This window comes from Simochromis diagramma, unplaced genomic scaffold, assembly GCF_900408965.1.
Source record: "Simochromis diagramma unplaced genomic scaffold, fSimDia1.1 OVJJ01000343.1, whole genome shotgun sequence".
NCBI classification, from domain to species: Eukaryota; Metazoa; Chordata; class Actinopteri; order Cichliformes; family Cichlidae; genus Simochromis; species Simochromis diagramma.
Window position 1 is genome coordinate 10,407 of NW_024386831.1, and position 144,179 is coordinate 154,585.

At 39.4% G+C, this 144,179-nt stretch overlaps 6 protein-coding genes and 1 long non-coding RNA gene across 12 annotated transcripts; 1 reads left to right on the forward strand and 6 right to left on the reverse strand.

The window, feature by feature from the left end:
* Positions 1-2,826: 2,826 nt before the first annotated feature.
* Positions 2,827-9,555, reverse strand: LOC120730832 (serine/threonine-protein kinase pim-1-like). 4 transcript variants are annotated; one of them, XM_040027366.1, is made up of 10 exons: positions 9,469-9,555; positions 8,787-8,860; positions 5,640-5,882; positions 5,353-5,505; positions 5,137-5,231; positions 4,964-5,011; positions 4,642-4,860; positions 3,706-3,886; positions 3,449-3,619; positions 2,827-3,359 (listed from the first exon to the last, which is right to left on the reverse strand). In XM_040027366.1, the coding sequence occupies exons 1-10, from the start codon at positions 9,510-9,512 to the stop codon at positions 3,268-3,270; spliced, it is 1,320 nt and encodes a 439-aa protein (XP_039883300.1). In that variant the 5' UTR covers positions 9,513-9,555; the 3' UTR covers positions 2,827-3,267. The 4 variants fall into 4 exon arrangements, with proteins under 4 accessions (XP_039883300.1, XP_039883301.1, XP_039883303.1 ...); XM_040027367.1 differs by lacking the exon at positions 9,469-9,555 and adding an exon at positions 9,120-9,220; XM_040027369.1 differs by lacking the exon at positions 9,469-9,555 and adding an exon at positions 6,303-6,379 and having other exon boundaries at positions 8,787-9,059.
* A 10,857-nt stretch (positions 9,556-20,412) lies between these two features.
* LOC120730833 lies at positions 20,413-24,097 on the reverse strand. Its single transcript, XR_005695216.1, has 2 exons — positions 21,519-24,097; positions 20,413-21,345 (listed from the first exon to the last, which is right to left on the reverse strand). It is a non-coding gene; the product is annotated as an uncharacterized LOC120730833 (long non-coding RNA).
* Positions 24,098-28,623: 4,526 nt separating this feature from the next.
* On the reverse strand, positions 28,624-39,449 carry gmppaa (GDP-mannose pyrophosphorylase Aa). 2 transcript variants are annotated; one of them, XM_040027370.1, is made up of 13 exons: positions 39,292-39,449; positions 37,015-37,112; positions 36,690-36,793; positions 36,213-36,405; positions 35,981-36,040; positions 35,764-35,894; positions 35,603-35,617; positions 32,349-32,483; positions 31,927-32,024; positions 31,790-31,836; positions 31,498-31,590; positions 29,574-29,742; positions 28,624-29,216 (listed from the first exon to the last, which is right to left on the reverse strand). In XM_040027370.1, the coding sequence occupies exons 1-13, from the start codon at positions 39,329-39,331 to the stop codon at positions 29,116-29,118; spliced, it is 1,284 nt and encodes a 427-aa protein (XP_039883304.1). In that variant the 5' UTR covers positions 39,332-39,449; the 3' UTR covers positions 28,624-29,115. The 2 variants fall into 2 exon arrangements, with proteins under 2 accessions (XP_039883304.1, XP_039883305.1); XM_040027371.1 differs by lacking the exon at positions 35,603-35,617 and having other exon boundaries at positions 39,292-39,448.
* A 4,118-nt stretch (positions 39,450-43,567) lies between these two features.
* On the reverse strand, positions 43,568-51,879 carry pnkd (PNKD metallo-beta-lactamase domain containing). The gene is made up of 9 exons (XM_040027374.1): positions 51,691-51,879; positions 51,208-51,323; positions 50,890-51,002; positions 50,052-50,110; positions 48,992-49,084; positions 48,433-48,596; positions 46,357-46,443; positions 46,009-46,124; positions 43,568-44,570 (listed from the first exon to the last, which is right to left on the reverse strand). Exons 1-9 carry the CDS (start codon positions 51,843-51,845, stop codon positions 44,397-44,399), a joined length of 1,077 nt encoding a protein of 358 aa, XP_039883308.1. The 5' UTR covers positions 51,846-51,879; the 3' UTR covers positions 43,568-44,396.
* LOC120730838 (protein lifeguard 3-like) lies at positions 51,788-58,991 on the forward strand. 2 transcript variants are annotated; one of them, XM_040027376.1, is made up of 13 exons: positions 51,788-51,900; positions 52,480-52,646; positions 54,436-54,705; positions 54,809-54,876; positions 54,970-55,034; positions 55,141-55,194; positions 55,327-55,377; positions 55,488-55,527; positions 55,723-55,760; positions 55,875-55,962; positions 56,322-56,417; positions 56,552-56,605; positions 58,310-58,991. In XM_040027376.1, the coding sequence occupies exons 3-13, from the start codon at positions 54,450-54,452 to the stop codon at positions 58,457-58,459; spliced, it is 960 nt and encodes a 319-aa protein (XP_039883310.1). In that variant the 5' UTR covers positions 51,788-51,900; positions 52,480-52,646; positions 54,436-54,449; the 3' UTR covers positions 58,460-58,991. The 2 variants fall into 2 exon arrangements, with proteins under 2 accessions (XP_039883310.1, XP_039883309.1); XM_040027375.1 differs by lacking the exons at positions 51,788-51,900; positions 52,480-52,646 and having other exon boundaries at positions 54,440-54,876.
* dars1 (aspartyl-tRNA synthetase 1) lies at positions 58,786-90,194 on the reverse strand. Its single transcript, XM_040027372.1, has 18 exons — positions 90,172-90,194; positions 83,714-83,816; positions 80,742-80,771; positions 80,332-80,389; positions 78,544-78,636; positions 77,227-77,329; positions 72,585-72,687; positions 71,793-71,873; positions 70,089-70,148; positions 67,284-67,395; positions 65,352-65,486; positions 63,635-63,782; positions 60,997-61,143; positions 60,638-60,680; positions 60,179-60,259; positions 59,646-59,757; positions 59,442-59,513; positions 58,786-59,350 (listed from the first exon to the last, which is right to left on the reverse strand). The coding sequence occupies exons 1-18, from the start codon at positions 90,192-90,194 to the stop codon at positions 59,259-59,261; spliced, it is 1,596 nt and encodes a 531-aa protein (XP_039883306.1). The 3' UTR covers positions 58,786-59,258.
* Positions 90,195-93,076: 2,882 nt separating this feature from the next.
* cxcr4b (chemokine (C-X-C motif), receptor 4b) lies at positions 93,077-95,254 on the reverse strand. Its single transcript, XM_040027373.1, has 2 exons — positions 95,132-95,254; positions 93,077-94,755 (listed from the first exon to the last, which is right to left on the reverse strand). The coding sequence occupies exons 1-2, from the start codon at positions 95,147-95,149 to the stop codon at positions 93,625-93,627; spliced, it is 1,149 nt and encodes a 382-aa protein (XP_039883307.1). The 5' UTR covers positions 95,150-95,254; the 3' UTR covers positions 93,077-93,624.
* Between the last annotated feature and the right edge of the window lie 48,925 nt (positions 95,255-144,179).

Genomic DNA, 144,179 nt, shown 5'->3' on the forward strand with positions numbered 1-144,179 from the left:
GTCCAGACAAAGGCACCCCATATATCATATAGGAGACACACACATTGATATACACTAAATACTTATTCCATTTCTTTTTTGTGGTGCCCAAATTTATGCACCTGCTTGATTTTGTTTAAACAATTATTGCACACTTTTTGTAAATCCAGTAAACTTCTTTTCACTTCTCAAATATCACTGTGTGTGTCTCCTGTATGATATATTTAACTGACATTTTTTATTGTAACAACCAACGATTTATACAGGAAAATAATGTCTATTAACAAGGTTGCCCAAACTTTTGCATCCCACTGTATTAGTATATTTTGTCATTAGTATAATATGAAATAAATTCTACATGTGTCAAGTCGTGTGCCAACATTTGCTGTGTAATAGAACTGAGACATTAGTCATTGTGAAAATTTATTTGAAATAATATTAAAATTCTCAAACAGAAAAACATTAAACATAAATATATAAAATATAAGTATTTACAGAGAGACAGGAATAAAAAGGACCAGCTGCTCTCCAGAGCAGGAACATGGCTGAGGAGGAAATGCTCCATTGGAGACTGGTGTGGCCTCTTCACGGACTCCAGGATGGCCAGCTCCACCGCCGATGGACCGTCCTGGGACCCGTCCCTCATCTGCCTCGGAGCTGTCCTCCTCTGTGGGCCTGTAAAACAGCACAAAACACAAAGAAATGAGAAGACAATGAGAAGACTGCTACTAGATTTTAATTTCAACATTGAAAAAACAAAACAAAAACAGGATATAATCAGATTGGTTGTAGATATTTAGTAAAGGTGATCACAAGGCAATCCCACCGACTAAAAAGGTATCAGTGCTTGCTGTACATACCTGTGGGTGCAGCAGCAGGAGCTCAGGGACTGGGGAGCCAGGAGAAGCAACAGGGGATGCTCTGCTGCAGAATCAGTTGGCTCTATCAATACAGTATTAAATGTTAACAGGTTGAATATAATCAGAGAAAGTATATACAGTGGTCCCTCATTTATTGCAGCAGGGGTTCTCAGAATAACTAGCCCCTGGTCACGCACTGTATACACTGTTTTCCCCACACACATGAACATTGGTCACAGTTCTCACAATTGATTCTCAAAGTGCAAACCTGTGTAGATTGAAAAAAAGGTAAAAGTATTATTATGCCGCGTTTTGTCTTCATCTGCCTGCCACTTTCGTGCGCCTTTTTCCCTCGCGGTGCAGGTGTCTATTTCCGAATGAGGCTCAGAGTTATGGGTATTTTTGTGCTGTTTTTTCTATTATCAAAACCAAACATGATAAATTTGGCAAGCGCAGGAGACATGACACAAAGGAGATTTGTCAATCAGGCTGCAGATGCAATGCTGTACGGTGCAAAAAAAAAGAAAAGAAAAAGAAAATCAGCGAAAAAGCGAAGCAGTGACGGATGAACAGCGGGACCACTGTGTGCTGTTTATTAATAAACAAAATATATTCCTATATGACAACATGCATAAAAGCAGAACGGTATTTGTAAGTGAGTGGGAAAATAGCGGTGGCTTGCTAGCTTTTGTGCGGTTTCCCCTGGTCAGTGAAAACTTTCAAAAGAGAAATGAATGAACTTACCAGGTTGCCCGATCTCTTTACATATCTTCCTCCAAGCTCGGTCCTTTATATTCCTGTCTCGGTACAGAAAGCAGCTGGTGTCGTACAGCTCCAGGTTGTTTGCTACGGCGTTGATTAGCCTTCCTTCCATTGAAGAATGAAGGGCTTTGGCTGGATCTGCCCCTTTGACCTAGGTCACAGCCACGTCAACAGGCTCCTGATTGGTTGTCGCGGTGCGATTTGACGCTGGAGTTCAGATTTTTCCAACTCGAGCGGTAGACGCATAACGCGCGTATGCACAAAATGCAACACAAAAACTCAGGCGCGTGGTTTTTTTCGCGAGTCAAACGCTCCAAACGCGCTAGACTGACACGCGTTTCAGACGTTTTGGCGACGCAAATCTGCGGGTCATCGTGCTTTTCCATTGACTTTACATGTAAACCTGACGCTCTGTTCGCGTCTATCGCGTTCGGTGTGAACACACCGTAAGAGCTTTTTATAGAATAAACTGCATGACTGCAGTGAGAAAGCATCACGACAATGTCAGTAGGGACTGGGGAGAGGGTTTTAGGAAGGATTCGAGTGCCAGGTCTTACAACTGCAGCACAGATCATAATAAAATTGCTATTTGCTTGGGTATTACCTTCATGAATGACATCCATATTAATAGGAAGCAAATTCTGCATCTTCAAGTTAGGATTTTAAGGGGGATAAGGGGCGGGGACACCAACTGATGTGCAACTTCTACTAAAGCTTTAGCATAGGAGTAATACTAATGATTCTTGATGCCAGCGAGGCTGACAAACTGGTGTAACAATTTGGTTTTTTTTAAAGATAGAATTTCCTATTACTGACATCATTTAGAAACTAGGGTTTGACTCCTGTGTGAGACCGTAATTTTCTTTACTTTTCTTTATTTATGTAACTTTTGTTTTCACTGGCAATTTAGTGTTAGGTTAGGACAAAAAACAAATTAGGAAGGTTAAAGACAGAACATTACTAGATTGTGGTTTTAATTAAAATGTAGCCTTTGACAATGCTGAACACATGAGAAGCTACTTTTAGGCATATCACCCAATTTGTAATATTGCTAAACATTTCTTAAGGCAGACAAGTTATGCTGGCTGGGTCAGTGTCATTTTTGTTGTAATTGATGTCTGGTTTGTTCTGTTCCCTAGTGATGGGTACCAGTATCCGGTGCCATAAAGGCACCGGTTCTGACATAATCCTTGAAATAGTAATAACACAGTATCCTCAGCAAAGATGAATTAAACAAGTTTTATTTTAATGGAAGTTTACTTCAAGTCTTCAGATTTTTACTGTCTTTTATTTGATTACTTTAAAGTATATGATTACATTAGAGTAATTAAATAAAGACAGTTTTGATGGAGCTCCTGACCCAGCCCAAGCTCTCTATGAAGACGAGGAAAAACTCCCCTGGGGGGGCCAGATTGACGGGAAGAAACCTCGGGAAAGCCCATTCAAAGAGAGATCCCCTTTCCTGGGATGGCTGGGGGGGGTTACAGGAATTCCAAAACACTGAAATTTAAAGTGGGCCAATTAAAAAAAATATTTCCTGAAAAAAAGCAAGGTAATTCATACATCACACATAAATGATAATGGCTGAATTGTGTGTGTGTGTGTGTGTGTGTGTGTGTGTGTGTGTGTGTGTGTGTGTGTGTGTGTGTGTGTGTGTGTGATATGCTTATCTCAGCCAAGTGTGATGCTGTAGGTCCTCCAGCGTCGGCCGCGTCTCCGGGACTTTGGTTAAACACGCGTCCAAGAAATCCCGGCAGTCTGGAAAGAAAGGAAAGAGAAAAAACATGAAGATGATAGTTCCAGTGGTCCAAGCCATCAGTCAGTCTTGAAGTGTGACGTTTTCTTACTTTTGGACAGACGTCTTTTGAATTTCAGGCGCTTTTTGAGGAAGCTCGTGGTGTTAAAGTCCCCCGCATGAAGCGCTTCGTACAGAACCACTCCCATTTGCCATACCGTGGTGGGTCCACACCTGTAGCAACTGCGCCTGTACCACTCGGGAGGGGAGTAAATTTCTGTACCTAATAAACAGACACAATTGCAATTTCTTCTAAAACAAAAGGCGAAAATTGTGACATCTGTGAAGAGCAAGAGCAGAATATGTTACCATAGAAGACGCGGTACTGCGACCGCTCCTTAACAAAGCAGCTCAGTCCAAAGTCGATGATACGAACACGCGGTACATCTGAGCCGGTCTCAATTAGAATGTTCTCACTCTTGATGTCCCGGTGAAAGATGTGTCTATCCTCCAGGTGCTTCGCAGCATCAACCAGCTGCTTCAGAATGACCTGGAAATAGAGCAGGGCGATATGACCAAAAATATTTATCACGATATACATTTGAAAAGTTGCGATAACGATATAACTGACGATATAATTGACACTAGACAAAATACTTTACAACTCCACAATTTTATTAGTGCAAAAAACCCCATCAATGTATTTTCACTTAAACAAGCAGCTGTTTTTTTATGTCCATTAAAGTTATATAAAATGTAACAGTGCAAATTCCTTGCTGACAGTTTAACCAAAAGGCATTTCCAGTGGAAATTGGCCGACATATCCTCAGCATAACCATGTATAATATCCACAAAACTTAAAAAGAGGTTATACACACACAATACGGTAATATAATGTTGAGGTGCAGTACGTATCACTCCGCCAGGCGCCTGCCTACGATAGCCGTAATGCTCCGACAATCCATCGAGCGGTGCGGCTTTGTAGCTTAGCAAAGTCGCCGTGTACATAAAATCGTTTTGAGGTCAGTAAACACAACCAGAATTCATGCGGCGTCACCGCCATGTGCGTATGTAAACAAAGGCACTGCGCATGCGCGTTTTACCCATATTCTATCGTGATATTTCATTTTCCTATCGTTGCCCAAAATTACACCGGTATTACCATGAACGGTATGATATAGCCCAGCCCTACCTGGAAACGATGAAAAAGACAATAATCAATCAATGGGTTAATCTTTCTCTAATACTCTGTGCTTTGATTGAATGATGTACAGTCTAAGACTCTTCTAAGGCAAGTCAACTTGCCTTGGCCTTGTCCTCTGGCAAAAATCCTCCATTTTCTTCGATGTATTTATCCAGGTCCACAGCGGGGACAGGTCTCTCCATCACCAGGATCAGCTCTCTGCCAAAGTCAAACCACTCCAACAGAGACACTGGGGCTGATGTTTCCACTGATCCATCTGCTTCAGCTGCAAGCTTCAGCATGATGGCAACTTCCACTGACAGATTCTTCCCATTATCATCCTGAAATATTTCAACAAAGTGGATGATGAGGCACAGATGTTCCACAGGTGAACGCTGCATGCAATCCACTAATGTAAAAACAATTCAAGTCTTGCACATTTACCTTCACTTTGCAGTACACGTTCCCCCTTGGGATGTGTTTGATGGCCACCTAAAAGACACAGGGCATTGATGAGCATTTCCTCAGTATGACATAATTAAAGGTGTAAAACAGCTTACGATATTATCCCTTATCTGCGTTACTGCCTGTCTTACTACCACCATCTGAACACTTACTGGTAAATGATCCTTTATGCGGTAGCCAGCAAACACTGCTCCGCATCCTCCTTCTCCAAGCCGCTGCTCCTCCACGTATCTCGCTTGGAAGTCACCTAAACAGACAAACACAAATTGGGTTTTACTACAGCTGTCACACAAATTACTCTCTGCTGTACCCTAAATGTTCATTTTGCTCTTCACCTGAATATAAAAGCCAAGCTGCTTGCTACTTACGTTTCTGTTCAGCCACTGACTTTTTGGCAACAGTTTTGGTTTTGTCCTGGTCCACTTTCTTTTTCTTAGGTGGGTCCCTGGTGTCTCCCGCAGCTTTCCTTTTGCCAGCCTTTTTGTTTTTACTGCAGCTCTCTGAAATCTCTATGCTGCAGTCTGCAGATGTGGAAAACACCAAAAGCACGTCAGCGTATTAGATAATAGACACAAATATCTCCCAAACACTAATATCTTCAAACTAGCAACCAGATGTACACTTAATCTACCCCTCACTCAACTAATTAGCCTACCTTTACCAGTGTCCAACCAGGAAGATGCCTGCCCCTTGTCACCGCTCACATGGTCAAGAAGTTTACGCTTCTTTGCTGTATTGGCTGTCCCCGCTTCATCTTGTTGGACCTTTCGCTTGACTCCCCTGACCACATGAGCATCTGAGCTGGTGGAAGGACCAGCCTGCTCAGAGACCCTCCTTCTTTTTATGGGGGTCGTTTTTTCAGGACTGGCCTTTCTTTTAGCCATCCTGCTCTTACAATCTATAAACAACAACAACAACAACAACACATTAGTGAAAAAGAGCGCTCGACATCAGGACTAGAAGGATTTTGATGTCACTGAATTTTAAATTAGTATTGCTTACAATATAATAACAAGTTTATCCTTTTGATAAAAAACACACCAACACGAGTCCATACTAGGTCTACTAAGTCTAGATACTGATGACACTTGTTGCTCTGTTTTCACTGCTCAGTCCAAGAATAAACTTGTCACATTATTTTACCAAAAGACAAAGTGCCCCAGTAACCTTTCTTTGATTAGACATGTTGCACTTAGGTTAGTTTCAATCAAAACCAGGATTTAAATCCTCTAAAAATGAATCGTTTTATACACAGAGCCTCAACATTGTTAGAAATGTAGATTCTGTTATTTGGGGGATTTTTCTTTTTTTTACTTACTTTGATCTCCTGGATCTTTCTTATCTGCCTCAGTCGTAACTTTTCTTGTTTCCTTTTTCATCTAAAGTTTTTGAGAACTTTTAAAATAGAAAATGTCACCTTAATGAGTGAATAGTCCTTCAAATGTCTGGATGCTTGACTTTTCTAACTAAGCTGTATAAGTCAGTTCTGTAAGTGAGCTTTAAAAGTAAACTCCGGAGACTATGGCAACACAACATTAGAACCTTTCCTTTTAGTGACATCACTAAAAGGCAGTGTCCCAAGTAGTTTAAAGAAAAACACTCTGGCAGACAAAGCCATAATATTTCATATAATTCAGTAATTTCACATTAAACTTTCTTTCATTATCCTTTCATTATTTGTTTAACCCTTTAAGACCTACCACAGAACCAAGTCCGCCAGAGCTTACTTTATATTTTTACATGCTGTAGTGCCATTTTTGGGAGCATTTCAAGTTGCTATACATCAATACAACTGTTATAGCCCATATTTTAATAATATGTATGCATTAAGTCCATAGTAACTGTGCAATAAACTACAAAAACATTGAAAATCGTTTTTGTTTTTTTACATATATTTCTACTTGGAGAAAGTTAAGAGGCTTATCCCTCAAAACTTTAAATACAAAAAAGTTGCAAAAAATTGTTTACAACAACAGGAAATTTATTTTGAGTGTCTTCATAGTTTTATTTTTGAGATACACCAATTTTTATATACTGCAGGAAAAACAAAAAACAATCCTATGATGCAAATTTGCAAAGAAAACAGCATGTGCATCAAAATAAACTATTTTAAGCAGTGCAATTCGAGTTCTAAGCATCCCAGCAACTATTCAGAAAAGCATAAAGTCAAACATGACTTATAAAAACACCAGTATAGGCTCTTAAGGCCTACAAGTAAAAAACTACATTTTCCGCGAAAATGACGTCACTTCCGGTTTTGGGCAGGAAATGGTGGACATGCGATCATTCGCGCTGACGTCTGTTTCAATGTGGGAAGTGTTACGAACAGCTGATCAGATCGGCAAAGCGTGTTTCTGGAATATTATGTTTTTGTTCCTGCAAGCGCTTTTTATGCAATTCTTGCAAAGCTTTATGTGGAAGGAAACTGTGACTTAGGACAAGCTGATGGCATAAGATGTAAGTACAACTCCTCTGGTTTCATATGCAAAAAAAATTATTGCGCTAGCTTACGCAGTTCCCGGTTCTACAGGGATTTAAAAATAGTTACGCAAAACAGAGCGTGCCTGCTCCGACCGACTTTAAAGGGTTAAACATGTAAGAATCGAATTGCATCTTTCCATTGCCAGCCATCTCATTTTGTACAAATCCAGCCAACTCTTCCAAGTTTGTGTATTTTTTAAACTCTTACAAGAATTGAAATGTGTCCCAAATATCTGTATCCCATCAGAGGCAACTTTCTTAACCCTTTAGAGCCGATCGGAGCGGGAACGCTCTGTTTTGCGTAACTATTTTTAAATCCCAGTAGCACTGCAACCACGTAAGCTAGCGCAAAAATTTTTTTTGCATATGAAACCGGAGGAGTTGTACTTACATCTTATGCCATCAGCTTGTCCTCGGTCACGGTTTCCTTCCACATAAAGCTTTGCAAAAACTGCATAAAAAGCGCTTGCAGGAACAAAAACATAATATTCCAGAAACACGCTTTACCGATCCGATCAGCTGTTCATAACACTTCCTACGTTGGAATAGACGTCAGCGCGAACTTTTGCATTTCCGCCATTACCTGCCCGAAACCGGAAGTGACGTCATTTTCGCGGAAATGTAGTCTTTTTTGCCATCAGGGCCTCAAGGCCTATACTGCTCTTTTTAAAAGTTATCTTTGACTTTATGACTTTCTGTGTCGTTTCTGGGAGGCTTAGGACTCATATTGCACTGCTGGAAATAGTTTATTTTGATGCATATGCTGCTTTTTTGCAAATTTGCAGTATAATATTTATTTTCGTTTTTCCTGCAGTGTATAAAAATTGGTGTATTTCAAAAATAAAACTATGAAGACAATAAATTTCCAGTGGTGGGAAACTATTTTGTGCAACTTTTTTGTATTTACAGTTTTGAGGGATAAGCCTCTTAAATTTCTCTAACTACAAATATATGTAAAAAAAATCAAAAACGATTTTCAATTTTTTTGTAGTTCATTGCACTTTTTTGCAATTTATGTAATTACTATGCACTTAATGAATACATATTATTAAAATCTGGGCTATAATGGTTGTATTGATGTATAGCAACTTGAAATGCTCCCAGAAATGGCTCCACAGCATGTAAAAATATAATATAAGCTCTGGCGGACTTGGTTCTATGGTAGGTCTTAAAGGGTTAAAGGAGAGGTAGTAGCTGCTCCACCATAGGACCAGTAGGACCTCCAGCACACAATGAACACTTAATTAACATTAACACATTTATTAAAACACAATTTTAAACAATAACCCTTTTCTTTTAGTGTGTTTCAATTTGTTCCTACCGCTCCATTGGAACGGTGTACTATCCAGTAACAGCATCCAGCTGGCAGAAGCATACACCTGCAGCAAGGAGAATCTACCAGGCAGGATAGCGCAGCGGAGTCATCAGATGAGGATTATCATGAAGTGGTTCATCCAGCAGGAACAGGATACCAAAAGGGGAGGGAAAAAACACAGAAAGCATAGTCATGACTAACTCAGTGTCACTAACAGCTCATCTAGCAGTCTTAACATCATAAAGATACAGGCTGGTCCATATAAAAAATATTAACAGAAAAAATAAATGCTGTTAACCAAATTTTCTTAGGCAAAAACACATAATCTTGATATCTGACCTTGTATCAGCCGCCATATTGGAAAGGTAGCCAGGTTTCCTTAGCTGCTAGCTTGCTAACAGTCTGCTATCCAGCCCGGTAATAACTTCATTCACATATTTTACAACATTCAACTTTCTTCCTTAACAAAAACATCGCAGTTGTGGATTTGAATCTCGCTGCAGCATAATAAGACCCAGAACATTCAATTTGAACATGTGCTGCAAGCTAACTCCCCAGAGGAGTTCATGCAATGGCCAATGCCTGTCGGATTCGGCTCATGACTTCTCTGTCTAACAACACATTAAAACATCAGTTTCAAGTACAAATGTTTCATAAACTTATCTACAGCGACTCATATTAAATGTACCCAAGTTTCCAGCTGGCAGTGGGCACAAGAACAACACTCCTCATCAGATCAAGGGAGGAAAAGAAAATTCTAGAGCTGGGCTGGGTGGCATTGTGGCACGTTCAATGACTGCCAAATAATCAGAAATCTCATACTTAATTAATGACTATCAATTGAAGCATATTTACTATACCTCAAAAAAGTATGAGTGTACCAATTTTAATTGCCCATTGCAAATATGGTAAGTCATGAGGGTGCTAACCATGCTCTATGACTCTATGACTGTATGACTGACAGTTTTGCTATGCACCAAAATGTCAGTTATGTTTAATGCTATAAATAAAAATAACTTTACTTATCTTCTAGCTTGCTTACTTGCCACAAGTGCACTGTGCCACCTACCAATAGAAAGGAAAAGATAATGTGCATATTTCCACGAGAGAAATCCCACGCCTGGACCGTCATTGACTGCTGCCATGATTCTAGCCTACGTCACAGCGTCATGTGCGCCTTTTACATCCAACACAAAAACTGCAGTCGTGGTGCTTTCGATTGTACTCAGAACTCAGAAATTCTGCCTTCTGAATAGGAAGATGTAGGTAACACCAGACTGCAGATGAGCTGCATACAGGGCTGGACTGGGACAGAAAATTGTCCCGGGCATTTTGACTAGAGACTGGCCCACCATTATAGGAAAAATCATAAAGCCTTTGAATGAAAATAAACACTGTTGTGACAGTGATGTACACTGTTTTGATGGTATATATGCATCAATCTATCAATCGTTTGTTGTAAGATTCAGATAATTATTTTTTAAAAGCTAGACATTTTAAATGAGAATAAGAAAGAAAAGTATTTCTTTGTGCGCCCCTTTCCCTGTTAATGCCCTACATGCCCCCTTGGCAACACTTTGCTAGATCCGCACCTGCACAGTTACCAGCTGTCAGCTACCTAAAAAAGGATCCTGGGGTTATTTGTCTCTCAGAAACAGTTCATAACTTCCCTTCAACTCATTCATGTCACCTAAAAGGTAAACCTGTTTCTCCATCACAGCTCTGATGATTCAGTAAGGACATCTCCTGGTTTCATCTTCATGTTTCCCTCTCACCAGATAACCAAACCATATCATGACCAGCAGGTTTACAGCTGTGGCTCCAGCAAACATCAGCTGATACTAGAAATTAATATTAAATAAATTCTAACAACAGCTGATCAAGCTTAAACGTGCTGCTGTTGTTTAGCGTGACATCCGCTGGTTTCCTCTTTCTGGCGCAAAGTGAGCGATAAACAAACAAGAGAGCCGATCAGCTGATCATTGATCAGTTTTCATGATTGAAGTAGAAACGGGAGAGGGAGGGGGGAGAATGAAAGAAGAAGAGGCAGCTGTGCAGCAAAGACAGAATAACTCCAGCTTTGTGCCTTTTTCATTGTAGCTGAATTACGGGACAAACTGTTCCTTTTCACCTCAATAAGAAACGCGTAATATTTTCTCTGAATACCAGACGGGACGGTTGGCAACTCTAATAACTTATGAACAAAATAAAGTTCAACATCATTAACTTCATAGCACCCACCCAGCTGTATAGAAACTCCGTCATGCTAGCTAGCACGCAGTACGGAAAAAGTCAGCACAATGAAAATAAACTCCACCTAAACTTGGTTTATATCTGACCCAGATAGACTGCAGGTCATAACTTCTTACCTGAAGTTCAGTTCACACTTGGACCGGCGGCCGCCTCGGGTCTCTTTTCCTTCTGCTTCCCTTTTCCTTCATCCACCTGCTGGCCTCCACCACTTGCTAATGTTACTGAATCTGTGGAAGCTCCGCGATAGACACCACACGAAGTAACGAGTAACGACCCTATCTAAATCCCAGTAACGACTAACGCGTTCCTGATTTTGGCATAATAACTAGTTACCGTGCTCGTTACCACAATAATAACGTAGTTACTGTAACGCGTTACTTAATAACGCCTTAGTCCCAACACTGATCAAGACAATGAGTCCTTTACTTTAGTAAAACTGTGTAATGCAACAAGCACAAAAAATGGGCTGTAAAAAAAAAGAAAAAATATCTGAACTATAGCACCGACTTTTAAATAGCAATCAAGCCCAATAAACAGTTTCTTTTGTTAAAAGAGGGGCCTAATGTCCTCCACAGTTATGTGAGATGATAAAACCATACAGAAAATGATTACTTCAAGATATAGCTGCTAAAAGTCGTTCTACTACCGAATTATGTGTATGTATCCTCTCTTGATTTATTTCCAAAGTTTACTCACTTGATTTGGATTACTGAATGGAACCTAATCATTTTATTAATCTATACACACAGAAATAGCCACACAAACTAAATTAGTTGGTCAAATTTTATTCAGACACTTGGTGAAATAATCACACAATGTGGTCCTTCTAATGACAGCAACATACTCTTGTTAGGAGGTGGTGGGATTGTCACATGCTGTGAGCTAGCATGATTTACTTAAAGCTGATGTGATTCCCAGATTGGATGAACTATTTGCATTTTCCTCATCATTATTTTTATTTTTGTTTTCTGATTGCTGATTGGTAGTGGTTGCCAGAATTATGCTTTCGCTTAAAATACAGTGTTAGCCACTAGTGCCTCAATTTCTTGGTTGTCTAAGAAATTCATCCTATCAGAGCCTTCAAAAACAAAAAATAAAAACAAAAACTATATTTTACAAAACATAATTCCAATTAAAATAGTTAGCTGGGTAAAATGCCACATTTTTTATGTCATGGTACAGTTAGTGCGATTCTTGATTCTTATGATAAAATGTAATTATATTTGAATCCCACAAATTTCTTTTTTCTTTTTATGAGAGCTCACACACTTAAAGGATATCCCAAAGTCACACACTTTACAACAGCAACCTCATTTTATAAATGCAATACACTACAAAACAAGGGGAATAAAAGCAAAACATTAAGAGCTTTTTACAGAATAAATTGCATGACTGCAGTGAGAAAGCAGTAACATCACGACAATGTCAGTAGGGAGTGGGGAGAGGGTTTTAGGAAGGATTCGAGTGCCAGGTCTTACAACTGCAGCACAGATCATAATAAAATTGCTATTTGCTTGGGTATTACCTTCATGAATGACATCCATATTAATAGGAAGCAAATTCTGCATCTTCAAGTTAGGATTTTAAGGGGGATAAGGGGCGGGGACACCAACTGATGTACAACTTCTACTAAAGCTTTAGCATAGGAGTAATACTAATGATTCTTGACGCCAGCGAGGCTGACAAACTGGTGTAACAATTTGTTTTTTTTTTAAAGATAGAATTTCCTATTACTGACATCATTTAGAAACTAGGGTTTGACTCCTGTGTGAGACCGTAATTTTCTTTACTTTTCTTTATTTATGTAACTTTTGTTTTCACTGGCAATTTAGTGTTAGGTTAGGACAAAAAACAAATTAGGAAGGTTAAAGACAGAACATTACTAGATTGTGGTTTTAATTAAAATGTAGCCTTTGACAATGCTGAACACATGAGAAGCTACTTTTAGGCATATCACCCAATTTGTAATATTGCTAAACATTTCTTAAGGCAGACAAGTTATGCTGGCTGGGTCAGTGTCATTTTTGTTGTAATTGATGTCTGGTTTGTTCTGTTCCCTAGTGATGGGTAGGGATGGGTACCGGTATCTGACATAAACGGTAGTAACCAGACCGAAAAGCAGCGCTCATTTCAGTGCTTTATTTCCGTGCTTTTTTTTCCTGAAATGTCATACACTTTGGATTCTTGCCAATCATTTTACCTTTGCAAGGATAGTAGGCGGGCCCAGGTACGTACGTTCTTTTAGAGCAGAGCTACAGATTGAAAATGCCCAAGGCAAAGCGGTCAAAGTCTGGCTGTACTTCACAGCAAAAGATGCAAACTCAGCAGCCTGCAACAAGTGCTTTAAGGTGATACTGTGCAAAGGAGGTAACTCCTCGAATCTGATGAAACACCTGGCGACGTACAGCATTTTGTTAAAAGTCGAGAAATGCGCCGTATTTGATAGCTTGCTTCGAGACCTCACACCGGGCACATCTACTGCGGGTGGGTTGTGTTCTCCATTCTTTAAGCACCGTTTAAGCACCGTTTCAAAAGTACCGGTTTGGTACTGGTATCGGATAAAACCTAAACGATACCCATCCCTAGTGATGGGTTCATGCTACTCATCTCTCTGCTTTAGGCTTTCCACACATGCGTGTGGAAGGATTGGGAGTTCTCAAAACAGACTCATGCTGTCAAATATAATTAAGCTTTTGCAACTGGAAATAATCATTTCTTTGAATAAAGTGGTCCTGAATGAGCTGTGATTGTTTACCTGAGTAAGAGTGAGCAAAACATAAAAGGAGGAGGCAGGAATACAAATGGCGAAGAGATGTTCATTACAAATGTAACTGAAATGTCACAAAGGATCGTAACCCGAGAGGAAATACATTTCCATTCAAACATGATTAAAAAACGTGGTTTCGTTGTGCGAGAACATTTTTTTCATTTGGAAACAAACTTGTGTGGATAGATTTTACTTGTACTGACTGACAGATGTATTCAATTTCCCCAGCATTGTTTAGTGCTAATTGTCAGCTTTTGAGTAGATGCGTTTGCCCCTCAGGACACCGTCAAACTGACTGTTCTCAAAAGTCATTAATATACGTGCCAGTACTGACTCACTATTCAATATTCAACAAAGACATCATGCAAATATCAGAACTGTGGTGGTAAGAGAAGGCTGTGGTGATTTTCTTCATTGACCTTGAAAGCCAGCAGCGGTTTCTCGGCATTGCAAAATGTATGGCTATGTATAGATATATAGCGATGTATTTAGTTTACTCAGTGCTGAGTGTTTTTCATGATTCTTCACAGAACTGATGTATTTGCCTGAGCTTGTTTTATCAGATGTTCCTTTTTTAATGATACAGTAATCATGCCGTCATTCAATTCACTTCATTTAAACTGTATTTATGTCTTTACTTCTCAAAAACAGTCAAACTAAAGGTGACTATTCCTCATCAAAAGGAATTAAACAGAAGCTCTAATTATGCACCAATATTCTTTAAAGAAAAAAAATCGTTTCTATTCTATCCTTAAACGACGTCCATCAACAGACGATCACAGTTCTCTAGAAAATAACCTTAGCAATGACCCGAATCCAATCCACTGGAAGACATAATTGTTTCTGTTGTCAAAAACTTAAATGCGCAATTGATTTTGTTTCTTTTTTAGAAAGTTTTAACTGAATAAAATTGTAAAGCTCAGAGTTCTGACCAATATCTAAGTACATTTCCACTTCTTTGATATGACTAAGGCCTTTACTGTGAAACAAACATGAATTATGGACTTAAAAAGCATATTATTAAGTTTAACTGCACACTCTCATCTTATTATTGATCATCTTTAAGTTTCGAAAGCAACTAACAGCATTCTTGGAATTTTACCTGCTCTTATTTGTGCAGTCAGTGCGTTTGCTGTTGATTTAAAACTCGTCTAATTAATTATTCAAGGGTATTATTTTCTACAGTGAATCTATTTCCTGCATCAGCGATGCCAGTAATGGCTCCCAGAGGATTCTGGAGTGCCATACTTTCACCTCCTTTGCTTATAAGAAAGTGCCTTCATAATAGGGCTGCAAACAAATTCAACACACACACACACAACCACACAAAAATCGATGTTTCAAGGACTTGCAGTGTTTAACAAAGTACTAAGTGAATCTCTGTTCTTGTTAAAGTGCAAGTTTTTTTTTTCCAGTATCCTCTATTCTGCTGAAGCTGTTTCAAAGATGTAATACCAGCTACAGTGCAGCTGAATAGTTTAGGTGAACTTAAATAGAGTGTAAATTGAGTTTTGTGTGACTCATCATGCTATTGTAGCAGAAGTCTGAAATGCCTTCCAAGTCCCACTCTTTGTTCAGAGCCCTATTGTATTATTAAAGAAATACAAAGTTAATGACTTTATTTTTCTTGTAAAGGTATATTTAATCAAAGCTAACAGTGGCTAAAGTGGACACAGAGGACCAGCTATTTCATCTGACTGGTAATTGATGTTAATCTCAAGTATTACATAAACACACAGACATGTTACATATAATAAATAAATGTGAAGAGAAATGTGGGAGTAGTTATTTATAAAACCGCATTTCCATGGAGAAATAATGAAGATAATCTCCAAACGGGCTCTAGTCGTGACATAAATGATTCTCCCGTTGATTCGTTTAGATTAGTTAGAAATATTGGGGACATATGTGCTTCGAAGCCTGCGGTGAACTTTGCATGGTCTTTATGAAACGGAGCGATTGGAATTTTTAATTAAAGGTGTTAGAAATAAATGACCAGACACAAGGTGTTTTGAACAGGATGTGATGTGTCATATTTAAAAGAAGGGACCGTGGCTTTTCTTCTTCGCAACTTTTTAAAAATCTGCTTCTCTCATTTAAAAGATGGCTGATTAAACCTCTTATCTGTTCTGGTGTTATGTCATGGTAAATCATGTTCAGTTTAACAAACCTTAAACTCAAGTTTGCAAAACAACTTTTTCTGAAATAAGCCCACTGCACAAAAAAAGCCATATAACCGTGATAAGCAGGACAACTCTTCAGATTATATTAGATTAGAGGAGATGAGTTACAGGGACAAAAAAAAGAAAAAAAGCATTTTAGTACAAGTACCAATATAATCTGAAGACACCAGAAAGGAACCCCCTAAAAGTATTATCAAGATATGTTGTCTCAAACTAAGGAATGTTTTGTGCCTTTAATGAACAATGTCCCCCAAATTACCACTCAGAGAGCCATTTAAACTTTGAGGCCAGTGGACAAAATAAACTACAATCATTTCTTCTAAAAATGTCCAACTGCACAGACTTCACTTCCAGAATAGTTTTTGACTGAAGGAAAAAAACGTCCAGATGAAAAAATGCTGACCACCAAGAGTTAATATCTCTATACAGAGTTTAAATAAGGAGGCATGAGGCAAGTTCCTCATCCAGAAGACCCGGTTAGCATGGGCCTGGTTAGGTGTAAACACTTACAGCTACTTAGTTAGGAAACAATCATGGTTCATGTTATACATAAACCATGTGATGAAAAATGAGCAGTGTCATTTCAATAAGCAGAGAACATTTGGAAGAACTGCATATGGTTTATTGAGATAGAAAAATTAATGAATTTATTTGGCAATTAGACTCTGATGACCCATCATGGCAGGACTAAGTGGTTATAGGATTTAGGACGGGACACCCCCAGAGTCTAAGTGCTGGTGGTGGTGAAGATGAACAGTGAGGCTTGGATGGAGCGCTGAGTGACTCTGATGACAAGGAGATTGGGAGGAGGTGGGTTGCATGAATGAAAGACTGAAAAGGAGAATGATGGAGAGGACCACACAGATTCACGGAACTGCTCTTCACTGGATCTTTGTGTTAACTAGTAGTTGAACAGTTCCTACCTAAAAAGTACCTAAAAAAAAGTGGCTAGTGTGTGCATAGCTGCACTTTGGCTGTGCATAATACTAAAGATCACAAGCAGAAATAGTCAAAGCCTGAGCAGCTGCAGGCAATACCAAAGAAATGCATACGATATTGTTTTACATCCCACTATTTGCTTAACAAGCATCACCACAATATTTGAATTAGTTCTGTTCATTTGTTACACATGCCATCTATTGAAGCCACTGTTGGAATAACTGGCTTAGATTAACCTTAAGACATGAACAAACAAAAAACCCTGATCGGTTTTATCAGCTATTTCCTCATCCTTACATATATGGTGATAAATGATGGAAGAGACAGGCCAAAAAAACCTTTGTTGTTTTTTAGAATTATGGCAAATACTACAAGTGTAGGCTGTCATCAACTGTCACCTGCAGCAATGTGTTAGTCGGGAATTAATAGAAAATGTTTTCAGGTAAAAGAATGACTCACCAGAGCGGCTGCTGGGCTGCCAAGCTGAACAACATTTTATCACAATCTGCTACTTACAGCTTTTATAATCTGTTCTTTATGATACTAACAGAGCTGAATGTTGCTGTGTGCAGTCAGTGTCCTGACTGCTCTGTACACCTTAGTGCTTTTGAATCCATGAACCTCTTAAAAAGAAAAAACATTACCAGTATGGATAATTACAAGGCTGCCAGCCTGAGCAATTAGACTTAGATTAGAAAAAGATTTCTCTAATTCTCTAATTCTAAGAATTTCTCAGTATGTTTTACAAGTTAAAGAACAGCAGTGGTGAAGGGATGTAGGCAGCATGCATCCAGGGTTTGATTCCTGGCTGTGTATAGCTGATCCAGCAAATGCTGTTTGGTAATTTTAAAGAACCTACAGAGTTAACTACCCTGAGAAAGTCCAGCTAGGAGTTCCAGTGCTGAGAGCGAGAGACTTAAAAGACCAAATCAGGTAAAAAAAAAAAAAAGTGGAATAGTTACCTATAGGCAACCCTTGCCCAAGGATCTTCTGGTTGAGGCGTTACTCATTAGGGACCCATATATAAAGAGTATGTTTAATTAAACATGTTAAACAGATTAAGTTCTTATTATACAGGACTTGCTGGTGGACCCATTCCGTAGAATCACACCAGTAAGCGTGATGGTGACCTCCTTCTGCCCCATCAGTAGTCAGCATTGCTATTAACACCCAGTCCTGGACCTTTGTGGACAGCTATAAGCATAACCCACAAAAGGTCCAGTTGCAGAAAAGGGAAAAAAGTTCAATTAAACATAATGCAGTATAATGTAATGTTTGGAATCCAGTGAATCCAAATACATTTAGTTTGTGCCATGTGTATATTAGATAGGTTATATTTCTTCCACTTTAAGGATTCTGCATACAAGAGTTAATAGAAAAACAATTTCAGATTAATCTTAGTAATATAATGCCAACATTATTTGCCCTTCCATTGCCAATTTTCTGATATCCAGTTTACAATTTTCTCCTACAACATAAATATATTTTTCTCTCAAAACTGACAGTAATTGTAGTAAAGAGGACAATTAATAGCAATGTCAGCTTTGCCACAAATAATGTCTTCCATAGATAAACCCCATTTCATTTAAATGAATGTGCCAAGTTAATCCACTGTCTTATTATTGTCTGCTGATAATTTTGAGTGTTTTATAAACAATGTTTTGTAAAGCCAGGAGCAGAACAGATTCTGCATGACTCTCCCCATCAGAATGACACTTAAAAAAAATCATTAAGCCTCTGCATTTAATTTAGTGAGCAAACCTCTATTTCTCTAATAACAAAAGGATTGCATAAACAGGAACAGACAGATGAAGAGACTGGAGGGAAGGCCAGTAGTAAATCTATATTTCTACGTTCATATACAATAGAAAAGAGTCAGGAGTGATAGGAAAAGATGGGTAAAAAGAAAGATGAATGAGAAATGACTTTACACAAAGGATAAAAGCATTCGTTAATATAATTCTGTCCATTACTTCATTCAAAAGGACAACATTATAGAGACTCGTTGATGAAAGTGGCCAAGGAGCCTCACCTGCAAGATTTAAAGTCATTCTTCTTCTCTTAGGCATCGTTTCTCATTTGCATCACAGTAGGTAGATTTATATTAATGCATTTAAATGTTCCAGGAGATTCTTAGACATTTGGACCATATTAACACCTACTTTTAGGTTCATTCGTGTATCTAAATCCAGTGGTGGGATCACAGCTTTGATTTGAGACAAAGGTTTCATAGATCGGTTTTGTGATCTTTAAAAAAATATGAACTTTATTATTTTATATGTTTTTCCTGGACTTACAGGTGTAGGGAGAACACTAAAAGTAAATGCAGCCCTCCACCTTGCTTACTCAGTCTCACAAAGTCAACCAAAGTCTACACAGCTTTGCTCAAACACTGTAATCATTGGGTGGTCACACACAGACACACACACGAGAGACATGCCCGGCCTTAATGAATATCCACAGTGCCCTCTACTGGGGACAAAGAAACGCACCCTTTAACTTCATCTTTGAGAAGATTAATTTTGAACAGAAATCCCAGTTTAGGGAACAGGTGTTCACATCAATGACAGGAAGGACATTTTGTTACTACTTTAATTGTGTGTACATGTGTTTGTGTGTGTGCACTGATCGTTGTCTCAGCCACATTTCAAGAACTTGAGATCTGGAGAGCTGTTGGGGGGAAAAAACTATTTTGCAGTTTTCAAATAGTATCATTTCTACAGAGACAACTTAAAAGTGAATGTAGATATAGCATTGTTTTAGCATATTTTAGTGCAAAAAACGTTTTTCAAATCTCTTTCTAGTCTCATAGGTAGTCATATCTTATTCTATAACCACTTATAGGTTCATTTTCAGCTTATTTTGAACATAATGGAAGATCAAAGATGACATCTTTTGTTTAATCGCTCACTTCTACCTGTAGACAACTGAATGGAACACATTATTCCAACTGCACAACATGTGTTTCGCTCTAGTTTGGTAACCAGCTAACTCAGATGAAGGGAAGCTGATGTGTTACTGAACATAACTATACTTTGACAAGGCATCAATATACATAAGTCTATTTTAATGCAGGAGCTGTCTGACAGCTGCTGCCAGCACAGCAGAAGCAAATACCCCACCCCCAGGACAGGGTGTTTCTCAGATGCTTTAATCTTAGATGTACAGAATGTGCAAAATTATGATTTTATGGAAATGATGCAAATAATCACACTGCCATCCTCCATTAGTATGTGACAGCCTTACATTATGCAATGTTATGCATAGTGTTCTGTCCACCCACCACTATTGCAGTCAGAATGTAGAGTGATGGTGTGCATGTCTAATAAATATTGCAGGAGGATACATTTGGACCATCTACCAAACTGCATAAATCAAGAAGCTTTCCAGCCCCACATTATAAAGCCTTCTCTTGGCTGCATAGCTGCTTGGCCCTTCTACTCTCCAGCAACTGTCAGTGGTTACTCATAAGCATGTATGTATCATGTTTGCCTGCACTTGGATTAGTTTCTCAGCAAGACTACACATGTAGTCCTTTAACTTCACATAAACCGTGTACAGTTAATTAGTACTGAACTGAGTAGAACGGGGCTAGCAGTTTCTACCAAATAACACCTGCCAGGTAAGACCTTCATTTATCAGTGTGGGATAAAGGTTTACTACGCCCTGTTTCTTAGAAAAACTGGGCTGGTTTGGCAGCTTTTTAATATGGGAAGCAACGACAGCAGGTATTGAAATCACTTTCAGTGAGAAAGGGCGAAGGTTTTAGGGATATGGCAGGTCAGGGTCCTGTGAGATTTGCAGCTTGTGTGCCACTAATCCACATCCTCAGGCACATCTCTGAGATACCAAAATTCCACTTTTTAAGATGACAACCCAGATTTATCATCTTTACCCTCAAAGTCCTTTTGTGACTTTGAGTTCACAATTGGAAGAAAATGTCATTTTATACTGTTAATTATTAAACTTTATAGTGTACATTATGCTGCAAAATTTTTTTAAAGGGGCATAAACAGAAAGGCTGGTGTTTGGGAGCCTTCCAGCTGATACTCAAATAGCCATTTATTTGTCTTCAGTGAACATGACGAGTGGGCGAGCACATTACCTCGTGTGACCGTGGCTTTTGAAAAGTCCCTAGTGTGCAGTAATGCAGATTTGTATATAAGTGCAAACATAACGAAGCAAAGCACAGACTGAATCAGGAACACTGCAGCTAGCCGGCTGGTGGGATTTAAACATTCCAATGTTAGAGAATGGGATTTTGCACTTGGATTAAAGAAAAGTCAATCAGTCACTTTTTTGTGGTCAAACGTTCTTCTTCCTTTCTTCTTTCCTGCTATTGTGTAGTGTTACCTTCCTCAGTCTAGGGGTTGTGGGGAAGTAACAGTATAAGTGTCCAGGAGAAAGAGGCAGGGAGCTAGAACTGGGAACAAAACAGAGGATTATCATTAATAATGAAAGCCAAGTCAATATTACAACCAAGAACAGAAAGAAATGGTACAATAAAACTCAGAAGCTGGGAACAAGTCAATAAGTTTAAAGAAGAGGGAGGGAAAAAAAGAGCACTCAACACAGACAGAGAAAAGACTTTTTTACCGTCTCCTCTTCCTCTGCTTAACTACAAGAGCTGATTGCTGAGTGAAGCTTCAGGTGTGCACATTTCAGCTCCACAAGAAAGAGGCTGGTGTCTGTGACAAGAAGGAGAGAGCAATACCACACACCCACACAAGTGAAACCACTGCAGGTCTGCTAGGGCCATAATATCAAACAAGAGGAAAATATGTTAGTGATTGTTACCTCTACAGAACTTATAAAGTGAGAGAAAATATCTTCAGGAAGAGGCTTTGGCCTTTGTCTGTATGTAGATCTACTGCATAAGCTATTTGCAGGATTGTTTTTATGTTTGTTTGACGCCACATCACATCAGTATGCTACATAAAATAGATAATAAATAGAAAAAATAATAAAAATTCAAGATATTTTTTGAGCATGAATAGATAGCATGACTAAATAATGATTTTGTTGCCGTCTTGCTTGAAATATATTAGTCCAAGCTTGCCTGACCTAAAATTTATGTTAATTAAGGAAAAATTCACAACATCAGTAGGAACAGCTCAGTGTATTAGAAATCCATTGATATAGGGCAGCACAGTTCATAGAGACACATAAGGACATTCTACCAGAAACCTTTTCCAGTAATTAAATGATGTAATATTAGCAAAATTCTGCTTAAAGGAACAAAATAAGGGAGGGCGGACTTGGGGTGGACTAATTAACAGTACACCTTCCAGCAAAGTCAAACAGAAGACCACTGCTGTGGGACAAGGTGCCTCACTTACTTCACTGCTTCTAAGAAAAACAACTATTTCACTGAACTCATCCATTTTACCTTTACTGTATTTAGTGACTTTTTTCTCTCTGCTAAGAGCTCAGAGGTGTGGGTTTGTTTGGGTTTCTTTTTTTAAAGAAACCCAGAAGCTTAATGCTGAGCTGGAGCTCAGGAAGCACAAATGGCTGCTGATGAAATCAGTCACTGCCAAAGCTGTTGTAAAGTTGAAACTGAAACTTGGCCACATGTAGATGTGGATATTCCTTCAGAACTGAGGCAGGCAGCCTGTTATAGGTACGCTGCCAAAATAGCTGGAAGTTGTGGTATACACACAAATTCTGTGACATTATATTACAGTTTATTATTTTCTGTCAAACGGATAAGAGAACATGAGTAAAAATAGAGAAAAAAAGGAAAGATGTTGGTTTTTTCTTGAGAGTAAGTGAATTTAAACAAGATTTGGGCAAAAGGGTTGCAGCAGCTGTCATCATGGAGAATGTAAGAGCAAGTGGAGGTGGAGAGAGTCCACTGACTTTATATGAGGGTCTTCTTATTTTCAGTCCTGCTGTCTGTGGCACCTTCACTGCAGACTCGGAAAGGTTTTGCTGGAAAGCTTTAAGGTATCACTGGGTCCCAATGGCTCATTTCTATCCCTACTGAAGGACACTGAGTCCAGCATAATTAACAACATGCAAATTGGGCATCACAACATTATAAAGGAGTCTATTTTATACAGGTATGTCCCAGACTATTTTAAACAGTATTCAGCTTCTTTGAAAGGAAACAGATTTAGACCCAACTCTTCCTCATAACTACTGTTCAATCTCCAAATTACCTCTGCTTTCAAAAATTCTTTTTTTACCAATTATCTCTTTTACCTTTTAGAGATAATCGAAGCCAACGACGTGGACACTTTAGAAAAAAACACCCCTTTTTACTTAGGGTTGTGGCATTTTAAAGAGTGCAGACTCAGGTAGTTTTACTGTTCTTATTTTACTAGAGCTGACTGCAGCATCTGACACAGCTGACCATACAATTCTCCTCAAAAGACTTAGAAATGAGGCTGATGTTAGTGGAAAGGTGCTGAAATTGTTCTCATCCTACATATCAAACAGAGTATTTACAGTTACTATTAACAATTTTACTTCATTAGCTGCTATCATGGCATTCGGGGGTCCCAGAGGGCTCAATCTTTTTACCTGTTTTGTTTAGTTTATGCGTGTTGCAACTTAGTCATGTGATCAGTAGTTGTACTCAGCAGCCAGTTTGTTAGGTGTGCCTTACTAGAACGAGGTTGGACCTCCTTTTTGTCTTGAGAAATCTTCGTGGTATAGTTTCAGCAAGGTGTTGGTAAGATTCCTCAAATACAAATTGTACTTCTTTGTTCCTTCTCTGTTATTCTGCCTTATTATTTTCTATTCAGTTCATGTATTTTGAAACATTTGAATGCTTGGGAAGTTATGGTTATGATAGTGTTTGCTTGCATGTGTGTTTGTGTATCATTTTGTCTGTAAACACGATTAAAATGTGGCTAACATCCACCACGTTCTGGAAGGTCATCTTAATGATTCACTGGTAAACATTGACAAAAAGCAAACAGTGCATTTAAAAAGAACAAAGAAAACAAAATAATTATATACACTAAATACACTATTCTCTTAAAAGGAAACATTGTTTTTTACTATCTGTGGTCTGCAAACTTGATCAGTATTTGTTACTTCAGTGCTATTCCAGGACATTAGTACCCTTCTGGTTGTCCCAGCAGCTCTAAATGCAGGTCTACAACTGACTCCAACAGCTCATTTGGGCAATATTAATGTCACCCTGCATAAAAGCAGCCGTCTCAAGGCTGATATATATATATATATATATATATATATATATATATATATATATATATATATATATATATATATATAATGCATGTTCATAGACTGTCAACTTCTTAATCACAAAGTAATGAATACCATACTTTATCCTTCTTTTTCACTCTATAATTAACATAATGGCTGAAACCTGAAAGTCGGTATTAACAGCAATGGAGCAATCACTGTTTTTTTTCCACAACTAGACATGTTTAATCAACCACAGCTGTTGCCCTCTGTCGGCCAATGAAAGGATTGTTTAATTTAAGTTGCTTGACAACCAGAAGCTATGTCCATCTTTTATGTACAGTCTATTGTCTACTTCCACTGGTTTTGCATTTGATTTGCTGTTGTCAATATCTCAGAATTTCTTTTATTCAATTATAAAGAGATCCTCAACAGTACTTTGAAGAAAAGTTAACTAATGCAGTGTCTGTGCATTGCAATAAAAGCGTTTCACAAAATTGTACTCTACAAGTTAAAAAAAAAGGGGGGTGGGGAGTTTATGCAATTGCAATTTTATTTCATTTCAGACATTGTGGTAAATCCTTTGCTGGAGAGACAGCAGCCAAGTTTATGAAAGTTCAGCCTGGTGAGAGAAGTGGAACTAAGACTGTTTCAATGTAGGGATTCAGACTTGGCTCAAGCTCTCTGTATTAAACTTCACAAAGCATACAGAGAAAAGAAAAACACAAATGGAACTATAAACATCATCGAACTGCAGAGCAACTTTGCTGAATTTATGTTTTCAGAGCAGCATTTAAAGTCCAGTTAAAGCTGTCAACTGGTGGAGTGGAATCACTGTGACAACCAGGCAGATTTTAAAAGAAAAATACTGTTATGTGGTGCCATGAAGGTATGAATCACAGCCATATTAGTCAGACTGTCAACATTTGAGCAAAAATCTATAGAGGCTGTATTTATCTTGCTAAATCCTGACTCAGTGTGCCCTGCAGAGGCTGAAATGAGCAGCTTGTGTGTATTTGTTAAGGCACCTTCAAGGACACATCTTGAAAAATCATTCTGAAAAAATATGAAATGATCATTTCACTTGTTCAAGACTCTGTAAGTTGGATGTCATGCATATGGTATAATATTTTTATATTTTCATGTCCACATTCATTTTTGTTTTTGCAGTGTACAGTATTTTATTAGTTTTTCTGCATTAAACAAGCTGTCCTCCTAAAGTGCAAAAGGGAAAATATGCCTAACACATAAAAGATAAGAGAGGATTTATAGTATATGTCTGGTTGTTCAACAGGAGAAGCAGCATTTTATTTATAAGAGGAAAAAAAGATATCAAATCAGTTTCCGCAAGGGGTTGAAAACAAATGCTGTAAAATTTGTAACAAATGTAACTTTAAATCTTGAGGGTTGAGACAAGTTTATTGTCTGGCTTTCTGTTATGTTTTGGTTTGTTTCACAACGCATTTTTCAAAGTCAAAAGTGAAAGATTTCTACAACACAGCACGTCTGCTGAGTAAGAACAAAAATGCCCCCTTTACACCTCTTCGGGGAACTGGTGGGCTTGGATGTTCCTAGAGCACAGTTTAGCAAAACATTAGCATTCACCGGCGATGCATGACAGCCAAATCCTGTTTTTCTTTACCGTATGAATTTGAGCACCGTGAGATGTCAGTTTCTATTTGACAGCTCATTTGTCAATCCTTTAGGCTTCTGTTAGGCATCTTCCTTTCAGTGTACTGACATGCAAACCCTTCACCTGTCCTCTCAAGTGGAAACATCCCTGGACCTTTGCCCAAAGTTGGTCTAGCTTCCACTGTTAGCCCCCCTACACACATTCAGAGTATCTGAAAGCAAACAATGACCAGTGAAGCTGATTTCATTGTTTATTCTTTCATATCAGTGGACATTAAGTTTATCCACTAAGGTTACGGGCCATCATCTCAGTTGGTAGTTTTGTTTTTTCAAAATCAAACCTTTGTAATGTGTATGTTGATGTTAATGTTGATGTGTACGTGAAGAAACGTGCAGAATTTGACATGCATCGTTGCCATTGTCTTTGCATGCCTCCTTGCTACCAAGATTGGAAAAATACTACAGCTTGTGGGAATTATCTTTTTATTATTTTGGCTATTATTACTGTCATACATCATCACATATTACATATTATTAAAACCTGGGGCTTATGCTATCCATTTTAATTGCATCTGAAACTTGGGCTTGTTACATTAATAGAGGCTGAGCTACATTTTGCATCCCTGGGGCCCTCTAGTTCCACTAAAAAGAAACTCTTTAATGCTTCAGCACATCAAGGTGTTTGTTGTTGTTTAGACAATTTCATGCTCCCAACTTTGTTGAAGTTTGGAGATGACCACTTGCTGTTCCAACATGTCTGCATATCAGTGCACAAAGTAAGGTCCACAAAGACATGTATGAGCAATTTCAGTGAGTCCTGATCTAAAGCTGCAAAGAGTTTGCTTAAGACACAAATAAACATTAATTTAAGTCCCAAAAAGTTGATTCTGTTCATCTGGACGTAGCATTTTCAGTGGGAGAAACGTTTCATCACTCACCCAAGTTAATTTAAGTCATATTATAACAATTAAATTCCTGCAAACCTTTACTGAATACAGCGTATCATGGTCTTTCAAGGAAGGGCTGCCCTGAAAAACTGGAAGATTCGACTCTCGCTTTTTGAAGGGGTCACCGGAAATTAAATATGGTTCAAAGAGCTCAGCAGCGAGAAACATTCAGCATCGTAAGCACTGAAGCACACGCAGGACACACGCGAGTCTAGTCTCAAACTGGCAGGAAGTGAGGCACTGGAATTGGATGTCACCAGCCAGCAGATCAATGGCTGCTCAATGGATCTTGACAAGGAGACAAGCACTTCACTAACCTGGCCTCTAATAGAAACAGTCAGAACTGTGGAAGTTGTGCACTCAAAGTCATTAGCTCCAAAAATGTATTATTTAAAAAAAAAATCTATTTGTTTAAAATTGATGTGTAAGCATCTAGTTAATTGTAATTGATCTACTTAGTGTCATCTGTTTAGATCAGAGTATCACCTTATATGAATACCTCACATGTCTGTAATAGACACAAGTCGTGATTCATGAATCAAATTCTGCATTTTAACCCACCAGTACAATACAGATTGGATCCATCCAGTGGAGACTTTCTAAAGGCTAATAGAGACACTTAAGCTTTCCTCATGCTTTATTTACTAAAGACACAGTGTACTACCCAACTGTTAACCACAACATGTAGCACGAGAGTGGCTGGTCAGATTGTGGAAGCAGCTAGTAACAAGGGCTGGCATGAAAATGAAGAGGATGACCAACTACGGTATATACAGCAGCTCCTCAGCAAACATTATTGTTTTCCTGATAATGAAATGTTCATCTATCTATCTACCTATCTATCTCTATCTATTTATATTGATAGAAGGACAGTCTTTGAATCAGTATTCATTTCCAAGTGGAGGTTACAGTGGTGATGACAATAATTATAACATACAGGGAACAAAGACATAAGAGCAGAGGAGTTTAAATACCCACTTCTAAAAATCTATGTTGACTGAAAAAGATGAGCACACACACTATGCTCTCTGACTCACCACACTGAAATGCTCTTCATTTAGCCCGAGCAGGGAGGATTTGTCACATGTCACCTCTGCTGCCTTTCCCACCTGATGGTTTCTGTCACTCTGTCCTGTATATTTTAGACATGTTTTAACACGGCTTCCCTGCTCACACACAAACCATTTCTCCCCAAAGGCAGAATGAAAAAAAGAAAAGAAAAGCTGGACAAGCATGCTGTTAGATGTTTGGTAAGTAATACTGCAGTTTAGCCATACAAGTTCTACTACTTCTATAACTGCGAGTACTTCTCTGCATAAATAAATTGTAAATTTTTACTGTTATGGGAGTGGAAAACCTATTTGATCTAATGAATTTTAGGACTGCCTTTCATCTGGGGAACGTGGAGATTTGCCTCATCCCAGGCTACAGGGCCTCATTATAGTGTTTTTATCCTCTTGGTGGGATAATCATCAACTGGGCTGAGTCTTTTGAAGCTCTAAGGCACCTGAATTAACAGTGAAAAGCATGTAAAACCTGACACCGACCCACCATGACTAAAAAAATGTATGCTCAAATGTGCAAAACAGATTTGATTAAAATATATTATAAAGAACTTCCAGTATCAGAGTTTAGACTTTCTCGATAGACACTCTCATTGTAATAATTACAGCAAAAGTACCGAAGTGATCATGGGTGCCTAATAAGTAAATGTTAATGTGCTGTATACATAAACTGGAAGAGTTTCTTCAGTGATTGCACAATTTAAGTATCTCGTGTTGCTGGGAGAAGCACCCCACTCCCACAAAATTCACATTTCCAAAGGCAACATTGCTTGATTGCAATGTAAATCTCAAGTCTGCTGATTTATTTTGATGGCAGACAATTCTTTAGACTAACAATGAAGCTGCTAAAAGGTTTTAATCAGCGCTCCGGAAAAATAATCACTTCTTAAAATTAACCACAGTTGGTAGCCAGTGATTTTTATTTTCCAATAATTTCCCGTCTCATGTTGAAGTAACAGTTCACGTTTGTCAAGGATGCCCTTGAGAAACAGAATATGTGTTATCTATAAACTCTTTTTTTTTTATTATTTAATTTTTTACATCATATTAAATCCAACTACATACATTACATTAGTGTCTGCGGTAATTTTACAGTTCGGTAAATTTGATAAGTAAAAACAATATAAAACCTCTGGCATGACGGAACCTTTCAAGGTGAATCAACATGCATGATTAGCCTCTCTCTAATGTTGCTGACACTCAATTTTGCATAAAGACTCGAGGACAAATATATATAAAAAAAAATCTATCTTTCAAAACTATGAAATGAATCTTCCATATATTCATTTCTGACATCTTATATACAGTAACTCAGAGACAGAGCCAGCAGTTGGGCAGCAGCATCCTTCATCAGTGACAATAAGTGGACAGAAGCGTGAGGAAGATTAACTAGAGAATAATTTGGTTTTTGAAGCCGCGGTTGAGGTCTTTATGTGGGAGGACAATTGAGTTCAGTATAATCACCTCAGAGGGGATCGTCACGTTACAACCTGAGGAGACAAAGCAAGGCAGTATTAAGTCTCTGCAAAGGACAAAGACAGTTTATTGCTGTGCTGACTCTCACATCACTCCCTAACATCATTTGTGTAGCTCTTTTTAGCCACAGTTTACTGAAATGTAAAAACAACTGTGACAATTAGAGAATTTTAATTTGCATACCACCTCATTCAAAGTGCCTTACCTGTGATTTACAAGCTTATTCACAAATATCTTAAATAACTATTCAAATACATGCAGGAACTGGGCCTTAGGTATTGGTTTCTTTCCAATAACTTTTCATTTCTCAGAACAATATACCGAACACAATATTTGAACAGATATATAATTTCAAGTCGGAGCAGGCTTACCTAGAATTGTAATTGAGGGGGTGAGTTTTCCTTCTCTGAAGAGTGTCTCGCTGTCGATCTTTGCATAGGGATCATTTGGATTTGGGTCACTTGGGGTTCCCTCTACTCTTGCCCACTTGCCAATGGTACTATCCCATCCCACAATGCTGTTCAAAACACAGCAGTGATCCTTGTGGAAGAGGGGGAAAGGAAGTTAGTGAAAAATCGGGAAGCCTTCAGCAGGTAATTGGTGTGTTTCAAGTCTCCACATCTGCTTTAATACAGGTGTTCCAAATTCTGGGGGAGACGGGGGGATATGAGGTCACGTATTCCAAGGATACCTGACCATAGTGTGTAACAATCAATTCAGTGATTCTATTGGCTCTCAGAGATAATATAGATAAGAATAGAGGGTGGAATATGCTCTTTTTCTTTTCCTATGTGGTCCCCATCTTACACTTGATTATTTTGCGGAACCCTTGGCTATAGGTCATTAGTCCCTGCAAGCCCTGAAACTCCACTTTAAGCATCACTTCTCCATTAGAGATTGTTCAAACATGAAGAGAGGGAAAAAAAGCAGTGAGTATTACAACAGGTAGTGATGATTTGTAAGTATTGCTTAAATTACAAATTGTTCTTCTAGGCAATGCGCAATGAAAACCAATAAGTCACCAGCAGTATAAATTCATTTTAAAAGGCTGCCAGTCATCGCTGGAGGTGTGGGATTCAATTATTCCGGCCTCAAAATCGTTAAAAATGACATCTTTGTGTGAGGTGCATGCGACGATATTTCTAGTGTGACAGATGAGTAAAGATAAATTTCAGAGAGGTCACAGCTGAAGTGTGGATAAAATGTAAAGCTGATCACTTCAGATAAATTCACCTCCATGTCAATTAGTTTGATGTTTAGTATAATGCCAAGCAAGACATGATGTCTGATGAAGTGAAGCAAGTTGAGCAGGGAATTGGAAATTACACTGCTCAACTTTAAAGGAATGCTTTTAAATCAGAGTATCAAGTCAGTTAAACTTCTGGAATATTGATCTGGTCAGTTAAGTAGCAGAGAGGGTTGTTAATCAGTTTCAGGTGCTTTCGTCTTAATGAAATTAACAATAGGTGCACTAGAAAAGAAGCAGTGATGAAACAACATCCTTACTTCCTATTTTTTCACTGTAGTTTTGTATTCAGGTAGGGTCAGTGTCACCACTGGTAGCATGAGGCGATACCTGGACCCTACAGGGGTTGCATAGGTAGTCCAACTCCCCCAGGAAGTCACATCAAGACATGCAATTACTAAAAGGTTTGCTTTGTCTATGAGCAGGGCCTCAAGAGCATGGAGGAGATAGACAATTACTCTAGGAGAGCTGAACAGGGTCGTAGAAGCTTCCTAATCCATCAGCAGCACCGGCATCTGCTCCTTTGTGCAAAGAGGAGAAGGTGCACAACAATGCATGGCCTCATGTGGCAGTTTGTATGCAGGCAGTTCCTAAAGAATGAAGGAGGTCATACCACCGACTGGCCCCCATGATCGCCCAACCTAAATCCAATCATGTTTCGGTCCATTCGATGCCGCATTGCACCTCAGACTGTCCCGGAGCTCAGTGATGCTGAGGTCCAGATGTGGGAGGATATCCCCCTGGACACCATCTGCCTCATCATCAGGAACATGCGCCCATATTGCCAGACATGCATACAAGCACGCGGGGGCCACATAAACTACTGAGTACCATTTTGAGTTGCAATTAAATTTCGGCAAAATAGACTGTCACGTCATTTTTTCCACTTCTGACTTTCAGGTGTCTTTGAATACAACCCTCTGTAAGTTGATCACTTTCATTTCCAACCTGTCATCCTTTCATTCCTAACACATTACCCAGTCCATATCAGTATCGATATCACGCATGATTTTTTTCTAACAGTGTACTTTATATTCAGAGGCAGTCACCTGTAAATTTGCACCATGGAGGATGATAGATTCTCGAACTCTGACACCAGCGCCGATAGTCACTCCAGTGCCGATGGAAACGTTGGGACCCAACTGCAAAGAGAAAATAAATTACTGCATGAGATAATATCTGTACCATTTCAACTAGTAACCCCAAATTAACTTATCAGACCATCTAAAAGCACATCCTTCTCTTTTTTAGAGTTGAATGCAGTACAAAATTTTTAATATGAGGCTCTGCTGTTAACAGGACATGACATTTCTATTTAAAGCATATAAGGAAAACCCTTACCACAGCTGTGGGATCAATATTAGCTGTAGGATGAATATAGACATTACCTGGAGAAAGGAAAAGAAAGCAAGTCTAAATAGATTTGTTTGTTTTATTATGAGGAAGAAAAAAAGATACAGGAAGTTAATAAATTGTACCAGTTATTTTAGGGCCTCCCTCCTTATTTGATGCCAGTCTTTCAGGATGAGTTGTGTGATACTGGTTGAGGTACAATCGACTGGCATAAATTGCAGACCTGAGGGCGGAAAAAAGTCAAAGAAATAAAATACAGAAACAAGTATAAATCAAGAGTCTCTTCATTTAAGGTGGTAATTTACATTTTTGTACAGCTTATAGCATAATCACACTGCACAAAGACTTCCTTGGTGAGTCTACATGGACTGTATAAACAACTATAAAAACTCACTCTCTGTGTCAAAAGAAATAAATTGTACTTCAACAAGGTTTGGAGCCAATATGTATGCAAGTCCAGTGTTTCCCATATTCTTTGACATTCAGGGTTGCAGTATCAAATTTATGCTCTCTTGAATGCGACACCATTTATGACACATTCACTCACCCTGCAGATTTAATCTGGCTCCAGAAGCTGAGGGTTTTATATGCGTAGAGTTTTCCCTGTCCTGCCAGGGTAGTGAAAATGTCCTGCTCCAGCCTGATGGCCTCAGCTCGGTGCCAGCCGTTGGTTGGCTCCTCTCTGCCAGAAATAGATCATCAGTCGCACAGAGTTACAAATCCCATTTTTAAAATATTGTGCACAAAGCTTGAGGCTGGAATTAAATTCAAGACAGAATCGGCATAAACTACCCTCAACTGAACGAAACTTTATTTTTCGAGTGTCAGCTGAAACCGCATATTTTCTGAATTTTGAAAAAAATGAGGTGACAAGTTTTCCAGAATTCATAACCTAAAGCTGTGGCCAAGCCTTGCCTGCTCACCAAGACGAAAACTGATGACTTGCATGCCAATGTTGCAGCGCAGACCAAGCACACCTATTTATAACCAGGGTTGGTCGTCAATGATCAGGTTCAGCTTTCTCTCCAAACATCAAATAAACAGTTCACATATACAAAATGTGAAGTTTTATCACGTTCCTTTTTCTTGCCAAAGGTGAATAAAGAATTGAGAATTACATCCCGTTTTCCCCTTTCACTCCTCCTGTTCTTGAGTAGCTATTGAGATTCTTCAAATATTTAGTTGTGTACAAAAAAACCCCCAAGAAATAAACAACAACAACCCAGCGGTTCCCATTACCTCTAAAGTCTCTTAAGAAAACGTGAATTTATTGCCCTACTATCCAGCCTGCAGAGTCAAATGAGAACACCGAGTTAAAATGCATCACTGTTATCTTTGATGGTGTCAGTGCTGGGCTGAAACCAAAGCTGATTACCTAGTTGTGATCCAAAACTTAAGTAGAAGAGACTATGTGTTCCATACTAATCAGGGTCTCTGGCATAGTGTATTGTGAGAGCCCTGAGATGAAACAGAGTGTTAAATATTGATGAAAAGAATATTTTAAAGGATTGCACCCATAATCGAAGTTTTACCAAGAAGGAGGGGGTGTGGTTAGAGGCGAAGCGGTCCCCAAGAGACTGCAGTAAAAGCCTTCTTATTTCTATCAAGTATCTCTGATGTGTTCAACAATTTTGCTGATTCAGTGCCCAGCTTGATTTAAGTGCTATTGATGTTAGCAGGTGAATTATGCAAAGCGCGGTTTGACCTGTTGTAATATATTTCAAGTGTCCTTGGTGTGGTATTTGTTAGGTCAGCTACTGTACAGTGAAAACAAACTGAAAAAGTATCAAAGATTGTATTTAAAAAAAAACCAAACATATATTGATCCCATGTTTTATTGTAGCTTCTGTGAAATAGCAGGGTACACTCAGTCCACATGCATATTATTATATTATAAAAAGCAAGTCTTCTAGTGAAGCGATGAGCAAAGCGAGACATCTGTATCAGTTTGACATGAAGCTTCACTATCTCGATTATAGTTTTTTTCTAGCTTATTCAGCAGAAACTATAGAGACAACTAAATGTGTTGAGCCTCTTTAAAAAAAATAAATAAACAGACCATTTCAAAATGCAGTTCCTCAGAAGAGCAGGTTACAATAGCGTAGATGTTTCGTTAAACCTGCGCATATGGATGTGAATTGCATTTTGTCTATACTCTATAAATTTGCAACTACTCCTGGAAAAGGTAAGAGGACTGAATAACCATTCTTATTACATATGAACATTATCCTCCATTACAGATGCTCTATGTAGTGCTCTACACTAGAGGGGTTAGCGATGTTTCATAAAAGCAGGCAATGGTACCTCCTGATCTGAAGCTAGTTAAGCTTCTTTAATCTCTAGGACATACTGAAGTCAGCAGCAGCAAAATCTTGGCTCCTGTTAATCTTGCTCTTGCCAAGAGCTTCAGTTTACTGTGTTTACTGGTTCATTCACTGCCTGCTAGTCCTTCAACATGACTGACTAGAGGTCAAAGACAGTAGGGAAAAATATGGGCAGAACAGAAGCTAGATGAATTTACTATCCTATCTAGAGGCAAAATGTGGTATTACACAGGCCAGACTAAAAGCCTATTTATACCTGCCCTTGTCACCATCCTGAAAAGCGACATCACAACTGCCGGCCTGAGTCATTTCAGTTTTTTGTGCCCCTTTTGACTTTTTGTAACTCGGCATGGGTGGCACAGTTGGATTGAAGACACCAGTGTTCGATCAGTGATGTATCAGTATATATCAGGTGCTCAGGGATTCCCAGATTATACAAGGGGAGATGCTGCAAAAGGAGATAAGACTTTATGAAGAAAACTTTGTGTTGCTTTTTTTTTGGTTTCAATTTCTTCTACTCTTATAGCAGTGCTGATGCAGAGGTTTTATCTGAGTGGTGACACGCATATTTCAGCAGAAGAATGCAGCAAGTCTGGCATGCGCTCAGTGTCAGTATAAAGGCTCGTTTATACTCCGCTGCAGACACCGACATGGACAGCAGGAGATCTGACAGCTGAGCAGTGATTCCTGTTATACCTCTTTGAAGCCTGCAGCGCATGAGTAGTTGGCGTACTATAATGTAAAATCTCCGTGGATGACTTGGCATGGTCGTGAACAACAGGCAGACGCACAGAAGGTCGCACAGACCCATCGCGCTCACTGTCTAATGACAAAAGCTGCACTACTTTGACCTGAGCATGCCCTAGCAGACTTGCAGAAGTGGAAAGTATAATCAAGTATACTCAAGGTGGGAATGGCGCCGTGGTGACGTTACAGTTGTCATGTGACAAAACGACTGCAACGACGATAAGCAAACAATAAGCTGGTTGGCATTCTAACATTACTAGATATCTTTTAAATACAATGCAGAGACATCTTTGACATAACATTATAGCTGTTGATACGTTTAGTTAATTTTCAACATCTTGAGCTGTTTCACAAAGCATAATCTTATTTATTTCTTAAAATAGTCCAGCTAGGACGTCATTAGTAAAACCTGGGTACACCAACAGAACAATGGTAAACTGAGTTTAAATTATGGCTTGTGTACAGACTGAAAAGTACTAGGTGACATTTTTTCACCTAGAAATCCAAAGAGCTGTTTTACCAGTTTCCAGTCTTCGTGTTAAGCTAAACAAAACTGAACTGAATGTAAACAGTGCTCAAAATGTCAACCATGAAATCTAAGAAACAAAAAAATATTGTTTCCATGTCACTGTGCACGGAAAAGTGATACAAGTAGCATTCACAAGGAATTCTCACCCCATACACTAAGTGCTCTAAAACCACACCATGCAACCTAATCATACCCACTTACCCATCATAGGGATATCTGATGATTGTATGAAGAGACAGAAAACATGGCAGGGAGGAGAAAGGAAGGAAAAAAGACAAATGAAGAGAAACAAAGAAATGGAGTAAATGGTATTCACACACATTCCCACGCACATACCAACAAGTGGGAGAGCTACAACTCACAGTAACATGTCCTGCTGGTTCTTCTGGAAGACTGCGCCAATATGTTGGAAGATGTCTGGGTTAAAGAGGTATATACCACAGTTGATGATGTCACTCACAAATGTGCTTGGCTTTTCCACATAATGCAAGACCTACATATCAAAAAAGAAAGATTAATCATAATTTTAAGTTTCAGCAGTACAGAGTAACTGTCTAGGAAGACCAAATGGTTAAATACCTCGTTCGATTCTTCGTTTTCCACAATACAGCCATAATTCATGGATTGCTTTCTGTTTGCCTAATTAGAGAAAATGTCAATATAATTTAGCATAATCTCAAATTCTATAAAGAGAAAAGATCTAATATAACCATTTTAATTGTAGTCAAAAAGTCAAAGAAAAACCAACCAAGTAAATCTAGTTTTACTTTCACGACAGTTCACGTTCCAGAAACTAATTATAATGTTTTACCGTTGTCCCAAGGATAACAAAGCTGTTTGGTTCTCCGTGTTCTTTCTGAAAGCTGAGCATCTCCGTAAGAGGAAATGCTGAACAAACATCAGCATTCAGTACAAAGAAAGCCTCTGGACTGCCAGAGACAATCTGATCTCTGAAGTGATAGATGCCCCCTCCAGTGCCCAGGGCTGCATACTCCTGCAAGTACCTGTGGTGAGGAGTTAAGAAGAGTGAAATATCTACAGGTATTTAGCAATGGGCGTGCACAGTAGCAAGTAAAGCATTACATTTGCCACAAAAAAGAATAACTAGAGACAAACAGAATCAAAATGGTGTTCTGGTTTGTATCGTATACAAAATGTATTTCTAAATCTTGACACTGAACTATCACATCCTCCTAATTCTCACAAGCTCATGTCGCTGCTATCGATATACCCAGGAAATGTAAACATTTTTCTATAAAAAAGCAAAGCCAACAGCTCCACTGTTTACCTGATTGAAATTTTGAACTCCTGCTGTGCATTTAACAGAAATCTATTCAGTTCTTCATTTGGCTGATAAAAACCAATGAGCAAAATCTCCTTCATGTTTGGAACCTATATATAAAAAAAGAAAACAAAAAGGATCAGCATTAGAGTGATTGTGGGTGCTGTCTGTCACAAAACACAGGCCAAGAAATTCCCAACACCAACTACTAATGAGGCGACAGTTGCTTTAGTATTTTAAGAATTACTAAGCTCTTACAAAAAAGAAAAAAACAAACAAGAGCCAACATTTCAAAACTAGTGACAATCCGATACTTTAAAATGAAACTTACCTTGGCACATGCTTCAATGTGGTGCTGAAGCATGGGAACACCAGCTACTGGAAACAGGGGTTTGGGCACTTCAAATGACAGTGGCCTGAATCTTGTGCCTGAAAAACAGTGTTTGAATATTTTAAGAAAAATAATAATAACAACTTTATTTGTATAGCACTTTTCAAAACAAAGGATTACATGTGCGTAACAGTTCAAATTAAACTCACACATAGCAGATAGATATACAAGTTAACATTAAGACAAACAGACACAATCAACCACATGATTAGACATTCATTCAAACATAATAATAATAATGGATTGGATTTATATAGCGCTTTTCAAGGCACCCAAAGCGCTTTACAATGCCACTATTCATTCACTCTCGCATTCACACACTGGTGGAGGCAAGCTACGGTTGTAGCCACAGCTGCCCTGGGGCAGACTGACAGAAGCGAGGCTGCCATATCGCGCCATCGGCCCCTCTGGCCAACACCAGTAGGCAAGTAGGGTAAAGTGTCTTGCCCAAGGACACAACGACCAGGACAGAGAGCCCGGGGATCGAACCGGCAACCTTCCGGTTACAGATGTGCTTCCCAACCCCCTGAGCCACGGTCGCCCTACGCCCTAGTTTAGGCAAAACAACCTCAAAAGCACAGTCACCTCTAGTTTTAAAGTCAGAGTGGCGGACAGGTTTTCTAACTCCTAAGGTGTAACTAGACAATCTAGATGACTGAATAGCAGGTTTCATTTTTGTACCAGTTCTGAGGTGAATTAAAAAGATAAACAAGTGTCTTTTGAGATGCAAGCATTCACTGAGGTAGGAGGGGCTCTTGAGGTTGTTGGGCTTGACAGAAAAGTACAATTATGTGTCACCTGCATAAAAAATGATAGGAGAATCCATTTAAACTATTAAGCAGAAGCACATGTAACGTATAGAAAGAAAACAGAAATTGTCCAAGAACTGAGCCCTGAGGGGTTCAGAGGTGGACATACATTGACTAATATGAATTCTGAGGTATCTGTTCAATAAGTATGAAGAAAACCATTTGAAAGCAGTACCAGTGATGCCAGCCTGTTTTGTAGTCTATTAATAAGAGTAGCATGAACAAAGGCTGCAGATAAGTCAAGCAAGACTAAAATAGAATGTTCACCCTTCTCTTAGTGCATAAGAATACCATTGGCAATCTCCAATAAAGCTGTTTCAGAGCTGTGGTTTTGTTGGTAACCCGACTGGAATTTATTTAACTTCTTTTAAGATGTTCTTCCTTCAACAATCCGAAGACACTAACGAGCAAGAACTTCCTCAAGGCTTTTAGAAATAAACAGGAGTTTGGAAATTGGCTTGTAATTATATAAAACAGTGGGATCTAAGGATATTTTTTCAGCAGCGGAAAGACACTTGCTGTTTTAATGCTCAGGGTCTCACTTGTGTCATCACTATATAACAAGGAGTTTATGCATGAGAAGATCTGCATTTACTAATCTGCCTACAGTTCTGAGTGCTTGGGTTGGTAGTCTATTCTTTACATCACTTTCACATTCACCATGCTCTCACACTCAATTCTGTCATCATCACTCTGTTCTTGCCTGCCTTCTGTTAGCTTCTGTTCTGTGTGCTTTACATGTCAGTCCTCTTCTATAATTTTGTCTTTCAATCTTTCATGATTTTTTTTTTTTATGTATTATTTTATTTATTTTATTATTTGTTTTGGGCTGTTCCTCCAAAAAATTCCATCTTCTGTTTTGAAAATGGAAAAATCTGAGCACATCATATCACGAGGGCTCAGTCGTTAAAAAGATAAGAATACAAAGCAGATACAGTAAAGGGTACTGTATGTAAGTATGTAGCTGGTTTCTCATAAGTATAAAATAAAAGACAGACGATCTTGCCGAGCTATAGAGCCTTTCATTACACACCCATTAACTTTATTATTAAACTTTACTATTTTTTTTAAAAAATAGAATAAGTAATCTAAAATACTCTTCTATAAATAACTGTCACGCTTGGTGAGAGGGAATGACATTAATACATCAGTAGTAGAAGGCAAGCTAAAGTTTTGGGGGGTTTTCCAAAAAAAATCTGTGCTCAGGTTGGACTATAGTTTACCAGACGTGGTGATAAAATATTAGGGTACAAAAGCTATATGGGTAAGATTTTACTTCTTGTTCGTGGGACACGTTGTGACACGTCAGTGATAAAAACAACTTCAGCCAGCCTGTTAGCATTAGCAGCCTAGCCTTGCTTTAAACACACGTTAATGACTTTGAAAACACGCCAAGGAAAAGAGCTACCTTTCTGGGGGCCTCCGATTAAAATGACCGCTTTCAACATCTTGACAGAAACGCTGTTTGGTGACACGCAAGACCTGGCTGGAAACTATCTGCAGCAGTAAGCAACAGCTGTGAGAGCATTTCCGCACTCACTTCCTGATTGTGACGTTAACGAGATTATCGTGAAATCACGGACCAGAGTGTTCGGAGTGAAACGGAGTCAAGCGCCTGAAAGCTTTGGACTACAAATGCTCTTTTTGAAATCACCAGAATATGCCTTTGTGTACGTGCGACAATATTTCAAGATTATGTTTAACTGCATCAATTATGATGTTATTAATTTATAGTATGCTAAATATTATAAATACTAAAAATATATCAATTATAATATCACTGCAAACTCTTATATAAATTATATCCAGGCTCAGTAAACCTTGTGTACCTTATGTGTCTCCTATACATCAAACTAAACATCTGAACTTTTTTTTTCTTAAAACTCCTTCTTTGTGCTTTAATATTGTTGCATTATTTGTTTGTTTGTTTGTTTGTATATTTATTTTATGTAGCATACTTCTTCTAGGTGCTTCCTTTAGAGGTCGTCACAGTGGATCTTCCCCCATCTCACTTTATCTCGAGCATTCAGTTTTATCACACCAAATCTCTGCATGTCCTTCAGTACATCCATGAACCTTTTCTATGGTCTTCCTTTTTTCCTCCTGCCTGGCAGCACAATTTAAAACACTCATTGTCCAATATATATCCCCTGTCCCTCCTCTACCCATGTCCAAACCACTTCAGTCTTGTGTCTCTTAACTTTGTCTCCAGACCACTCAGCCCAAGCTGTCTCTCTGATGTGTTCATGTCGAATGTATTTCATTGTGGTCACTCCCAGTGAAAACATTGCATCTGTAAGTGTTCCACCTTCAGTTCCACCTCTTGTCAAACCAAACATGATAACATTTTTTAATTTTTTTTTATATATACACCTAAGTGCTTTCGATCTAACTTTCACATTCCAACTTGGTATTCAGTATCTTGCCCATGGATACTTTGGCATGCAGACTGGATCAGCCACCCTTCAAGCAGCCACCCTTTGATCAAGTCATTGAACTACCAACCTCCTGATTAGTAGATAACATGTTCTACGTCCTGAGCTAAACCCCATACCACATTATACAAAATGTAGTCTTGAAAGACTTTGCAACAGTGTTGTGAAAACATTCTAAATGACCTTTTTTTTTTAGTGAGAAAATAAGAGTATGAAGACCTGGGTCTGACATATCTTTGATTACTGCAGTAGACAGCCCAAGCATATCTAGACTAGACTACCACAATATTAACTGATTATACTTAATCCTAAACCTGTAATGTGCCACAGTTTGCCATTTCTCACTTGCACTGTATTATAGCGCTTATTTTAGTTCTAATAAATCCAGTTCTACCTTTGTAAAAAACAAACAAACAAAAACAAACAGGGTATAAAATCTGATTATTACAAAAAACAGGATTGTAATCCTACAGCTTGCTGTAATATATTCTTACTGATCATCTATTCCTTTTTTAGAACATCTCTTGCATCCACACAAAGTAGGTTATTCCCTTATTTCAGCTGAGGGAAGTTCTAGCAGTGGGGAAAATATCTCAGCTGTCAGTTTTGAATGCTTGCAAAGACAACACTTACACAGCTCTAATAGAAGAGTTTACTTTCATGCTTACTCATTAAAACATAACCTGAAGTAAAACAGTTTCCCATGTGGTAGTATTCATAACTCAAACATATGCAAATAAGGTGCGAGTCTGCATCAAACAAACAGAATAACATTTTAGTCAACAATCACCAAGGGACAAGGTGCTCTGGTACAGGCTTTTCTGGAGGAGCAACACAGAAATCTGAAGCGCTTTCAAACCCCCTCAAAAGTTTAAAGATTTATTTCTTTTTCATTTTGGCCCTCTGCACATAGACAGAAACTGCGTTATACTTCCTTTGTATAAAAAAAAAAAAAGACACAAAGAAGGAAAACAAAATGTGCAAAAGAGGACTGTTTTCTCCACTGTATTGTCACACATTTTATGCTATCAAATGTTCTTATAAAATCCTAATCTAGTTAAATCCCTTATGAAATTTCACATTTAAATTCCAGCAAGATTAGATCATAAAAACTGTACGTCAAAGATTATTTTTAGCTCAGCTGCTGTAACGCGTCTGTTTTTGTAGACGTTTTTAAAATAAGTCCGAATTAACATCAGTTTTAGGCTAATTTGTTGTTACAAACAACATGAGCATGCATTGCAAAGATGCTTTGCAATCCTTGCAATGATTAATGTCTTAGACCCGATTCACTATTTAAATGTGAACTTCAGTGGCATGAAAATACTGAATCTATGGAGAAGAGCTGGCAGAACTGGAAAAAATTCACTTTATCGATGGGCACAGTCATGTGACTTTCCACTCACAGTCGTTGGCAGACTTTAAAATGCCAAAGACTGTGAGGAGTGAGCATGTGACCAGACTGTGGGTGTAGCTGCTAAAGTATTAACATGAAATATCTATGAATATGGGAGTAAAACAATGGGACGATTCCTGCCATGATCATGACCAATAAGGATCATTGCAGTCTAATGGGATACAAGTGGTATGCAACATATAAAGGCAAAGCAATACTTTCAAACTTTCACATCATTTGGCACTTCATGAAGTTCATGAACATGTTAAAGACTGATAAATATGATTTAAATTGATTACTGTTCAAGACATCAGAGGCAATAAAATATAAAAATGACAAAAAAGTGTCCTTGAGCACAATTTTGGTAAAGACCCATTAGATGATTATTGTGGGTAAGTTTGATTAAATTCTGATCAATACTATAGAAGTAGTAATTATTGTGACTTGTGGAAGGACAGTCCATTGGCAAGATGAGCTAATAGCAGAGCGATGACAGTTTGAATATGAGAGAGACGCGATAAAGTGGAAGCTTAATAAGTTTGGGTCTGTTTTCTGAACAGGAAGCAATCCAAAAAAGCAACAATTTAACAGAAGCTGAGAGTAGTCACATCATGAAAATCATCCGATACAGTTAAAACGAACGAACGAACGAACGAACGAACAAACAAGAAAAGAAAAGATAAATTTTGCATTCCAAAGGTTTTAATTGGTCAAATACACCAAAACAAAAAACAATATTTCTTTTGCCACATTCACATTATAAATGCAGTCTTAATTCAATCGTCCCTTCAACATGAATTCAGTCATGTCTCACTACAGTTAAGTACCAGTTAGATCCTTCACATATTTTGTAGTTCACATTCAGGGAGTAAACAAATTTAAAATGATAACAAGAAGTTCACAAAAAATTGTTTGCTCACAGGCACAAAAGAGATCTGTTCAAGAAAATATACATTTTTGTGTTTGGCCCACTTGTTTACGTTCTTCACATCAACTATAACATGAACTATAATGTACGAATTCTTAAGGAAAAACAAACCAAAAAAAATTTAAAATAAAAAAAACTAACAGTACAAGTAGCTAGGGCTGTTCGATATAACGATATATATCAGATGACGATATAAAAACATCTATCGTTTCATTTTACGCTATTGTTTGTTTCGTGGTGTTGCAAAATAAGCTGTTTATGGAAATATTTTTTCATCGTTTTGATGGTCACTGTAGTGGCTATATTAATTTATTAAAGTTCTCTCTTTCTCTTATATTTAATATAACCACAGTACGGATGGACAAGCGACTGTTTTTATGGGTTGTGGTTAGCAACAACGACGGTAACAGCATCGTGTGTCCGCTTGTTTATGTTCCACATAAACCTTTCACAATAAAGCTCAAAATCCTGTTGAGACTTTTCAAAATAAACTGAATCACGTGAAAGAGCAGATTATTTACGGATGAGAAGTAAAAAAGAGCCGCCAGGTGCTAAAAAAATAAACCTTGGACTCAAACGTTAGAACAGGCTTTTCCCCGCAGCACGCCGTGTAGTAAATACTCACAAAGAAAACGGCGGCCGTTACAACTTATGTCTAAAAATGTGTAGTTTCATGCATCGGTTAAAACATTCGACTCCAGCTACATGACGCGCAGCTGGAAACACTTCACGCAAGACGAGCTGCCTGAGATTCACAGAATTTACAGAAAATGTTACATTTTTGTGATTTATATCGTTATCGGACGATAGATGTCTTATATCGGGATATGAGATTTTGGTCATATGGCACAGCCCTACAAGTAGCCCAAACACAACCATTGCAAAGAATGAATGTTTGTGTTACTTTTTTAAGTCAAACTAAAAAAAAATAAAAAAAAAAATAAAAAAAATCTGCATTAATAAACTGACTTATTATTAAAAAAATAAAAATAATAATAATGTACAGACTTTTTTTTTGTCACATTGTGCTCACTTTCACACACGGTACCAACAGCAAAGTGCCTTTGCGATTTATTAAATGAATCCTAGCATTAATTTGGTGAATATGTTGATATCACAATATCAAATATTCACAATCAAATACTCAAATCCCAAACTGTCAGTCTTTGGGGAAAAGATCATTACCCTTCAGCATCACTGTAAGTCTGAAACCAGGGTAACAAATACAGCGTGTGTACCAAAGATTGTCTCAGAAACCTTTTAAATACAATTTATTACTTGTTCTAAAAACTACTATTGAGTAAACAAATCAGTACCTAACATGTTAATGGTTCAGTGTAGTGCATTGTTATCACCCTGTGTTTCAAAAAAAACCCTCAATAAGAAAAAAAATGTCTGTGCTCTAGTAATGCAAAACAATAATATTTACATCCTATGTAAAAAGTAAAAACAAAATCAGCACTGCTCTTCTCATGAACAAAAAAATGACTGTAGTTTACAGCATTTGGAGAGGTAATAGAACTATTAATGAGTATTATGTAATAACGAAGTTGTGGTTACCATCCTAGCTACAGGTCTACAGGTCAGAAACTACTTAATGCCCCTTAACACTGAGAGAATAGATCAAACTGTTTCTACAGTACCTTTAGAGATCAATTTATTATTAGCTTTCACCTGCAAATAGCTGCTTTTGTACCAGTGCCTGGTGCAGCTGAGCTCTGCTGTTCCCTAAAGTTTAGGACGTCTTGGCAGTACTATCTCCTGTTGTAGAGGTCTTTGCGTTTTCGCAGTTCCTCCAGCACCCTTGCCCTAAACTGGGTCCAGTCTTCTTCCTGGAATTGCTGGACACCCAGAGCCAGGTGGAGCTCTGCAGAGTGGCTGCGCAGGAAAGGATTGTACTGCTTCTCTTCTCCAATCGTGGAGGGACACTGGAAATAAAGAGCACGTCAAAACGCAGCCCACCTCAAAGGCTCTTGATTGAAAAGTGTCAATCATTTGCGGAAAGATTAAAAATAAATAAATCTATCATAGAAGACAAAATAAGTGATTTCTGTTTCTCCCTTCCCCATCACAAAACAGACAATGCATTTCTGCAGATGGCATCACCGTGAGTATTAAGAAAACACAGCAGCTAATTTGTTACCAGGATACACTGACGTTAATTTGGCAATAAACCTAAACAAAACAGAGACATATCACAACAGGAAAAGCTCAACCTGGATTCCTAGACATCTGCTTCCTCTTTCCAGCATCACAGCACAAAGGGATGCTTGAATAAAACTCGATTAATTGTTAATAATGCTTGGTCTGTTCCTACTGTGACAAGCCGAAAACAATCTGTTAAGTCAGACTTTCTATCCCTTACCAATAACAGTTTAAAATCCGTCAATGAGATCTAGAATTAGCAAATGCATCAACCTTAATTTGAAAATACTAGAGGCTTTTCAGGAAAGGTCACCTTTGACTTTGAGGTCAAGGTCTCCAGGATTTAAACCTGTCCAAGATTTTTAGTAACTGCATGGCATGAAGTTGAGAATCCTAGGTGACTTCCTTCTTGAGTTATTGCGCTCACAAGATTTTTAGAAAACTTGACCTCTGACCTTGACCTTGAGGTCGAGGTAAATGATATTCAAACTTGTTAGAGACTTTGAGTAGATGCACCTGTGGTGTCAATTTTAAAATCCTACTTTACTTGTTGTTAAGTTCTCGCATTCGCAATCTTGGGTGTCCACGCCGCATGGCATTTAGTTTTTATTCAAAGGACCTGCTTAACCGAGTGAGTCACAGCAGTGCTACAGTTGCTGATACATTTGGTCAAATACAGATGCAGTGTTTCAGAAGTTTAAGTCATCACCTTCAGGCAGCTCTGCTATAAGGAAAACTTTACAGTTTTCATGCATGTTTTTTGGTGTACTATATATCTGATCTTTTTAATAAATAATACTCAAAGATCAAACTCAGGAGACATAAATAAGCAAAAGACTACGTGTGAAACGTGAAAACATGCAGACTGCAGAGGAAACGTTATAGTCATTCAGTAAGTTTTGGAGGTGGAAATCATCAACTGGAAGCTCCAATCTTGTGAAACTGCCTTTAGAGGCATGTATTGATAACAGATAAAAAACTAATCTAAATTCAGGATGGGCACTTCACTGAACAGCAAACCTTTGCTCTGCTGCAGACTATATCACAGATGGACTCGACTGAGCCTGGAAGAGGGGAAAGCGAGAGGGCGGCATGCACTTCAGAGTGCTGTCAGCACGAACGCTGTACGCAACTGATAAGCCCTTATTTCAGGTGTTGGACAACATGAATCCTGGGATGGCTCGCTTGAGAGGCATAACAATGGTGATACATCATTCTCACCGTGCACAGCTTCTGGCCTCGCTGCTGCAGCACCCACTGATATTTGTTTTCCCTGGCTGTGTTGTGCGGCTCAACCTCAGCAGCAAACAGCAGGTTGTCCTCTGCATACTCATGACCTGCGGGACAGCCAGTGGACACACAAGAAAAATATCACAGCCACATGTATAACCATACTTAAAAGCCTACAAACCAAAGAATTCCCTATGCAACCCATTCTTATGGTTTGGCTGTATATAGATAAAACACTCTTTTTTAAAAGCAAATACATATTAAAACCACAACTTCATCCGCAGCACACAAACATAATTTTTTTGACATTGAATCAGACAACTGAAAGGATTCTCCTACCAGGCCATAATAGAGTATCATCAGTCAAGGAGCCAACTGTGTCCAGAGATGACAGCATTGTTGTTGCACTGCCTTCAAACATTCTCCCTAGAAACAATAAAGACAGGTTAACAAAGAGATTCCAATTTCCAAACAGGCTTCCTGAAGCATTCATATGGTCTAATCCTTAGTATTACCAGGATATTTTCATTACTGCTATAGTTAGATTGTCAAATTGGTTAGTTGGAAGATAAAAATGTCCAATTTCTCAAAGGTCATGAGGATGACCACTAGCTATTAAGACACAAACTACTGTACAAACTCTGTATAATACTTTCAGCTTCTCTCTTATTTCCCAAAGGGGTCATCACATCAGATGGATCCACACATAGATTTTACCCAAGGCTGGGTTTGTGTCTCCTGCTGATCTCAATATTTTGTGCATAATGAAAATGTATTAACCGCTAAATTGCTATACAAAATCTATTGTATATTAAAGAACATGTTAAAAAAAGCCATTGGCATTACAAGGTAACCAAAACAGGCCACTAAATATACAATACTATAATTAAGTATATATTTTAAGTACTTTTTGACGCAACTGATTAAATTATTTCAAGTCTTATAAAAAAAAACAAAAACAAAACTATGTTACATTAAGTCAAAGGAGCTTGCAAAGAAAAGCGTCGGGACTTCTTTAAGTTGCTTGAAGACGTTTCAACTCTCATCCGAGAAGCTTCTTCAGTTCTAAGGGTCAAATGGTGGGGAGTCCCAGATTTAAACCTAGTGGGAGTTTCCCCCCACAGAGGGACAAAAGGACCCCCTGATGATCCTCTAATCGCCTGAGCCAAGGTGTGAAACTGGGTGTGGGTCCCAATCAGCCAGAGTTTCAGGTGAGCTCATTGTGAAACCTGGCCCCACCTTATCATGCGAATTCCTGAGGTCAGATGGCCCAGGATGTGAGTGGGCGTTAAGGCGTCTGGGGAGGGAACTCAAAACTGGATTATAGATGGCAGACAGTTGGTGTCGTAAACCACCGCCTCTGTTCAAAGATGGTCGCTCACAGTGGACATAGATGGCTTCTTTCACTCCTCTTTCAAACCATCTGTCCTCTGTCCAAAATGTGAACATTGGCATCCTTGAAAGAGTGTCCTTTATCCTTAAGATGCAGATGGACTGCTGAGTCTTGTCCTGTGGAGGTGGCTCTTCTATGTTGTGCCATGCGCTTGTGAAGTGGCTGTTCCTTAGAACTGAAGAAGCTTCTCGGATGAGAGGTGAAACGTCTTCAAGCAACTTAAAGAAGTCCAGACGCTTTTCTTTGCAAGCTCCTTTGACTACGATAACCTGGATGACTGAGAACCTTCACAGACATATGTTACATTAAGTTATGCAAAGGAAATCTAATCAGCATTTCCGATGAAATGTGAAAAGGTGTAATTTGCATGCAACAGTATTCAGTTAAGATGGTGCTGACTTGCATTAGCAATGTTAAACTTGCATTTGAATGAGGTAATCTGGATGTGAACCAAAAATGACAGATGTGAATGCAGAAAAGGCATCAGGTCAAAGATCCTTTTTAAAATTTCACTGATTGAAACACTGATGACAGATAGGTTTCTTGTATATATCACATAGTACAATTAAGTCAAAATCACGCTTCCTTTGTACCACACTTATGCATTTTAGCTGACTTTTAGACTGTGCGATCATCAGGTTCTCAGACTTCAGCATTTTTACAGTATAGAAAAAAAAAAAAAAAAAAGCCCACAAACACTAAAAACACCACACCATTTTTTTTAAGTTGCTTTTACTCAAGCATAACATATATTTTGATCAAATTGCCAGGAATAAGAGGGCAATGCATAGACTTCTGTTAAGGTAACACAACTATAACTCGTGCAGACAAATTGTGCTTGCATGCATAGTCACTCCCTGTAGAGAACAATTTTGAGCCAGTAAAACCCAGAGAACCCGTGTAGAATGACTCCACATCAAACAAACCATTTCATCCTGCATTTTCAGTAACTCTGAAAAAAAAACAAAAAGAAGCAAACAGCTAGAATAATTCGCCTTGATCTGGTTTTCTGCACAACTTACCACATCCTGAGAGAAACACCAGGTCACCAGAGAAGAGGCTGGAGGGGGCACCGACCGTTTGACCATCCAAGAGGTAGATCATGTGGCCTACCGTGTGTCCAGGGGTAAAGAGGGCCTTAAAGCGCATACGCCCAACTGTTACCGAGTCATTGTGTGAGAGAGGGCTGGAAAGAAAAATAAGTAATGAAAAAACCTAAACCAAGAAGTGTGGAGTTACTGATTTTTAGTGAAAATTAAAAGATTAAAAATAACTGAAATAGACTTCCATTTCTGACATGTACCAGTTGAGCAAAGGTATCAAAAACGACTACCTTCCCATATTATTTTTACATTATTAGAAAAAAAATGTGGAAAAAAAAAAAAATCTTAGTGTGGTGGTTTGGAAGTCCTAAAATAACCCTCCATCCCCTCAGACATAACAGAATAGTCACTCATGCCACGATAATTTAGTGTGAAGTCAGCTGCCACCACTACTGACAGTGGGAACAAAACAGGACTAAGTACAGTAAGAATGATTCAAAGTGAGCCAGTGTGCTATACTGTGCAAGCTGGGACTTACTGCGTGAGGCCAGGAATGTTATCAGCTGCATTTCCATAAACTCGGCATGAGCTGTGCAGCCGTTTCAACCCTTTGTTTCCCCCACTGTGGTCCCTGTACACGGATCACAAAGAAGGTTCACGCAGCAATTTAGACAATATCCACACATTACAGATACAAAGCACCTTTTTTTAAAAAAAACATTGTGCTTATTTTAATCAAACTGAAGGCAGGACTTTCAAAATGTGGGGAAAACATCTATACATACAAATGCATGGCATTCTTTTAATCTGCAGTACGGCAATAATAAGTCTAACCTCTTGTGTTAGAGATGTGAATCACATTTTTATTTTACTATACCTATTATTATATGATTTTTTTAACCTTTTGTGACATGCTGAGTCTTGTATGATTATCACATTAACATATATTTTGATTTTTTTGCCTTCAACTGCAAATTATGTCCTCGAAGTTAAACATTTTCAATATCTGTCTTATCCAATAAGATAAAGTTACCTCAGGAATTTTTTTTTAGCTACAAAAGGAGATGGTAAAGTACACCAAAACTGTCACTAAGACCTACTATAAATGTTACCAGTGTCATATTGAATGGGGTCAAGTTGGCAATGACATCCAATCTGTTCCTAATATTGCAGCAATTTACTGTTATAAATATTCAATAGCCACATTAAACTATTATATTTGCACTGATCAACCTTCCTGTTCTATAGGAATATAACCAGAATACAATGAGCTGGCAGCCCATGAAGTCCCTTCAAGTTGTAATCATTAATAAAGACTCGTTCAGACTGATGGCAAGATGTTGGCAATCTCTCTGCATTTATACATTTACAATCTGTCTCATAGTAATTCCAGTCAGTCCAAGCCAGACTGCATCTGTTTGCAGAAAGGTTGCCTCTTATCAGGTGAGATAAGCCCTCTTGTTCACAGTATTTCCAAAATAAAATATCGATAATTGGTGTCCCTGTATCAATATAACATTGCTATGCTAAATATCACAATACTATGCTGTCTTTCCCCCCTACTCCTTTTTTATACATACAAATTACATGAAACTCACCAGTGCTTGTGTGTACATAGTATTGCTTCTAACATTACTCCTTCTGCCTCGAGGACTGCCTGAAATGAATAAAAGAAAATACAAATAAATCGGGTGTTGGTAAAACCTTCAGTCAACACTTCAGATTCATGACACATCACAGCGTTATTATACTTGTGTATTTAATAAGGCAAGATACCATGGATACAAAACACACTCATTCACAACAGCTGGCTACGGACAGTCAACAGCTGCAGCTGAAGTAAAACACATGGTTGTAAGGAAAAATGACAGTGCAGAGATACCAGCTGTAAGAGAGAGAGGCTCCAATGTCAATGAGCCCTACAATTACAATCAAGCTTTCAATACAACTCAATTTTTTTGTTTACACACCTCATACTTTTATAAATACAGCAATAATTCTATACAGGCTTTCATATATTGTTTGTAACTCACACTATTTATACATTTTAACCCCATCTATGTCCTGTATGTGTTACTAAACTGGCTTTGAACTGAATGACAATCATCACACTTTAATAGTATTATTCCAACTCCCCCCAAAAAATATTTCGTTTTCTTAAAGATCTTAATACTAGATATTATACATTTCATATAATAGCTTTAAGGATCAGAGTTGTGGTACATATACAAAATAATGCTGAACTAGAAGCAAAGCAATCATGTCTCACTAATATCAGGCGATATCTGTCCTGACTTCTCTGCAGCAACATGTTCTGAAGAAAAAACAACAACTTTTCCCTTGGAACTAACTACACAGTTGATTGCTGTTTTCAGCGCAATAGCCTAAATCTATTAACAGATTCAAAGACACATAAGTGACATCAGAGGCACTCACCTGAACTATCTGAGGGTCTGCAGGGTCTACAACGACTGCGATGCTCGAGGCTCTGTCGATGATAAGGTAGCTGTAGTTGTCAGAGAGCACAGAGATAGGAATTATTTTAACACCTGTGGGCAGAGAAAGAAATGACATAATAATTATTCGGGACAACATTAAACATGCACTAATAAAAATATCCATCTTTAATGAAACAAATGCTAGAATTTTGTACTGATAGTAATAACAATTGGTTCTATGGTATGTACAGCGTGTGACAGCAAGCCATTGTTTGGCCCAGTGTCACCCAGTTAAACCAGTAATTGTTGCATATACCATTGAACTCCACGGGATCTGTAGCTGAATGCCCTCCAGGGTAATTTTCACGAGCTTTCCGCATTTGCCGTTTGTAGTACATGTAGCCAAGTCTGGTCTTAGTGTAGAGTGTGTACCTGGGAGACAATTGGAAATGTTATGTCCCAATAGTAAAAGCTGTTAACATTATTAACCTCGCCATGCAGTTACTGTCATTTCTTTGGTTTGTTGAATGAGCACAGCTGACGTAACTTAAATGGTTGGTATGCAAACGTCTCTTAAAATAAAGTTGAAGCCACTGCAGCATATGCTGATGAAAAAAATGCCATTATCGCGAGAAGAGCCTCACAGCAGAATACCAACAGCTGTACTTTTCAAATGGTCTTGTCTAAATTAAATTACGTGGGATAAATATATAGCACATAAAAATGGCTAGATGTTGCTAAGCTACGCCAAGGAAACGACAGAAATCTCTGTCGCCAAGGAAAGTGGCGCCATACTCACGCTATTCGGAACAAGGGCTTCTCCGTTCGGGCCATTATCTTGCTGAACAATTTTCTCCAAAACACCTGTCCTGTCCGTCTGTAGCGAAGGCACAAACAAAAACAGATGAAGGATGAAGTGGCTACCAGTGTTATTATCCAGTCAGGAAGCGCCATAGCCTCTGAGCGGAACGTAATGACGTATCCAGCGACACGTCACAACTGTCCCCTGGTGACTTTTAGGCTCACTACCGGTGTTGTGCTCACCTGATTTCTCGTGTTTACGTTTTCTTTTATGTATTAAAACCGAGTATATTATAATTTTTTCTGTATATTTTCATTATACATTTTTCCCATCACATTTTGCTTAGGTTTAGGCAGCAGAACCACTTGGGAAGTAGTAGTAGTAAATTAAATGAAATTTTAAAAAAGGGTTTTGACAGCCTGTCAGGCAAATTTTAACATGCATATGAATTAGCAAAAATACTGTGTGATTTTGCCTGTTTTATATCCAAATCCACTTTGCTTCAAGAAACACATAAAATGGGAATTTCTGTTTTTAGAATCACATTTCTTTCTGGTGTAAATGTTGAATAATTATCTGTCTGTTGTTATAACCGTATTGTAGGTTAATTGTAATGATTTTTGTAGTACAAGAAAAAATACATTGACATATAATTATGACTTACAATTACCCTTAGACAAAATGCCAAAGCTGACTAGGTATCAAGGAAGCACTGGCATTTAACTAATTGTAGAGGGAGGTACAACCAGTAGTTTGTGTTTTGGTAATATTGGTACTTTTTAACAGGAGGCGACATGAGTAACCAGTCTCCTCTTTCTGAGAGCAGCAGTAACAGTGTGAGTTTCAGCCAGCATATCCAGTTACAAAGGATGACATCCTCCTGTTGTGCACGGCTGCAAATCTCCAAGGCAGGACTGAAGGACAGTGAACCCAACTCAGGCGCAAGCCACAAGGTAAGTAACCTTTTCTGCTTTGTTTTCATTTGTTTTCTGGGTGACCAGATCATAACAAACCAAAAGTGGGTCAAAGAGATTACTTGAGTGCAGTGTTGTAGTGTTTTAAAATTTGTATATAATGTATGGCTGGGTTTTAAAAATAACACAGGCTTAATTTCCTGTTCACAATCGGCAGTATGCTTGCTTTTTTCTCTTTTCCTGTCTTAAAAATTCTTAAGTACAGTACTAATTTTCACAAGCAATCTGACTAGACTACATACAAAAAGAAAAATGTATGCAGTCTGGCCTTTTCAGACCGGTGAGGTGCTGCAGAGGGATTCGACTGCTCTTACAGGTGCTTTAATAGAATAAATGAAACTGAAGGTGAGCTCAGGATTGCATATTGAAAGAAGAAAAATCATAACTTTAGATGGGGGAACTTTCCTTGGCCTCCACGTGTCCACATATACTTCATTCTTAAATTAAACAGAATTACAGTCATTGGTTTCTACTCTCATACTTTGCGTGACCCTTCGTATATTTTATCAAGCAATAAATGTGAACACATGGCATGACTGTGCCTTCCAGACACAATAATGTTTAAGTTGTTTCAATGTGTCTTGTGAAACTATATGTTGAATTACAACCAAGAGCTGAGTGAAACTATAATTCAAGCTGGGACATTATCTCATCTTTGTTATTGCAACAGCACCAGACTGCTAGACCTTTTTTCAGCCCTTCAAAATATTGCAGTTTCATTACATGTGGCCCAATTATCCCGAACAAACGTGCGCACTTTAATTTAAAATATTTATAGTAGTCAAATTAATTTTTAATTAGCAAGTGACTCACACTTAAAGTACAAGTGTAAGGAGACCAAGGGTGTCTGCGGTGTTACAGTACATACAGATATACAGCATGATAACAAAATTACATTTTTAATGTTAAATTTCAATGTAATTTATTATTGTGAGTTCCAAGTTTTCAAAAATCTGACATGGCTGTCGCTGTAGCACCACACATACCCCACATACACATGTACAAAGCCAGAAATATGGAATAATACCTTTATCTAATACAGTTTTTAAACCAAAGAGGGAAAAACAGTGAGCTTTATGCACAGTGAGAGGCTTTTGTACTCAAGAACTGTGCAAAAGTATCAAAATAACACATATGCACACGTTCCTGCTCCTGACTGCCACTTATTTTTCAGCATTTACCTGCCTTCTCTTTTTTATTCCCTCCCTCTTTCCTCCATCGTTCCTTTTCATCTGTACAGCGTGTCTAACGTTACCTGGTTCGTGTCGCCTGCCTTGCTGAGAGAGACAGACAGGGCGACATGCGCACAGTTTTGCATGTCTTTGATGTGGTAGATTTGCGTGGTTCCTGCGTGGTGCTTGAACCAGCTGAAAGTTCACAGCAAGCCAAAACGTCCCCGAGGCCACCAGGACGTCCTGTAGAGACAGCCTTGCCTATTTTCTTTACAGCCACTGGAAACGAGCCAGACTTTAGAATTCTGTTATTCGGTGCTGATTTCTGAGAATCACATGTGAAACACAGAAAAACAGGTAATAATGTTGTGCACAAGGAGGGACTTGTGTGATCACCCTGTCTGAAACTAGGGTGACCACATAGTTTCCAGGAAATAATACCACAGAATTAAGCAATGCAACATACTGTGATTTACGATGTAATATAGTAGGAAGATTTTATTTTGTAATTGTGAAAATGGAAAGTCAGCAATAACTAGTGGATAGTGAAAAGATGTAAGTCTGACATAGCTTTGTACCACTCATCCTGTCTTTAGGGTAGTCCAGAAAAATGATGACATCTAAAATTGACAGTCCTCCCCCCTACGAGGAAGCACTGCATCATCCTAAGTGTGATAACTTCCCCTACCAGCCACAGCATGGCTCTCCTCTTCCCCCACCTCCATCTTACAGTCCCAGTCCTGGCTACTGGGGCCAAGGGGGTGTCTACCCGCCGATCAGCATGTGTCAAGGCCCTGGCCTTCCTCCATCTGGGATGCCCACCACAATACCGACTCTGTCTGCTGGACTGCCTGCCTCCAACCCAGGTTCTTAGCGAGTGGCACAGTCTTGAAGTAATCACACCCTGCAATATATTTAGATTAGGTGTAACAAGGATAAATTACCACTTGGCTCTTCCAAATTCTGCAGGAGAGATGGAGGATTTTCTCAGCACCCAGTGGGAAAGCACATCTGTTCGGCACGCCTTCGTCAGAAAAGTAAGAGTTTGTGACTGTGTGTCTTAACTTGCTCTTTGTGCCAGTGACAATCCTGCTGCTCTGATCTTTCTTTTTTTCTTTTTTTCTGGACAGGTTTACTTAATTTTATCAGCACAGCTTGCTGTCACCTTCTCAGTTGTTGCTGTCTTTACGTTTGTGTAAGTTTCCCCATTTGTACATCCATCTAGCCACTGGTGAATGTATCTGGTGAAGGGTAAGAAACACAGTCTGCCCTTTGGTGATGCCATGTATCTGCTTTCACAGTGACCCAGTGAGGATGTTTGTCATCAGTTACCCTGGCATCTACTGGGCATCTTTGTGAGTTACTTTTAAGAAACAGCCGCACAGTTTTAGTGCAATTACATCAATTGATAAAAAAAAAAAAAAAAAAACCACATGTGAAGAATATGATGTATGTAATAATAATCACAGTGGTGAATCTCTCCGTAGTGTGGTTTACTTTGTGGTTTACTGCATTCTCATCTGCTGCAAAGAGCCGAGGTAAGCAAGGCCAAATAAGTTGGAAAAATTAAGTTGTTTTATTATTGCTATTATTATGGCGTATTAAAATTTTCATAAACAGTGATGTTTGTGGTTTCTGTACTTTTTAGGAGGCGTTTTCCATGGAATCTTGTGCTGCTTGGAGTATTTGTAAGTGTTGTTTATTAGACTAAGGGTCAGACATTGACACTAGTAATGCCACAGCAGATATATATGTGCAGAACTAACATAGTGTGAGGTGCTGAAGGCTGAAAAAGTAAAGTCAGTAGAAAAAAGACATCTCTAAAAAGTGCTAAAACTCACTCTGACATTTAAGACACATTGTATTCATGTTTGATCTTGCAGACTCTTGCCTTGTCTTACATGGCCGGAGCAGTTTCAAGGTTTGTTTATTGGCTTTATTCAGACAACAGCTCAAAACAGCACATTTTGATCCTGATGGTATATATGTGCCTTTTTTTTTGTTTCGTTTTAATCGCTACATGTATCCTTTACAGCTATTATGGAACCAAAGCAGTGTTTATCGCCATGGGAGTAACAGCATTAGTCTGTATAGCTGTGACAGTCTTCTGCTTCCAAACTAAGGTACACGGAGATGTAAACTGTCTCGCTGTAGCTCAGTAGCCTGTGGCTTGTCAGAGGATGTCTTTGTTGTCGGTGTAAAAGAACTCCTTTGTCTTGCATTACAATGGGGGCACTGAAATCCTTTAAATATTTATAACATTTTGGGATAAGATGCGAATCCAACTTCTCTGTCTGATGCAACTCGAGATACACAAGTTACATTTTTGGCTTCTACAAGACACGTTTCACACACGCACACACATATATTTCTCTTTCACCTTATTCTGATCCTCTTTCACAATAGTCTCACTGCTCTTTCATGTAGCTTGAAGCATATCAGCTTCACTTTCATCCCCTTAATGACTTGTTTCTCATCACAGGTGGACTTCACCTCCTGCGGGGGATTCCTCTGCATTGCGGCCGTTCTGCTCATGATCATTGGGATTGTTACAGCCATCGTCCTCTCCTTCCAATATGTGAGCCTGCTCTGGTCAAGTCATTTAATTTATTCTGTCTACTCGTGTTTCTCTGCGTGAGGAACAGCAGCTCCCAAGGGTGTATCTGTGTGACCGATTTCACATTCAGGAGCCTTTCTTATGTCACTCAACAGGTCCCCTGGCTGCATATGCTCTACGCTGCAATTGGAGCCATCGTTTACACTCTGGTGAGTCCACACTGACACAAAATTAGACCGAGTATTTCTTCTTGGTATTTCAGTCTGTTGTTGAAAAGCAAGCGAGACATTAGCAGTCCTTACACCCCCAATACATAGCTATTTAGGAGCCCTAAATAATGTGGTGATAATCTACTATTCATCATCGTATTTGTCTTGATTTTGATTGGTCTATCAAATAAAAGCTTTTTTCACCTTAGAACTATGGAAGTGTCGTGCCAGCTGACATGTTTTTTGTGATTTGCCTTTCGTTAAATCAAGTTTTAGTCTAGGAATGATGCCAAAGGAAGAAGCTCCAGCATGTCCAAAATTGCAAAACGGACATGATCAGTACATATCATGGAAATTTTTCCATTGTGTTTTGATATTTTTAACGATGCCGCAGGCATTGTAGCAGAGATATTAGTCATTCTGTCTGCAACTTTAGTCCAGACAGGATAACTGCAAAAACTGCACTGCTTAAACAAAAAAACAAGAAGGGAACCCTCAATCTTCAGTTTAACACAAAGTCTGTTAACTTCAGAGATATCAGGATGTCCAGATAGAAAGCATAAACTATTGTGAATCCAATAAAAAGGTGATAACAGTTGCACTGGAAAGGCAACAACAAGACAACCTCCAGAAAGGGAAAGCTTTTTGATGGATTTTTATCTAGTTTTGCTTTTTGCTGGGTCCTTTTTGCTACTTGGTAGCATGAGACAGCACCTGCAGCCTCCACAGGTTGCTCAGCTCCATCAGTAAGGCACAGGTTTGCCATGTCGACAGGCCCGTTACACGAGCAGCACTGCCAGAGCCCTAAAAAGTGACCTCAACCAGGTTATTTGTGCATGTTTACAACCAAAATGTCATCAAGAGACTCCTTGAGCATGACATGAAGGTTCAGTGTTCCTAGGTGGGTTCTGTGGTCAGAAACCAGCATTGTGTAACTCAGCTGGCAGGTTCACCACTAACACAGTGTTCTTTTCACGGATGATGTTGCAAGAAGTTAACATTTATTACGGTGTCTCCTCTCCCTTTCACCTCTGTCACATGCTTTCTTTAGTAAAGGAGGTAAAAATCACAGTTTTCCCTAATCGAACAGACGGATATTCCTGAAGTTCCAACTATGATGTTCAAGTGTTCCTTTAATTTTTTGCGCAGTGTATAAAGTGAATTGGGCTTTTTTTTTGGGACATTTTATCATTTCCTGTTACAAACATGATTTCCACATTCATTGTCCCAATAGGTTTTTTAAACAGGTAATCTCACTGTATACATGTTATAGCACTTTTTAATGTGGTTTTCCCATAATGCTGGGGATTGTCTGACCTTTGCTTTTGTACCATTATATTCAAAATATAATTTACCCAAACTTTTTACCTTAGCTTTTGTTTACCATTCCTGTCAGTCTCAGCTATAGTTGGAATTTTGTGTTAATGAGTAAATATTAACACAGCAACACATGAAAAGGGTTAAACTAAACGCACCACCACATGGTAAGAACAGAATCACAAAGCTATTAGTACAGTTGTAGCCTCCCATGATACAGGATGTAAATTTTCTTGTTGGTCATAGTGAGTGACACGTAACAGTCCAAAAACCAAAAGTTTTAATTAATGGTCGCAAACATGACAAAAGGCTAGAAATGTTGCAGCATTTTTCCTTGTATTCATGTTTTTATGTCAATTTCCTCTTTCCTTTTCTTCCTTATATTAGTTTTTAGTGTACAACACCCAACTTCTTATCGGAAATCGGGAGTTGGCTATCAGCCCAGAGGAGTACGTCTATGGAGCGCTTTCTCTTTATGTTGATATTGTTCACATCTTCCTCTTCATCCTTCAAGTCAGCGGAGCTGCGACTGAATGAGCCAGCGGTTGGCGTTTGTATATTGTATTTGCTGGCAGACACACAGCAAACTGTCAGAAAGATTATTACTTTATTATTATTATTATTTTTTCTACATCAGTAACACTCGAGCACTTTGTTTGTTGGGCTGTATGTAGCAGGACTGCAGCCGCAAAGCTTACACTTAGCCCGTGTAAAGGAAGAGAGCTGCTTAAGCTTTGCACGTTTGTATAGCTGCATTTTAATATTTATGTGCACGTTAAGGAGTGTAGTACTCTCAACTATTACTTCGATCAAACCTCCTCATTAACAAAGTGTTTCTGCCTCCAAAAAAGGGAACAAAGCCATTTATAGATCAACACATTTGTTTTTATTATTGTCAGTGCTTAGACTTACAAAACATGTGTAGTTGGAGGCATACTGCTGGACACCACAATCATTAGTCAAACATCTGTGCTGGTAGTAAGACGGTCTAAGATCTGTTTGTTATGTACTTTTCATTTTTCCAAAGAGAAAACCCAGAGAACACTGACTCACAGATTAAAAAAAAAAAGAAAAAGAGTTGTCTTCTTGAATCACTGGCCATTTCCTTTGTTCTCTTTAATGTTTCTGTTATTTGTTGTTGTTAGAAAACGATGCACACCGATCAATAAATCATACCTTACTGTTATAACTGCTTTCTTCATGTCGGTGGTTAATTACAGTAACACGTTAAGAGTTCTAGGGTGGCATTAGCTCCTATATATGTTCTCCCTTCCTTGATTGTGGATTAGTATTGTTTCCCGTCACCAGTATTTATGTGTCGTCCACACCGGAAGGTTTAAGGTGTCAGGCGCTTGGGGTCACGTGGGAACATGGAGGTCTGCCGAACGTTGTGGAGACCCAGGTAGAGCATGCAGACTCTCTCCAGGCCTGTGAAGGATGACATCTTTATCAGTTTTTTATTCTTACAAAAAAAACAAAAACCATTCCTGTAGTTCCCCCGACAAAATATATTTCTTACCAATGCCTCCGCCGCCATGTGGGGGAGCTCCATACCGGAAGGAGTCGATGTATGCCTTGATCTTCTCCAGATCTGTACAACAAACAAAGGAGAGGCACAAAAATTTTCTAGTGTTGTTCCGCTGGTTACCAACAGAGGGAGACAAATCATTTGAATTTCACTCAATGCTCCTCAAAAAGAAATGGAAACATCTGTTTTTCTTACCGATCTGATGGTGGATGGCTCTTTCTGTCAGCAGCTGAGCATCGTGGACTCTCTGAGCTCCGGAGAGAATCTCTTCTCCTCTCATGAACATGTCATAAGAATTGGAGTATTTCTAGACAAAAATAAAACAAACTCAGAAATCAGGTTTTTCTCACATGTGATGATGACAGGAGGGGGTTAAAAAAAAGAAAAGAAAAGAAAATTAAAATCAACCAGACAAGGTAACGCTGGCACAAAACTTGGGTAACAACAATGTTTATGACAGGAAGATAATAAAATGAAACCGTATTCATTTTTTAAAGCCAAATATTAACAGAAATATCAGTCTGGCAATTGAAATTCACACAGGTAGCATAAAAAATGTAGTAAACTGGCAATTTTGTGGCATCGCTCATGGATGCTGATGTTTTTTCTTGACTTGTCGGGACAATATCAAGAAAAAAAAAAAAGTATTACGTTGCCCACAGGAGCCACAGTGCAAATTTAAGAGGCTGGTGTGTTTGGTATGTTTGATGTGTGAGTGAAAGACTTACAGGGTTGCTTGGATCGGGCATTGTGTAAAACGGTCTAACAGCCAGCGGGTACTTATCAAGCACATAGAAGTCAGTATCATACTGTGGAGAGGGGGAAAAAAAGAGGAGTGAGAGTCAATAACTGCATACAAAAGGATTAATAGAGACACACACGTATTCTCTTCTTTATTTATGTGATACAACTGTGAGCTTGAATATTAAAATACTTCTCCAGAATACTGTAGAGTCTTTATCTTACAGCATAAAGCAGCTTTTACTGAAGGAGGTCGTCTGAAGAAGACTAACAGCTCATATATACAAATTCTGGAGTTCTAATATCCAAAATGGCTTTTTACTACTTTTAAAAATCACTCGTGTTTTTATCTGACCTTCATACATAAAGGCTACGTGATCCATTGTTGGATCATGTCACATTCATAATTTTGACATTCAATGAGTGAATCACATTTGAAAACAAACCTTTTCCTTGACGAGGCGGCCAAGCAGCTTCTCATTGGGTGTACTACAAAACAGCAAAAATACATTGAGTTTAATAAAGACAGACACATCTCACATTGTTAAAATATTACTTAAACTGATTGTAATCAGTGAATCATGTACAGTTATTATTTCTCAGACTGTTTTTTTAACGTCACTGCTCCAACTGTACTGCAGATTACAGCTTTGATCACAAGGATTACTTAAATGCTGAGTTACTGATGTGATCTTTCACATCCTCGCTTTAAGCACATGTTACAATTTACTTCTGCTTTTATCAAAAGAAATCATCTGACAAGATGAGTTGGCTGTGGGGGAAAGGCTGTGTGATGTATTCTAACCTGAGGTCATCCTCGTCACCCATTTCGACCCCGGCCTCACGCAGCATGGCCACAGCCTCGGTGTACTCCAGTCTAAGAGTCGGCTCCAGGAATTTGAAAGGCTCACTTGGGAACTGCTTATTCACCGTCTGGATCTCTGTCTGGAAGCTGACGCAGAGGCACATGCATTGAGTTTCCAGAGTGTTGAGAGGACATGACGCTGACTTTAATTCATTTTCCTGGGAAATTTCCCCAAACCACTAATTTTTTTAACCCAAACATAAAACTTCACATACAACAATAGTTTTCCAATCATGATTGGAGTATGTAATGGTGATTCATATCTATGTAAAAATACTTGTTACGTGTGTTACTGTGGAAAAAGGGTCATGTCGCCCCTGATTTCTTCATATTTTGCTTCCAAGGAGACATGCTGTCTTAAAAAGCTTTAAAGTGGTATTGGGTAATAGTTCTCCAGGTTTTCTGAACCACTTTCAAAGTTTTTCTGTGGACATTGATGGTTTGTTCTCTCATTTTATGTCCAGTGGTTGTACCTGGACTTAAAATGACTGACCCGTGAATAAAACACTGACCCATAAATAATTAATGCACAAAAAGCCTCCCAACTCAAAGGGCAAACCAGTGTTGTGTCTAAACATAACAGACAACTTAGCAAAGAACCAATCTAAATTGTATCTTTGTGCACTTTGTTAGCCTGATGCACCCCCCCCCTCTCCATTTTTTCCACTGTCTTTAGTTTAATCTACAAAAAATGACAATGATAACACAGTTTGATGACCATATAAGGGTAATGTTGCACTAAAAAGGTGATTCCCAAAAGGCTATTAGCCAAAAAACTTGGCATAACTTGGCACGGTGTGGAGTACGCACCTAAAACAAAATGCAGTAAACTAGACAAGTGGAGGACAAATGAAGAAGTAGCAGGCCTAAAATTCTACATGAAAAGCATCTGAAAGTCATACCCTTAATAAACAATTCAGCTAAGAAGTGAAACAGGGCCTGAGAAGTGCATTTTTCTGGAGCCTCATCAGAAAAGATCTCAAGAAGCCATTTTAAAGGAGGGGAATTTGTGATAAAAGGCCAAACTACACAAGGAATGAACTGAAACTCATCGGCTAGAGGTCCGATGGACTGATGAATACATAAATTTGAAATTCGTGGCTCAAATTATTGTCAGTACACATGGTGGATGTCACAAGAGATGCCCCTTTTTCTAGAAACAAAAAAAGAAATGAGGGGTGATGCAAGACTTCTGCACAGTACTGCACGTACACAAACAAAAACTACAATCTACCATCGAAGGACTCACAATTCTGTCCAGATAGAGACAAATACCAGACTAATTGTTCACATAATGGTCACAACCCACATTTGACTCTATTTTCTTGGCCAAGCTGTCCTAATGCCTTTCACTAATTTCTGATTCTTTTGTCAAAGGAGCTTGCAAAGAAAAGCGTCTGGACTTCTTTAGGTTACTTGAAGACGTTTCACCTCTCATCCGAGAAGCTTCTTCAGTTCTAAGGTCAAATGGTGGGGAGTCCCAGATATAAACCCAGTGGGATTTATATCTGGTTTATATCTGGGACTCCCCACCATTTGACCTTAGAACTGAAGAAGCTTCTCGGATGAGAGGTGAAACGTCTTCAAGTAACCTAAAGAAGTCCAGACGCTTTTCTTTGCAAGCTCCTTTGACTACGATGACCTGGATGACTGAGAACCTTCACAGACATATTCTGATTCTTTTATATCACAATTAGAAACATTATGACACCAAAAAGAGATTTTTAACAACTAAATGATGTTTTTTAAAGACACCTAACAAATTTCACTTGTATTTACTGTGAAATTAAAAGGAGATGACAAACAGAGCATGGAAAGGAAAAAGTCATCTGTGCTTCGTGTGTTAAAACAGAAGTACAAAACGCATGCAAAACACTTTCACACGTCAAGGGAAACAGTCTGGAAAGTCATGAGAACAAAGGGCAAAAAGTCAAATGGGCCTGAGAAAGAGGAACAGTGGTCACAACCCGAAACTAACTAACGTCACAGACATTAAAAAGGGAATTCAAATTAAGCTAGTTGACACCTTACTCAGTGTTCCACTGATTTAACATGGTTCCTCTGGGGATTTACTTTATAATAAAAGACTTGTAATCACAGAATAAAGCATGAAGCACTGCAAACCCCCTTCTGAGTTTTCACTGTAATAAATACGTCCAAAAACCACTGACATTCACAGACGTATGTCGTCAGAAACGTTACAGTTTCCACACAGAAAGAGTTTCGCCCAGTATTCCTCTTTTATTTTAACCTTTGATGTTGAAGCTCTCAATGCCTGCTGTACCGAGTTCCACCACACGGAGGCAATAAAACCACATCCTATCGTCATCTCGCTGGCAGTTCACTAAACAGTTGGAGTGGAAATTGCTGACATTCATCTAAGCAGACAGCCATATGTGATGACATTTAATTAATCTAGATTTAGCAGTTACATAGTTTTACTTAGACGTACACACTTTGACATTTTGCTGGCTGTAAAACTAAATAATTCAGCTCAGTGTGTTGCAGAAGTTGGTCTGCAACACACCAACAGTTTTAGGTTCATCTTTTACCTTAACTCAATAAATGTGTATCTTACTTGTCTCTCAAGCCCTTGAAGATCTGCACCATGGTGTCAGTGATAGAGTCGATCACTTCGTGGTAATGGTAGTTGAAGGCCATCTCAATATCCAGACCCACAAACTCGGTCAGGTGACGGTGCGTGTTGGAGTCTTCCGCCCTGAAAACTGAAATGACGCTGATTTAATACGAGCGCCTAAACAAAGCAAACTGCGGTGGCGTGGAAGCAACGAAAGGTTTCTGCACATCTCCGGGAATAAAGTGTCATTTCCATTGTACTCGAAATTCCTAAATTTGGACGGCTCACAAAACAGAAGCCCATATAAAGGATCATCAAGCTTACAACCTGGCTTCTGAATCACCGCCACGTAAAGGTTTGTGAAACAATGACGATGTGTAGATGAGCGGCATTGAAAGTTGACGATAATCAAAACGCACTGTGAAATGTAGGTGCTTGCACTATGGCTGATTGAGAGGTACTTTAGAAACTCTGTATGAACGCGGCTGCCAATAAATAATTCCTGACTACTGTGTTATTCTAAAGCAGAGTACTTTACAAGTACTTGTATGGTGAATTAATAACATCATGGCTTCTTCTTTCATTTAGTGGGAGTTAACGGTCATACTCGAGGACGGCTGCTCGATTGCTGTTTTTACAGGTTTACAGACTGTCAAAAGTGTTCTTAAAAAGGCACGGACACATCTGATTAAATGTGTTTCTGTATCTACATACTGTGGCTGGATTACCTGGAAACCACGCATGTGTACATGCACACAGTTTCACAATGACTGAGATTCAGAAAATACAACCATGCATACAAAGTTTTATTCAATTGTGTCTGAAACAAAGTGTAAATGTTCATTCCTGCTTTTGTATTCACACAGTGTTTGTCTAGAACCTGGAAAGTATTATGCGTCTGACCCTGCATATATTTCAACAAACTGGAAAACTAAAATGATTCCAAGCATAAATATGGAGATGTATGCTTCTCCGCAAGAAGATATGCTTCACATTTACTTCCGCTTCTTCCCTGGTGAACCTTTTTTAGTTGATTTCAGACAGTGGCGATATAGTTGTAGAACCTACAACTAAGTACATGTTGTACTTTGCCACTGGGATTTAGAGGAGTGTTGATCCCACTTCTCCTTACATGCTGAATCAGTGAGTCTGTAAGTAAGGCAACCGTGGTGAGGACATTGTTGCCTCAGAAGCAGTAATGACCTTAAGCCCTTTGATTTCTCTGTGGTGTTACACACAACAAAACAAAAACCTCAGTCCAGTCAGTGGAATACCGAATGTGGATCCTTGTCCCAGATGTTTTATTTGATCTTGGGCGAGAATCCTGTATCGAATGAAAATCAGATACGAGTAGCAATCTAAAAAAAACATAAAAAAAATTCACGACTATGTATAGAATAAATACTTTATGCACACAGATGAAGGCAGAGTTTGCTTAGATAATCAGATGGTGGCAGTGTTTGCTTGGATTTCCCCTAAACTCGGCTCTATAAAGTCTTTTACAAGTCCCACTGTGTCACTATCACACAGCTCTACAGCAGCTTTGACACAGTAAAAGCATCACAGGGAGGTCTGTTAAACTTTAACAGTCTAAATGCATTTAGTGACATTTTAAAACCGTTTTCACTTAATGGGGTCTAAATTTTTCATTATCCTCTCGCGTCTCTTTTTCCTGTTTGCCAGTGTATAAGGTGACATACTGGGGGGAGGGGCTTACCTGGACCTACACAGAAGACCTTGTCAAAGTCAGCACAGATGCACATCTGCTTGTAGAGCTGAGGCGACTGGGCCAGGAAGGCGCTGGTTTTAAAGTACGACACTGTGAAAACATTTGCGCCACCTTCACTGGCAGCTAAAAAAGGACAAAGAAAATTTAATGACAAAGAGAAAAACATGAGGAAAAACAGCTATTATAGTCAAAACCTCACCCATCCCACCTAATGATATATACTGTGAATTTATTAGATGTTTCAGTAGGGACTATAATTGGCTAGCATACACACAAATAAATACCATCATTTTTTTTAAAGGCCAGGCCTCTGATAATGGTTGGAAAGAGTCCAGAGTAAAAAAAACTGTGGTGGAAAAAGTTTCAAAGTAAAAGTCTTATGACATAACTGTTGTCCACTGAAACACTCAGGCTTTTAATTTGAAACATCTACAGGATTTGTAGATTAGTGACGCTATTACACGACGAGTGCGTTTTATGACCATCGCTAGCAAAGAACGGTGCGTTCGGGGAGATGCTGACAGATTGTCTGCTCATTCCAGACAAAGACTTGTACTTAAAAACTCAAGTGATTCCTGTGATCTCCATCAGGAACTTTAGTAGGACAACCAGGAAAGGCTCAGAAAAGACAGTCATTATATACTACTTCAAAAACGATACTTTCCTGCCTCAGATACAGAGCTGAGGTCAATAAAGGAATGATGGCCCAACTTTTTGACTTATTCACCAGAACAACCCATTTCTTTTTTACATGAATATGTAACCGCTGGGAAAATTTTTCAAAACAAAGTCAGTTCTCAGGACATCATGTCCCAGACTCTAATAACACGCGTCACCTTCTATGTGACAAAAGCGTCAGAGGGCATCAACTGATATTTTCACACTCTCAAAAGGTGGGTGGGGCTGTACATATAGGACAAACTGTTCACGCTTGCACCATGGGTGGTGCCACGCAGGAAGATGTGGTTTTGTGTGTATTTTTTCACAGGTGCCGCCAAAATAAAAGAGCGCCACTTTTGAATTTACCGTTCGAGTCACAGCCACCATCATTGGCTCTTTAAGAAAAGAGGAAGTGAGAGTGTGGAGGTTTCACCACAGTTAATTCAAAATATGGGAGGAATGTGGGGGCTGCCAACTATTGACATAAGACTACTGTGCTTCTGCTTCTTTTAAGAATTTATCTTTTTTTATCATAAAGACTCCAAACGGATTATTTTACATTATTAAAGCTTCAAACAGTACATTACATATTAACCAAGTAAAGGTTTGAATGGTTCAAAAAGCATGTGGAGCCTCCAAATTGAGTTAATGCTGGAAAAAATAAAGCCAGCATAAGAGATATGCCATTAAATGGTGAAAGCTCCAATAACTCTTTCCCCTGAATATTGGTGAGAAGATTTTTGTCTGAGTTCTAAGTTTCTCCCTTTCAGTCCTCCTTTTCTTCAATAAAGTGAGATGAGATCCTTTGGGATTGATCTTAAGGAAAGCCTCTCCTGTCAAATTAGAAGGGCGTTGTGTGGAAATGTGAAAGCAGAGAGGCTGACGTGAGAGCTGGTCGATGCATCGAAATTCCCAGCGGTCTGGATTAAAACCCTCATAGGTCTGAAACGATGAAATTCTCTCTAATACCTTACTGTCTGTTGTCTCCTTTAGCATAGATGTGCATGACTGCGCATGTGTGCGTTTCAAAAGCTCAAGCTGAACTTTTTATTTTGTTCCTGATTTGAAGTGGAGTCTAGATCAGCCTGATGAGGAAGTCAACTTACAACTGTTACACAATGACTCACGAAACACCTGTGGGCAGCGACGTGAAAACAAGTGTACCTCTACTGAAACATCTAATCAAAAATGATTCAATGCGTGCTAGTCTCAGTTTTCCCACGTGTCAATGTGGCAGAGGGTGGTTTTTTTTGTTTTTACCCGATATAATTTTCGGCGTCTGGATCTCCACAAAGCCCTTTTTGGTGAGGGTGTCCCTGAAGAGCTGGCAAACACCTGACTGCAGGCGGAACACGGCCTGGCTGGTGGTCGTCTTTTCAGGAGGATACACAAAAATAAACACCATCAAGACGGTTGCAGTGATTCATCTACGTTATTACACAACCACGACAAATGTGTGAAAACAAGACTGCCAGTTTCTTCAAGGACCTCCTGTCTATGTGAAGGGTGTGACAATTATTTGTTGGCAACGGCAACGTGTTCAAATCCTGGAAGAGCCGCAGAAACTTAGAAATACCTTTATTTATTGTTTTTTTTTTAAATTGTGTTTCAGTATTTAGATTATCAATATAAATACCGAAACTAAGGTGAGGCATAAAACTGCTGTGAAGAGGTTACTGTAAAAACCTCATGCACAAAAGCCCCCAAGAGTCAACAGTTGGGTGACAGAGCATGTCAAAATGCCAGTGAACACTCCCAGAAATCGACTGACTCATTTCAAATGACCACAAGATTTCTACAACTGATCTTGTCTGGTTTTCAAGTCTAGTTACCGTACATCATCATGAAGTCAGACCTGGGTCTTTTCGATACATAAATGCACAGTTCTGCGTTAATTAAAGTGCTTCACATTCCGCTCTTTCCCATCTCTAGTTCCTGTCCGGTCCTGAATAGTCTTCGTCTGACTAACAGCCGGCTGACTCGAAATATGATCGTGTCTAAATCCTGGAAAGCTCATTAATCTGCAGACAATGCTTCAGGGTTGTCTGGCTAAAACTTTTCCATCATTTACAATCTGGATGCTTGACAGAAAGTAGAAGTGCAGAAAAATATAAAACGTCCCTGCTTAAAACACTTTTACAAACCTCTTTAAAAGGCACTGAAGCAAATCATTCATTCTACCATCACACCACCTATGACTCATTTGTGTCACACATCACACATGGGGCTGTGCCCAGCGTTAAACGTGGGGAAACCGACCTAAAAACCAGACTGTGTAAGACCCAATTTAAAAATTCGAAAGCGCTTCCTGTTTACAGCAAGTCTGCAGCGAGTAGGCGTAATAGTGAGTGGGTTGGTGGGTGGCAGTTACTATCCTGAAACTGGCAGTTCTTCTGATGGTGAGGGGCCTCATGAAATATACCTTACTCTGGTATACCTCTCAATAGTTCATACCTCCTTGAAACCCAGCTGCGGTGAACACATACCACACAGAGGTTTCAAAGCTCAAAAAATTTAAACATTTGCCAGCATCCAATTACGGGCTCATCATCGTACTCAAGAGGCTGTCGATACGTGTACTTGGAGGTTGACCACAGTCTAGTGCTGGCATCATTGTTCATACAGCCTGTATGTGTACAGTATGTGTGGTAGTCAGCATACACCCTAACCCTTCCTAAAGCAACCTGAAATACACAAATCTGCATTAGGACATTTTGCTTTTGCGCTTGTATCAAAATCACAGCTCTCTTCTCTTCAAAACTTTTAGACCTGTTCTGATAAAACGCAACTGGCTTTACTTTCCATCTCCAACGCTCACATGTGAAACTTCACGAAGAGCCGGAGCATGAAGCAAAGGGAGAATGGTGTGTTTGATGTGGATCTGAATCTTTCTTTAAAAATGACAGGACGGGGAATCGGTCTTTGTAGAAAATGAGTTCTCAGAGTTTTCTTCTTTCCTTCTGGTTTATGATAAAATTTGTTGTTGGGTGTCGCGCTTGTCTGCGTTTGTAAAGCCAGCGACATAGGTAACGCAGATTTATCACCTTTTTTATTTGATCTAAGGAAGCTGGATGCAGTTTTTACAGACCAAATATTATGATTAATCACAAACTAGCATGACGTAGGGCTCATAATCAATCACATTTCTTACATCTTGAAGGCTGAGGTAATGGGAGCACTAGTGTTAGAGGATTTGTTTGGACTCCAGCACGTCCAGATGACAGTCCAGAAACTGTCTGCAAGTCCAGCCGTCTTTTAAAACTAAACTTTTAAACTTTAAAAATGTTCAAGTTAGAAATGGAGTTTCATGTGAACTACATAATTATCAGAGGCGTTTTATGGTTCCCTTCTGAAGAGTTTGCCAGTGTGGGAAGCACTTTATAGCTTCAGCGGGCTCTTAAGAGCAAAACTGATGACAGACCCAAGTCCATGAGCTCAAAGTGCACAGTGCTGCAGAAGCAGGTGTTGTTGTGAAGCTTGTGAACAAAGTGGCTCTGTGCTGTGGTGTTGCTGCCTTCCTGCCAGTCGCATCTTCCATGTGGGAGGAACATATCAAAACAATGAGACACTTTGCGGCTTAGTGTCTTCTGCTGCTCGCATAAGTTTAGCACATCTCTCAGCACTGTATAAGATTCATATCACCAGCCCACTAAATCACAGCCTTTTCTCTTTACTTTTAGAGGTGCGCTGGTTTGTTGTTTGCATTCCTTCACAAATATTTTACATTCACTCTCCAACAGCCTACATTTGTGGTAGAAGTTTTCTGTACTAGGAGACAGAATGTAAGCTGTAAAATTATTGTTGTTATAATGGCAATAAATTTTTTATTTTTTTAAATCCATGTATTTCAGCCAACTCTTCCAGGGAGACATTGAGGCAACCCCAAGCCTTCGGGTAGGACATCCTCACAAAGGAAGCACCCATAAAGCATCAAATTTATAATCTTTATGAACACCTTAGTTTAAAACAGCTAAAAATTCATCATTAATCAACTGCAATATTACATGTATCAAACCAAATGCAAATTTTCACAGACTCACATGGTCACAGATGATAGAAACTTACCCTGAGATCAATCACTCTGTTGTCCAGCCGGGTGTCCTGGTTAACTGTGGCTCTGCCTTCCTGAATACAAACACAAAAACACATTCATCCTACCAAAACCTCCTCAGCCTATGAAATATTAAAAATCATTACTATTCATCTCCTCCTATTCACACAGGAGTGTTCGCCGTCAGTGTTATGGAAGCATTTTAGGGGCTTTTCACAACTCACAGGGAAAAACTATAACAAAAAAAAAGAAATACAAATCATTTTTAGCTTTAAAGCTATTGGCAGCTTGCAAACCTAAAACAATGCAATCAGCCTGCAAAAACCTTCCTGGGAACAATGCAAAACTACCATTCTCCTGCAGCTTTACCACATCTACCTACTTAGCTCAGTGAGTATAACAGAGTCAAGTGCAATAAAAGACACCTGCAATGTGGGACAACAGGACAAAAAGAATATAAAGAAAAGGAAAAAGGTAACAACTGAAAAGTAAATGTTTCATCACAGGAAGAGCCGCTCCTTCCAGGGTCGTGGATGTCAGGCTTCCTGAGAAGACCCACAGGGGTTTGAGCTAATAGCCTGTGTAGCCACATCCTGCTCCAAACAGCCACACGCAGAGGGACAAACTGTTAGATGGGCAGACAGTTAGACAGACAGGGCTGTTGAGGCTAGTGTCTCTGGGGAAAGCAGGTGCTGCTACAAGTCTGTGACTGACATGCTGAATCCCAACAGAAAACACCTGAGACGCTGCTACAGCTGCAGATATTAGCTTACTGGATAAACAATGATGGGCCCTCAGCTGTCTTTGGCATTGATGAGACTCATATTAATGTGCACGCATGTACAGTGCGATGTATAATTCCACAGCAGATACGATGGCTCTAAAGCTACGAAAAAAATGACATCCTGCCGTTTTATGTGTTAAGCCGATTCAACGGCTACATCAGGAATGTTATTATTGGAAAATTCAATGTTTCCACTTTGCAAATCTGGGAGCTGTAGCTGATCCTCTATACTAGAATAATCATTTTTTGGTTTGAATCAGGAAACAGAGCCAACTGCTTTGAGCTGGAATTCCGCTTAGCCATCGTTTTTTGGTGCTGCTAAACCAGCAGCCTCAAAGGTTTACATGTATTTCTAACCACCTATACTGCAGCTAGGAAAAAGAATGGCTTTTTAAATGCTTCATGATTTTCTTGAATGATTCTGCATCACTGCACAATTCCTTAATTGCAATTCAGAGAACTCCCTCAACACTGGCAGCCGGCTGTTATAAACACTGTGCGATGAAATCACCATTTGCATGAGGAGGGTGATTCAAACAAGGTGATTAGGTTTAATCAGCCAATCCTTGACTCTGCCAAAAACACAAATCTCCATTCTCCTCACTGAAAACAGTCTCACTGAAAGAGCGCCGTTAGAGCTCAGCATGCACAGAATGCGTTTCCATTTTGCTTTTGATATAAAGTATTCAGATAAAAACGGACTTATATTCATTGTGTAGTCAGACTAAACCCATCTGTGCACTCCATGACAGTGAATGGACTCGCACACACACAGTAACTATCAGGACTTGTTCTTTTTACACTGAGAGTCTGCTTTTAGAAGTTTTTAAGATACCTAAAATGCTACCAATGATGTCCAAATGAATAATAATTACTCAGCTAATACTCTAACTGCACTTTGACTCCCCTCATCCATCCCCCCATTCATCCTCACCTCTTCACCCTCTCCATCAGGCCTGACAGCGTCCTCCAGCTGCAACGGGAGACGAGGCTCAGCCTGGCTGATGACAAAAATCTGAGAAGAGAAACAGATCAAAAAAAAAATAAAAAAAAAAAATCACAAAAAATTAAAAGTGTGACAAACCACCGATGTTTTTATTCGATGCTGAGACAATGGAAAGTCCCGGGACTCCAGAAACAGGCGAAGAAGGTGAAAATGAAAGAGGCTAAAAGCTGCATCTGTTAAAACCTCATCAATGTGTGAGAAAATCACCTACGTGCTGCTGGTAACCATAGCTGTCAACTATTGTTTTGTGTTTTTATGTTTTTCATTTACATTGGGCATCATAGCAGAGAAAATCTCATCCCATTCACCAAAATTTGATGCATTCACTACATCAAATTCTTTTGCAGTACAGTACGTAAGAGTAAAAAGGAGCCTTGAGGTGACTTTTGTTTCATTTTCTTGGCATATAAATAAAATGGATGTTACTTAAAGCTCAGATACTGCGTTAAATCAAGAGTTTAAAAGGAAGAGTTAAATGGTCAATGCGCTACAGTGAAAACCTCTTTGGTACCTGCTTGAATAACATGAATTATGGATGCTTCATTGTCTGGGTGCGTACGCACTGCATATGCTGGGAGGCAAAATATACACCCTCTGGTATTTTTTATTTATATGTGTAGGAGACATCTACGGCTTTAAAAGCAACTGTATTATCTTCTCTATGTTTACATGTCTGTCTGCTAAGAAGTGCCCATTAAGGACTGCAGTGAAAGTGCCAACCCTTTCAACGTGGAGCTCGACGTCCTGCTGGGAACAGCTCTCGATCTTCTGCTCCACTTTCCTCACTGTCGCCTCCACATCGACGATGCTCTCCTTGGTGATGCTGGTGGAAACATTCAGGGGGAGGAAAGTGTAAGTGATGCACGCTAGTTACAAAACAGATTTATCTCTTTGGAAAGACGAGCAACTGTGAAAACCACATATCCGTTAAAGTATGTACAATGCTTGTAGACAAGTTTTTACATTTGTCATGCTTTTATGCACCGAGGATAGTGCGGGGTATATGGGTGAGTGATTTTTGACTGGGCGGTAGGTTTTTTTAAGGGTTTTTTCCCCCCTCATGTGTTTTAAAATAAAAACAGCACTGATATTTGCATATGGGCTAATTGACATACCGCAAGAGCTTGTGGCGTACGAAACCACATTGCCCTGTTCATAATAATCGTGAACGTGAGACTACATTAGATTCAAATTAACAGGTTGCAACAAGGCAGAATATGCTATCCTTTTCATCTTTTTCATGTATTTTTTAAACAAATGGGTGTCTGTTGGTGATTGTTTATCTCACATGGGAAGAAAACAAAACAAAAAACACCTGCAAAACCATTTTACCCACTAAAATTTATTTTAGGCCCCATGTGGTGAAATTTCTATCACCACATTATTTGTCAAAAGGTGTTTATTTAAAGACCTGGGTGAGACTCGGGCCATATCAAACAGCTAAGCAATTCAACAACAGTTTTTAACTCAGCTGGAACGATAAATTATAGTAATGTGCACAATCTTAACTTTCTTATTGAAACAATAATTTCAGTCACAAAGGAAAAATAAACAAACACGAGCACTGGGGCTCGAGGGGGGATTTGTAAGCTTTGATAAAACTTGCCTCATACTACAGCTCCTGGAAAGTACCCAGCTCTACTACAAAAACTCTTTGACTTTGAGAGCTGGGGTAAGAATTTCCCTCTTGTGAGCCACAGCATACCAGGGGAACCCTTTCTAATTTCCTTATAATCAGTTTTAAACAACAGTGCAGCATCCCCCTGCACAGGCTCCTCACTGAAACCCAAAGTAACATCTGAGGTACAACGCCCACTGTCTCACAGCAAACGGCCAGATGGGAAACCCGCTGTAATCCACCACTCGTTCTCATTACAAAGCAGTAATGAGGGACCGAACGCTGGGGTACCGCCGTCCCTTCAGCCCCACGACAGCTGCCACCAGACCCAATCCCCTCCAGTCGGAGATCAGCTAGATAAATAAGTCCCCACATTAATAACCTCCGCTGCAGGACAAAAGTCTAATGACAACACACTGAGCGCACACCAACAGAAACAGATTCATTCAACACAAGAAGGAAAGAGAAAAGGGAGCGAGCGCTCGAATCAGTGATCCAGGAAGGACAAGCTGACTGGTTCGGCAAGCCTGACTCCAAACTGCCTCTAACTTTAGCTGACTGAACAAGTGTTACAACATAAATTCCTGGCTGTAGTCGCTTTCAGATTTCTTCAGCTTCGAAGTTATAACATGTATCATCTTATAATACCACTTTGAACCCCAAGAACCAACAGTAAAATCAGCATATCACTCTAAATGGCCTCATATCAGCATTAAAAAGAAGGATTCTCGCCTCCTGTCGATGACCTCAGAGGACAGTGAAGCTCATTTACAGGTAAATGAGATTTTAAATCTCAATGGGTTTTTCCTTGTTAAATAAAGTAATAAATAAATAACCCCCATCAGGTGATGACACGTACTCTTCCCCGGCCACACAACAATTATGAAAAATAACTCGTTTTTAACATAATTGTTCCTTACTCTGCCTCCTGTCAGTTTTAAAATCCAAATCTGTGTACATCCAGGTACAGTACAGCATCACAAAGTAGTGCTGTTCACAAAAAAAAAAACAACCAACAGTTTTAAAAAGCGCTCTGAATTAAACCGACCAACTCCATAGCAAACAACTGACATGTTGTTCCTTTTCAGAGCTCAGCCACAATTTCTTCGCTGCTCTACATTCAGCACTTGAGAGGTACTTGAGAGTAAAGGTTGAGCACAGGCAGAAGATCACTTAATTAAACTGTGAGAATGGACGGATGATCACTTGGACATGCAATACAAGTAAGGGGATTCTCAGCAATGCAATCTCCGTCCTTAGAGCAGTTATGAGGGGATTTACTTGTAATCCAGGGTCTCAATCAGCTTGTCAATCATCAGACCACATTGTCTGACACTAAATGTGCACCACAAAGCTACAGGAGTGATAGTGCCACCTGTTCTTAGAGATACAACTACAAACAGAAGCACAGCAACAATGTTGTTTTGGAAACCTGCTTGGTAAGCAACTGCAAAGTGGTATGACTTTGCAGTTGTTTAGTTCTGATGCAAGATGGTGTTGTCTTGACAACCATGTCATCACTTTCACTTGCTGTGGTGTTAGGCTGTCAGGTGGCATAAGATTGCAAAACAATCCAACTGTCCGACCACAACGTTGCAGAACAAGACTGAGGAAGTGCTGCACATAAAAGAAATCGCTGGTCACAAAAATATGTTACAGTGCAAGGAGAACACTATTTATATATAAATTTATATATAGTAAAAGGCACCATCTTTTGACGTACCCTCATTTTCAAAACATAAAAAAAAAAACCCCCAAAAATTGCCAAGTATCGTGCAGGGCCTCTATAAGCTGCCCACACAGCCCAGTCCCACTGAGGAACATGAACACTCCACAGGAGCTCGTGTGGTTTTTGGGACCTGGATGTTCGGTTCTGTGGCGACTCTGTAGCTCAAGCATTTTTCAGAGCATCCTGTTGAGCTTTTTTCCTGGTCAGGCTAAACCCTTGGCTTTTTCGTAGTGTCGCTCGGGCTGTTCTGGGGCAGTTTCAGTGCACAGACAGCGCACACCGTCCTACTGAAGGAGGCTGCAGCTGTCAGGGAGTGTCGGTGTGGATGTTGTACACCGGGGATTACCACAGCAATCGAATTTTAAATACATGGTTGGTGTTATTCATTTCATCTGTTAGGGGTTCAAATGTTGAGGCTTAAAGGAAATTACAGTTTGGAGCTGCAGACCCCTCTCTGCCTGTCTTTGGAGCTATTTTGAAAGCCCCGATGCCATATTACAACAGCGGCAAGAAAAAGGCCAGCTCAGTGACTATAAAGAGGAACTATGGCTGTGTCAGCAGTTGGTGATACTTGTTACAAAGTTAAGGTCAAAACTCTGGTCTGAGCAGCAGTGACCTTGACCTCTTTAGAAAAATTTGCCTGTGTCTGGGTTAAATTTCCCATGAACCTCACGATACCGCAACAAACTTACACCGAGATCTCAGGGCCTCATTTCTGAAAACATGAACATAATGCGTGCGTGTCAAATGGTAATTTAGGCACATGCTGCCTGTCATCAAACATTTAGCAGCGCCGACTTGTTTACATACGGCTCAGACAGCTGTGTACATTAAAACCAACGTTCATTACTTACATCTTTCATCAAGTCTCGTGTTTTCAACAAACCGTAGCAAAAGAAAGCCGATGTTATCACAAGCATTACATGAAATTAATATTTGTTCAGCGGTTAGTTGTGTAGTTTTGTGTAGTCTAATACAACAGACTGTTTTGAATGTATTCAGGGTGGATCAAGGATCAAGGTAGGAAAAACTCTGGGGAAATGCAGCGTGAGCAGCGCCTGCTGCCAATGAGGTCACCGTCTCGAACGTCCCGTTACGGAGGTTGACGACACTCCAAAGATGTTTGGCAGTTTTCAATCAAATCGTCTCATGCCAACTTATAAGCCTCAAATGTTTAAAAATGTTTTAAGCCTATCTGGTGTGATAGGCTTAAAACATTTTCACACTTGTGCAACTGAATAGTAGCTACACTTTAAAAGAAAAAAACACACACACACACACACACTCATTACTGCAATCCCTGCATTGCTTAAGATCAGTGTTATCCCATGTCTTAACTGTCATTTCAGTCTTGCAGATTACAGTCGGGGTGTTACCTTATGCTTAATTTAGCAATGTCTAAGAAGATGTATTATGTGATAATTAAGTTCTTCCCTCTTAAATTCACTAAATACTGGGCGTACTTCAAAATAACTGTTTGGGTTTTTTAATGAATAAACTGCATATTTCAGTAAATTACATCAGGTGCATCATAAATCATCATGCATCATTTTTTGTGTCAATTTAAAATCCCAATAGGGTTTCTTTTTAAACAAATAAGCCCTGCTGCAAACCTCTAACGCGAGCCTAATCTAACATCATTATCAGCAACACCCCTTTTGTTTCTTTAATAAAGTGCACATCCGTGGATGGTTATGTCCATTCATCGACTACCAGTAATGGGCTACAGTTTGGCTGCTAACATGACTAATGATTCTTGGCTCTTAAGTATTTCTCCCTCCTCTGATCCAAGGAGCTGTATCTGCCATCTTGACAGGAACTGCCCCATTAGGCCACTGCTGTATTCCGCCCTGTTGAAAGCCAGCTTTTACTGCCAAGTGAAAAAATGATTGATTTCCCCGCCCTCCACCTCGGTCAGACGTGTGAAAATGGATCAGTGGACCATTATGGCCAAGGTTTTTTTTCCCACCATTGTTTCTGCCCTCTCTGACAGGAAGAACAGTCTCGGTACTTACTTTGCGGCAAACTTGACCATCTGCTTGCTGGCACGATCCCCCACTGCGACCAGTGCCTGCACGTTAAACTGCTGCTGACGCAAGACCAAGAAGCATTGCTTCCCTGAAAGCAAAACAACAATAGATAGAGCTCGCTTTTTACAATACAAGAATAACAGCCTTGTCAGAATAATACCTTGGGCACTCTGTCTGAAGCTAAGTAGGTTTGTTCAGTCAAAAGGGCTGTGTGTGTGACTTGAGATGAGTGTCTCACAGCTGTAGGGATCAGATGAAGTGTCAAACATTTGCAAACAGAGCCTTGTCTTTGAAGAGCACTGTGTGGAGAAAGGCTGATTGCTACCTTCCTATCAAACATATACAGGGACCTAGGAAGAGTGTAAACACGTTAGCCACAAAGACTGAGGGCAGGAGATAATCAGACCACCCAGTTACTTTGATGTTTGTTGCCTGTGAGAACAGGGCGGGTGGTGGAAATAATAGCGATGCCAAAATCCCACCAACAGATGTACCTCATCTCACACAATTCAGGATGTTATTCTGCTCACACAGACATCCTACAGCGAGCAGAGAATGAAGACACAAGTGGAGAGGAAGTGGCTCTTGATTCTGGAAGTTATCTTTAAAGGAAATGGTTAAAAAAAAAAAAAAAAAAACATCACAGAGACTATAGTTTATTTGCAAAAGGCTCACTGTTTATGGAGAGGAGCAATAACCAGGCAAAGCTCAGAGGGTTATTGTATTCAAACAGTGAAGCTTCGTGACTGCCAGCATCTGGAACTGAGGGGGGACAGGTTATCTGATCTTCCAGTTGGCAGTGACAAGCTAGCCTGACGGTGATATCAAAAACACCTTCAGGTTGTCAATCTGCTTAACAAGTGGAAAAACAAATCGGCTTTGTAACGCCTCACAATCTTAAAAAAAATTATTTCACAAACAGGAGCAAAAAGTCTTTTAAAATTCTGATTTTACTCTGGGAGTGTTTGGTGCATAAAGTTGCAATAAAAGCTTTATGCTTCTCTTCTAGCACAGGGCCTCCAGTGTTGAACCTAAAGACAGCGATGTCTGTCATTTACATCATTTGAAATGGAACACCAAGTGAAAGCCAAATGCCACTGCTGTTTGATCTTGAAGAGAAAGTGCTGCTGTGAATAAAAATGACCCCAGGGCAGATGTTATAAACTTTTCAGTATAGTTCACGGCGGATTAGCTCAGGGGGCATCTAATCATGGCCGTTTGTGTCTTTCACACAAAAGAAAGCTGCAGAACCAAAAAAACAAAAGAAAAACAAAAGGTGAACAAAGGGGGAGGTGATCTCACCTTTGGCTCGGCTGGTGTGGACTCGGGCGCGCAGCCAGATCAGCTGGTCAGCTTTCTCAGGAGTAAGGTCTTGGACCCGGACCAACTCCCTGTCTGGCTCGCACACGCACGCACACACACAAACACACACACAAAATATTTTTATTACTTCAAAGGACTTTGCTTCCTCCATTTCCCCACCTGCGTGCAAAGAATCCCTCCCCTCTCTTCCCTACATACTCCCAAAGGCAGAAAGAAAAGCCAATGAGCATGCTTGTGCACGTGTAAAAGTGCAGACAATAAAATGCTCAAATTACAGGCATGCCTAATAAATAAGAAACACTAGGAGACTTGCCAAAAGCTGTCTAACTCGTCTGCTCTCTTTGTGCTCCATGACAAATTGACTCTAGTTTCACCTGTATTACTCAGAGGCATGCTTACTCTTCATTATCAGTGAGCAGAGAAGGCAGACACCGAGGCTACACCAGAGAAAACAGAGCCGCCCTGTTGGCTGAGAACTCTGTCAACCCACATGAAAGCCCTCGGGTTTCAGCCCCCACCTCTGCTCCAGCTCCAGCTCCATCCTCGTGGCTGAGCTTGCTATGCAGGTGAGGGAGGCACCACTTTGTTTGCTGCCAGTGGAGCTGAAAGTGCATCCAGACAGATGGACGACATCAACAGGTCCGCCTGCTGCCTCGTTTATCAAACATTATACGTTACCGCTATTATCACTAGCATCGCTTAAATGGCGACCAGAGATGACACCAAAAGGATTTTTCATGATGTTATCGTGTTAAATCAGTATGACTGACAGCCAGACAAAAGCTCAACTGTGAAGTTCTGGATTGGGAAGTCATCGTGTACACAAACATGCTGCAGAGTTTACACTTTGTACCACTGCACCAATGCTCAACCTGTTTTCCCCAAAAAGTGTCCGACCTACGTCACTGTTGTATAACCGACTTGGAATCTTTTGTTTTTGACGGCGGCTTAGTAGCCGGGCCACCGGCAATGATCTTGATTAGCCTTTTTCTGTTTGTTTTTGCACTCGAGCCTGTTTTTCTGTCACCTTTTAACTTTTAACTGTAGTCTTACACTACTTCCTGTTTCCAGCACTGAGCTGACTCATTTCAGTCTGTCCTTGTTTTTAATTTCATTATCAGAAATATATTTGTTACATTATGATGGAGACCTAAAATGTTATTCCCTCACCATGTTATTAATAACGCTACTGAAGTTTCCCAAGCTACTGGATCAGAGATAGAAACCAAGTCTGTGTGTATAATGCATCTATGGTATCGTCTTACTGTTAGTTCATTCATTCATAAATAATAAGAACAAATGATCAAATATTCAGATATTTCTTTCAGTCTTTCAAATTCAGGCAGACTCTGCTATCAAAATCATAAAGTTGTTCTGTAACATTATAAAATAAAGACACGCCGACGATGACATTTACAATAATAAAACCTCCCTCCTATATTATCGTTGTGTCAACAGAAACTCTGATACTCTTATGAACCATCACGTCAGCCTCTCATTACATCATTTTCATCACTTAGGATACAACCAAACATTCCTGCTAATGTTAGTGATCCATCAAGTTGGCAAGCACAGAAACATAATTGAGTATTTCCACACTGCAACATGTGGAACTACTCAAATAAAGGAGCAAAATGGGACTATATGGCAATGTAAATCTAATAAAAATCTAATAAAAAGATGTTTTGTCTTCTTTTTCAATACAAATCAATTTCCGCTTTCAGATATGAAATGCCGATGAGTGAAGAAAGTAGCTCCCATACTAACCCAGCTTTTGTTGGGACTGGACCATAGCTGACACACCATATCGGTCCTTGGCAAAGTCCTTAAAAATCAAAAGGGTGAAATCTTTAGCAGCATTTCATTTAACCATTAAATGAAAACAGTACTGACGCATGCACGTGGACTTTTTTGTTCTCCGAGACAGTTCTGCCACTTTGACTTCATAAGCTTCTGACGTCTGTCTGTCTACTACATCTTAGACAGACACAACAGATAATGGGGCTTATCATAAAAAAAACTGAACAGAAAACAGGCAGGGAGAGGTTTGCGTGCAGGTATTTGCATACAAGTTGTTGCCACGGTGTGAATGCACAGGAGCCAAAAATCAAAGTCAGTCATAAAAGCAGAGAACTTGTATCGGAGGACGAGTGCTGTGATCTCTACGAGGCACTTACATCTTCCTCTGTGCTTTGTTGTTCAGAAGCCTGAAACACAAAGAGGAGAAAGGGATTTAAAGGACAAATAACTAAGAAATCGCAACAAGAGGACTATCAATTAATTAAAAGTTTAAAAAATCCAACTTAAAATGTTGTTGTTTTGTTTTTTTTACACCAGGCATGTAAATCGATTTTTCATCTCACGCTACCAGGGATTTAAATACAAATAATAGACTGCAATTCAATCCCAGAGCCAAGACTTAGATGCTTAGAATGCACAGCTTATCCACACACTGCTCCAGCCCATCAAAGACAATGAGTAATGGCAGCAGGAGATATTGCTTTGTAATAGAAACAGTGTAAGTGAACAGATATTCTTTATCTCCGCGCTGACTTCTGGGCAAATAACTCTCAGAGCGCGATGAGATCGAGTCTTGGAAAAGTTACAGTTCCATTTTCTATGCAAATTGACATTGGTGTACAGAAATATCTAGTGGCAGTTGAGTGAATTGGAATCGCCCATTCTTGCTGTGAAAATCCCGTCACATGATGGATGATATTACAGCTTGTGATCAAGTGCATGCAAACAGGCTACGGCCACGAGGCAAGCCGAGCCCCATCGGTCCCACAAAAACGACAAGTGCTGGCAGAAAACCCTTGCAAAAAAAGCGCAAAGCAGAAAATAACGCAGCTAAGGCCCAATAAACATTCGGTTCAGCTTTGAGCTCTTCCCCTAGGCAATGCTTGCTATTCCAGCGCGATAGAGGCAGCAATATCCAGTGGATTAAACAGTGACAGCACCTGCTTCTTCCATGAAACATGCTGACTGGATGAATTCAGCTGGAAGAAAGGATTCTTTGCTGTTTTCACTATCACAGGCACTTCAGTCATGACACGACTATGCAAAGGGTGTCAAACTAGATGGCACATTTTCTAAAGATTCCCTTATTTATATCCTGCAGATTCTGCTCTAAAGGTACGCCTAGGGGAAAGAAAAATATGTAAGATCACATCAGTATTAATATCTGTGCATTTCATTATTGGAGAAATGTTACCAATTCACAATTTTCAAACTTTCTGCTACTTTTGTTCCGCTTCTACATGGCCTTCATAGCAAATACAGCTCAAAGGGGAAAGAAGCGTATTAATCTGAAACTACGATTAGCAAATGTGACCTGAACATTGTCAGGACCTTATCTGGAAGCCAAAATTGCATCAAAAGGCTAAGTGGTTAGCAGGCTTGCCGAATCACGTGTTTAAACAAGCAAACAGCTTCTCTCTCAGTTCTCTGATAACACAGGATAGGATGTGCAGCATCATATCTGCACACCATTTAGTGGGTGGAGCTGCTGTTCGCTGTGTTTAGTACAAAAAAAAACACCACTATTATCAGATCAATCATCAGCCTAAGTTTGGGCAACAGCAGAAGTTCAGCAAAATGTCAAAGTTTGTGTAATATGAATAAATATGTGACTTCACTAGTTACTGTGACATTACAGAAGCCCGCTAACAACTAATCCATCTGCGTCACTGGACATCAAGAAACATATTACTCAATCTGCACGTTGGTGGAAAATGTGTTCATTTCACTTGGTGTGATGGGGAGATAAGTCTTTGCAGCTGAAAGATCTAGTATCCCATCTATCCATTGTTCATTTTGTGTAGGGCTGGGTGATATCTCAGTTTAGGTTATATCAATCGATACCCATACATGTTTCACAATATAGATGAAATAATAACTTCTGCCAAGCTTAAATGCTCCTTTTTACTCCTAAACAAAGATATACGTTTAATTTTGCAATTTGTAAGTGCTTACTTTTGCAGAAACATGCTTTCGACACAGTTTGCAGCGCATGCGGCTCCATGTAGGAATGTCTCCATGGAGCCAAATTCCTTGGACCCTTCTCTTATACAATGTCCTTGTGTTTAAGCCTCAGGCTGCGTCTGCTGGGTTGTTGTGTTTTGTAATGCTGTTGCTCAAGTTGACATTAACATGTTCTGTTGTTGTTGCCATTTATCTTGCTCAAACTCCTGAAATACTAGCGTGTAAGGCTGCAGCAGCCCAGAGATTAGCACATGTGCTGCTGGCAGCTGCTCCTCCTACACTCTGTGCGTCAGCCCAACATGATGCGGCTTCAACTCTGTTTCAACATGATTGGTATGATGCGGCACTATCTTCAAACATAAAATACAGAAAGAATCAGTTATCGCCTTTATATTGACCCATCTTTATCTTTATCTTTCTATCATCCAGCCCTACTTTTCTGTCTCTCATTCATGTCTGGGTCGTTGGGTCAGCAGTGTAGACGGAGAAGTCTTGACCTCCCTCTCTCCAACCACTTTCTCTAGCTCATCCAGTCTGCACCAGGATCTCCTCCTGGCCATCTCTACATTATTGTAGTGGAGGGGTTTGCATATCCCAATAATGCCCAGTAACCTAGTTTAGCGTGAGGGGCCAGACAAAAGTGATTCAGAAAACCAAAGAAAAGAATTTAGCCCAAGGGCACAGTTGGGCACAGCCTGAAGAAACCCACCTTCCTGTGGGCTTGCCACTAGTAGTAATAACAACAACAGCTAGTACTAGTAACATTTAAGACAGAATAAAATGTTAGCAAATAATGGACTAAATTATTGTTAATATGAAACATGGAGTGTGCTGTAATGAAACATGGTGAAGGGGACAGAAGGTTGGCGACCCAACACAACACACCTGTCAGCTTCATTTATGGTGGGCAAAAGCACAGTATTACAATAAGTGGCAAAATGGTTCAAATGGCATACTAGGAAGGAACTTTTCACTTGGTGTAGAAGAAAATAGCACTTTGTTTGGGTGGATATAAACACAGCCAAAATGACAGGAATACTTAAACAATGGAGTCTCCAACCCAGCTGAACCCCAAATGCCCACACAACAGCACGTCACACCCTTACCAGCTGTACAAGGGTGGCGGATGCAAAACAACAAAACAGAAGAAAACAAAACATCTGACCATTTTGGCCTGTTTCTCAGCCTTCTTTGCAGCTTTCTCCGCTTCCTTCTGCTGTTTCTTCAGGGCTTTCTTTGACTGAGCCTGCTGCTCCTCCTCTGTTGCCCTGAAACAGGAAGAAATGCACAACATAAACATTTCCTTCGACTTCCACCTCCTATTTCTTGTGCATCCCACGAGGAAGTTATTGACCGCCTGGGAAAATTAATTCTGAACCATCACCACCTCCAGCCTTTAAGTATGCACTACTTTTATTCCCATTGTTGTTCCAAACAAAAACTGCTGGAGCCTGTGTGAACAGAGGCACGGCAGAGAAAAGTCTGAACTAAGATCGCCTGGATAAACAGTGCAGCTTTAAGAAGATGCTAGCCTGAAAATCTAACATAGAAAAATGGAGCTCGTTCAATTATGATAACACTGTGATAACACCGTGCCTTATCAGAAAGTAAAAGATGTCTGTATTTGCACAACAACCACCATACTACACAGCACAACATAACGCAGGAGCTGATAAGTATTCAACTTTTGCCTGTAGAAAAATTTGGTTTACGCAAGCAACAGGTCAACAGACACTCTCATATGTAGGTGAACATGTAAGTCACAAAAGAACATAACGGTAAAAAAGATAAGCAGAGATAAAACGATCATATAAAATATTGGGACTTTTTGCTTTTCCGTCAGCTGTTGTAAACGTGTGCTAAGATGACAGGTGTATGAATGAGACCAGGTGTCTAGTCCTGAAGGAAGCACGCAATCTATAAAGGACCCGCTCCTATTTAGTCTCAGGAAATAACACGGATCAAAGGCCGACTATGAATAGCAATAAAACCTAAACAAGACACAGAAATCACAACATATTTTGACTTCAGACCAAACTCGTACTTCCCCCAAGGATCCAAATTTAATAGTGACACCACTGTCCCAACAACCACCACTGAGATCTTTTATGATTTAGAACCACACCATATATTTTCCCATTGAAACGACAAAAAATACACCACGAATCAGGTGGTGAGGCTCATTCTAATTCAGCACACATGAAAGTCAAATGTTTCTCACCTACACCTAAAACTCTTTGTCACATTATCCTGTTTTAAAAGACAGTTTGAGGCAGCCTATTGGTTGGTCTGTTGCTACCTGGTGCTATAAGCGTGTTTGGAACCTGGATGAAAACGGCACGAAGCAGACCAATTAAAATGCACTCAGGTTGGATTATTTATGTGTTCTGCCAACCGGCTGAATTCGTTAAACTGGATCAACAGCCTTTTTTTCCCCCCTCAGGCGAGTGAGATCAGCCTGTGGTGCAGATGTCCACATGCATTTATAGTCAACAAACTCTAAGCCTTTGTATTTGTTAAAAAACACATCATTTAATGACAGACATACTGCCATATGTTGCACAGTCAGCTTTTTTTTTTTTGCAGTTGTCAGTTAACACATGCATAGTATAGATCACATGGGCGTGTGCCCAACAGTTACCAAGTCCTAACACAACATATTATTGTAACAACATTTCTAATATTACCATATCATAAAAGACAAACAGTTAATAATAGTTTAATATGAAACAAAGTGGTACCAGTCATTGTCTCAGTCATTGGCTGAGACTCAGCAGTGTAAAGGATGTCACCAGAGCAGCAGAAAGCTCTTATACTCACATAATAGCCCTGCGTACTAGGGATGGACCGAGCCGATATACAGTATCAGTCCGATTCAGACCTAAATTACTGGAATGGATATCGGGGAGAAATAAAAATTTAACTCCATCTATTACATTTCACAAAAGCACCTCACAAAACTAACCCAGGTATTGACCTTAGCACATTGGAGCAGTGTGCATCACGTGACAGAGCGGCTGTTGCGTGCGAGACCCGTTAGTGGTCTGGAGTTACTTCACACCGAAAGCATCTGGAGCCTCGCTACGTGCTGCCAAACCGGCATTTCATCTCCAAGCAAGCATTCCCAGAGAAGTAAAGCAAGTGTGTAAGTTCATCTCTGAACGTTTGTAAAGCATTCCTACGTTAAGCTTAACAACCGATACATGGAGCTCAGATGTTTGTGCGTTGTCATAGCTAAGTCTGACTGTTCAATGGATGGACTCAAGTTTTACTTTGGAAAAAAAAAACCAAAAAAAAAAAAAAACAGTGTTGCAGCCTAAACAGTTCTGTGGTTCAGAAAAACCCTATGAAAGACACTTTTATTCATACTTGTGTTAAGTTTTGCACAGAAATTACACAAAATCCACTCTCAGGTTAAATGTGATAGAAACAGCTTACACTTACATCCATCTTGACAAAAGATGAGTGTCATGAAGCCGTGTTTGCATTTATTTGCACTGCTTTCCACTCTGGATGTCTATTTATGTTAAGCTTTAAGTATAAAAGGGTCCATTCTACAACCTGATGTTTTTAGTTGTTCAACATAAACATTATTTTGTGCTGATGTGCTTCTTTTTTTCAGAAAGAAAGAGTTTTTGAAATCTGCATCAAATTGCATTTTAAATTACTTTTTGAAATATTACTTTAAATACTTAGATTTAAAGTTCTGCTAGAAGTTCAAATGAAAAGATCAGTATTACTGAACTGCAAAATATTTTGGGTGCAGTGTAATTTTGCATACAGGTATAATAGAATAGCTTTAGTGTTTTGTCTTTTTAAATTTGAGTATGAACTTATACAAAATGCAGCAAGATATATATACATTAAAAAACAGTTTTACTGATTATAAAATAGACTATATCGGCTTCATATCGGTATCGGCAGATATCGAAATTTATGATACCGGATATAAAAAAGTGGTATTGTGCCATTTCTACTGTCTACACGGGATGTGTCTAGCTACGTCACACCAACCAGAGACTACTGAACATCAGCGATATTGAGCAACTTCAAGACACTGCAGGCTAAAAAACATACTAGCAACAAATAGAGGTTGGGATAGCGTTGACTGACGTGACCTAGCGACAAATACATTAGGCTACCTAGGGACATTCTCCTTGGTGTCTTCAGCAGTTTCTTCCCCTGTAGTTGCCTAAAGTTGCTAAAAGTCATTGACTTCACTGGCTCTCCCAGTTTCCCTGTTTCTTCCTCCTCCTCCTTTATGACTCCTTCCAAGCAGTTATAAACTACTGACTCTTACCAGAATAGCCAATAAAACGCATGCCACTTCAAACATGTTTTGCGTTTGCACCTCTCAACTTTCACAAGTCATTTAATGGCAATAATAGACTCATGGAGCTGTAGGGATTAAGGATTATAGCTATAATGTCAGTGGCTGATATCAAATAACATGAAATGAGAGAAACACTACGCAAAATGACAGCACACACAAGGGAACTGATGTGTTATTAATCTTCTATTTCATGCTACCAAGCTGGTGACTCCACTCATTCAAACTGGCTGGTGAGATATTAATCTAAAGCTTTACAGCAGCTTGTCTGCAAATAACTAAGCTGGCAGTCTCAACACAAATATTGTAAGTACCGTGATATTTACTTTAGACTTTTTTTCTGCTTTACACGTGCTGATTTTTTATTTTTATGGTGACTCACTCATGGTCTATTGTAGTTTTGAATGACTTAACCATCCACTTTAAAGTTTTGATGTGGCCCATAAATGGAAATGGCACGAGTAAAGCAGACTCTAGAATGAGCATGAACAAAAACCATCAAGTCTGACATCTGCAAACGTGACTTTTAAACTACCTTTGTCCAGTAAAGTTATTCTTTAAAATCCTCTGGGCTGTTAGCCTTCTTAAGTTATTAATCATGTATGAAAAGGACAAACATTCTGCTCACCAGATTATTTTCTTTAAAATGAATACAGACCTCCAAAAACCTAAGATAACCACAGCTATCATTTAAAGGAGAACAGATGATAGTAAAAGTTATTTTCAACTTTGCAAGTAATAGAATCAGTTTATCATATTTTAAAGTGAAAGGATAATTGGAATAGCTGACCTCTCGCAATTACACTTGTGGTCAAAAGTATACACTAGTATTTGGTTTAATGTCCCTCAGTAAGTCACACCTCGACCAGACATTTTTCGTAGCCATCAACAAGTTTCTGGGATTCTGGCTGGAGATTTGACCACTGATGGCAGATTTGGTAGAGTTCATTTAAACTGGTTGGTTTCTTCACACAGACGTGGCCACTCCAGTAGTTTAATGTTAGCCTGTTTTATCCATTCCAAAACCAGTTTTGATTTGTGTTTGACATCTTTTTCCTGTTTGAACATTCAATTAAATCAAAGTTTCAACTGTCTATTGATTTTAGGTGCAGTGAAGAATTTAAAGGTAGTCCTCCTTACTTATTCAGTTCACTCTGTGCACTATACCAGTATCACTGGCAGCAACTAAGCCCCAAAACATGATGCTACCACCACCATGCTTGACAGATGCCCCAGTGGTCTTAAGTCTAAAAGCCTGACTTTTACTCCTCCTATTAGCAATCTCTGCCTCATTTGACCTCAAAGCTTTTCTCTAGAAGGCATCTGGCTTGTAAATGTGGGCAACTGCAAATTACAGTCAAAGTTGGAAGCATTGACTTTAGAGCATGGGATTCTTTCTTGGTGAGCAGCCTCTTAGTCCATGGCAATCTGCTCTTTAAGTCTGATGTCATTAGCCATGCCTGGGCCCAAACTCTGCTGCAGGTCCCTAAGTCAAACTATCACTGCGGCATCACTCAGAGTTGAAAAACTGTCTAAATTCTTTCATCTGTAATAAAATTATCAGTGTGGCTGCTGGACCAGTTTAACATGCAGGCATCCATGAAAACAGAATTTATGAAATTTAACGGAGTTAGAAGTTAGCCGGGAGTTAGCTCGCTAGTTTCCAGCTAAATAAAATATACCATGTTCAGACTGAGAGAGTTCTGAAACAAATTAAGACCTACAGCTCTGCTATCATTTCCGACATAAATGAAGACAGGAAAGTAAACAGCAGTGATGTTTTGTAGGGTTACTCAGGTTTGGCTCGCTGGTACATAATGATGTGCTACGTGATCGCTAGCAACACAGTTATGTTAGCATAATATAAACACAGTGAAGCTGGAGGATGAGTGCTAACTTTTTTTCCAATGTGTTAATGTGAGGATTCCCAACGGTTAGGGAAAAAATGCAATCACATGGCAGGATGCTGTAAATGGACCGAACTTCAGTCACGAGAACAACTGCAATACGAGGTTAGTCATTACTATACTGCTGCATCAGCTGGGCTGTAGTTACATCGTAAGGTTTTAAAAACTGAGCTTTAAAATGAATAGTGGTAATAAAAGCCGAGAGAGGCCGACAGTGGTCACTGACTGTTTTTAGGGACTTGTTGAGAATAAACAGAACACGATACAAAGCATTAAAACACATTAAAAACACAGCAGCCTTAATAAACGCAGAGTGGTTTGGGCCTGGAAGCAGGGTTCATCACGTCATCACTTAAAGACCGGATATAAAACTCTGCAGTGGACAGTGACGATGGTGATACAGTAGTTTCCAGTTCATGACAGGCTTGAGCCCTGGTGATTCCTGTTTTGTTTATGAACATCTTCCAAACTTTGGCGAAGTGGTGACACATCTGAACACTATTTGTGTACAATTGTTAGAGCTGACAATCTTGGCATTTTGATCAGCTACGTGCTCGAAAGAGAAACTACCAGTTGTTGCCAATCGTGATCACTACTGAGGTCTTAACAATGGGGCTTTCAAGAAAAAAAAAAAAAAAGACCTAGAACATTTAGCACTATTAAAATTAGTGAGTGTATGTATACAGTTAAATCTGTATGTATACCTTGGATTTAAACATTAGACTAAAGAAAAGCACAGCTATTTTTCCCCCTTTGTCCCGTTTTCTTTGTTAATTCATTAAAGATTTATACTGTACAATCATTCCACCCTGGAATTAAAAAAACAGTTCAAAGAAATCATTCCAATTAAAAATTACCATAACATTCATGCCTGTAATGAGAGTATGCAAACTTCTGATCACAGCTGTACATGACGCATTGAGAGTATATATATAGTGCAGCTAATGTGTGAAAGATCTGCTTAAATGTGACATTATTTAATTCAGATTCCAGGTTTGACTCAGCTGCAAAGACACACAAGTATAATATTTTAAAACAATTTTAACCCACTTATAAAACCATCAGAACACCTGTACCACTTCTAAGAGGTCGTATTATCTTCTTAAAACTTCTCACCAGAAAATCGAGTGAAGCCAGTATGAAGTCAAATTTTACAGTAATGTGAGCAGGTTAAGCTAGTCATGGCTTCGTTTTGTTTTTTGTCTCACACTTCTTACACCTTTAAGCTTTTAATTTTGCAGCAGCAGAACTTTAAAGTGTCTGATGCAATCATCTGTCATATTAAGGCAATGCTAGCCGCCTGCTCTCCGAGTTAGCATACCGCAGTAAGATCATTTTGCGCTCTGAGATCTGAGGCACAGCTTAACACTTTATTCATATTCTTACCCCTGCAATTCTTCTTTCGTCATGTCGACTTATTCGCTTGTAAAAACTTGGGAGAAAATGTTTCACGACTGTGTGACAGTGAGGAGCACGACATCAGCTGTTCGCAGCATGCACGGGCACGGGAACAAGGGACCTGTTTTGACGGCGCACAGAATACCGGATGTTCGAGATCCCGGCTAGAAACTAAATTACACTACGCAGTTCCGACTGACTGAGGTTTATCCGGCAGGTTGACAGAGCAGACAAAACAGCCCTATTGCAAACAAATGAAGGAAATTTATAGAAATCAAGAGTAATCTGTTGAAAAGGTGCAAAACAATCAAGGAAGCACGTTCAAGCCCTTTGTTTTTCTCCTGTTTTTTTTTTTAAAGTCAATGTTCAGACTGAGACGATAAAAGAGTATTCTCTAAAAACAGGTTGAGATAACAGATGTAAATCCTAGATCCAAAACGACATCATGTCTAAGCCCAAAGTCTGTTATAATATTATACAATAGAAATTAAAGAAAATGTATGTTCCCCAATATAAAACTTAATATTGGCAGCTGATTTAAAATACCAAGCTCAAAGAATTTTCCAGTAAGCAGTTACAATGCACATACTTTTCTTTGTTATCATGAATTAAAGTGGGACTCTGCAGATTAAACAGAACATATTAATGTTTTGTTTTTTTTTTTTTTTTTTTAAAGAGTTACTATTATTAATAACAGAAATTATTTTTGGTGGCAAAAAACTGACTATTTGCAGACTGTGGTCTTAAGTGACTTCCACTGATGGCACTTTATTTCCAGAAAAAAAAATGTATTGTATGCTCATCACTCTTATTTCACTGATGGGTTACAAAACAATTACATTTAAGAAAGTAACATCTGAACTAATGAACTCAGCCCACCAATGGCAACATACACACAAGGAAAACAACAAAAGTGACCACATGTGTGGGCTGTTTTACACATCCACATGAACACTAAAAGTGACACTCCATGAAATTACTTTCACGCCTTTGGTTGAGTGCACTAAGTGCATCCAGGTATCCAGTGACCTTTGGAGGAATGACGTGCACAGCGACTGATGGTGGTTTGAATACAGTGGGGGTGTCATCAAAGCTTTTCTCAGGCTCTTACCCACAGGAGCTCCTGATAGAGGAAGCAGCCTTCCTGCTGCTCACTTTTCAACCAAAACAACATAACCTTTAGTGGAGCATGTAACCGCCCTGTGGCATTTGTGTTTCTTTCCTGCTTAGCTCGCATTAGTCCTTTAAAATCATCTCTGCGCTTACCGGACATGTCACTCATAATTTTAATATACACCTCTCGACAGGAACAGTTAAATGAGCCCCTGCGCACACTGAACAATAGGCTGAAGTCCCAGTCTGAAACTTTGCACCAGAATCCATAGAGATAATGAATGACCAATTGAAACAATTTCCTCCCTACTTCAACAGCTTTGGCCTTTAACCCAGAAAGCCAAACAAGAAACACTTCTCTGCACGGGTTTGTTTTGCCTGCTACATCACATGTTAGAAAGTTTGCATTTTTGCAAGAGAGGATATTGATGTTTTGCAACAAAAAACACAACACTGACAGTGCAGTAGGGCAGCAGTGTAGACTTGAGTTGTTCAACGGTATATTTTGACCAAACAGAGAGAATAATGGCTTTAATAATGGATGAAAGGGCACCTTCTTGCAGCCAAGGATGGATTCCCTCGGGGGGCTGACCACTTAAAATTTATGCACTTAAATGGGCACTTTAGTCAGTCTCAAGGAAAACGGCATCTGCGTATCCAATTTATTATACCGATGCTCTGTGTTTCTGAAAAGGAAATTATCAAAACATATAATCAGTCAAGTCCATTAACAGATGATACAGATATTTCTGTGTTCAATACCTGATATCAATTCACTCAAGTAGTGCATAACCCTGATATGTGTAATCTGAGTGCAATCTTGCACACGATAGTTGTGATGATCACCATCCAGCAAAAAGGAATGCAGATCAAGAACAGTTATGTGAGTTATGTGAGTACAGTAAAGGGTATTTTCCTGCACTTTGTGATGAAAGCAAACTGTTATGCTAATTTTGGATCGTTTGGGTCCATTTCCAAATCCAAAAAGCGCCTCATGTTTAATTCTGCTTTACTGTGAGAGGAAAATACCCACTAACTTTGTGGGTGGATGGAAGCACTTCTCACCTTTTCTATATGTAAAGACATGGAAATGTATCTCAGTTGAAGCTTTGAATGAATGAATGACTGCACTGCATGGCACAGCAGCTTGATGCAAGGACTTCTCACCTCTTCTACATGTAGACATGGAAATCCACTGAATAAATGCAAGGGCTGCATTGTACTGCAGCCATTTGATGGCTTTATTCTACTTGAAAGCTATTGTTGTCCTTCCTAGCCCGAGCATCTGTCTGTCTTTGTTCTTTGCACATTAAATGTTTAAAGTGATGAAAGAAGATAAAAGATTCAGAACAGAAAGACTGGTGCGTCTGTTCAAAGAAATATATTTTATGTTATCACTGTATAATATCAGATTTAATCCTTCTTATTTTGCTTCAGTTCTGAATGATTGTTTCCATTCTGTGAGTCAAAGAATGACCAAGTTGAGTCATTGAACTTCTGAATGACAGAGAATGATAAAAGTCAATAAGTCAAAGGGGACCTTAATCTTTCTTAAGACCCATATGGTCACTAATTAAAATTGAAGACTTTAGCTTTTGTGTCACAGCTGCTTAAGATGTAAAAGTGCACAGATGTTCTTGCAATTACAGGGCCTGTCTGTTCATTCCTCCTGCTTTTCAGCCAGTTCAGGTGGTGACATTTGTGTGACACTCCCCCAACCCCCTTGATAATACACATGCACACACGGGAGTAGAAGCCAGTGAAAAGGCGCACCACAAAATATGTTTGAGTTTCTTTTATTTTCAATACAAACACATAAAAAACAGTACAAAAAAATCATTTTGAAGGACTTTTACAAAAGTTATTTTACAAAACTCCAGTGTGGATGACAGCAATAAATTATAGCTTTCAGATAATCGCACAGCTTAGGTGCGAACATAGATATGCTACAAACTATGTACATGTTTCAAAAAGCAGCTACCAGTCCTAAAACCCCCCCAGAAAGGACATTGTGTGTCCGAGCTTTGATACAGCATCAAAGACTATAGGATAAAAACTAGGACAATGGGTATTGATTGTAAAACTGAATGAATGGAAATGAGGCACTGCCTGAGGACACGATCTGCTTTGAGGAACAGAAAATAAAATACAGAAAATAAGAACCACAAAAGCCACACGACTGAAGTACAAAGGCACACACACACACAAAAAAAATTTTCACGTATAAAAACTCTTTCATTTACAATTGTACAGATTGTAGTTCTTTGAAATTACAGCTTAGCTTTTTCACTCCTGAGAGTATCAAGTCACAGACTCCGAGGCTGACAGTTAACTTGACAAAACACTCGAGGACTCCGACTCGGTTGACACAGATGAAATTGGCCCTCGCTTTTTTGTCATGAGAGTCACTTTCTGACTTGATCTGCTGCTCGCTGTCAGTGCACTCTTAGCTGATTTCTTAAACTTAACTCCCAAGAAAGCATAGAGGATGGGGTTTAGGCAGCAGTGAAAATAGGCTAGCGCCTCAGTGACAGAAATCCACTTGCCCAGCGCTTGCTGCAGTTCACATGAGGGGGAGAGCACATTCAGCATCACGAGGTTGTCCAAAAAGATGCCAACACAGTAGGGGAGCCAGCAACAAAAAAAGCAAAAGATAAGAATGATTGTGGTCTTCAATGCCTTTTTCTTCAGTGTCTGGCCCTTTGCGCCTTGTGCCAGCTTTGTTATGATAATGCAGTAGCAGATGAGGATAACCAAGCCTGGCAGAATGAAGCCCACCAGGATGTGCTGGAAGCGGAAAACAACTATCCATATGACGTTACTTTCCACTGGATACATGCGCTGGCAGATAGTCCTGGAGTCTGCCGTTTCCTTGCTTTCTTCTTTCAAGTTGATATTTGAAGAGCTCACGCTCTGCACTCTTGCAAAGACCATGTCAGGTATGGTCAGAATGGTTGCCGGCAGCCACACACCCAAGTAGATCACTCTATTTGCAAGAAGCTTCCTCGTGGCTTGGCTGTTGGTAGCCCGTACAACTGCCAAGTATCTGTCCAGACTGATGAAGGCCAGAATCAGCACGCTACTGTACAGGTTGATGGTGTAGATCATGTGCACAGACACGCAGAGGACACCTCCAAAGTACCAGTTTTTGGCTACATCCACAGCCCAAAAGGGCAGAGTGAGGACAAACAGGAGGTCAGCGACAGACAGATGGAGCCGGTACTTGTCTGTCATTGTTTTGACCTTTTTCTGGTAACCCATGACTAGTACAACTAATCCATTACCAACTATCCCAAGAATGGATATTATTCCGTACACTGTAGGTAGGAAGATTTTGTTGAAGTCATTGCTGAATGTCTGGCCACAGATCTCCGGTAAATTCAGGTCTGCAAAATCAAATCCAGACCCTTCTGATATGTTGTCAGAAGTGTTGCTGGTAAAACTATAATCATAGTTCAACTGGAAAAGAGAAAAAAAGATTCAAAAGTTAGAAAACAGAAGAGATCTAAGAGGATAATTTAATTACTTAAGAGCGGCAGATTACCTAAAAATGTATTATACATCTCCTATAAATACATTATAATATTTTATGATAACTTTTGTCTTAAGTTGGAAGTGACAATGAGAAAGTCCTCTTCTTCAAATTACTTTCTATCTTCAAATTACTTTGTATGGAAGGAGACACTAAGTTTAAGACCAGTGAATTACTCGACTGCAAACACGTGGAAAACATAAACTTTATTCACGCAAAAAAAGAAAGAAAGAAAAAAGTCACACATACAACAAGAAAACCCATCCCACACACAGGTTGGGGGAACAACAGAAAAACACTCACCTCCACGCTTTCATCCATGGTGATAACAATCCAACTTTGAGACTAGTGAGTAAAGGTTGGCATGAGACGCACGACAATAAGTTTTTTGTTTCAGCGCCTGCCAATAAATACTATTCCGTGCCATTAACTCCTCCCCCGAAAGGGAGGGAGGGGCAGCAGCAGGATGCACGCAAAGTCTCCAAAAAGGTTCGCTATAAATCAAACTTCTGTACTTGTGGTAAGGGCGTTTGTGAAAGTATGTGTTTGAAAAACGTTTGGTTTTACTTGCTACATTAAAAAAAAAGAAGCGAGGAGCTGAAGTACGCGTCTGGAAACGGTGTATAAAACCAATTTGGTAACTGTGAAAAATGTGAAATTAATGAAATCTCGGATTAGGTTCAAGAATAAACATTTTTCTTGATGTTTTGTCTCCTTTTCATTAAATCTCGATAGATTTGTGTTTTTTAAATGTAAAAAGTTAAGAGCGCTGCAGTGAAATGTGCTCACTCAATGACGTTTTGGAGAACATATAAATACCATCACACGCGATTATAGACACTAAAAGAGGAAAAAGGGTCCCTACAAAAGTCCCAACAGTTGAGTTATATGGAAATTAGGGCAATTTTAGGATTACACGGGTTTTTTCACGTTACACGTAATCTGGCTCACATTTAGCGCTTCACTCCTCAGGCTGCGTAAAGTGAGGTCTGACATTTAAGCTGGTCATTAAGCCCCCACACCCTCGCTGTCTTATATTTCTCCTAACAAATCACTTAATAACCGTTTCCGATGACAGATTTCATCAGCAGAGGACTGAGTTTCTCCTCACCTTTATACACAACCTGTCACTTTTCAAGCGCTGTTATGTCTGCGCTCTTAAGTGCTAAATGACCCCCAGCGGTTCTAAAAAAGAACCACACACCCTATAACTTTTTTTTTTTCCAAACGGCTTTCAAGCCTCAGTGTGCAAAGCATTCATTCTCCCACGGCTCCACCAAACCACTCTGATTTCAGTTGGGTAATGACAGCGCGACCGGGCCACACAAAACTCCCCGCCCTCCTCTGAGACGGAACTGACGGTAGTTTGAAACTGAATATGCTCCATGTGGCACGCAAATACCACTTCTTGTCTTTGATATATGAGAGCAGTGATAGATTTTGTGAGTCCCATCTTCATCACTGATCTCCTCCTTATGATAAGGGCTGATCTTGGCTTTCTAGACACATTCGTTTTGAATTATGGGAGACACGTGTTTCCCCCCCTTGTCTATATCAACTCTGAGCACATTTATAAAGCGGTATATCAAAAGTAGGCATCATAAAGTTTAAAAGCTGAAAGCACTGTTAGAGACATATACCGTTTAAAAACATTAACAGCCTTGAAAAAGTCTCCACAGTTCACAATTTAATTAAATAAAATCGGCAGTGAGATCTAACAAAGGTTTAAGAGAACATCATGGTGCTCAAAATGAGGAAGTTTTTTTTGGAAAATACCATAGTCATGCCTTACTCATAAAATTCCTGCTAATATAAGAAGATGGACCGAAACTGCCATTTATTTGTTTTGTGGCTGTGGCATTATGTTTCTACTACAATAAAATGTCCAATGTAAAAAACGAATATAGGTGACCTAAGGAGAGTCAGTCCTGCTTGTCACTCAAACTGATGTAACGAATTGATATTAGCCGTTCAGTCAAGGCGTGTGCATCTTTCTGTCCTTGATGTATTTGTAAAATCCCCGGCAGTGCGGCTGAGACAGAGATGTGCATTTTACGTTTTCACTTTCTGTAGTTGTGGCGTGTGCAGCTTGCTGTACGTGTAAAAGTAAAAATGAAACAACTGTAGTAAATAGCGCAGATCAATATTCTCAGAGATATTAATCACACATCACTGGATATGAATTAAACCGATTGAAACGGTTACGCGTTGAAACTCTGCTGTAGATTAATCCTGTTTGTTGTTCTCAGATCCCCATGCAGCTGGACTCCTGAGGGGAGGAAACAAGGGGAACCTGCAGCTCAGAGAAAGGCCACTGTATTGGTATGATGCTGTTATCAATGCCGTTCAGACGGAGACAGTTGTTCTGTTATCAGTCCACGAGCAGAACTGCTGGATTTCATCTCAGTGCTGAATAACACAGAGCATTTAATTTTCTACATTCCATAAATCATTTTGGCCACAGAGGGGAATTCTAATGACTCACTTTTTGAAGATATTTTCAGAACTATTTTTCTTTCTCAAGCTTTTGTAGGTTGAAAACCAAACATTTTGCTTATATTCCCAAGGCCTGTTTTCAATTCCAAGGTTTTGTGTTGTGGATTTAAAGGTTTTTGAAATTACACAGCTGAGAAACATACAGCTGCAGCAGTATAAACTATGCTTTTTGAGGGACACTTTAAAAAAAAGACTTAGCAGGCTATTGGATAAAGCATCAATCTATTATAATCTATTACGGGCTATTTTCAGTCAGGTCAGTGGAGGGAGCAAGTTGGCAAATCCGATTATTAATGAAACCAGCTGAAAGTGGAGCAAAAATTAAGAAATACTTGTGTTGTAGTAGCTCATACAGCGTCTGATGTAAGTCTTGCCCATGCTGGTTTCAAATGTCATCCCACACTTGAAAGGTCTTTATAAATGGTAATCACTCTTATAGGCTTGGCCTTGTAGTCCAGAAAGTGCCTTATTATGTTCTAATAGGTGATAAGCAGAAAACAACCCAGATCATGTCGGAGACCTAGAGTGGCATTCCTTGTAAACTCTCACCACTAAGTAGTTTTTGGTGCCTAAATATAATCAAATAATGAGTCTTAATCTTCTTTTTTGGTGCTGAAAAATTAAGCCAAAGCAGAAAAACAAAGAACTGCAGTTCCTCTAATGGCCATGTGAGGTTTTCTCCAACCACTCTATAGACGACTATGTTAAAATACCCAATTAGCAGCATTAAAGCCCAAGTTTACGGCCTAGTACCTTTTCAAAAACAACTATACAGTGGGTGGATTTCAAACTTGACATTGAAGTTAAAGACATAGTTGCTTTGATTGCAAAATGTCCTTACACAAGGAGTGTAGCAGATAGCTTTCTGTTTGCCCTCACTTCTGCTAATTTGAAACATTGAACTGTCCAACTTAATCATGTTTGTGGTCTTTGCATTTTTGTAGATTTATCTGACTAGTACAAACCAAATGCGATGGAGGCCAAGATGCTAAGAATGAGGCTTCAAAATGTGGAGCCTAAAAACAATGAGCAACACCACAGTCAAAATCCCTGTGTTTTATATCTGTTGTCTCAAACTGAAGTCTCGCATGTAAGTGTCATTAATTATGGCACAACCACTCCTCCTCCACCCTCATGCAGAGTTTAGTTTTAAGCACTATACTGCTTGAAAGTGGCAATACCCAACCCGTTATTGTTGTGCAGCAAGGCAATACAACCGCCATCAAATTAGGTGATACCTGCCTATTGAGCCTGCTAGGTGGCTCAATAGGCAGGTACTAATGACATCTACAGGAGTTCTTTCAACTGATAACAACCATTCAATGATGAAACGGGTGATGAGTGCTGACTGGCATAAACCATTGTGGTGTGGTCATGAGGGAAGCCAGGTGATGTAGCTTCTCTCATAACTCTCACGTTTTGAAAATCTTGCTGAAAAAGTGAGGCTTGTAGAAATGCATACATTTTTTTTTCTAATGACCAATGTGGGAAGTGTGACTCCTTGAATTCCAAAAATAAGTCACATTGTTTAGAAGGGAATAGAAAATATTCCCTTGATCTGTGACCTCATTAAAAGGTTTACGTCTCAGTTTCTACTTTCAAATCCTCTTAGCTCAATTAAACAGTGTGGCCCTGTCAAAATAAAAGATAAGTGTTAAATCAGAACGGGCACAAAGGCATGGCAATGTTTTAAATTAAGCTGCTAATTTAACGGCCCTTTTCTATAGGAATTAGTTGCCTTTTTGCTAATTTTCAGTCGAGTCCTTTTGACTGACCATCTTCAGAGGAATTTTTTTAGTCTAGCCACCCAACAGTGACCTATAAATCATTCACGCAAAAGAAAAAGAACCTAAATCAAGACATGAACCAGTGTTATTTCTACATGTAATAGTCAACTTAACAAGAAGAAAAACAAAAAAACCCAAACATTATTGTATCTTCAGGCACTTCGTTGCTAGCAGCCTGTGATGAAACACATAATCTGTGCGTATTTCTTTTGTATTATCTATGAAAATGCCAAAGATGACTCAGTTTGACGTTAAAAAGTGTTTATGCAGCAGTAGGTGATTCCCGAAAATGTATTAACTTGGCAGTCCTTTACAAATAGAGGAAACTGAAAAAGCACTGTAGAAAATAAATGAAGAAGTCAAAGGCCTAAAAAATATCTCCAGCAGATAAACAGTATGTGGAAGTTGTGTTCTTAAGAAATATAAAGAAAATCCAGCAAGGACCTGACACAGAACCTGAGAGATGCATGAGGTTACCACCTGGTGGCTGTGAAGAAGCCATTTTTAAGCAAGGGAAACAGGAAGAAAAGGGTCTCACCAAATGTTAATTTTCAAGCATGTTAAAATAGTCCAAACTTTGGCTTATATCGAGTATTTGCACCTATTTCCCATTTACCTAGGAAAATATAAAGAAATAAGTGGTGGCTCAAAACATCTGCACAGGTCTGTGGAGCAGGCACCTATTTTCTATTAGCTTCCCAGTTAATATGACCAATGTCACAGTTAATAACAGATGCGTCTTCTAGCTAAGCTGAGAAGGTAATGCGAGCTGATGCTGGTTTACCTTCTCATCCTCATCCATCTTTTATATTCGGTGTATGTACGGACCTGCCGATGGACGACACAAAACTTTTTGCTTGTCTTCTTTGTTAGTTGGCATTTAGTTGGGTGCTTTTGGGTTTTTAATTAATTTTATTCATATTTCTTTTATGAGATGTAAATAAGAAAATTCAATTCCTAGGCATTAACCATTCAGAGCAATGTATCCTGTTTTAGAGCTCACCCTTCTCATCATTTTTAGAATGTTTGCACACAGTGCTTGCCTTTTTTTTTTTTTAGGATTTAAACAAAACAGATCTCACTACTCAAAATAAATAAGACCCTTTCTGGCTCCAGGAGGATATCTCCAGCCTCCCATGTCAGCATGAGGATTCAGATTGCTATCGGCCCAGAATACAAAAGATCTCTGAGCTACTTAGAATACAAATCACTAGAAGTGTGAACAGCAGCAAAGGGGGCTCTTCAGTAAAGAATGGCTATTGAAATGAGGCAGAAGAATGCCAGTGAGATAAAGAAAAGAATGAGCGATGCGATTCAGTCAACGCCAGCCCTCCAGTTCCAACTCATCCCGGCCCCCCTCGGCAAGTCGACATGGGATAATTTTTCATAATGATAGCTCTGCTCAAATATCTCCCGCACGTTTTTTAAAATCACCACATAGAAAATAACATCCACCCTTTGTTATTGAAGCTGACTTTGGGTGTTGCCCGTAAATATACCAAAGGTTTTGGTAACTCAAATACCTTTAATCTCTTGTCTGAGGAATTAAATGTGGTGTGTGTGTAGAGTCTCCCTGTACATGCAAAGAACTGTGTGTGCTTACAAATGTACTAGCAGGGTTTCACTGGCAGTTGAATTTGGTGCTTCAGAAACATCCTTGAGTTATTACAGTGCTTTTGCTGGATCAGATATTTTTACCCTGACCTTATTCACACTGTCAGAGCCATATGAATCACGAGTAAGTATTACATCTGTTTTGTGGAAAGCAGGTCATGGGGGGCTCTGTAATGTACAAGGACTGAAGCTTTGTGTTTTTAAATGACTTAATATCATCTGAATTCATTCCCTCATGTTTGCACATATTTCAATGCATTATGTACCCTGGAATGCAAAACGTCTTTATCTGTCTATCAGTCAGTGCTCCGTAAGGGTACGCTTTGTTTTCTTAATCGTGAAGGTTTGTACAAGGGACAAGGTTGCTTGTGGGGGTTGGGTGGTTGGAGGCTCTCGTCCAACGCCAGAGACTCATCCTTCTTTCTCTCTGCGCCTTTGTTTGGGTTTTGTCTTGTGTCGAGACAAGACGCATCAAGCCTCAGTGTGTAAAACATGACAGCGGGGAACTGATACTCTTAAAACTTATCACATGACTTTAATTATAAAAGCGGGTATTTTACAGAAACGACCATAACCCCACTCCTTTTTTTCTCCGTTATTTGAATGGTACGCAGTGGCTGTCATTGTCAGAGGAATATAGTTTGGTTGGCACAAAGACTTATTAATGATTATATTTCCTCAAAAATGTTGTAAAAGTATCCGGCTTGTATGGTATCTGTGTTTGTATTTGAGGAAAGGGATCGAGTTTGAACAATAGAGCCACTTTAAAGACAAAGCTTGCTCCTTATCTTTGGAAAGCACCCTCTTAAACTTCCTACTTTGCTGTTGGGTTGCATGTGTTGCCGACCCTTTTAAAGAACTCGACCTCAGTCAAGGTCACGATAACTTGGTGAAATCAGTGTTAAATGCAAGGCTGTGCAGGGAGTCTTTACACAGCAAATTCATGTCCATGTTGATTAATTGGAAGGAAGCGTGAGTTTGATACTCTGGAGAGAAATTAGCTTCTAATCTGCGGTCTTTTGACTTCTGTCTTTTTCATCGCTTTGTGCCCCCAAATCTTATCTGCACAATGATGTGTTTGAGTGTCTGTGTGCAATTAGAGAAAGAGTTTGCAACATTTAGCCCAGTGGGTTTGAAACGAACCTTTAAGTATCCGTTTCTGAGGGGTTAAAGTGAGTTTAAAATATGTTAATCATTCTGACTGCAGCGATGAAGTCAATTTGGGGTCACAGTAGGACAGCAACACACACGCGTTATGCCTTCAACATGAGGCCCAAGTGATTTATTTTCGTATTTCCTACATGATACTAACAAGCTTACTCCTCAGCCACTGGTCTGACAACGTTGGTGGGCAACAACTGGAAGCAGGCAATTTTTACTCCAGCACATTTTCACGCTGATTACCCCGAATCCTGCTGCTGCCTGTCCTGACATGGAGTCCCTGCAGAATTAGACACAAGGGCATGAACCAATAAAAAGTGAAATGGTTGACACTGCCCTCAAGCAGTTAGGAGAGAAATTTATCCACACATGGCGCAGATCCAAGGCAAGTTACAGCCGCTTGAGAAATGCAGCCAGTTTTTACATAGGAAGGGTGTTTTCTATGAGTCCATGATAAATGCAACCAGGGTTCCTTTTCCTTTTTCAGCAACGTCTCCACTGTGGTTTTGCCTTGCAACAGTGTTAAAATACTATCAAAACAGCCTCCAGTGCCTAGTGGAGTTTATCAGTCATGAGTGGAAGTACGTTATGGAACCCCCCCCCCAAAAAACAGGCACACATTTGCTTGTGTGGATGATTAAACCGGGTTCATTTGCATGGCAGTTTAGATGTTCATTTGAAAATCTTTTCTTTTCAAGTTTTCTCAAAGAAACAAGGTTATATAACTTCCACTGCCTTTGCACATCAGAGACCTGCCGTAGAAGGAATGTAAATCATTTTCTGAAAGAGTTCCCTGAGTTACTTTTTTTTTTACAGACACTGAGGGTGATCCCTCTCCTGCATTTGTATACGACAGAAGATCACAGCGAGTGTTCTTTCAGGGTCCCCGCAGGTGAAGGTCCTCCATCTGGCCCGTGTGGATGTGGAGGGGGGGGGGGACTCAAATGTGAACAGAGGCTCAGCTCAGCACTGATCACCTCAGATAGCAGGAACAATAGACCAGATGACAGTAGATAAGCTTTCCAGGGTCGAGTAACCACAGAAGGGAAAGAGGGAATAAACCTGATGCCATGCTGTCTTTTCAACCGCTGCTCCTAACTTCAAAAGTTTTGCAGGATTTTTTTTAGCAGCAGTTTTTCTCAGAAAAAACTAACCAGCACATAAATGCATTTTTAAACTGTTTATTTCAATTTGCAACTAATTAGGCGACACAACATAACAAATTTTCTAATTTATAGTTTTAAACCAAATTTGTAGCTGTAAAAAACAAACAAATACTTGATGGCATATTTTTCTGGGAATTGCTGGCTTTTAGTCAACATGCTGAAATATTTCAGAAAAAAACTGGAGCACAAAAAGTGCATTTGCAAAATGAAGCATAAGTGATGTTATTTTATTTTGCCGGTCAGCACCAGACCAAACATAGCGAGGTATAAGCATTACCAAGCGTCAGATTATTCTGCAAAAACATAGCATTTTAAGCTTTCCATAGAGGGAGTGTGCGTGTCTTTGTAAAAGCTATTGTATTGCCTTGGGCAGTTTGCTTTTAGTGCTGATTTATAGCTCCACTCAGCACAAGGAGACGGGCTTCATTCATTATTTAAACCCACTGATGGAAAACTGACAAGGTGGATTTGTGTATCGATGGACAGAGGTTCCTGTGATGAGTGACATTACTCTCCGATCCAGAGCGAGTGTCCAGCACCAGACCAGAACAAAGCACCACAGGAGGAATATATATATATCAGCCTCGGCCAGAGGGATGCTTCACCGCCCACGTGGTGCCGCCCTGTCTTAAAAATGACACTGTCTACACTAACTGCCTGAAGCGAACACAAAGCAAATAATTGTTTTATGTTCTTTTTCCTACCGTCTCCAGGAAAGGGCAGCGGGTTGTAAAACAACAAAATTTTTGTTTTTCTGCTATGGTTCTCACTCTATGAGTCACATGAGTTAATCATCGTCTACCGATTACACTGGAGCCTCTTGTGAAGCAATTCCAACCATGTGCCAATTTTCTATTTCACCTGGAATAAACACAGGTGAACTTGCTGAGTGTTTTCTTCGCTCTGGCAATGTCAAAGCTTCTGATACTGAGGATATGGAAACAAAGGAAGCACTTATACTGAAATGTGCATTATTTAAGAAAGAAGCATCCTAATGCTACTGGAGGGAGTCACAACACTGTTTCTACTCATGTTTGTATCAAGGCAGACCAGGAGCGCCCCTTGTGAATAAAAAACTAGCAGGATTTAGAGCTAAACAAACTGACCGTCAGTACTCCCTCGGCCTTATGATAGAGTTTCCCCCTCAAACCAACTCTTTGGTTGATTCCTGAAGGTGCTCGCTTGGGAGTCAAGGCCCTTTGTACTCAGCTGCCTTTGGGTTTATTTTCTCAGCACAATTGAATTCTTTTCTTTTCTAAAAACTGCAAAGACCATAGATCCCTCCGCTGATACCGGGCCTTCCCTACCCCCTAGTGCCCCAAATCTATGAGGATTATTGTGTTTTTGTATAAACAAAAGTAAGGAGTAAATAATACATGTGGGTTTGCTGTGCCTAGATCAGCATCCGGTCTTCGGATTTTGATTATTTAGCTGGAGCATGCTTCAGACTTGTTTATGACAGGATATAGGATGGGCACTGGTCACTCTATCAGCATACCAATAGCACGGCATTCCCACAGGAAGGGCATTGATCAGGATACGACAGATGCTGTTTGTTTTAGCGCTTGTTCTCTTTGTTCTTCTGAAAATGATAATCCGGTATCCCCTCAGCATTCGAGGGTCCATTTGCTCAAAGTACATTCCCTTCTGACAAATCATGAATTATTAGCAGCAGGTCAACACCGCACATGAGTTTGAAGAGCAGGGTGTGATAAAATGTTGCTTTTCTGGAGACAGACAGAGGTTTTTCAGGCCCCAGGTGGAAGCAAGTTCCTCTGAACTCATATTGTTTAGACTGATTATTATCTGTCAAGCAGGGAGACACTTAGATATTTGTTTTGAGCTGTGGTGGCCAGAAAGGACTGCCCCTAGGCAGGTGGCAGAATGTGTCATTATCAGGAGTGTCAACAAAGCTTCTGGGTTATCATCAATAACATCTGTATGACAGTAAGAGCAGGATGTGTGTTTCGGTTGGTATCATGTCTTGCCGTGATTCACTGTTTACTTTGGTCTTGTATCTTAGATAAACCTTGTGTGTTTTGAAGTGTTTATTGGACACTACTGGCAACCTTCACACTCGACCATGTGCTAGTCTATTAGATTAGACTGCTAAAGAACCCTTTAGTGGCTCATCTTTCAGTCAAACTGTATGGAAAGTACTGACAATTTTTTTGTTTTGTTTTCTTCTAGCGCTTGTTTTATTTTCTGTTTGTTTTAGACACGTTGCAGCTGCAAATCACATCAGTTCCTGTGTATCACAGGGGTTTTCCTGACGTGTATCACACAGTAAAGGCTTTTACAAGCGGTAGAAATGAGAGTAGCAACACAGTGATTTTCAGAAATGAAACGCATACAAACAGCCAGCGGTAAAATGAAAATATGCTCAGCTACGATAATGTCTCATACATTTCTAAGGAACTACATCATTTCCATTTACTGATGTTTTGCTGTATACGTTTACGTCACTACAAAGAGAGGGGGAATTTTTGTGCTTTGTAGTCACCACATTTCTTTACTTTTAGGATTTTAAATTCTGTTATGCAAACAGAACTGTAGTCAAGGCTGGCAAGCGTATCTGTACCTGTAGTACTCATGAGTTATAGATAATCGTACTGAAACACCAACATGTATTGTCCCTATAGCATTAAAGCATTAAATTGCTCATTTTACAGTCACATAAACACATAATGCCTGCACAAACTCTGCAAACCTTCCCATATTTACAGCATTTGTTAATTTGGCACACTGTTATAACCAGTGTATTAATATCAAATAATATGTTAAGTGTTTAAGTGAATTATTTGAATTCTTCTTCCAACAGTGTAAACAATACATCTTATCTATTTTATGAAAAAAAAAATAAAATAAAAAAGAACAAAAAAACATCTCTCTGTGTGGCGGGCACTTTCTTTTTGCTCCTCAGTGCTGATAAGGACTCCGATTTGGATTTCAAAGCCATGATTCACCGCTGTGTGTAGGTGGGGAAGACGTGAGACAAGTAACCCAGCCGGCACCAGAAATATTATTATGTGTAAACAGAAGAATCTCAGGTAAGGCTTGGGCACGTTCATTGCATGCGAAACATTGAATATTTAATGACTGCCAATTGAAAAAAATCAAATAATTTCTGTGTTTGTCTCTAAGACGCGACAGCTCAGACACGGTGTGGTGAAATAGCTTGCAGCTGGAATTCTCTTATTGTTCCACTCTGTGAATCAACAATTCATTTCCAGCTGATTTGTACAAAAGGTGATTGTTAGCAGCAGGTCCAGCCTGTCCACTTACAGTTTCCTGAGTGAACCCTCTGGACAGCCATTGCTCAATCACGGTTCACCTCTCTGGCAGAGGGCATGGACGTCGGCTTTCACCCTCACTTTAAATCAAATCAATGCGTGATCCATCATGGGCCTCTTTCCTTCAGGGCAGCTTTGGATCTGTAAGAACTACTCTCTGTGGTATCAACAAGCTGCTTATGTCTTAGGCTGATGCATGTGTGTGTGTGTGTACACAGCAAAATAGAATTAATGAGGGCCCCTCTCCCTCTAGGGAGCCTTCCATCTGGTTCTATATGTTATCTGACAAAATTAGGTGACTTTGACACATATATTAGCAGATGTTGAGACAGCGTGCTGGAGAAAAGAAGGTGCTTTTGAGTATAGCTGTGAGGTTTCACACTGAGGAGTTACTTCTAAACCAGAGATGAGTATATCATTTATTTTAAATATGCCTCATGTATATGACTCTGGGTTTTCGGCTTAAATTTATTGGTAAAAAAACAAAAAACAAAACTGCAGAAGTGACATTTCAATTTCACCCAAGTCTCAAGCATTTGATGTGGATAAACAAAAACATCACTTCCCTTTTCTTTAAAAAAACTTTTCCATGTCCAATTTCGGAAAATGTCACAAGATAAGATTACATGTGACAGTCATTACAAAAAAATATGAAAGACGTTCTATCAAGAACCATAAATTTGGAATTTTAAACCTACCACACAAGACATGGAAATTTTAAAGAAACACATTTTGTTTAAACAATTTATAGGTTTACACATGAGAGTGACACAAAACTCGTTTGACAAAGCTGATGATGTACCATCAAATTTTGGGAGGGCAATATCCTTCCATTTCTCACCTTAAAGGATGTTTTATGTTGTCTGGTTAAAGGAGATAGAAAGAGAGGGCACATTTATTTGGGACTTCTCCTTTTGACTAGCAGCACAGCTCACACGACTGACAATCACCCAGTCACAAAGCAGACAGAAATATTTTCTGTCTGCTTTCACATACTCAAGTGGTTAAAATAGATATTGTTTTTTGTGGCAACCATGTGTCAAACGGGTACATATGACAGCGTGACGACAATGGGACTTTTTTTAATAATATTTTCTTGCTTTGTGGACCAAACCCTAAAAGTTGAAGTTCATGAACGTGTCTGATTTGGAAGCCAGAATCATGTTTTTCTGAAGTGCTTCCTTCCATGGCGATGGCATAAAAGTGTAATAAAGCTTGGCTTTTAATAAACAAGACAGTGAGTTTTATGTCCTGTGGCTCAAGATAAAAGTATCACATTAAAATGACGCAAAACAAACACACTAACAGAAGCGATTACAGAGTAAAAGACAAATACAAAAGCAGGTGGGGGGACAGGGAGCTGCTCTTTTATACCAAAATGCCAAGAAATGGGGTTAAACCACCGACATGACAGCTTTAAATTTGTTCGCAGAGCAAAAGCAAAATCTTGACAAATCCCTGAAGCGTTAAGTATTGGTGCACGCATTTTAAATATACAGCTGGAAGTAAGAACTGAATGCAATCCACGTGAAAAGGATTGCTCTTAGTGACCTATAGAGAATAATCACCTCAATCTTTAGCCCCCCTCAGCTAACTGACCTTTATAACGAGCTGCCTGCCCCACAGTTGTTTCACTCTAACGGTGTTTGATGTGTCAGTGATTTAGCTTTAATGGTAGTGGTAGGTTTTTATTTATTCTAATCACTGCACAGAGCCTGGCTAGACTTTTCCCACTGCCTCCAGTAGTCAGGCTAACCTAAGCTAATTGCCCTTTAGGTGCAGCTATGTAATTAACCCAGCAAACATTTTCAGGTTGAATAACCGTCATCTGCCTGAAAAAGCTGCCTGAAAGATAGTAAGTTGTGCCGACATCGGACATGTGTTAACTGACACCGCTGAGTTATCTGACAACACAATAAAGAGCTCACATCACAGGTTTCATGCAGCAAATGACACAGAGTTTACACTTAGACTGACACAACTTCAAAGTGTTGTTGATATTAAGAAAACCAGACTGATATTACTCTGATCTGTGAATTCGGAGTGGGTGTTGTGTGGATGTCTATTTACGGCTGTTTGGTAACCAAATGACTTCTTCATTTCTTGCAGTAATCGTATCAGTAGTTCCGTCTTTACTGCTATCATATGTGGAAACAACCTTAACATTCGTCTGTCCGTCCTGTCGTTCTACCATGTGTCAACCCAACCATCCATTTAGTTCCTTAATCGCTTATCAAGTTCATGGTGGAAGTAGTGATGGAGCTCGTTCTAGCTGTCATTGTGTGGGTCACCGGCTGTCGCAGGGCCAACCTAGACTGACAGACAGACCATCACAAAATCATATCCACCCCAGTAAACTTAACATGCATGTTTGTGGACAGACCCAGCCTGTCCACAGACATGCACAAGACAAGGGAGGACGCTACAACCCATGCAGGTAAAGGGAGAAGATGCAAACACCACACAGAGGGTTCGAACCCTCTTTTTGTGGAGTTAGGGTGTCCCCAATATATAACGCTGATATATTTGCTATTTCACTGTTATTAAGCTGGTGTTTTGGTTACATCTGAGCTGGCTATAAATATTATTAGCTGGCTTTATTCAGGTCAGCACTGGAATTTAATCCAACGTTATCATGTAACCCATTGATCTCTTAAAGGGCCTTATGTTGTGTTATAATCCCTGCCTCTGATGGTGTGAAATGCAAAGGTAATCAGACTTTCTCTTGCACCTGTAAGTTGATCTTACTCACCTTTCCCTTCTTCAGACTTATTATTAGTCTTACTCACCATGTATGAGGCCTCCAACAGCGCTCCAGTAATGGTGACTCATGCAACACCTACTGTTTTTTTTTAGTTTTTTTTTTTTTTTTTACCTTTTTTCCCTTCCTGGCATGCCGAGCACACCAACTTTTTCTTATTTCTCATTCCCCATGATTCATAACATTTACTGCGTTTTAAAGCCCGGCGGCAAGCTGCCATCATAATACACTAAGAAAGATCTTTTCTTTTTTTTTTTTTTCCATCATCAGGCTTCTAAATCCTCTGCCGGGCTTTTCTATTTCTCCTACATAGATAATGATAGTACATCAGCTTTGTAACACTTCAGGCAACAAGATGTCATAAATCATGTTTTTTAAAGAATCTATTTTATGTTTGCTTATGTAATGCATAATTCTCACGGCTCCTCTGATCCATCTTCGACTTGTCTCTCTTCTGTCCTGTGAAATTGTATATCTAACTCAAACTCATCCACAGAGGAAACTTATCGAACTGATGTGTGGTGAGAAAGTCAGTATCGCAGTTTACTCATGTTGCTTTTTCTTCTGCAACAGATTATCTTGAAGCTTCAAGCAAACGTCTGGATAAAATGTTTTTGCCAGCCAGCAGCTTAGCTTGCAAAAGAATGTGAAGCCAGTTTTCTCAGCATCATTTATTATTTGTGGCCAGTGCATGGCCATTTTTCACTGACTTGATAATTAAATGATAGCTACAGATGCACAGCTTATCTCTTTTGCTGCTTTTTCTTTTTTCTTTTTCAGAGCACCTCGTGCGTAAGTGAACCCTTTAACTTTCAGTGTTCTGTGCAGCGAGTGGGAGGAAGCAAGGCAGGGCTCCATAGGGAGAGAAAGAGAAATAAACAGAAAGAGGACCAAGCGAAACAAAAACAAGTTGCTTATGTGAGACATGCAGAGAAACAGGGTGAACTTTTAGTGAACCTGTTTGTCTTGCTATTGTTTGTCTGCCCGCTGTATCACACGTACACACATAAAACCACTCCACTGTGCCCTCACTTCCTCTCTCTCACACTGACAGTTCTCCTGATAGATGCCACAGATGTCCACAGAGAGATCAATAACCTCCCCGCACCTCCCACCCCTACACGATCACGGACACTGCAGTAGCCCCAGTCTGCTAGAGTCGCACTTCCCTCATCTCAGATTGCGTGAGAGGTTTGAAAATATGAGTGAGTCTTGTTTTCGCCTCTTCGCTCTGCTATTCTGGCGTCAGACTGTGTCAAAACACCAGCTCAGTCTTGTTGACACGGGTGCAGAGCATTGTGCCATGAATCTTTACGCAATAAACGGTTTTATATCTTAGTCAGAGAAAAGTCAAACTTTTGGATGTGTTGCTCAAAAACAACAACAAAAAAAAAACCCCCGCCATAGGTGATTAAGTCATCAGCAGTAAAGCAACTGAGCTGCTGCTTTGGAAACAGGCAGAGCAGCCTCCTCAGATGAACTCTGGCTTCTGGTTGTAGAGCCTGTTGGCTGTTTGACAGCAAGAGGCAGTGAATGAATTTTTAACAGCAGAAAAGGCTTGCTCATTAGTGGACTCCACTGATCTGGTCATTGTGTTGCTGCTGCTGGGGGCAGATGGCCGATCCTTCTGCAGTAATGGGGCAGTGTGTGTGTGTGTTAGTATTTATGTTTCTTTGTGTGCCTGTCTATGAACGTGCCCTTGGGCGTGTCGTGTCTGTGTGTATATGGTGTGTTCACGTTTCTCTGGGTGTATGTTAGTATGTGGAACATGTATCAATTCATTCTTGCTATTTCTGGGTGGGTAATTGCATTTCACAGCAAAAATGAAACCAGTGTAGAGGGCTCTTTCTACCAGTTCATGTACAAATTAACTTATCTGAGAAAATTAAAAGTAATTTTCTAGATTCTCATGCAGCCTTTTGCTGAATTCTATCGAGGCTGTTATACCATTTTCTTATAAATTTCTCAAATGAGGGGAAGTGTACGAGAAAAAGCTTTCTTGTTTTGAGAAAAATACATCTTAAATACTGAATATGAGAACAAACGGCACTGTTATATTGCTCAGCGTGGGCAGGCAGGCGCAAGCAGCATAAATGTAAATGGCAGCACATCTCACTCTGAATGTGAATACCCTACGACCATTGAGCCTGGTGTGTGCTTTGTTGCTGCTGACAATACAGACCTGACAGCACATCTGGCAGCAGAGCCATAGTGTTTGTCTCCCCCACCGGGATATGCTCTCCGCACCATTAGATGCTCGCAAGGCAGGAAAAGACCAGCTACATGTGCTCTACTACTGTCACTCATCCACGATGCATTCACTTAACACACTCATCCCATGCTCACACTAGAGCTGTGCCCATCCTTCTGCATTCATGTATCCAGAGTTAGCATTTCAATCTCGCAGCTGATAGTAGTGAAAATGTCAAAACCACAGAAATTCCCACTCTGCCTCCTGAAGCAGCTGCATGTTCCACCTGTTCTTCAAGAGCACTTCTATTTTAGTTCAGTTTTATTTAGACCAAAACCCCTGAGATCAGAGATCAAATTGTGCATGCGTACAGAAGCTCGAGCTGAGGCAGTCACGTGAAACAGTTATCGCCTAAACGGAAACTGTAATTAGATAATCACAACCCCAGAGAGCAGAGAAGAGTGATATGCAGCCCAAATTCAACAACAACAACAACAAAATGCTTCTTTTACCATCCAGACTGCAACCAACTCTAATGTCTCCCTGCCTCACTTCAGATACTTTCATTAGTGTCCTTCCAGTACACCACATTCGATAATACTGAACAGAGTCACGTTGTCTCGAATCAAACATGCTGCACATTTGGCTAGCTGGTGCATTTGCAAACATTTACTATATGTCGAATAAATTTGAATGCACTTTCAGTAAGATGCATAACCCTCAAACTAAGTTAAAACACCTTTAATGAACAGATTAGTGTTAAAAGCAACACATTTATATAGTTCTGCCCAGACACACTGCTATTGATCACATTCTGTAAGCTGGTTTGTGGTATTAACTGTTCCACTTTTTTCCAAAACACAGTTGACAATAGAGACTTTCGAAGCTTTAAAAGTAATAGCAATACATTTTGGGGCCTTTGGGTTAATTGAGACCCCTAAATTAGAATTAGGCTGCTGTGTCAAATTTTGTGTTAAGGACCCTTCAAACAAACAAAGAAAACTGACCCCGCGGTGAAAGACGGAAAGGAGAGCTCTTCCCAGTGTTTGTTCAGGGAATTCCAACTAATCAAAGCCCTAACAAGCACAGAGCCACGAAGACCTCAGAGTATGCAGTTAAAGTGACCCGCACCTAATGGCTGAAAGGGGAAAGCCTTTGTAAATGACTTTGTTTGGGGCTGAGTATTTCACACAATAATTGCAACAAAGCTATTTCCAAATCGTTACTTGGCTTAGAGCTAAAGTCTAGATGATTAGGATTCAATCCACAGACTTATTGAGTACACTTATTCCTCTGTAATTTTGAGGTGATGCATAACACCTTGTGGCAGTTGCACTGGGAAAATACAAAGCAATTTGGAAAGGTGATACAAACAACAGCTCCGCAGCTACAGCCCTATTTAAATTATTAAGGCGTCCCGAGGTTGATATCGCACATTATTACTGAAATAGCTGCAAAAATGCAATTATATCAGCTATGAAACAACGGGAAATGTGTTTTTATGGTTGCAACCTCCTAACCTTTGCAGCAGTTTTACTCTCCCAGCGCACAGATTTTATGGCATAAAACGTAACACGGTGCTGCCACTATACTCTCCAAAGCAGCAGAATTTATTGCCCAGTAAATTTTGTTATATGCTTCGCCCCCAGAAGCTTCCTGGTTTCAACGTGTGACATTAGCAACATGAGTGAGTGCTGGTGTGACCCCTGTCAGGCTATTATATCTCTTATTGGTTAACTAAGACAGATCACGGTCACAGACGCCTGTTTGGACCACAAGTGATAAAATTATAGGCCTTTAAAGGTGGCTGCCTCACTTTTCCCTCAGAGGGTCATGCTCAAAGACACACACATAGAGCAGCTGGAGAAAAATGTCATAATTTCAGTGAGTTTTGTTTGTTAATTCATCCATGTTCTTCTTTTTTTCTATAAATAGAGCATAAACAGCTCTAAAGACATAAAGTCGACAGACCGCCCTGGGTGGTACTTTACAGCCAAACATTATGTTGTAAAAGAGAATCCTGCCTCAGCAGTTAGTGACCTCTGTGCACCTACTTTCCCCTGCTGCAACAGAGCCTTATTACAAATAGAAAGTCCACAAGTTGTTAGGTGTTTTCCTCATCACACGCAGAGTGAATTAAGAGCAGCCAGGGCCATCAAAACAAAATCCACCAGATGGTGCTCACTACTTCCTCATTTGACTTTTTCCTCAATTTTCATCTAATCCTTTATGAATTTTAATGCAAACATCAGGCTCACCTTCCAATCCCCATCCGTGCGCACTCGCACTCGAGTCGGAGACGACTGTGATTGTCAGTGTTCTTTTTTTATGGGTGTACATGTCTGCTTTAATGACTTATTGATGGACGACTGCCTTTCATCTGAGCGGGGCTTTCTTGCCCACTTGAGTGTCCAGCCGTTCCCATGTCTAAGGTTTCGCTTCGGACTTTCTCCTTTTTGATCATCCCCCAGTCTTTTTCAATCTATTTCAAGTCAAATAGGCCCACATACCAGCTCCCTGCTGCAGTGCCTCTTTGAATTCTCCATGAGGATAAATGTGTTGAAAAGAAAGGGGCTAGAGGAGGCCTGACAAGCTTGTGTTACCGCAGAGAGATTTACATGGGGCCATAAAAGCCAGGGTGAAAGGAGAGGAGATACAGCCCATATTAAAGGGTCAGCGTGTGGGGACTGAGAGGTAAACTGACCCAGCAAAGATGAAGGCCGGACAGCCTACACATGCCACCTGCAGACACTCCCGTTCCCACCCTGCCCTCTGGTCAGTGACTTTTTGGCTTTGGACAAATTACCCCCACCCAACTATCCTCCTCCTCTCAGTCACTGAGCTGTCTACTGTTTCCTTTAGAAGAGCATTCAGCCTTTATCTTATTTTTTTGTTATGTTTTTCATTGTTTCTGGACCATAAATCACTAAGAGAAATGGTACCAGCTCTACCAGTGCTGCTTAGCTTGTGCCTTGAAGCCATGTCAAGGCTGAGCAGTCCTCTGACACCCAGTATCCCCTTGTGGGCCAGTGTGGAAGAATCTCAGAGTACCATGCTTCCAGAAGAAAGGAAAGAAACCTTGTAATATTGTGAGCAGGAGCTGGGGTGTCATGCGAGGTGGAAAAAAAGGCATTTAGCTCTGAGATGTTTATGAAAGGCCTTGGGAGGGGAATCCATCATTGGAGAGAGAACAGTTTCTATCCAGCACAAGAAAGGGACTGACATCTCCCATCACGCACAGTTCTTCTTAGATTTTGGTGCGTCAAATTCGTTGTCCACTGCACAAGCCAACGGCCATTCGGGCAGAAAACTACAGCAGTTTGTTTTGCTTCACGTTGCTAAGCAAAATGATTTCAATATAGAATTGCGTGTGACACAGTCTGGTGAGCAAACCACTTCCTCAAATGAGGAGAACACACTGTACTCTGCATGTCACTTGTTGTTTTCAATGAGGGAGGCTATTTTTGACTTACTACGTCTTTGTGGTGTTTATGAGGGCACATTTTGAACTTTTTTTCCCCCTCCAAACATTTTACTCGTGGATAATTTTACATAAATTAAATAATTTAAACTGAATAATTAATCAATGCCTTTGAAGGGACAATCCAATGAGTACATTACAGTGCACACAAGTCATGAAAAAACACTGCAGAAGAAAAAAAATCCAATAAATTAATGTTCACAAAACTAACAATTGGGCTCTAAGTTCTGGGGTTTCTAATTAATTTTCTAATTAATTTTCTAATTGGCCATCAGCCTTTGAGTTCAAATATGAACTCTGTGGAAACATTGCATGTTAGTGGCTGTTGCTTTCCTTCACTGAGGCAAGAATTGAGCAGTAATGAGATCAAGCGCTAATGAACAGGAATCCTAAAGAAGCAGCACAGCTGGGTGCAAGGGCCATCTAGTGGAAACATGTATGCCATTACACAGATGGATTGTCCCACAGATTACTGATCACAGTCAAAGCGTTTCAAATTTATATGCACAGATCCACGTGGATAGCATTCAAATGTAGTCATTTATTATGGCACGCCATTTGTAAAGCAGTTATTATGATCATCTGTCACTATCACCGAGGATCGTGATAGAGTCCACTGTTTTCTGTTGGGTTCAATAATTTCCACTCCTTTGTAGGAATGCGACTCATGAACTAGGAGACAGAAATGATGTCAAACTGTTAGTAATAAAATTTGGGAAACTAGTGCAAGCAAGTAAATGAGGAAATCTGGCTGTTCTTGGATGAACCAGTTTGACTGTAACGCACAGTTGGACAAGGGATCGCAGTCTAAAACACACAATCACAGTGCAGTTAAGGATATGTGCCACTTTTAGGAGCTGTGATTCTTTTTAGAAAGGCTAAAACGTCTAAAGACCTAAAAACACCTCGGTGACGTGCTGTGCAGGCTGCATGGAGAATTGTATCCGATGGAGAAACTGCCTTTCAATAATACAAAAGTGTTCATTGTTTGGACTGCTTGTGGATGGAGGTATTTTAAAATGAAATGAATTCACTATAAATGATGCAGTGAAGTTCAGTTTTAAAAAAGATTCAGCAAATGAGTCACTCATCCAAGACACAGTGTATTTTAATTTTCCATCATTTCACTTTGAGAAGCATTTTTCACCTTTATTTCCAGCTCAGGTTCAGAAACTCTATTGCCAATTCCAAGTTTATGCAGTTATAGTGAAATACTGTTTCTTCAATGTTGGGCTGTACAAAAACGCAGTAAGCATATTCTAACGGTTTCCTCCAAATTATTCACAAAACAGACTCTACCATGAAAATTGTTGACTGTGTGTTCTGTGAATTCTCCAACCTTACCGGGATGCTGGTTCTGCAAAGAAAAGTAACTGTTGAATTATTCAGGAACACCACAAATTAAATTTCATTTACCTCTATTGCCGTAGGGTAAAAACAAATCTCAGAGAGTAATATCTTAGAACCTGAGCAGAATCATATTCATAGCTGGATAGCAGGAGGGAAAGTTCATATATTTTTTATTTTAGTATGGCTGAAATTAGCCTTTAGCATAAAAGATCAGAGTACAAGTGGGTTTTAACAAGAGATGATCTCAGGCTCGATGCTACCTGCATCAAAATATTCTTCTCTGCGAGCTACAGCTCTCTCCTGCGGTCTACAGCTGGTTTATGAGAATGACAATGAGTTCATTTTTGCATTATTAGGAAATCATTTTAATTCATTGCTTTTCTGAAAAATTAATAATGTTTTTATCATTAAGTTGTATTGATAGAAATTCATGAAGGACGAAAGCAGCGCTAAATGAAACTCACTTCTTTAAAACCAGAAGTGATTCATAGAGGAAACCTGTGAGCGCCAATGTCGGAGCGCTAACCCCAAATGCTGAAAAATTCAGCATATAAATCTGAGCTCAGGGAACATATTGCCCTCCTGTGATTACCATTAGCTTAAATTGCCAGATGCTCTACATCTCCTAGCAACACTGGCTGCAAGTTTTTACATAGCAAAGTCGTTTTGGAAAGCAGATAACATCACAGATAATAGCTGCTTTGTCACCTGGGATGGACTTTGATTTGCATAGCATTTTATCTAGTCTGACTGGCCAGTCAAGTCACTTTACCGCTACAAGCCTTTTTCACACATACTCATACAGCACTTAAGCACTTTATCTAACTTGCATGAACACTGATCTCCATTTTTGAATTATCAATGAAGCTACATCGCATGTCTCTGAGCTGTGCGAGGAAGCCAGAGCCCCCAGTGGAAACCTCTGCAGGCGCATGAACAACATGCAAAGTCCACGCAGAACGGGCGATTTGAAGCAAGAGCCTTCGAGCTGTTAGCTGTAACCAACTGTCTCAAGCCTACAACGCCCTGCACTGTATTATCAAACTCTTTCTTTTGCCATTGACTGTTGCAAAATAACAGCATATTGTTGAAGTGTGAATTTCTGATTTAGTTCTCGTTTCGTCTTTGAATTGTTTCACTCGGCAGGATTAGTTCATCAAACTGTACAGTGTGTTTAGTGAATGTGCAGTGAATTATGAGAGGACTTAAGCTGTGGCTAAATACGCTGACTAAACAACAGTGATGAGAGATTTTGTCTTTTCATCTTTGTTGCAGAAAAACCCTTAAATCCCAAAATTAACACCGCTTGTTACTCTCTGTTCTCGTCTTTTTTTTGTATTTTCCCCTCAGGCTGATCTTTCGGGGTTTTTTTGGCATCCAGCATCAAAACATTTGGTACTTACCAGGCTCAGTTAACCAGCTTAAACAAGAACTGAACGCTGGGTCTCTTACCATCCCCGCCTACACAGTTTGATTGACAAGCCTGTTTAAAAATGGAAATGCAAAGGAAGAGCTTCTTTGTATTTGAATTTTGGCTGGGAAGATGAAAGCCATGCAAAAGTAATCATGTAAATTAGGCTGAATTAGATTATTGAATAGCTTATGAAACAAAGAGCATTCAAATCAGATGTTAACAGACTATTTTAATTCCTATTTCCTTTTCATCACACTAACACGCAATTAGGATGATAAACTAAAATATTGAGGTATATTGTTGGCTGGGTTGTATTAACGATGACGGGAAAATGGTTTTCATTTTATATAATGAGATATCACTTAGCGGGCACATGAAAACAAAATGCAATTGTTGATCTTCATTTTTAGATTACTCGTCCTGCAGATCACATCTGTCACTTGGACAATGAAGGCAGTGAGGGGAAATCCTTCTAAGGTATAAAAGCAGACAAGCTTTACAACACATGATGATGAAGCATTACACAACTCCTCTGGAAACATCAACAAACCCTAAGCGGCTACTGTAAATGCTGCTGATGCTTGCTGTAATCCCAGACGGTTTTCCGTTTTGATTCATTTAGGTATTTTTTCCTGTTTCCCCAAATAGCTTCGTGTTTATCAGCTGCAATTGAGATAAAATTCTCTCATTTAACTCAGCGTCTACGGGACTGAAGACGCTAAGAACATAATGACCCCCACATTCATGATTATTTACTTGCTTTATTCACTGAGAGGACAAGAGAACAGCTTGCATTAGCTCATTAATCTTTTGGTACAGGCAGTTTGTCCAAAAAATGGCTTTACACAAATCAAGGTAAATGCAGATAGTTTTTTTCCTCCTAATGTCAGCAAAGCTATTGGGGAAGATGTTGTCTTACCAAACTGGTTTGTCAAAGGTTACACAAGCCTTTAAATTACATTGTCAGCATTTATAACAGCTGTTGGTGGTGAAATAGCACTCATTTCTTCTGCTCTAAACGCTGTCTGGGCACTGCCACTATTTGCTAAACCCCCATAAAGTCTCCTAAAGGAGCGTAAAGCAATGAAGACACGGTGTTGGAGGAGCCCCAGCAGCATTTATTTGAATGAAATGGAAAAGTGACAGGTATGCGACTGTGTAGTAAACCACGCATGAACGTTTGCTGTATAATAAAGTCACTCTCTCGCATCTAATAAATGACTCTTACCTGACATCACTGGTACAAGATATGAGGGTTTTAATTTTTATATGCTAATAATTAAAGCTGGACGTCGGGACAGGACATCGCTTTAATAGCTCCTCTCCTTTCTGCACGGATTGAGATTCTCTTGATCGCGTTGAGGATTGAAGTGGGCAGTTCCGGGAGCACTGTGAGGCAGGATATTGGGAACAAATTGACAAGGCCGTCTATTCTGTCTCACTCTTCATTTAGGCCAGAATGATCCAGACCAGCTGGCTGGCAGCCAATTTATCTCGGAGAAGATGAGAGTGTGAGGGAGGTTCCTGTTGAAACGACTCCAGAGGACATCCTGAGATGTAATGAGAGAACTTTCCCTTTTTTTTCATGGCTTTACCTTTACCGTTCACCATCGTTCATTTTGTGACTCGGTATCCTATAAATTACAGTTTAATACACGCAAATAAAATAGCACGCTACATTTTGTTAGACAGGGGATGCTTGATTTTGGCTTTTTTTATAGCATTCTTTAATTACAGTATCTGCTTCTGACAACTAAATTATAGTTTTTATGTTGCTCTTTATGCAAGACAAAATATTTGTTGACATTTAGTGGAACGCAACTGCTAGAAATCTGAAAACAGGATATGTAGACTTGCAAACTGAAATACAAAAATTACTAGATTGTGATATGTTTTTGCCTCTTAGTGCTGCTGCTGTGTGTCAAATCCAGGAGTGAATGACAAGCACTGAGGGAACAATAGATTGCAGAAGTTATGCTGCTTACTGCAGGAAAGTTTTCCACACTAACAGCGTTGTGTAGATTGATTTAGCTCACAGTGAATCATTCTTGCAATGCTTACACTGCCATTATTGGCAGTGTGTGTTTAGGTAATTTACAGGAGCCATTTGTCTCTGCACTAACAGAGAGAGAGAGCGACAGAGAGAGCTATACTTGCTTGTCTTAATAGAAGGAAGGTAGCTGAAAAGAGCTGCTGTGGGACTTGGAGTTAGAGGATGAACTCACTGAAGGCAGAATGAAGCACTGCAGACTCACTGATGGATGATTCTTAAAAATGACTCTTTTGTTTCTGTTGGGTTTTTTTTTTTTTTTGCTTTTCTTTTCCAGCACTTATAAATATCTGGCAACCGGGGACTCCTTCTGGTCCATGTAGCTTTTCAGTCACATCTAAAATTTATGTAGAAACTCCAGTGCAGCTAAATGAACTCAAACACAGTGAGCCTCATTACCTTTGCCAAATGTGCACCGCATACACAACACCTTGCTAAGTGAAACAAATGTGACGTGTTTAAACAATTTCCAGAAGGGGTAGGAAGACGCAGTGCTCAGGGAAAAAAAAAGTGCCTTCAAGATAAAATATTTCTCTTTATTTGTGTGTTACATGGTGAAAGCATTGCAGAAAATGGAGAGGTAAATCCACGGCTTTAATGTCAGCAGTGTTTTGGCTTAAATGTAATTGATTGGCCTGTTAAGAGTCTGAAAGTGGCACACATATAACATTTTAGCTAGGAACTGAAACGAAAAAGGAAAAGTCAATGGAGTCTCTGTGATCAAATCTATTAGATGGATGGAGAAATGGAGTACAACACAAATTAAGCTGCTGACTGACCAATATCCCCATCCCCGGAAGCCGCTGCTTGAAAAAGCAAAAAAGCCAAATAACATTCAGTCAGAGTATCATCTAAGTTAAAAAAGGCAAAAGAGCCACAGGTCCAGTCATACAATGTTTCCTGTCATACAGGCAAAAGCCAGGTATGAAAAGGGGGAAAAAAATGCTTGGACACTGCTAGCACGGGGCTCCCACACAAACGCAAAGCAGGAGATGAAGCATCGCTGAATATGTTTCCAAACCAACTTCATTCTAAGCCAAAGACTAGAAAATATGGTGAAGCATATCTTCCCTTTGGCTTCACCTGCACAGGTGGTAGGTCTCCCCTGCATAAATGGTTTTCCCTGCATCGGGAGCACGCGCTGGGGTTCTCCAAATCACGGACAAACAGGATCCCACATTCTTGATTTTTAGTTCACAAACACTTGTTGTAATGACTAACTACTCCTGACATTTTGGAGATGTTAGCTCTTTATACAATAAAGTTACAGTGGGATACAAATAATATCAGGCTGATCCTGCCACGATTTCTTTCCCCGGTTCAAACCACGGACAAACATTGTCCCACAGCTGTTTATGTTTTTAAACCCATTTTGCACAGAGAGGCATTTTTTGAAAAATGTATTGATAGCAATGTTGAATATTACTACACAGGAAAGAAAACTACATGTAAAATAATCACACCGTGACGCCTCTGCCTTTCTAAATGGAGGGACAGTAACTGCGTATATGTGTATATGTAAGCGTTTAAAATCTGAAGATAGTCAGATTAACAGAAACAGTATTTTGTCTCTATCTGCCATTCTGCAACTCATCTCATGTAAACAATAACGTGGCGCACAGCGTGACGTGAAAAAAGGCACATACCTTTGATGTTGCGTGACGAACTCTGTATTCCTCGTCCACACGTAAACGCAAAAAAGGAGTTTTAAAAAATCTCAGTTTTCAGGGATTCGAAACGCTGTTTATGTGTGGATGAAACAGCTGCGTTTTCAAAAATACCCGTGTAGGTGTGGACATAGCGTAAAAGAGTTAGTAGTTTATTTCATTGCTACATGTAATTTATTACAGATTACTTGTATTTGCTTAATTGTTTACTAAATGTTTGAGGTGTGAAAGAAACCGCAATGGAGCAAAATATGGGTGTGTGTGGTTGGAGGATGTGCGTGTGCCCCCCTTTTTAAAACAAAGGGGGGCCTAGCAAAAAAAGTTTGGGAACCACTGTCTTGTCTTATCTTATCTTATGATGGCACAAGTTTAAACATGAACGACTAAATAAACTAAGAAACACTGTGAAAACACTATTTCTATGACAAACCACTAAGCCACACTATGGCTGTGACTAAAGTGGAGATAACAGACAACCTGACGATGACATACAGAAAACAGAGGACTTAAATACACACAGGAGTGATCAGGGGAAGTGGGAACACATGGGGAAACAGCTGACTGACATGAACCTAGCAACAGGACAGGGGAAGTGAAACTAAATACAACGAACAAAGAACACAAGACCCCTTCAAAATAAAACAGGAAACATGGAGAACCAGTACAAATGCTTTAAGAATCCTCTCATTAATAGTTCATTAGGTCACTACATCCAAAGTGCAGCGAACAGAGAAAAACACATTTGACAAGATACTTGGCAGGTTATTTCAAGAATACTGGAAAACTTGTTTTTGGGGATTTTTTCCATGTGACTGTGCCCGTTTGTCATTTTGGAATTTGGGACAGACCCACTGCGTCCATCGGGATATTGCATGATATAAGATCTAAATAGCAAAAAAGGTGAACAAAGCAAATGGGAAACTGACAAACCGTGAATTAATCCTTCTATCACGATATGACCTACTTCCACACACTACTACAGTTTTAATATGATCATTCTCTGTTTTGTAGCATCAAACCAGAGCGTTAAATTGATCTTAAATCTGTTGCTAACTGCTCCTACACGGTGATATCATTGGTCCCTGGTGACTCCCATCTCAGTGTTTGTTGGCCCGTCTGAGCACTGAGGCTCTTTATGCAAGAGTTGTTTGTTTTCTGAATGTTAACAATGACCTGCCAGTCATCACTGCTGATCAGAGCACTGAATGAGCTTTTCCTTCCTGCCTGCACCCTCGAGTTTGATTTTCAGGTCCCCAGGCAATTACAGTTCATTTGGTTGCATGCAAGGGAAACAGCATTGCCCTACTTCTCAGGCTCTACAGCTTTGTTAAAGGGTAGGCACACTGTACTTAAAAAGGGTCTATTTATTCCTTTTTATTCCATTCTATTCCATATGACTGTGTCCAAGTCTATTCACGTTTTCTATGCCGAATCAAAACCTGAAAAAAATGTATTTCTTCAGCAAATAATCTCACTGAAGCACAAAAGAGACACCAAAAATATCAGCCTTTATGTCTTTGCACACTGTGTTATGAGTTTGTGCTTCAACACCATGCAGCATTAAAATGCCACATTCAAAGATGAAGGAGTTGATATGCAGAGAAGAGAATTCAGCAGAAGCACAGTGGGCTAGACGCTTGTCATGAAGCCGGTGCTATAAACCACAAAGAGTGAAGCTGTTTCTATTTAATCACAAAAGGTTTATGTGCTGTCTTTGTCCCAGTGGCTGTGGTTTGTTCCAGTATGTCTTTTTCAACACTTTGTTCCCCAGTCTTTCTCCATTGTAAGGTTCTGTATTGTTCATCTAACTGTTTTGGTCCTCTTGATGCATGGGAAATCAATGATGCTGTTCAGAATCTATATGAGTTTATCTCCAGGCCATAGTACATATTAGCAACCTCCTGCTCCTGCACCTTTATTGTAACGATCTGTCATTTTTGGAAACCGCTGCCATTTATAAAAGCTAAGTCAAAATGATCAATGTTGTTTACAAATTCAGCAGGTAGGCTGCAAAAATTTTCCCTGATAAATCATGCAGTCCGCCTGCTCCCTGCGATCCCCAGACAGATATCTACTCACGATGGCATCCCTGTCAGACGAGGGGGAAAGAGAAGCTGGCTGCCAAACTCAGCTTTCTGTAATCTCAGATGTCTCCTAATTAATCTGGACAGTTTCCAACGACGTGAGAGGCCCGCACTGGTTCATCTTTCACCCTGCGAGAGCGAGAGTGAGTGTTGGCCAAACTGTCACTTTTCAGCACAATTCTCTGTGAAGACAGTCACACAATTTAACCTCATCCATGTCAGCTCGGCACACTGCCACACTCTCAAAGTTAAAGTTTAGCGGCAAACCTCATGCCAGCAGAAAGCAACAAGATGTTCAGCACATCAGAATCTTTTTTTCTTTTTTCTCTTTAGGAGTGTTTACTGGATACAACAAGTAGGAATGTTTCGATATATTTTCCTACTCTGGTTTCACTGGCTCTCACCTTCTGTCGAACATAATTTCATATCCCCTTTCCTTCTTCCTATATATCCTGTTAAAGGGAATAAAGGAAAAAATTACATTCCATATGAGAATCCCAGCAAATCCCTCTTAGTCGTGCCGCACTAGCAGAGGCACATCTCGAGCAGGATTCTAATTTTGAAGATTGACTTTGTTGAGGTCAAAAGATAGACATGTCAGTGTATATCTCAGATATGAATTGTCAAAGCCTGAAGGGAAAACTCTATAACCAGAATGCCATAAAGTACCTCAGGTTCATGTTGCTTGGCAACAAAGAGTCTCGGAGAAGATTTGAATGCAGCTCAGACACGACTAAATGAAAAGCTGCTTGAGGTAAATATCTGCCTTAGCTGCGTCTTCTCTGTGATGTTCTCTAATTATAAGGCAGCCGGGCTGCTGAGTTTGGAATATGCAGGCTGCATCAAACCAGAAAACTTGGCTAATCTTTCCACCTCACCTCAGCTGTTCGTGGTGTGGCAACTTTGCTTTATCTCAGAGGCTGGAGTTAAGGTAATTAGCTGTTTATGTAGGGAGCTTAATTAGTATTGTTTAATTACCCTCATCAGATGAAACACTCCACTTTCATTAACAAATTTGGCACACTTGCTTTGCAGTTTATAACATTTACCGGAAACGTTTTTCACTGTGCACAGAAATGAAGAGTAGGTGCAGTCTGTAAAGGATTGATCGCTAAACAAACGTTGCATTTAGGTCAAGCAACAACCTCCTGGCTCCTAAAGCAAAGTAGTCCCTGTAGATTTTGATGTTAAAATGGAAAAATCCACAGCGGAAATCTGCATATTTATTTAATATAGACTATGCATATTAATAGACTTAAGTGTTAAGGTTCAATGCAGGGGACTCAAACGCGGGACTCCTGAATCAGCTGAACACAAGGATTTATTTACAGAGTTCACATACAGAGAGTGCCGGGCAGTGCTATATACAACAATGTGAGGGACGGGGCTCCAGGGAAATCCAAGGGGGGGGGGGAATCACTCGCTCTCCAACTCTCCACATACACGACTGCAGTTCCTTTCTTCACACTTGACACACAGATTCACACGGGAAAGGTTATCCACGGGGTCTGTAGATGAGGAAACAGGAATGAGTACGATATTCACAAAAGACACTTGACTTATCTTGAGCTGTAGCTTGACTCTCACTGACGCGTGGTAGACAACGATCCAGCGAAGACCAGCAGTCACCTCCTGGCTTAAATGCCGTTCACCTTGATGGGCATCAGGTGTGTTCTTTTCCGTGGGCGTGGGCCAAAATACCCATATAGGATGTGAAACAAACAAAAAAACATTAAAAAAAAAATCTTACACTGGCTCTTTCATATTACTACAGTATATTTGACTAAACAATAAACACTGTTTTATAGAGCTGGAGAAAGAACTGAAAGATGGTATGTTCTTTAAATCCTGTGCGTAGAGTACAGTATAGATATAAAAGATGGTATGTGGCTGTTTTTTTCAGTTTGAGCTGGGCCACTAATTTCCTCATAATAAGAATCTATACCAAAGGATGAACCATAGATTTATTTATAGTGTAAAATAGACTAGTTAACTAGCTAATTAACAAATGGTTAACTTTTCTGGTTGCTGACCGGCTGGTTGCAAACCGGTCTGTGCATTCTAAACACCTAAGAAACATTGTGTTTGTGGGGCTTGTTTGTGTATTTCCCACTGAATTGGCAACTTTATACTTTCATGACTGCCAGATGAAAAGGTTCTGCTTTAATATTCGTTAGCTCTCAGTTTAATTTCAGTACACTCAGAATAGATCGATAATAATTATTTTTAGATTTTGCTAGATTGCAGGTTGCAAACCTAATGCAATGTACTTGCATTTATGTAGCACCCAAAGCTTTTTTTGTATAAACTTTACACTTTATCTGGCCACTTCAACCTGACATGCATTTCTTTGTACTGCCAGAATATCTGTAGGAAACCCATGCAGGCACTGAAAGACGATGCAAACAACCCAAAAAGGGATTTTAACCAGGAACCTTCTCGCTGTGAGGCAACAGTGCTAACCACTCTGACCTCTGTATGGCCCCTGTTCCTTTTGTGCTCCAGATATGATCACTCCTGTGCTGTTTACTAGGAAACTCTTTGGAGATTCCCTGTATAACCATTCAAAGACCAGCAGGTGTCTGTCTCTGTGGGAAACTGAGTAAATGTGGTGGGAACACAAACAATTCTCATGACAATGTCAAGGTCCCCCTGAACTCTGTCACCGCTGTCTCATAAAAAATACACACAGACATGCAGTTTCACAGTTTCAAGATTCCCTGGAAGATTTCCCTTCATTTGACCCCCTTTTAAAAAGATACAGTTCAAATGGCCAAGAACAGCCACCAATGTATGTATTAGATTGTACCACATGTACAAAAGCATACAGTTTTTAATATATTCATTGTATTTTTGGTAACTTTAGGGAAAATCATCAAATTTTGCAAACTGAAGAAATGATGTTTAGGGTGGCTATTTTTACTACTTAAATGTCAAAACGGGTCAAACTGTCATGTGCAAGTCATATGCAAGGGCGCTTGCTGAGTTCTATTATATTCAGGCTTAAAGATATTCAAGTTAGAGGTGTGGTCGCTTTGATTGACAGGTGGTAGCAGCTGGCTCTCTGCTAGGTTTCACCTTTGCAAAATGAAGTCATAGAACACGACCTTCTGGCTGTGACTGCTGTGTTGGTGCCTTTTGGAGCATTTTAATGCAGTTATCTGACTGAACTGTTGTGCAGTTCGTCATACCAATGGGCCATCAAGGCTTGCAATTGGCTGATAATTAACATTCCAGTCTGTTATCTAAATGTGGTCACTTTTTGCTCCAAAAATAAAAACCAATAACATGGCTAAAACCAGTGGAAGATGTCACAGTAGTTATCTTTTATGTACAGCAACCTGAATGACATATTTTTTAAGGATCAATACAGATTTTACTCTTATACAGACTAAGCAACCACCCAAGAAACTTTCATCCTACAATAAAAATGAAACCGATCCTTTGCTTACAAGCAAAAAAAAAATAAAAATCCAAAGGATAATTCGAGATGATGAAATACAGAGAAAATCATCTTCACATCCAGACACACACAGTGGCTGCTCCACCCACTCACTTACATTCCCGCATTCTCAACCACACTGACAAATCACCTACAGCTTCATGCAGACTGAATCACCCTCCCTTCCCCCCCCATCCCCCACTGAGTTGCCCACAGCGTTATTGCACTCAGGGAATCAGTCTCAGTGATCAACTCTGCCGAGCAGGACGCCGCATGCTTTACCTCCCGCCCTGTAGTCAAAGCCGCCACATGCACTACTCCAATTTCTGCTCACTCATGTAATTAGCACAGAATTAACACGGCATAAGCACGGTGTCCTACAGGACACACGGTGCAAAGTTTGGTCTTTACTTGAGAGCCAAAGTGCCTTGTATTCACGCATTGTAATGGAAAAGAGTTGGCACCGAGAGCCTGCCCCCTCTTTGATTACTCTTCTTTCTCCTGTGAAGCAAAAAGGGACGCGCATGTGAATAGCTTCTGCACTGCCAGGGTTTTTATTTGATTCAACCAAATTGGAAGCCATACAAAGCAAGTGGTGTGCTGACAAACGCTATCTACAATCCTCTGAAATCGGGCCAGTGTAATTTATTATTATGTGACATAATTATCTCTCTTCTTGCTCTGTGGGTGAAGGCTGCTGTTAATGCTTGCTCAGCAAAAGAAAGACCAGCCAGCATGTGTCTAAGATAGCATCTTAAGTCTCCTGGTCTCCATCTGCCTGTCCCTTATTATATCCTACCTCCAATTTGTCTCTATAGGATCTTATCTACATTTCCATTAGCCCCAGGCCGGGGCTTTGCCATGATTGCTAATTGGATGCACTGGGCAGGCTGGGTCCTCTGTCTGTTCCTGTGACCCAGGTCTGTCTGCTATTTCCCATTAATGTCTCATGGGATGAAATCTGCTGCGGATATGTGTATTGAAGAAAGATCAGACAGAAAGTGTGCTCTATTATGGTGCTCGGCAGTCAATATCTCCTGCTGCTTTACTTAGGTTTCTGTGCTTCTGTAACTTAGCAAAGAGCATTCCATTTAGTAAGCGAGGATACGTTTCTCTACAGTGCTGGCATGATATGTAATTTCACTCTATGAACTCTGTGAACTAAACAAATTGCCTTTACAACTGATGTGTAGGAGTTTGATTTCATGTGATATGATTTGATTTCATATGTACATATAATTGGTTTGCAGAACAGAAAAAAGACTGAAGTATAGTCTCCTACCCAGCTTTATAAACAGTACCAGTTGGGGGTCAGTTGGCTGTGAAGTGGCTCAAAGTGATGGACTGTTGATACCCAATCAAGTATTTCTTTGTGATGAATAAAGCTATTCCTTGGAGACCAGTCCAGTTCTTTCTTCTTTTGTTCTTTTAAGCTTAGCAAAGACAGACAGGTGCAAGTGAATGCTTAAATTAATTTGATTTAAGCGGGACAATTGCATGTTCTACTTTTTGCTTGTGCAATTATCTTCTGCATCCTCGCATCAGTCAGCTGTATCATTTGTTCATGTTTGGAAAGACATCCTTGCTTTAGAGAAGTACCTGATAAGTAAATGCAAAGCTTGGTTGAGCGCACAGCTACTCTTGTTTACCTCATTATGGCAACGTGAAGAAAAATAGTGTTGTGCCCCAGCCGCCCACTAGATGGCCCACTATCATATAGTTTCCATTGTGCTGCAATAGCAGAGAGGCTGCTCTCAATTTGGTGACAGGAGCTTATATCCACACGAGACACTGCAATCCAATTTTAAACCTTTTGTGTACAGGTAACTTAGTTCTTCCAATCTTACTTGTGGATGATGAATCATTCTGTCACTGTGTGGACTCTATCATAACTAGATCTCCTTTTAAAAAAGATAAATCTTAGTGGCCTCTATTGCAATGGACAACTGATGAGTCAGTTATTTCATGTCAGTCACAGATTGAGATGCTCTGCTTTTGTGCTCCTTTTCTTGAAGACTTCGAGCATGTAGCAGAAAGGGGAAGAGAGTGTCACAGCTGTTGCTTATGAAGCCATAGAGCACCCTGCAGGAATAATGCAGGTAAAGTCAGGCATTTCACACAGAAAGCCATTTCTGATACACTCTACCCTCTGTTCAGGGTTGGGTGCACTAACAGAATAACATCTGCAAGAGACTGCCTCTTTATTGCCTTTCCCCCCTGACTTTCAAGCTTTAACAAACGATATCATCCTTGTCCCTTATCACTGCGTCAGACACTCACAAAAGCATTACCGGTAAACTGATCCCGATGCATGAAGGTGTTGGAAGTTTTTACACTACTTTAAAATGCAACTTGGCCTCTAGTCAAGCTGTGCATTGTTTCTGCACATTTCTGGTAGCTATTTCTGTACCAGATGTGTTTAACACTCTCTCAAAGACAATGACGGTAGAGCAGATGGTAGCACTGATGACTGCAGTGCCTCGATCCATTTGGTGGACAATCAGATTTTGGCTGCGGAACAATGAAAATGACAAAATATAAAAAATAAAATAAAAAATAAGAGAAAAAAGCAGATGTTTATTCAGACACAGAGCTGACTCGCTGGATGTATTTTTCCAGTTCCCAGCTGATGACATTCATCACCACCTTCCCATTCGCTTCCTGTTTAAGTGTCTCATTTACTTGTCTCCAAAGCTGCCTGGCATAATTGCTCTGTTCGGATTGTATGCAGCATTTTAACAGGCTTGGCGCTGGAATCTGGGGAGACACACTCGAGTCTGCAGGTGTTTTCCTGCACCAGCTCAGTAAGCCTCCGCTCTATCTCATGTAATTAGGAGATAATGAACCCCCACCCCCCTCAGCTCTGGAATCATCTGCCTCTGTTGAACTGTCAAATGTGATTCCGATAGATCCTCCGCACCGCTTCCCTCAGCTACGACTTCAAACTTGTCAACGTGTCTTCTTCTCAGCATTTGCTTAAAGAAGAAAATGCTTTATTATTTGCTCACCGCTTGCAAAATTAAACCTCAATGAAATCTAAGCAAACAACCATAAAAATGAAATATTATGCTGTTTCTTATTGCCTTTAATGATAAATGATTAATTAGTTTTGTATTATCTAGGGAGATTTGAAAGAAACAACTGAAAGCAGTGCTTCTTATCGCTTCTGCCATGTTGCACTCTGCTGTTTGGTTTCAGAATTTGGTGCAGGCACAGCTGTGGGTTGAATGTGAGGCTTGAAGGCTCAAGGAAATATTTAAGGCATACAACAAGTACAGCAGCTGTCACAGAATTCATCTGCTCAGTAAAGACAGTGCCGGCCCAATTTAGACACAGTTTGTGTTTAACCCTAACTCTGCTCAGCTTCCAGAATAGCCATCAGGAAACTTTCCACTGAGATGATGACAAGCAATATGGTGATATCGGTATAAAAGGGTATCAGAAGATGGTCCCCATTAATGGAGCATATGGCAGGAAGTGGCGTTTGGGATATATTTATTTTTCAAAGGAGCTTCATAAACAGAAACAGTCCTTTGAAATAAAACAAACATGCACCTGTCAAGGAAAGTAAAGGGCGGTGCTTAAAGGCATTCTGGGTTTTTAAAAAAAAAATTCTGCATGAAATTCACCTGTTTCTTTGTACAGCCCGGGGATGATTTAAGCACACTGTGAATATTTGATTCTTAACATTTGTAGTTTTTCCATTTGTCTGTCTACGAGACGCCTCCTAGACACGGGAACTCCAGTATTTGTTGTGTTGCAAAAGTGGATCCAGATTAAAACCGCATTAAAGAGTATTTAGATCCTATTTATTTTAACAAGCTGTCAAGGAAACAGTGGTTGACAAGTGACAAAGGGTATATCTGAATCCTCATTAATGCAGTCACACCTCACAGTACTGATTAACAAGCAGATTGTTATGCAACGAACACCAGACGTTCACATCTGCCAGTGGCTTAAAGGATGTCTTTTCTCTTAGGAATTATATAGCTTAGATTTAGAGTCATAACTATTAATATGTTATTAAACAGAAGCTGTTCTTATTGCCAAATTTGAAAGTCTCATCAATGACTATAAGAAAGACTGCTTAATGAGGTAGTCAAAACTCACAATGTGCACAAATACAGCATGAATTTTGAGCCTTCACTAGTGTTGCTGTGAGTCTAAAAATGCAATATTGCTACACTTTACTGCAGAAGCCAGAGTTCATGGTGGACTTTTTGATAGACCTCATGCAGTTTAGGGTTTTCATCAGGCACTCACAGAGAGACAGATACAACAACTTTAAAGAGGTGATGGATACTGTGACCTTCCTGATACGGGATCCATTGCTAACCAATGGAGAAAGCTGCACACAGATTTCATTGACCAATTATATTATATACAGAGTGCAAAGCTTTGTTTGAAATTATTTGCACACCGTTTGGCAAAATTATTATTCCACAACGACTTTTGACGCTCCTTCTTCAAAATGCTGCTGTGTGTGCCATATGTGAGTGAAAATCGTAATAGGAAAGCAAAGTAATAAAGTTATGCAAATAATTTGACTTCAAGCTGAATATTTGAAAAGCAGCCAGGATTGTTCTGAATCTACTTAACATTGCTCTATGTGTAGATAGGCTCTGTATTCATCATTAGACTTTGTCAAAACTAGCTATCCCTGCTGTTGGTCTGAGATTGGTCTGAGTAAATCTTCGATTTATTTCAGCTTGCCAACACAAGGTTTGTCAATACCACATTTTTCAGCATTTCACAAAGGAGCAGAATTAGATACAACTGAGGTGTAAAATGTTATCATTTATTTGAAACTTACCTTTTTTCTCCCTCTTAACATTTAGGAGTTCCCTTGAGTTTGAAGTTGTTAGTGAACAAATGAAGAATGGATATCCATTTGCAAATTTAAAATTTTACATAAAGAGAAATACTGAAGGAACAATAGATTGCAATTAGCTTTAACAGTTTTAAATACACTTTTTACTTTGAAATAATTCAGCAAATAAAGAATCCAACCACTTCTCCTAGAAGTTCAGTTGAAAACTGAGTTTTTACAGTTTTACAAGCATTAAAGTTAATATTTGATATTACCACCTTTATTCATCAACACAGCCTAATCCAGACTAACTATGACCAACAGTGTTCAAATGTATGTTTTTCTATTCAGATGTGCTTTTACTGGCAGTGTCTTTGGGATCAGTGAAAATTAAGCCATTGCCAATCAGATGCTTTGCTGATAGCATTACATGGTATATTAAAGTCTGATGGTACTTTTTTGTAATTCCATCAGTTTTGGTAATGCAGCCCTAAACCATGACAAAGCCGCGGCTGTGTTTTACAGTTGGCAGAAGACACACACTGTTGTATCTCTCTCATGAGTGAGGACAAATTTAGATTCATCGCTCCATCAGACCTGTTTTCAATTCAGAGTTTGAGTAACTTGGTATGCGTTAGCCCTTTCTCCCTGCTTCCCTTCTTTTAGACTGGTTTCTTGACATCAAACTTCCACTGAGAACATTTTTGATGGAGGTCAAGATCTGCATTGGTGCTATGGAGGGCCATAGGGGGGCAGGCCTGTGCAATATATTAGTATGTCCTCTGACAAAAGAAAAGTGAAATACATTTACAGCTATAGAGCTAACACTTCTTTAGCCAATTAAAATCAACTACCATATTCACGTTGTTTGATCATCACCTTGTAGGTAGAAGTGTCAAGTGTGCGGTACTAATGTGGAGATTTTCTTTGCGGTAAGGAAGGTTAGCTCAGATGCTATATGTCAGAAGCTATGTGCACAAAGTGCATCGCTCGGTAAATAAAAAAGGATATCAGAAAGCGGTTTGGAGCATCCACATCAGGAATACGTCACAGCAGTGACCGCCAAGCCTGGGTTAATGGTTCGCCTAACTATAACCCCGCAATTACAACACCTGACCCAGAAACCCAGCTAAGCTGTAGCAATGGAGGTAGCATTAGCATCCAGGATTACACGAGTGCTGCTGGGATTAAGCAGCTAGTGGACGTTTTTTAAATTCAGCTTGTGCAGTTAGCGTTTAAACAAGATCTAACACGAAAACTGTGAAATGACTAGAAGGATGTTATGTTGAGGAGATTTAGCAGCTGCACCCAGCATCTCCATCTCTTCTGATGGTGAGTTCATTAATCCACCTGTTCAAGATACTAACCCCAACTTACTCTCCGATCCATCCATTGGAGTATGAATGCGTGTCCATTCCTAACGCACTTGCGCCGACCCTGGTCCAGATGCATCTCTCAGGTCACGTATCAACTCTTTGCTGGACTTTTTCATGCTTGAATAAATGTCTATTTTATGCCTTTTTATTCTTGAATGATTAATTGTCATTTTTCAGAGTCTGGTGACTCCATGTTAATGTTTTGTGTTTATCAATTTTTTGAATTTTTCTTGTTTTTTGTTTTTATTTTTCCAGTGTTTAGGCGTTCTCTGTGCTCCCCTAGTGTTCATGTTATTTTACTTTGACGGTCTCTTGTTTCATGTCTGTGTGTCTCTAGCCTTGTCTCCCCCTAGTCTCGTCAAGTGTGATCAGTCGCAGCTGTGCTCTCCTCCTGTGTCCGATTCCCTCGTTATCCCTCAGTGAATTTTAGCCCTGTGTTTCTCTCTATCAGCGTCACGTCGTCCCCTCATGCCGGGTTTCTCCTGTTGTGCTCCCTGAGATTGCCATCTCTAGTGTCCCATTGTTTTGTTTTAATTCCCAGTTTCTAGGTTTTTGTTTGGTTTTGTAAGTGTTTTTTTATGCAGGTTTTGCCACTGCAATAAAGCAGCCTCCTTCAGTTAATCCCCGTGTTTTGAGTTCTACATTTGGGTCCTTTCTATGACATAAATAGATCGGTGTTAACAGCAACAAAAATATGTCAGGTGCAAAAAGTGGACTGTAAATGAGTCGAAAAGCAGTCAAAGAAATTTTTTGAAATACCTTCAGAAAGCCTGGTGATCTATGCCTCAGTCCACTTAGAAAAAAATAGAAAATAAAGTCTGGGTCATCAGGACTCAAATATAAAGAAATGAAGGGTTGGCTGAAGCCTTGCACAGTTCTTTGTATTGAGAAACATGAGCAACATGAATTTCTCTTTTAGGGATCAATAGAGTTACCCTGGGGACCTGCCTTCTGGCATGAGAACCCAGATCTAGGCAACTGAATCCTAATAATCCTAATAAACTGTCAATTTATGATTCATATTCTTCAGCCATGCAACTCCTTTACCTTATATGGGACACAGACCAAACCTGTTAACATGGTGCAACATAAAGAAAAAGGAAAAAAAAAAGGTTTAGCTCTTTTAACAAAAGCATTAACAGTAAACTGAAAGCAGGAGGAGCAATAATTGCATTAGTGGGTCGAAAAAGATTACAGGTCTACAGAGCGATATTCAAAATGTCATACCACGTAAACACAGGTGGGGATAAAAAGATTAGCTTATCGCTCCATCTTTTTTTTTTTTTTATCTCAATAAGGGAATGTCCTTGTGTCCCTCACACAAAATGCACCACACAACGTGACAACTGAATAGATTATTTGTATCCTTATCATTTGGGTATTTTAGAAAACAACTGCGTTCGCATTAGGGAATCCACCTTTTAAAGGTTGTGGTAAAGGGCAGCAGCCACAGGGGTGGGCAGAGCCCCAGCTGATATTGGCAGCATCTCTAAGTGATGTCTCCAGATCCTTCATACATTATTCAAACATCGACTGGGGGGACGACTTTCCCCAACTAGACTTCCCTCAGAGATTTCACACTAGCCTGTGTCTATGTCATCTTTGTTTAGGTTAAAGAGCATACCTGGAAGGAAAATACACTATATTTATCTTTTACATATTTATTGGGTGTTAGCACTCAGAATAAACCATGTATCAGAATCTAGTAATGGGAACAAAAGCTGCATATATTCAGTAAAAAAGTAGTCTGCAGTATTCAAAGAAACTATCATAAAGTTTCAAGCACTTGTCTACAGTTGCAACAATATTATAAATACGTGGGTCACCCCTAAGTTAATTAATATAGATAAATGAATGAAGATTCTGCATTTAATAATCACAGACACCTGGTAATTACGTGTAATAGTTTAGAATCGCATTCATTTATTATGCTAATTAAAGGCTTAGAATTTACAGCTGTGCCTTAGAGGCTAATTTTGTTAAAGAAACAACTAGTTTTGAGGCAGTTACAAGCTGGCCTTTTTTCCTTTAGATCAATGTTAGTCTTTCATCAACTGATGATCTTTTAGCTGCCACAGAATTGTTCATTTATCTCCACAAGGGTGATGGATACAATTGACCTTCTCCATCTAATGAAATGGCATTTGTACTGCCAAGCTGCGGACAAAACATTGTTGCTCTAAGAACTGTGCTTGTTAGCCGCATTAATTCCCTTCCTTATTTTTTTCCAACTTTGCCATGAAAGGCTGATGAAAAAATGGACACCTTTACAATACAATCAACATCATGCAAAATTTCTAATTGCAATGCTAAAACATCCTCTTCACACTCTGCAGTGTTAAATAGACTATTCAATTATCACTTTATCACTTCCTTCACTTCACTTACTGTAGAGTTGAACATTTGCAATCAGTAACAACTGTTAATTCTACATATGAGTGCTGCACTAAATAGATCAATAGATATTGATCTATTTAGTTTCAAGTTTAACATCTGCACATGAAAAGGGAAAAACGGATGGAGGTTAAGTGGTGAAATGAGCTCTATTATACTTCAAGGTTATTTTCGTCCCTTTTTCTCTCTTACTTAGATGAATGTCAAGTGAAACAGGTGTGTGCTGATGCAGGAAATGCATTCTCTATGATGCAGTCCTCTTTTCAGGTTAATACATTTAACGTGCTGTGGGAGATGACAGTAGGGAAGTGGTGGGAGCAAAAGAGTGCAAAGTGATGACTCGCTGTTCCTTCAAAGGGCCGAAAATCAGGGCTGCAGTGAAGTGTGCGCTTTGCCATCTGTTGTGAATGCGGTAGTGAATGTAGGTTGCTAATATTCATTATGAATGCACCTCTAATCATTTTCTGTTACAGTAGTTACGATAGTACTTTTGTCGATGAAGGTCACATAATTTTCCCTGATAGCCAGTAGCACAACAACATTTCAAGGAAAGACCAGGTACTTAAAGTTCAACGAGGAACTACAATTAGATAAATGATACTGTTGCCATGTTCAGATACACTATATCGCCCACACTGTGTGCTGATCTGTCTTCACATGCATATGAACTTCAGTGATATCCCTTTCTTCATACAGAGGGTTAATGAGGTCGGCACATCATTTGCAGCTATAACAGCTTCAACTCTTCTGGGAAGGCTTTCCACAAGGTTTATGACTGGATTTATGGGAATTTTTGACAATTTTTCCAGAAGCGCATTTGTGAGGTCAGACACTGATGCTGGACAAGAAGGCCTGGCTCACAGTTTCCTGTCTAATTCATTCCAAAGGTGTTCTAATTTGAAGGCTACATAAAGTTTGGAGGTCTTTAGTAACTGACTCTGCAGAAAGTTGGTAACCTCTGCGGATTATCCGTGGCCTATTATAATGCCACTAAAAGTTGACTGTAGAACATTTGGTAGCAAGGAAATTTCTGAACTCAACTTTTTGCACAGGTAGAATCCTATCACGGTACCATGCTGGGATTCAATGGGCTCCTGAGAGCGAACATTTGTAGAACCAGTCTACATACCAAGATTGTTGATTTTACACACCCGGGGCCACAGGGTTGATGCAGTGATTTTGGATAGCAAATACTTTTGGCAATATAGCGTATTGATATTGGTATTGGTAATATACCAGTGTTTAATATCAGACAGGTTTACCATCGGAGGGACATCTGGTTGTATACTAACATTTGCTAATGACTGCTAAACATTAAGTATATTTGACACTTCAGGTCCTTCCTTTTTTTTTGTGTGTGTGGATGTTGTTACACACATTTCTATACATTCCAGTATTTATGATAATGTTCTGTTAAGTGTGGTTTAAAAAAGAGAGCTCACAATTTATTTTGTTTTGATTCAGTTTATTAAATAGAAATTGTTAACTGTTGTTAAATTGTAAATAATTAATATATTAAAATATTAAGATGTGTCACCTGCTTTGGATTAATAGGTAATCATGAAAAACCTGTAATTCATCAGCAGTCTGAAATGCTGTTGTTACACTAGGAAAAGCAGAATGGCATGACCAAAATTATCACGACTGTGTGCCATGAACGTGCAGTTTTGTTGACTTTGAAATGGTTACTTCGAAGATGGGGACCAGGTCTGAGACTAGCAGCAGTCAGCTGCCATTTTTAAAGGGACTCTGGTGTTATAAGATAGCAGTAAAATGGCATTTGAGTCTGACTCCCATCGGTTTGTACTCCACCACAGTTGTTTACATAGATTTACTCCTGGAATTCTATCTTTATATACTTACATCTGCTTATATCTTGTGGTATTCAGCTGGTTAAACGCACAAAGAAAACTGAATCTCAGAGCAATACTGGAACATACAATAATTTTTTACATGACTTACTTGTAAGTGATTTCTTTCATCATAGTGTTTTGCTACACCTAATCTTAGGATTCATTCATCCGCCAAATCCCACATTTAACCTACAATGAAATATTTTCTGTTTTGAAGCTGCGTGCAGGGATACATATCAGTATACCAGACACTAATAACTGAAGTGTAAACAGCAAATGACAGTACTGACTGTAATGAGGAAAACTATTTTTCTTGTCTTTTGTTCAAAAAGATTCATTACTTTTTTCAAAAATCTGTGCTTAGAAATACATAAATGTCACCAATAAAAAAAGTGCAATTCGAATGATGTCTACTGTTATTGTGGGGTTTTATTTATTTATTTATTTTCAATTAGTCACATTAAAATAGTTTTTCTGTTTTTTTTCCCCCCAGGAATCAAATATAATACCTTTACACATTTAAATCCAATATCACCTCTCAGAATCTGTGCCAGTCTATTTCTGAACAAGAAATATTTTGGCTGACAGGATATAAAGTCATACAAAACAAGAGCCACATATACTGCAAGCAATATGTTGAAAAAGACTGCATGAATAATCAGTTCATTTGTCCGTTCATTCATCATTTTGCCCCGAACATTTCCCACCTGGAACGTATAAATTTACAGGTGCCATTGAAATACAGGCTATTTCTGTAACAATAGCGTACAGGGCTCTGCTCACAGAACCGAGGACTTCAGATTAAATCTTTTTCTTGTTCTTTTTTTCTGTTGGTGTGAAATCACAAACAGACAAGTGTGATTAAAATAAGACTGTGCTATGAATTAGCTAAAAAAAAGTGTTTCTTTCCTCTTGATGCATATTTTCCACATGTATTGAGGGCTTTTTTTTTCTTGCAAAAGCTTCAGAATAAATACAGCTCTACACCCAAACTCTCTGAATTTGAAGTCTTACTAGGCTGAGTGAATCCTGTTTCATTGTGATGGTGGACACTGTGTCTTTGTCAAAGTGATGAGGTGCAGGGCTGACATTAAACCAGTCCTTCTCTGTCCTAGGGGAAAGGCTGGTGTTTCTCTGCATCAGATTTTCTCTCTAATCTGTTTCTTCCCTCAATTCTCTGTGGGACCTGCACTTATCTGTGCTGTTGATGGAGGGAAAGAACCTCAGACAGAGAGAATGGAGCCCTCACTGCACTGAAGGTTGAGAACAAAAGGCCTGCCATTGTCACGGTCCCCTTGTATCTTGCCACAACTCTTAAATAGCTCTTCTGGTGGCTATAGGCTGTTATCTTCCATTCACTCATTTACCCCCTTTAGCAGCTGCATGGGCTATTATCAGATTCAGCTGTTTTCATTTCCCTTTATTGAAAAAACATGAGCAAAGTTAGTGTTGAAACGCTTACTAGGCACAATTGCAAATGTCTCCTAATGCTGGGAGGTGCTGTAAGGTTACTGTGAAAATGAGAATTGACTCATTGTTTCCAAACCATTTGAAAAGCCCAGTAACTGAAGATTGCTTATTTATTGTTGAGAGGTTCTTTTACTTGCCTGTCAGACAGGCAAGTGAAAGCACCTGCCCTCGGTCAGCTAACGTTAACCAAGCAGTGTACTTTGTAAAGAAATGCTCATGAGAAAATGGATCCAGGCATCACAAAGCAGCAATCTTTCAGAGACAAAGGCTAGTTTAAAACGATGTCCACCATAGATAATCTGCACTTTCTTCTTACTCTAATATACACGAGAAAACCTTGAACATGAGTTTTCAGTTTGCAGTCAGGGTCATTGTCTTTAGAAGTTATTCAAAATTCTTCTGCACAGATCTACTCCAGCTTTCCATATTTTCAAGTGTGGTTGAAATGCCTCATTTCACTCATGTCACCTCATGTCTTTCAACATCTTGCATAGCTCTGTCACAGAAAACATTTAAAATTGCATTTAGCTTCTTGTATCTGGGAGAAAATGTTTGAAACCAGACCATGGCTTTTATGATGAAACAGTGTGAAATGACAATAGTTTAATGGACTCACTGAATCTACATTAGGCATATGCCAGCTTGCATTTCCTTAGTTTGATGAGCCATTAATACAATGTCTCAGAACTTAAATTGCATCATCTTTAAGCTTCACTAGGCTGTAATTTGTGCAATTGCACTCTTTCCAATGAGTTATTTATGAATAATGAAAAGCTGGACAAGTAGAGAGCTGCAAGTGCCGGAGAGAATTCATACTTGTGCAGCATGGGTGACCTATGTCAAATGCCCTCTGTCTCTTGTCACAGAGCAGCATGGGTCCTTGTTACAGAGAACTCATTTGACCAGAAGTCGATGGAGTCGTACCATAGTGAGCACAGCTAGGGTTAGCTTAGCCTTCTCCCTGCACAGTCTTATTTGAAGCCATGTCCAAGATCCAGGACTGATTTATAATTTTACTGGCACCTTAAAAAATTAAATTAAAAATCATGACAGTACCACAAGAACAAACATGAAAAGATCATTCTAGTGTATTTCAACTTGACGTATTTTTCATAAATGTGTTTTTTTTGTAATACTAACTTTGTACTCTCCAGCTGAGCAGTTGTAATTAGTTGTTGCATTTTGAGAATGGTACTGACACACACACACACACACACACACACACACACACACACACACACACACACACACACACACACACACACACACACACACACACACACACACACACACAGAAGTTAAAAAACAGGCCCCAGCACATTGTTGTCAGATAGTGTAGGCTTTTCAGAGATAGGACAGGACTTTGGTGTCCATCCTTTTATGCAAAATTGGATGCTGAGAGATAACGTTCCCCTTTTAATGAGCGACATAGTAAACATTTGGAGGTTAGAACATTTGTGGTGGAGTGATTAAACATTTTTCAGCTAGGAAAATTCAGTTTGTGTCTTATTTGTTAGCTTTGTGTTTTGTGAGCTTTTTATCGTTTTGCTTTTGCTGGCTGATTAGCTCATTTGTACCTGCTTTTTGCTTTTCCTTTCACACACTGGTTTACTTTCGATACCAAAAACGACTTCTCTGGTTTAGGCACTAAACAGTGTTGGGGTTTTTAGGAAAATATAATGATTTGGGTAACTATCCAAAATCACAAAGTCCACAGACATGTTCAGAGAGACATACAGGGAAAGTAACAGATGCTGGAACAAAGGCTGAAGGGAAGACGGCACTATATATATAAATATGTCACACACGAGGGTCATTAGAAGGACACAGTTGGGAAATGACACACAGGTGAAGATAATTAAAGAAATTGATAATTCTAACAGTAACTAAAGACTCCAAAATAATCAAGAAAACATAAAGCTGAGTAAACAAAACTATGAACATCAAACAAAAAATTCAATGTAAAAAGATCAAAACCCCCAGTCAACCCTGGGCTCTTCACAATGCCAAGGGGGTCCTGAAGAAGTCCAAATGTGATGAGTTAGGAAATCTAGATCCATCTCGTTGTTTCCATAAACCAATCCCAAAGAACACATTGTGCTTTTCTTTGAGAATTTGCCAGCAAGAATAAGACTGCTCATAAACAAACAGCTGATCAGATCGCCTTAGTCGCCCCTGATGGAGATCCCTGACGCAGTTGGCAAAGTGGTTATTTTCAGGTAGCTTTTTTCTGTGTTTACTTTTAGTGAGACTTAATCAGAAATATTAAAAATGACAGATGGAAAGTCGGATAGTTGTGTACCGTTTTGCGCGAGTGTCCTTCTTTTACTGAATCTTTAGATGACAGTGGGTGAGTGGAAATTGAGAATGATCCACAGAGGTATAATAGCCACATTAAAGGGAAATATGCCAGCTTGAAATAAACTGGATTTATCCTTTAACTGTACCACAGTGTTCATTTAATGGTCTCTTCAGTAATATTTCACCAGACACCAGCACAAAATAACCTCAATAACCCCAAAAGAGCTTTCCAGCTTTGCTGATCAATGCCAGTCATCCCACGTCTCTTTTTCTAGGCTGCTGAGATTTCAAATACTCCAGAAATACTGCAATCTTCCAATCTCCTCTACCCTAAACACCAGAAATATCAAAGTTTTTTTTTTCTAATTTATTGTTATTCATATTCATTTTGATTTTTAGTTTTCAAAACCTAAAACTTCAATTCCAGTTCAGTTTATGTTAGTTTCTAGTTAGTATCTAACTTCTAGTTTTCCTGATTATAGTTTCATGATATTAGAATACATATTAAAAAACAAACCCAGTGCTATTTTTCACTTTTTAAGACATCTGACTAACAGCTGTGTAGACATCCCAAGTCTTAATAAAGATTGTAATAAACTTTGACACTGATAAAGAGTAAAACTAAAGACATGTCTTGCATGTTTTGATTTAATTTCAGTTAGGTTGGTATGAGCAGCATCGTTTTCCATTTCTTGTTTTTCGCATTTATGTCCTTTTTTTCAACATTTCTTTCAAGCGCACAGTTTTACTTTTTAGTATAAAATAGTTAATTGTAGTAACAACTGCGTAACATTTAAAAGCTAAATGAAATGACTGAGACAGCCAGATGTTTTTATTATGTATTACTTAACATGAGTTTGTTTATGCTTATGGAATTACAGTAAATTCTTCTATAAAAGGCGAGTTACTTTACACAGAAATGAAAGAAATAATGACAATTTGAATGTCAGGAAAATAAATAAAGATGAGGCATTTCTTTTAACACTCTCACACTTCTTGTGACACCGGGGGCCCTTTCTCTCTATGCCACTTATGAGATCTACCGGGTCATCAAACATCATCTAATCCTGTTTATTTAGTTCTTTAAAGCCGCAAGAGAATTGGATTATCTAAACTGCATTCATCAATCGAGATGATTGTGTGCTCTTGTGATCACTGACTTGGCAAATCCCATAATTACCGGATACCATGATTAGCAACTCTAATAAGAGGAATGACGAATGGGAGATTTCTTGTTTTACTGGAACAAGAGATTCTATTTGAGGGCTGTGCACTAAAGGTCAAATCACAAAGGCAGTAAGAACAAAAAGTGGTAACAAAATAAAAACATGCAATCCTCTGCACACACTTCTAAAACAATTTTCTAATTTCAAATTTTTCTTTGGACTATTAATTAATTAACTATAATTAAAACGGAAAAGCGAATCAAAAACTCTATTTCATCAACTCTCAGATAACATAGCCCAATACTTTATTATAGTTAGTCAAAAAATCAAAGTGAAGGTCAATACACACTGAAGAAGACAAGACAGACAGCGTAGGAGAATAAAATCTCAAAAGCAGAAAGCTAGATAAATGTGTGTCCCTTTTAAGTTAGCTCTAGTACCCTTTGTTTGTCCACTGAAATAATGATCTTATTATTTATACAGTCTTATCATGTATTCTTTAATATTCAAACCGAGTAGCAGCACACCAAGGACATCAGAACAAAAAAGGGAAAATACACAAATAGTTGTCAAATGGCTGGGTAGGATTTTTCTATTAGACCTATTTAATAGGCTCCAAAGCAATTAATGTTGTCTGCCATTTAAAAGCAAATAGAAAGAGGACAAATTTTGGGGAAAAAACTACTAACCTATTACTTTATGTGCAATGAAAATATTAATTAGCTGCTTTTAGAGGGTGTGAAAGAAGAGAGCTCTTGTGGCAGAGGTGACTTCTTGTCGGGTAAAGTTAACTCAGGCAGCATTCTCACCTGTCATATCACAGATCTTGTGGTGTCATTTCTTTATTTTAAGTTTTGGCGCAATTGTTATAAGGTGTTGTAAAGTGCTAAGGAGTCAGATTTTCTGGCATTTTTTAAAATTTGTACACAAGTTTTTCTACCTGATCACTTTTAGATGAATAGTTTTTGTTTTTTTTTAAGCTAAATTTAAGCGGATTTATCAGCGCTGTTGGATGTAATGTGTTCCATCCTAATGTGTTACTATAATCACCTGAGAGATGCATCTGGCCCTTCGGTTGATCCATCTACTGTTCACTGAAGCCTCATTAGAAATGGTCTCAGTGGAAGGGTGGCTGTCAAGAAATCATTCTTAAGGAAGGGGAACAGCAAGAAACATCAAGAAAAGGCTGTGGTAAACTGGACTGAAACTCTGTGGCAACAGGACTTATGGGTGATCCAAATTTGACATATTTGTCATGGACAAGGTCAGGAGAGAGCTACAACAGTGAGTGTCTGCTGCTATCTGTAAAACACATTGAAGACTGTCATGGTATGGTGCTGCATGTTGGTTGTTGCTTGTTATATCTGATGGAAATATTTAATGTAGAAAAGCATGATCTAATTTTAATACACCACAAAATGCCATCTTGAAAACAATCGTAATGGCAATGCCTTCATTTTGCCTTCAGCAATGATTCCAAACACACTATCAATGCAGTAAAACATACTGATAGAAAAACACACACTGGAAAACTACCAGCCATGGATTGGCCTCCCCAGAGCTTTTAAGAAGCCTCAAAAAATATATTCCTGAAGAAAGCTAAAATTGTACAAGGCCTTGTATTTTTGCATATGTTTCAATAAATCACTGCATCTATTTCTCACTTTTCCAGAAAAAATATAAAAATGAGTGCTGGTTTAAGACTTTTAGACAGCACTGTCTATCTAATATCTAAACGATTTACTCCTGATATCTCTATGAAAGTAAGGTTACGATATACTACAGGTCCATGATATTCCTACAGTTTCCTCTCCACCTGAAATGCTGTTATTACATCTCATAAATTCACCAAATGCAACCGGTTGCTCCAACAAGAAACCATCAGCCATGGCTGGACAACACTTAAGTAATGATGTTATCTTATTTACATTAATTAAACCAGCTCCATGGTTCAACTTCATGGCTATGCGCCTTTGAAGAACTGAAATATCCAGGATAGCTTAAGCTTTAATCCATATACGTAG

Bases quoted from the DNA above. Each gene is read 5' to 3' on its own strand.
- dars1 (XM_040027372.1), bottom strand. From the start codon at position 90,194: ATGACGAAAGAAGAATTGCAGGG. The intron at 72,688-77,226 runs GTAAGTACCGAG...TGTTTCCACCAG, and splicing joins ATGGTCAAGTTTGCCGCAAA to CATCACCAAGGAGAGCATCG. The intron at 63,783-65,351 runs GTAAGCCCCTCC...GCGTCATTTCAG, and splicing joins GGTCTTCTGTGTAGGTCCAG to TTTTCAGGGCGGAAGACTCC.
- gmppaa (XM_040027370.1), bottom strand. From the start codon at position 39,331: ATGTTGAAAGCGGTCATTTTAATCGGAGGCCCCCAGAAAG. The intron at 36,406-36,689 runs GTAAACAGTGGA...TCCTCACCACAG, and splicing joins GAGTTCAAAATTTCAATCAG to GTACTTGCAGGAGTATGCAG. The intron at 29,217-29,573 runs GTAAGCCTGCTC...TTGTCTCCTCAG, and splicing joins CCCCTCAATTACAATTCTAG to GTTGTAACGTGACGATCCCC.
- LOC120730832 (XM_040027366.1), bottom strand. From the start codon at position 9,512: ATGAGGAGTGTTGTTCTTGTGCCCACTGCCAGCTGGAAACTTGG. The intron at 4,861-4,963 runs GTAAATGTGCAA...GAAATATTTCAG, and splicing joins ACGTGTACTGCAAAGTGAAG to GATGATAATGGGAAGAATCT. The intron at 3,620-3,705 runs GTAACATATTCT...TCTGTTTATTAG, and splicing joins GCAGTACCGCGTCTTCTATG to GTACAGAAATTTACTCCCCT.
- pnkd (XM_040027374.1), bottom strand. From the start codon at position 51,845: ATGGCGCTTCCTGACTGGATAATAACACTGGTAGCCACTTCATCCTTC. The intron at 51,003-51,207 runs GTATATGCAACA...CTCTGCCCACAG, and splicing joins AGATCCCGTGGAGTTCAATG to GTGTTAAAATAATTCCTATC. The intron at 49,085-50,051 runs GTGAGTTTCATG...ATCCGTGTACAG, and splicing joins CTATGTACACACAAGCACTG to GGACCACAGTGGGGGAAACA.
- LOC120730838 (XM_040027375.1), top strand. From the start codon at position 54,538: ATGGCTCTCCTCTTCCCCCACCTCCATCTTACAGTCCCAGTCCTGGCT. The intron at 55,378-55,487 runs GTAAGCAAGGCC...TGTACTTTTTAG, and splicing joins ATCTGCTGCAAAGAGCCGAG to GAGGCGTTTTCCATGGAATC. The intron at 55,963-56,321 runs GTACACGGAGAT...TTCTCATCACAG, and splicing joins TCTTCTGCTTCCAAACTAAG to GTGGACTTCACCTCCTGCGG.